General features: G+C 36.1%; 8 protein-coding genes across 14 annotated transcripts; 5 read left to right on the forward strand and 3 right to left on the reverse strand.

Annotated features, from left to right (window-relative positions):
• Window positions 1–318: 318 nt before the first annotated feature.
• On the reverse strand, window positions 319–29,655 carry LOC131938754 (transmembrane channel-like protein 7). 4 transcript variants are annotated; one of them, XM_059296902.1, is made up of 20 exons: window positions 29,540–29,655; window positions 25,006–25,108; window positions 24,459–24,543; window positions 23,880–24,001; window positions 23,566–23,749; window positions 10,628–10,691; window positions 10,422–10,503; window positions 10,034–10,308; window positions 7,159–7,325; window positions 6,521–6,671; window positions 5,847–6,008; window positions 5,557–5,717; window positions 5,087–5,273; window positions 4,737–4,834; window positions 4,252–4,365; window positions 3,553–3,628; window positions 3,177–3,307; window positions 2,802–2,969; window positions 1,855–1,933; window positions 319–883 (listed from the first exon to the last, which is right to left on the reverse strand). In XM_059296902.1, the coding sequence occupies exons 2-20, from the start codon at window positions 25,040–25,042 to the stop codon at window positions 782–784; spliced, it is 2,445 nt and encodes an 814-aa protein (XP_059152885.1). In that variant the 5' UTR covers window positions 25,043–25,108; window positions 29,540–29,655; the 3' UTR covers window positions 319–781. The 4 variants fall into 4 exon arrangements, with proteins under 4 accessions (XP_059152885.1, XP_059152883.1, XP_059152886.1 ...); XM_059296900.1 differs by having other exon boundaries at window positions 24,775–25,108; XM_059296903.1 differs by lacking the exon at window positions 29,540–29,655 and adding an exon at window positions 26,032–26,154.
• Window positions 29,656–32,243: 2,588 nt separating this feature from the next.
• On the forward strand, window positions 32,244–45,609 carry LOC131938726 (intraflagellar transport protein 140 homolog). Its single transcript, XM_059296862.1, has 31 exons — window positions 32,244–32,375; window positions 33,182–33,413; window positions 33,589–33,810; window positions 33,899–34,026; window positions 34,193–34,341; window positions 34,463–34,638; window positions 34,852–34,940; window positions 35,200–35,449; window positions 35,570–35,662; window positions 35,835–35,945; window positions 36,086–36,164; window positions 36,356–36,447; window positions 36,840–36,967; window positions 37,094–37,211; window positions 37,769–37,923; window positions 38,160–38,328; window positions 38,450–38,581; window positions 39,068–39,285; window positions 39,374–39,551; window positions 39,664–39,747; window positions 39,946–40,052; window positions 40,164–40,259; window positions 40,368–40,500; window positions 40,606–40,749; window positions 40,846–40,974; window positions 41,129–41,311; window positions 41,453–41,656; window positions 41,956–42,168; window positions 42,450–42,616; window positions 42,734–42,875; window positions 43,365–45,609. The coding sequence occupies exons 2-31, from the start codon at window positions 33,270–33,272 to the stop codon at window positions 43,605–43,607; spliced, it is 4,476 nt and encodes a 1,491-aa protein (XP_059152845.1). The 5' UTR covers window positions 32,244–32,375; window positions 33,182–33,269; the 3' UTR covers window positions 43,608–45,609.
• Window positions 45,610–51,823: 6,214 nt separating this feature from the next.
• Window positions 51,824–62,881, forward strand: LOC131938739 (uncharacterized). Its single transcript, XM_059296878.1, has 6 exons — window positions 51,824–52,312; window positions 52,899–52,990; window positions 53,855–54,025; window positions 58,895–59,030; window positions 59,418–59,547; window positions 62,796–62,881. Exons 1-6 carry the CDS (start codon window positions 51,839–51,841, stop codon window positions 62,879–62,881), a joined length of 1,089 nt encoding a protein of 362 aa, XP_059152861.1. The 5' UTR covers window positions 51,824–51,838.
• Window positions 62,882–66,088: 3,207 nt separating this feature from the next.
• LOC131938750 (sorcin) lies at window positions 66,089–69,902 on the forward strand. The gene is made up of 7 exons (XM_059296895.1): window positions 66,089–66,277; window positions 67,317–67,661; window positions 67,777–67,904; window positions 68,351–68,425; window positions 68,515–68,589; window positions 68,759–68,930; window positions 69,278–69,902. The coding sequence occupies exons 1-7, from the start codon at window positions 66,251–66,253 to the stop codon at window positions 69,314–69,316; spliced, it is 861 nt and encodes a 286-aa protein (XP_059152878.1). The 5' UTR covers window positions 66,089–66,250; the 3' UTR covers window positions 69,317–69,902.
• Window positions 69,903–72,083: 2,181 nt separating this feature from the next.
• Window positions 72,084–78,304, reverse strand: LOC131938753 (progestin and adipoQ receptor family member 3). 2 transcript variants are annotated; one of them, XM_059296898.1, is made up of 7 exons: window positions 78,164–78,304; window positions 75,608–75,901; window positions 75,008–75,170; window positions 74,442–74,594; window positions 73,740–73,937; window positions 73,508–73,598; window positions 72,084–73,363 (listed from the first exon to the last, which is right to left on the reverse strand). In XM_059296898.1, exons 2-7 carry the CDS (start codon window positions 75,853–75,855, stop codon window positions 73,236–73,238), a joined length of 981 nt encoding a protein of 326 aa, XP_059152881.1. In that variant the 5' UTR covers window positions 75,856–75,901; window positions 78,164–78,304; the 3' UTR covers window positions 72,084–73,235. The 2 variants fall into 2 exon arrangements, with proteins under 2 accessions (XP_059152881.1, XP_059152882.1); XM_059296899.1 differs by lacking the exon at window positions 78,164–78,304 and having other exon boundaries at window positions 75,608–75,948.
• Window positions 78,305–79,007: 703 nt separating this feature from the next.
• LOC131938740 (transmembrane protein 94) lies at window positions 79,008–94,215 on the forward strand. The gene is made up of 30 exons (XM_059296879.1): window positions 79,008–79,125; window positions 79,956–80,186; window positions 80,596–80,747; window positions 80,999–81,192; window positions 81,437–81,573; window positions 81,759–81,864; window positions 82,146–82,232; window positions 82,532–82,645; window positions 82,844–83,017; window positions 83,343–83,520; window positions 83,641–83,702; window positions 83,943–84,008; window positions 84,254–84,375; window positions 84,842–84,935; window positions 85,185–85,293; window positions 85,863–85,965; window positions 86,162–86,326; window positions 86,787–86,958; window positions 87,303–87,386; window positions 87,491–87,775; window positions 88,012–88,398; window positions 90,421–90,520; window positions 90,826–90,934; window positions 91,187–91,361; window positions 92,156–92,401; window positions 92,486–92,622; window positions 92,844–92,947; window positions 93,110–93,203; window positions 93,616–93,783; window positions 94,143–94,215. Exons 2-30 carry the CDS (start codon window positions 79,969–79,971, stop codon window positions 94,213–94,215), a joined length of 4,215 nt encoding a protein of 1,404 aa, XP_059152862.1. The 5' UTR covers window positions 79,008–79,125; window positions 79,956–79,968.
• A 1,146-nt stretch (window positions 94,216–95,361) lies between these two features.
• Window positions 95,362–102,106, reverse strand: LOC131938723 (intraflagellar transport protein 56-like). 3 transcript variants are annotated; one of them, XM_059296858.1, is made up of 18 exons: window positions 101,986–102,106; window positions 100,320–100,457; window positions 100,059–100,151; window positions 99,775–99,889; window positions 99,457–99,652; window positions 99,258–99,327; window positions 98,923–99,024; window positions 98,657–98,731; window positions 98,310–98,412; window positions 97,936–98,045; window positions 97,765–97,828; window positions 97,448–97,536; window positions 97,167–97,250; window positions 97,002–97,071; window positions 96,732–96,838; window positions 96,460–96,593; window positions 96,134–96,216; window positions 95,362–95,653 (listed from the first exon to the last, which is right to left on the reverse strand). In XM_059296858.1, the coding sequence occupies exons 1-17, from the start codon at window positions 101,986–101,988 to the stop codon at window positions 96,144–96,146; spliced, it is 1,626 nt and encodes a 541-aa protein (XP_059152841.1). In that variant the 5' UTR covers window positions 101,989–102,106; the 3' UTR covers window positions 95,362–95,653; window positions 96,134–96,143. The 3 variants fall into 3 exon arrangements, with proteins under 3 accessions (XP_059152841.1, XP_059152840.1, XP_059152839.1); XM_059296857.1 differs by having other exon boundaries at window positions 96,134–96,255; XM_059296856.1 differs by lacking the exon at window positions 96,134–96,216.
• Window positions 102,107–103,060: 954 nt separating this feature from the next.
• Window positions 103,061–110,788, forward strand: LOC131938752 (uncharacterized). Its single transcript, XM_059296897.1, has 7 exons — window positions 103,061–103,152; window positions 104,068–104,105; window positions 104,348–104,687; window positions 105,236–105,430; window positions 105,553–105,722; window positions 105,848–105,944; window positions 106,112–110,788. The coding sequence occupies exons 2-7, from the start codon at window positions 104,103–104,105 to the stop codon at window positions 108,868–108,870; spliced, it is 3,564 nt and encodes a 1,187-aa protein (XP_059152880.1). The 5' UTR covers window positions 103,061–103,152; window positions 104,068–104,102; the 3' UTR covers window positions 108,871–110,788.
• The last annotated feature ends 4,287 nt before the right edge of the window (window positions 110,789–115,075 follow it).

The raw sequence follows: 115,075 nt of genomic DNA on the forward strand, positions 1-115,075 counted from the left end.
AGTATCCCACACACACATCCCCTGGTATCACATCAAATGCTACAGATGAGTATTTTCTACTGTTCAAACATTCTTGAGGTCAAATTAAAAAGTGTCAGAATCAATAAACAAAACCATCAGTGAGGAAATAATCCAACAAGATGACATGAAGCTGCATTACAAATAACATCAGTCCACACTCAATACAAGCATTAGTGCAAGTAAATAAATCTAACATTAGAGAAATTAATTTTTTTTTACAAACCATAGTAGCAGGATATATTATATTTCATCTAATACAATGAATAATGTTTAATAAAACATCTTTTCTTTTTTTTTTTCTTTTTACATATTTATATCACAAAACCTACAAATAATGAATTATTTATTTTTTTAAATATATTTTTTAACACAGTTGGGCCCACACATCAGCTAGCCTGTGTCCACACATTAGCTAGCCTGTGCCCACACACCAGCTAGCCTGTGTCCACACACCAGCTAGCCTGTGCCCACACATCAGCTAGCCTATGCCCACACACCAGCTAGCCTGTGCCCACACATCAGCTAGCCTATGCCCACACACCAGCTAGCCTGTGCCCACACATCAGCTAGCCTATGCCCACACACCAGCTAGCCTGTGTCCACACACCAGCTAGCCTGTGTCCACACACCAGCTAGCCTGTGTCCACACATCAGCTAGCCTGTGTCCACACACCAGCTAGCCTGTGTCCACACATCAGCTAGCCTGTGTACACACATCAGCTAGCACACGTGTGTGAGTACATGAGAGAGCTAGACAGGTTCACTTGCTAGACTGCATAGATTCAGACTCCTGGTACCGCTCCTGTTTTTTCCTGATCATTTCATCCACTCTAGCTAGCAAGAACTGCTTGTCAAATGCCTCCTAAAATGATGCAAATAATACTTTAGTCCAATAAACAAACACACTAGTCAACATTTTAAAAATGATGCAAATAATACTTTAGTCCAAAAACAAACACACTAGTCAACATTTTAAAATGATGCATGGAATACTTTAGTCCAATAAACAAACACACTAGTCAAAATTTTAAAATGATGCAAGGAATACTTTAGTCCAATAAACAAACACACTAGTCAACATTTTAAAATGATGCAAAGAATACTTTAGTCCAATAAATAAACAAAGTCAACATTTTAAATAAACAATAAGGCATAAAACAAATGGAGGTAAGATTGAATCAATTTCAGTGTTATCCATGCATAACCACAAAGTTAAAGATGCTTAATTTTAAATGGTCATCTATTGTATGCAAAGAACCCCTTCCCATTATTATTTCACATTAACGGATGATCCTTTACTTCAAGCAGACAATTCTAACAAGAACAACTGTGATATGAAGAAAAAACAATTCTAACAAGAACAACTGTGATATGAAGAAAAACCAATTCTAACAAGAACGACTGTGATATGAAGAAAAAACAATTCTAACAAGAACAACTGTGATATGAAGAAAAAACAATTCTAACAAGAACAACTGTGATATGAAGAAAAAAACAATTCTAACAAGAACAACTGTGATATGAAGAAAAAACAATTCTAACAAAAACAACTGTGATATGAAGAAAAAACAATTCTAACAAGAACGACTGTGATATGAAGAAAAAACAATTGTAACAAGAACAACTGTGATATGAAGAAAAAACAATTCTAACAAGAACGACTGTGATATGAAGAAAAAACAATTCTAACAAGAACAACTGTGATATGAAGAAAAAACAATTCTAACAAGAACAACTGTGATATGAAGAAAAAACAATTCTAACAAGAACGACTGTGATATGAAGAAAAAACAATTGTAACAAGAACAACTGTGATATGAAGAAAAAACCTACAGATCTGAGCTGATCCTTGAGGAGTTCTTCCATCTTTTTATAGCCTGCTGTCATGGCCATGTAGTAGTAGATAGCGAGTCTTAGGAGAAACAAACAGGTTGCTTACAGATTACAATCAAAAATGTTGCTTACAGATTACAATCAACAGACAGGTTGCTTACAGATTACAATCAACAGACAGGTTGCTTACAGATTACAATCAAACAAACAGGTTGCTTACAGATTACAATCAACAGGTTGCTTACAGATTACAATCAACAAACAGGTTGCTTACAGATTACAATCAACAAACATGTTGCTTACAGATTACAATCAACAAACATGTTGCTTACATATTACAATCAACATGTTGCTTACAGATTACAATCAACAAACATGTTGCTTACATATTACAATCAACAAACATGTTGCTTTCAGATTACAATCAACAAACAGGTTGCTTACAGATTACAATCAACAAACAGGTTGCTTACAGATTACAATCAACATGTTGCTTACAGATTACAATCAACAAACATGTTGCTTACAGATTACAATCAACAAACATGTTGCTTAGAGATTACAATCAACAAACATGTTGCTTTCAGATTACAATCAACAGACAGGTTGCTTACAACATACAATCAACAGACAGGTTGCTTACAACATACAATCAACAAACAAACATGCATACATGACATCAACCATATCTCTGTAAAATTCAAGGCAGTCTTCTAGGATGATGGTGATAATGAAATCTGCTACAGAACAATAACAGAATCCAGCATACTTACAGAACAATAACAGAATCCAGCATACTTACAGAACAATAACAGAATCCAGCATACTTACAGAACAATAACAGAATCCAGCATACTTACAGAACAATAACAGAATCCAGCATACTTACAGAACAATAACAGAATCCAGCATACTTACAGAACAATAACAGAATCCAGCATACTTACAGAACAATAATAAAAGCAGGAATAAAGAATCCAACCGTCCCAAAGTAGGTGACAATGCCTTTAGGTAGGTCAGGCCAGGAGTTGATCTCGTTGGTGATGACATCAAACATGACGAATTGCTCACAAGAATACATCTTAAAAGGACCGCAACTCTTGGAAGGCTGTAGACTGAAAGCAAGAAATAGACTTATCTCCCTCTCTAGATAATATACAAGAATTTTAATGTGATAGTCACTTGGTAAACCTTAAGTAAAAAGAGTAGTTTCTAATTTCAACTAGACGGGTCGATTTTTTAAAAAATTAACAAAACACAAAGTACATAATAATATAAACAAAGCACCTATATTTGCAGCAATTTTTTAGGATAAAACTTACTTGCTAATCATGTATCCTAACAAACATGAAATTGTTATAAAAGACACCAGTAGAACAGACTGGAAAAATGAATATGATCGTGAGGCTCGGTAAGCTATTTTAGGAGTTTCTGTTACATTGAGAAGCTCAAACTGTAGAAAGACAAAAAAAATTGAGTGAGTTCAAACAACTTTCATTGGGTAAGTCTACTGCATGTTAGCCTATGTTATCTAGGGTATCACTAAACTAGTCTAGACAAACTTTCTTATTAAGTCTACAGCATTAGGTGCTAAGCTATCTATGGTATCACTAAAATAGTCTAGACAAACCTTCATATTAAGTCTACAGCATTAGGTGCTAAGTTATCTATGGCATCATTAAAATAGTCTAGACAAACCTTTTTTAAAAAGAAGAAAAAAAATACTTTGAGGAATGTTAGGGCAGGAAGTATTGGTGTGAAGAACATCCCCATCCTGAAATAACAAAAACAATGTTGGCTACATTCAAACAAGGCTACAAAAGTGAGCCTGTCTAGGTTTTAGTCAATGTAAATAAATAGCCCAGTCCCATAGTTAACAGAACAGCACTTGTCTCAACAGCTTGACACTAGTCTGGTAAATATACTTGGAATCTGGTAATATATACAGATCAAGCTAAAAAAATTTAATGGAGCATCCATAAAATGGTTTCTTGCTACTTTAGCCAATGATTAAATGGGGTCACAATGGGAAACAAAGCTATTGCAGGATCAAGAAAACAGGTGAACTCTACTTCATCTATTTTACTGGGTAATTTTGACAAAAAGATTAGCAATATAACAAGAGAATGTAAAACTAGAATGTTGGCCATTTAGTACTCACCAGCAGACAGACTGAGAGTATACAATATCCAGCTAGAATGTTGGCCATTTTGTACTCACCAGCAGACAGACTGGGAGTATACAATATCCAGCTAGAATGTTGGCCATTTTGTACTCACCAGCAGACAGACTGGGAGTATACAATATCCAGCTAGAATGTTGGCCATTTTGTACTCACCAGCAGACAGACTGGGAGTATACAATATCCAGCTAGAATGTTGGCCATTTTGTACTCACCAGCAGACAGACTGAGAGTATACAATATCCAGCACCTGAAGAGGTAGGTCAAACTTGGCTCTGCCCAGCTTCTGTACTATCCATACTTTGTTGTGTAAATTGTGGTGGATTATCCTGAAAACATGTGTAAATTGTGGTGGATTATTCTGAAAACATGTGTAAATTGTGGGGGATTATCCTGAAAATGTGTAAATTGTGCAGGATTATCCTGAAAACTTGTTAATTGTGGTGGATAATCCTGAAAACATGTTCAAATGATGGGGAATTATACCTAAATCTGGTGGATTATCTTGGTTTAAAACATATAGTTATTATTTAATTTTCTATAAACTGCACTTTATTAAATAAGTAATATAAAAAAATAAGTAATATAAACACTATTATTAAATTAAAAAAAATTAAACTAATTTAAGCCTTTATTATTCTAAACCTGTATAAAAACTGAGGTGTATAAAAATCAGAGATAAACCAAACACAGCTGTTACCTGCGAGGTATTTTGATAACAAAAACAATCATTGTGACTGATATAAAATCTGTGATGCATAGTTTGTAAAACTGTTGACCAACATAGCTTTCCCAGCACTGAAAGTAAATGTTACATTCATCCAATACAGTTCAAAGTTGACCTGTCTTACTTTATAGTACAGGTGTGTAAAAGCTTACAGAGAAACAACATAAGGTATGTGGCTGACAGAAAAAAAGCCATACGGTGTGCGGCTAATAGAGAAAAGCCATCATGTGTGTACAGAAAAAGCCATTGGGTGTGTGGCTGACAGAAAAAAGCCATCAAGTGCGCATCTATTAGAGAAAAGCCATGAAGTGCATATGACTCACTGGCACCATGCCTCGCTCCTGTTTGTCATTTTCCCAGGCTGACTCCCACAGTGTGTTGCCACAGCACCGTGTAACGTTCACCTTGTTTTCCTGTGGACAGTCATAAGGCTTTCTTGCTTTTTGCTGGAGACGATAGTACACTGATGTTATGAGTACCCAAACGCTAGACAGCCGCAGAAATACTGCTCTGAATTGAAATGGGTTAAGTTTATTTTTACATGTCTATGCAAGTTATACATTCAATAAAAAAACAAGAATGTTTGTCAAACACAATCAAATTTTAATAGCTGAATGTCTTTTAAAGTTTAATTTTAAATGTCATGCAGGTTATTTAATCAAATTTAAAGCAAGAATAAAATTTAAATCTCAAAGAATATATTTTTAAAAACTAACAGTCTTTTAACTATTGTAATATTTTCATGTAGAGTTATCAACCTTTATTAAAGGGGCATAACTGCTGTTGATCTTACCGTACTATTGTTATATGGGTGGCAAAACTGTGTGAATACTCCTCAACAGCAGAGAGTGCCAGGAATATTTCAGGAACAGCAACATTGAGGAAGGATATGACTATGGACGGCAGGTAATTCAACAGGAGGTACAAGATATCACTCAAATGTTCATTTTGTTTCTGGAAAGAAAATAATGTTCAATTTCTCATCAATAATGCTAAAAACAAACTTCTGCATGCAGATCATCAAAATAAAAAATCTACTTGTTAATAAAACTGTGTTATTTAAAACAGGGCCTGGCTACAGACCCGCAGCAAGAAGTCTGTAGTGATGTAAATGGTGTAGAATGATCCAGCAAGTAACACCAGGACCAGAATATTGATCACAGTTCTCTTCACTATAAGCCGAGTTTTCTCTTGTCTTGACCGGCCTTCTCGTTTCTTTCTTGAGGCAAACTCTTGAATTGTTGTCTGAAATTCAGTAAAATGTTATTTATTGACTTATCTTTCCTTAAGGTGTCATATATGATGTCCACATAAAAGGTGTGAGAGTATGTAGATGTCCACTAATAAAATTTGACATCTATATTCTAACAGACAATAACTAACAGAAAACTTTACTTCGCTTGTTTAATTTAAACAGCAGTGCTTGTATATTTTTTTTTAAATTGCTCAACGGGTAATTAAGTCATTACAATTACTTAAAAAATAAACATGTGACCCCTGCACTAGGCAAGTGATGCAGATAAGAAGAAACAGGTTTCTGCTTGCTTCTGATATTTAAATCATTAAAATAAAATACTCACTCATTATTCTTTCAAAACAGGTTACTTATTTAGTGGTGCTTATTACACATGTAAACCACATTTTATTGGAAATCATAAGCAGATGGCCCTTAAGATCTCAGTGTATACCATGTAAAAATTAGATGTTTAAAATAAAAAATGAACAACCAGGTCTTATAAAGTAAGTTTCAAGCTTACCTTAAACTCATTGTAGATCATTCTCTGCTTGTAAACTGCCATTTTTTCACTATTGATACAGTAGTCCCATCCACCAAATACCGAGTTGGTGTACAAGGGAAAAGCTTTGTTATCAAAGTCCATCACAGATTCTTTAATGGTAGAACTGGAGCTAAAAAAGAACACATTTTTACAGTTACCAGTCATAGAAATATGAGATAAGAAATTCAACTCTATATTTGTTAATATGCATTACATCATCCTAAGTCCTTAGGGAAGTATAAAAAGATGCATTACTCTTAGAAACAATGCAACAAAATCAGCTACATAAATATTGTAATATTGATCAATGAAGTTAAGTGTTGTGAAATATGTTTAGGGTGATGAGATGTATTACTGCTGGTCTGGTGGACTGTTACTATAATCAAAAGAAGCAAAATATTATGTGGACATCCAAAGTCTGAGTAATCTGGTAGCATGATGGGTGTTACACAGGTAAATAACTTGAGAACTGCTGTAGTTGTAAGAATTATTTTTATAGCTTAAAAAATACCAAACAAATTGGCCGTTTATTAGACTCCTTGTTCCCAAGTGTCACTGCGAAATTATACCTAATTATACCTAATATTAATTATGTTGACATTAAAAAAATAATTTACTTTTTAACAATCATAATGAAGACAACGATGAAGCTGAAACCAACAGTCAACATGTAGCTTAGCCCCATGTTGTATTTGACTTCATGTGTGGTCCATGGGTCCTGGATGATTTTAAATGTCAGATTCGTGTAGTAGCCATAGAACAACATTGTATTCTGTAGCCTGCCCTGTCAGCAGAAGTAAACAAAAAACATTTCCTAAACAACCATTTTTTAATCTAGTTTTAATTAAATGAAGCTAATTTAAAAAGTGGCTAAAATGTTATTGTTGTGTGAATGTAAGCCAATTCATGTTAAAGTTTCTTCAATTTAATATTTAAGACAAATATTCAATCGATCAGTTTAAGGAGTGGTCAACATAGACTTAGAGGAGAGTTGGATAAAGGTGCTATTTCATAAAACACAGACAATAGTCAAATTTAGAAAATGTTGACTTATAGGAGAGTTGGATCAAGGTGCTACTTCATAAAACACAGACAAAAGCCAAATTTAGAAAATGTTGACTTATAGGAGAGCTGGATCAAGGTGCTATTTCATAAAACACATTTAGACAATAGTCAAATTTAGAAAATGTTGATTTATAGGAGAGTTGGATCAAGGTGCTATTTCATAAAACACATTTAGACAATAGTCAAATTTAGAAAATGTTGACTTATAGGAGAGTTGGATAAAGGTGCTATTTCATAAAACACATTTAGACAATAGTCAAATTTAGAAAATGTTGACTTATAGGAGAGTTGGATCAAGGTGCTATTTCATAAAACACATTTAGACAATAGTCAAATTTAGAAAATGTTGACTTATAGGAGAGTTGGATCAAGGTGCTATTTCATAAAACACATTTAGACAATAGTCAAATTTAGAAAATGTTGACTTATAGGAGAGTTGGATCAAGGTGCTATTTCATAAAACACATTTAGACAATAGTCAAATTTAGAAAATGTTGACTTATAGGAGAGTTGGATCAAGGTGCTATTTCATAAAACACATTTAGACAATAGTCAAATTTAGAAAATGTTGACTTATAGGAGAGTTGGATCAAGGTGCTATTTCATAAAACACATTTAGACAATAGTCAAATTTAGAAAATGTTGACTTATAGTAGAGTTGGATCAAGGTGCTACTTCATAAAACACATTTAGACAATAGTCAAATTTAGAAAATGTTGACTTATAGGAGAGTTGGATCAAGGTGCTACTTCATAAAACACATTTAGACAATAGTCAAATTTAGAAAATGTTGACTTATAGTAGAGTTGGATCAAGGTGCTACTTCATAAAACACAGACAATAGTCAAATTTAGAAAATGTTGACTTATAGGAGAGTTGGATCAAGGTGCTACTTCATAAAACACAGACAATAGTCAAATTTAGAAAATGTTGACTTATAGGAGAGTTGGATCAAGGCGCTACTTCATAAAACACAGACAATAGTCAAATTTAGAAAATGTTGACTTATAGGAGAGTTGGATCAAGGTGCTACTTCATAAAACACAGACAATAGTCAAATTTAGAAAATGTTGACTTATAGGAGAGTTGGATCAAGGTGCTACTTCATAAAACACAGACAATAGTCAAATTTAGAAAATGTTGACTTATAGGAGAGTTGGATCAAGGTGCTACTTCATAAAACACAGACAATAGTCAAATTTAGAAAATGTTGACTTATAGGAGAGTTGGATCAAGGTGCTACTTCATAAAACACAGACAATAGTCAAATTTAGAAAATGTTGACTTATAGGAGAGTTGGATCAAGGTGCTACTTCATAAAACACAGACAATAGTCAAATTTAGAAAATGTTGACTTATAGGAGAGTTGGATCAAGGTGCTACTTCATAAAACACAGACAATAGTCAAATTTAGAAAATGTTGACTTATAGGAGAGTTGGATCAAGGTGCTACTTCATAAAACACAGACAATAGTCAAATTTAGAAAATGTTGACTTATAGGAGAGTTGGATCAAGGTGCTACTTCATAAAACACAGACAATAGTCAAATTTAGAAAATGTTGACTTATAGGAGAGTTGGATCAAGGTGCTATTTCATAAAACACAATTAGACAATAGTCAAATTTAGAAAATGTTGACTTATAGGAGAGTTGGATCAAGGTGCTACTTCATAAAACACAGACAATAGTCAAATTTAGAAAATGTTGACTTATAGGAGAGTTGGATCAAGGTGCTACTTCATAAAACACATTTAGACAATAGTCAAATTTAGAAAATGTTGACTTATAGGAGAGTTGGATCAAGTTGCTATTTCATAAAACACATTTAGACAAAAGTCAAATTTAGAAAATGTTGACTTATAGGAGAGTTGGATCAAGGTGCTACTTCGTAAAACACATTTAGACAATAGTCAAATTTAGAAAATGTTGACTTATAGGAGAGTTGGATCAAGGTGCTATTTCATAAAACACATTCAGACAATAGTCAAATTTAGAAAATGTTGACTTATAGGAGAGTTGGATCAAGGTGCTACTTCATAAAACACAGACAATAGTCAAATTTAGAAAATGTTGACTTATAGGAGAGTTGGATCAAGGTGCTACTTCATAAAACACATTTAGACAATAGTCAAATTTAGAAAATGTTGACTTATAGGAGAGTTGGATCAAGTTGCTATTTCATAAAACACATTTAGACAATAGTCAAATTTAGAAAATGTTGACTTATAGGAGAGTTGGATCAAGGTGCTACTTCATAAAACACAGACAATAGTCAAATTTAGAAAATGTTGACTTATAGGAGAGTTGGATCAAGGTGCTACTTCATAAAACACAGACAATAGTCAAATTTAGAAAATGTTGACTTGCAGTGCTATTTGATAAACAAATGTAGGTAACAATGTCAGCCTACTGTAAATTTGGACTTACTGTTCCCTGTGCTATATCAAGAAATATCATCCAAACACTTTTCCTACTGGAAACATTGTAGGATTTTTCTTTGTATGCCCTGCTACATCTGACCATGTTGTTGTGGAAGTAGTTGTCACTGGTGTTGGGCAGCAAATGAATCTCACTCTCCTGGTCACTGTAGGTCAGCTGAGGGATGTAGATGAAGCACAGGTAGAGGAAAAACACAATGAAGTTGATATTCACAAGCCACCTGGTGAAGCGGAAATAAGTTGATGTTGCTATTCCAAAATGACCTGTAAATAAAAATTGGTAAAAGATATTGTTAAAATTGTTGTATGTGAAATATGGACAACAAACATGAATTTCATTTTACTATGATTTAAACTTTTTTTTTTATGGTTTATACCTTCTATCTCTCTGAATTGTTGAGTCCAAAAATTGAGCCTGTGCCAAAAATCACTCACATTTTCAGCAGATGCACGAAGACCCTGAAAGAAAAACTTACTACATTACTGCGCTTTTCTGCTTTAGAAGTTTAAGTTAGGGAACAATATTATCTACCATGTTAATTTTGCAAGGTTCAGTATGACAAAAACAGTGGCAAGATTTTACCTTAACAATCCTCTTAGGATAAGTCAACAGGTGACGGGTGCTATCTACTGTGTCTTGTCCCGTTCTGTCAAGGAAAAGATGCAACATTAAACCAGGATAGAAACATTTGTTTTGACTGCCTGTTTCCACGACTTCCTAAAATAGATTCTGGATTTTATTTGGGACATGAACTACAACAGTCATCATGTTAAAATACAACAAGTTCTGTAGACCTTCAAGCAGAAGTAGGGTGAGGATTTATTCATGTGATTTTAGAAACATTAACGGATGAGAAAAATAAAATTTCTTTTAAACATTTCAAGTCATCTTCTTTGTTGAAGACAAAATTGTGAACTAAAAATGTGTTTATTGAGTATACAATGTTGCAATGTATCTGTAGGCAGAATCAAATTAGAAAATAAATGTATGGGTTAAATAGACAGAGTTTTCTGGTGACACGAATCAAATTCTAGTTGTGTACCTTTAGTTATTACATTCACTGATTGATAGATAAAGATGATGGCTATTTTAAAAATGATACATGTCTTTTACATTAGCATTTATTCTCACACTACCGAGAAGAGAGTAGCATTTATTTCCTACTGTGATTTTAGATTTGTCTTTTCTTATTGCTAAAAAAAAAACAAAAAGAATAAACCAAGCTAGAAGCACTTCTTGTAAAATAAAGTTTTGAGTGTCATGAAAGAAAGAGAGTATTGAGGCTGTCCACTAGTACCTTGCCAGCATGGCCTGCTTCAATGTCTGCTCTTGTTTGCTGGTGATCAGCCGGACTGTCAGACTTTTTGTTCTCTTCCTTCTACTTGGCAGTCCAACCTCTTCATATTCATCCTCTTCCAACTCCGGGTCTCCATCAAGAATGATTTGGCCCTCCGGCACCTTCCCGACCCTATTCTTGCCTATCCTACTCTTGCGCCGGACACGAATGGTGGAGACAAACCTGCGAGCCAGGCTGTAGTCGGAGAAGTTTGTGCTTTTCTTACAGACCAGCTCACCTGCTGAGGCTACCTGCAGGCGGTACTGCCTGTAATAGTCGTAGCCATTGACTGGCACGCTGTGGTTACGCCTGGTTCTCAATGGCCTGACAGCCTTCTTGCGCTCAGACTTCCAGCGCATGTCAAATGTACGTGTGCTCAAGTTGCTCATGTTTAGAATAACATCTGCAGTGGTGAGTGTGGGCTGGCAGAGAATATCAAAGCCCACTGCACTTAATCTCTCCACTTGGGCCTGGTCAGATGGTGGACCAGGTTCCCTGTCTTCTACTGTCTCTGAACTTCCACTGACACCTTTTTCCTGACTAGCTAACACTTGGATAGGAGGCTCTTCAGCCTTTCTACTTGTGTTATGCTCTTCAGAGCTAGCAGCTGTTGTACTTGTGGAATATTCCACAAAATTTTCACTAGGATTCTGATCAACGCTTTCATCCATTTTATATTTGTCCAAATGTTTTAGGTATAATTAACTAATAAAATGTAACAGTTTAAAAATTAAGCAATAATCTATATTTATGGTAATGCAGCTAGTTAATTTAAATAATTTTTAAATTCTAAATGTAGGCATCAACAACTGTATAACCAACAGACACCATTTAGGTATAACCATCAGACACCAGTAAAGTGCTGTATAACCATCAGACACCAGTAAAGTATTGTATAACCATCAGACACCAGTAAAGTGCTGTATAACCAACAGACACCAGTAAAAAACTGTATAACCAACAGACACCAGTAATGTATTACCATCAGACACCAGTAAAGTGCTGTATAACCATCAGACACCAATAAAGTACTGTATAACCAACAGACACCAGTAAAGTGCTGTATAACCATCAGACACAAGTAAAGTGCTGTATAACCTTCAGACACCAGTAAGGTACTGTATAACCAACAGACACCAGTAAAAACCTGTATAACCAACAGACACCAGTAAAAAACTGTATAACCATCAGACACCAGTAAAAAATTGTATAACCCACAGACACCAGTAAAGTGCTGTATAACCAACAGACACCAATAAAAAACTGTATAACGCACAGACACCAGTAAAGTAAAGTATAACCAACAGACACCAGTAAAAAACTGTATAACCAACAGACACCAGTAAGGTATAACCAACAGACACTAGTAAAGAGTTATGCACAACTGTGTGCATCACCAAGAATTCAAGTATGAAAAGATTAAATTTCAAATATCGTGATGTTTTCTTCTATCAACATCTTCAAAATGGCTAATCTATAGTTGTGTAATGAATATTTTTACCCTTGGTAGGCCTAATGTGAATAATGCTGAAGACTTTTCTAAGATTTTTTAAACTTATCTTTAAAATTACATTTGCATTTATGCTAATTTCACACTACTGAGAAGTGAGTAGCATTTATTTCCTACTGTGATTTAAATAAACACATTTTTATAATTAACAGATTTTGTAGGTGCGTAACCCTAATATTAATGGCCTACTATGAAGTCATCTGTCCAATTATCATAGCCTACTATAAAATAAAGTCATCTATTGAATGTTCATAGTCTACTATAAAGTCATCTATTAAATGTTCATAGCCTACTATAAAGTCATGTATTAAATGTTCATAGTCTACTATAAAGTCATGTATTAAATGTTCATAGTATACTATAAAGTCATCTATTAAATGTTCATAGTCTACTATAAAGCCATATCAAATGTTCATGACTAACGTACTATGTGATACCCATAAATGTCAACTTGGTATTTGCATACAAAAGGTCCTTCCAGCCCCACAAAAACAACCAGAATTCCAACAAATATTACTGGGGTTTTTTTTTATAGATTTTTTTAGTCCTTACAACATACACATAATCTACGTCATTTTTTTTTTTACAGCGTGCTGTTTCCCGGAGAAATACTGGTAACGTTCCCTTCCCCCCCCCCCCCCCCCCACTAATAATCCTAACTTTAATGAGATGAAAAGTTAATGAATGCGGCATGCACGAGCAATTTGCAAGTTGCGTCAATAACTGTGGTGTAGCGCTTCTATCGCTAGCCAACCACTGCAAGCCCTAATCATTGCTTTGATCCCAACCTTTAAATGGTCACGAACTAAGGGGAACCACTCCAAGCGATTAGTTAGACACGAGCCTGCCTTCAAATATTCCCCTGATCTACCAGCGCTCGCAGTGTTTGACCCCAACTTTCAAATATTCCCCTGGTCAAGTGGTCCACACAATGACCCAGTGTCTGGTCAAGACAGTGTCACCGTTGTCACTCAATTTGTCACATTTTCACCGGAAGTGGGGCACATTAGTTACAGAGATGGCTAACTACAAACAGAACGCTTGGCCAAATCAATGAGACCTGCGTCATCATACACATCACGTGGCACGGCTAAATGAACATAAACATCGCCAGCAACACCCACAAAACACCATCAAGGTGTCACCACTCAGAAATGGTCGGCTAACGCTCTAGCTACTATACAACATGGCACATGGGATAAATATAACATGACAACATCTAGTTCATCTAAACAATGAAGGTAATTACTGTGAGAGTCTTTGTTGCCATAGAAACTATGTCACCGATTATTTAAAAATGCAGCCAAGAATAGCTTTAAAAAAATTGTTGTCTTGATGAGAGCATTGATCTTGTTGACAATAACAAAGACAATAAATGACCACATTTAAAACCTACATCGGGAAAATCTGCTGATAGACACACAAGCTATTACTACAGCTAAACACAGGCTAATGTTACAGCTAGACACCCAGGCTAAAGTTACAGCTAGACACAGGCTAATCTTGATACTGATGAAGGTTGTTTCTCCCAGGGTGCCACATTAACCAGTTGAAATCTATTCAGGTGTGACAAAATCTCAAGGAGTGCCACAAGATGTCCATGTCAAAGGGAAGTAGAAAGATGCGTTCATTAACAGATAATGTGCTAGACGAGACGAGGACTGGGTATAAGACATTGGCACGTCTACACGTTGTACAACCATCAGCACTTCATTTACCAAAGGAAAAAATAACAAGCCGTTGGCAGTAACTATTTCACCACACAACACCCAGCATAAGTTAATACTATAAATGAGCTTAATAGAGTAAATAAAAATGTCATAATGGGACAACACAGGCTGATTTTGAGTTCATTGATATATGATTTATCGAACAGATATATGATTTATTGACCTTGGTTCACTGACTTATGGTATACCGACCATTGGTTCATCGAGCTACGAATCATGGACTTAGGTTCATGGTTCGTAGACCCAAGGTAAACAAACACACGGGCCAATGTTCTGTACACTAATGAACGTGATCACTGGATGGTATCACAGCAAAAGATAGTCTGTTACAACAACAAAAAATTATTTGAAAACGTGAGGTGTTTCAAACTTCATGCATAAAATAATGGCGCGGACCTCGTTTATACGATGATATTCTACAAACCGAATTCCCTAATTCCACCCCCCTCTTCTTTTAACGTCAAATATGTCGAATATTTCCTTCCAACTTTTCACGCTCCTGACCCTAATCAATGCCACCACTGCAAGCGCTCCAAACATCAGCCAACATGAAAACTGTTTTTAACGGTACATTTTTCCCCACACCGGAAACGTCAGGGCAACATTTTTTTGGGGGAGGAGAGAGGGAGGGGGAGAGAGGGAGGGGGAGATCAAAGTAGTGCCGAGCCCCGTTAAGCAGAACAGTACCAGGTGATGGCTAATAGAATAATTAGTGATCTACGCCTTCAATACGTGCAGCTGTTTCTTCTGTCTGTCAAATAGATAAAACATCGGTCCATGACGCTGCTGAAAGGTTACATACATACATCTACTGCTGTAGCAATGGAACATTGTCTACAGTCTACATACTTCTGTCTTTATGCGTCTGTAACAAACGTACATACACACTTCTGTCTATACAGATATGTCTGTCTCTATACATCTGTAACATACTTCAATCTATGTCCAACTGTAACAAGGTCACAGGCATATTTAATTTATACTGTCATAGCATACTTCCCGCTCTAAAAAGGTCACTTACACAACTTCTGGTTATATTACCATGTCAAGGTCACAAAGGGACTACATACGTCAGCCTATACTAATGTAGCATAAAGTAAGCCTATATTACCGTGGCAAGGTCACATACATACGTCAGCCTATACTGATGTAGCATAACGTAAGCCTATATTACCGTGTCAAGGTCACATACATACGTCAGCCTATACTGATGTAGCACAACGTAAGCCTATATTACCGTGGCAAGGTCACATACATACGTCAGCCTATACTGATGTAGCACAACGTAAGCCTATATTACCGTGGCAAGGTCACATACATACGTTAGCCTATACTGATGTAGCATAACGTAAGCCTATATTACCGTGTCAAGGTCACATACATACGTCAGCCTATACTGATGTAGCATAACGTAAGCCTTTATTACCGTGTCAAGGTCACATACATACGTCAGCCTATACTGATGTAGCATAACGTAAGCCTATATTACCGTGGCAAGGTCACATACATACGTCAGCCTATACTGATGTAGCATAACGTAAGCCTATATTACCGTGGCAAGGTCACATACATACGTCATCCTATACTGATGTAGCATAACGTAAGCCTATATTACCGTGGCAAGGTCACATACATACGTCATCCTATACTGATGTAGCATAACGTAAGCCTATATTACCGTGGCAAGGTCACATACATACGTCAGCCTATACTGATGTAGCATAACGTAAGCCTATATTACCGTGGCAAGGTCACATACATACGTTAGCCTATACTGATGTAGCATAACGTAAGCCTATATTACCGTGGCAAGGTCACATACATACGTCATCCTATACTGATGTAGCATAACGTAAGCCTATATTACCGTGGCAAGGTCACATACATACGTCAGCCTATACTGATGTAACATAACGTAAGCCTATATTACCGTGGCAAGGTCACATACATACGTCAGCCTATACTGATGTAGCATAACGTAAGCCTATATTACCGTGGCAAGGTCACATACGTACGTCAGCCTATACTAATGTAGCATAACGTAAGCCTATATTACCGTGTCAAGGTCACATACATACGTCAGCCTATACTGATGTAGCATAACGTAAGCCTATATTACCGTGACAAGACCACGTACATACGTCAGCCTATACTGATGTAGCATAACGTAAGCCTATATTACCGTGGCAAGGTCACATACATACGTCAGCCTATACTGATGTAGCATAACGTAAGCCTATATTACCGTGGCAAGGTCACATACATACGTCAGCCTATACTGATGTAGCATAACGTAAGCCTATATTACCGTGGCAAGGTCACATACATACGTCAGCCTATACTGATGTAGCATAACATAAGCCTAGATTACCGTGGCAAGGTCACATACATACGTCAGCCTATACTGATGTAGCATAACGTAAGCCTATATTACCGTGGCAAGGTCACATACATACGTCAGCCTATACTGATGTAGCATAACATAAGCCTATATTACCGTGGCAAGGTCACATACATACGTCAGCCTATACTGATGTAGCATAACGTAAGCCTATATTACCGTGGCAAGGTCACATACATACGTCAGCCTATACTGATGTAGCATAACATAAGCCTATATTACCGTGGCAAGGTCACATACATACATACGTCAGCCTATACTGATGTAGCATAACGTAAGCCTATATTACCGTGGCAAGGTCACATACATACGTCAGCCTATACTGACGTAGCAACGTCAGCCTATACTGATGTAGCATAACGTAAGCCTATATTACCGTGACAGGACCACATACAAACGTCAGCCTATACTGATGTAGCATAACGTAAGCCTAGATTACCGTGACAGGACCACATACAAACGTCAGCCTATACTGATGTAGCATAACGTAAGCCTAGATTACCGTGACAAGACCACATACAAACGTCAGCCTATACTGACGTAGTAGAACCTAAGCCTGTATTACCGTGACAAGACCACGTACATACGTCAGCCTATACTGAAGTAGTATAAGCTAAGCCTGTATAACCAACGCCACGCTCCCTAAGAGTAACAAATCGCCAATGGACAAGCGCTGGAAATACATGCACCGAATCAACCTATAAAACTAGCAGACGACGGGACTGACTGAGACTGTCGGAGGCCTGAGTGTCGCCACTAGCTGACCCACGTGATCCACACGCCACTGAGAGTGTCAATGTTGGTGGACAAACACCAGTTGACCAAACGCTGGTAGCCATCGTGCAACACAAGGCGAGTTGTAGCACCAACATTTACACTCGATCTATGGCCAACACTTTATAAGGGCGGACAATGGACATTTCAGAATCTAGAACACATTTTTGTCAACTCCAGTTATTTATACGACCAACATTATATCAAGTCGGACAATGGACATTTCAGAATCTAGAACACATTTTTGTCAACTCCAGTTATTTATACGACCAACATTATATCAAGTCGGACAATGGACATTTCAGAATCTAGAACATGTTTTTGTCAACTCCAGTTATTAATACGACCAATATTATATCAAGTCGGACAATGGACATTTCAGAATCTAGAACACATTTTTTGTCAACTACAGAATATGATAAAGTCGGACGATATAACCAAAAAACTTCAACCTTATTCTTTACAAGCCCAGAAGGTTAATACATCAGTATCGACAAACCAAAGATTGAACCATGTCCATAGTAAGCTATTCATGTATGTCTGATGTCAGTACACGCTTGTTAAAGTGTCTATAAGTGCTCCCCACTCCACCTGTGAGCATTCAGCGCATGCAGACAAACAGCGAATAAAAAACGTTTAGCTAACGAGACATGTCCCCACATAACTATCAGACATGTAATTAATAGATGGATATCTAAACCCGTCATCGTGACGAGGTCAGGGGTGGAGAGATCAGCAGATAGATTACTCACAGTTACACCTTGACAGTCGCGCGTACAAGTGAACAGTTTAGTTCGAGGGCAGGTCTATACAGCCGTGTGTACACTACATGACTACAGCTTGATGCGAGGCTGTAGAGAGGTGCGACCCACCCACCCTGAACTAGTGAACAGTTTAGTTCGAGGGCAGGTCTATACAGCCGTGTGTACACTACATGACTACAGCTTGCAAGTGAACAGTTTAGTTAGAGGGCAGGTCTATACAGCCGTGTGTACACTACATGACTACAGATTGATGCGAGGCTGTAGAGATGCGACACACCCACCCTGAACTAGTGAACAGTTTAGTTAGAGGGCAGGTCTATACAGCCGTGTGTACACTACATGACTACAGCTTGCAAGTGAACAGTTTAGTTAGAGGGCAGGTCTATACAGCCGTGTGTACACTAAATGACTACAGCTTGATGCCAGGCTGTAGAGATGCGACCCACCCACCCTGAACAAGTGAACAGTTTAGTTAGAGGGCAGGTCTATACAGCCGTGTGTACACTACATGACTACAGCTTGCAAGTGAACAGTTTAGTCAGAGGGCAGGTCTATACAGCCGTGTGTACACTACATGACTACAGCTTGATGCCAGGCTGTAGAGATGCGACCCACCCACCCTGAACTAGTGAACAGTTTAGTTAGAGGGCAGGTCTATACAGCCGTGTGTACACTACATGACTACAGATTGATGCGAGGCTGTAGAGATGCGACCCACCCACCCTGAACTAGTGAACAGTTTAGTTAGAGGGCAGGTCTATACAGCCGTGTGTACACTACATGACTACAGCTTGCAAGTGAACAGTTTAGTCAGAGGGCAGGTCTATACAGCCGTGTGTACACTAAATGACTACAGCTTGATGCCAGGCTGTAGAGATGCGACCCACCCACCCTGAACAAGTGAACAGTTTAGTTAGAGGGCAGGTCTATACAGCCGTGTGTACACTACATGACTACAGCTTGATGCCAGGCTGTAGAGATGCGACCCACCCACCCTGAACAAGTGAACAGTTTAGTTAGAGGGCAGGTCTATACAGCCGTGTGTACACTACATGACTACAGATTGATGCGAGGCTGTAGAGATGCGACCCACCCACCCTGAACTAATGAACAGTTTAGTTAGAGGGCAGGTCTATACAGCCGTGTGTACACTACATGACTACAGATTGATGCGAGGCTGTAGAGATGCGACCCACCCACCCTGAACAAGTGAACAGTTTAGTTAGAGGGCAGGTCTATACAGCCGTGTGTACACTACATGACTACAGATTGATGCGAGGCTGTAGAGATGCGACCCACCCACCCTGAACTAATGAACAGTTTAGTTAGAGGGCAGGTCTATACAGCCGTGTGTACACTACATGACTACAGCTTGCAAGTGAACAGTTTAGTCAGAGGGCAGGTCTATACAGCCGTGTGTACACTACATGACTACAGATTGATGCGAGGCTGTAGAGATGCGACCCACCCACCCTGAACTAGTGAACAGTTTAGTTAGAGGGCAGGTCTATACAGCCGTGTGTACACTACATGACTACAGCTTGATGCGAGGCTGTAGAGAGATACGACCCACCCACCCTGAACTAGTGAACAGTTTAGTTAGAGGGCAGGTCTATACAGCCGTGTGTACACTACATGACTACAGCTTGCAAGTGAACAGTTTAGTCAGAGGGCAGGTCTATACAGCCGTGTGTACACTACATGACTACAGCTTGATGCCAGGCTGTAGAGATGCGACCCACCCACCCTGAACTAGTGAACAGTTTAGTTAGAGGGCAGGTCTATACAGCCGTGTGTACACTACATGACTACAGCTTGATGCCAGGCTGTAGAGATGCGACCCACCCACCCTGAACAAGTGAACAGTTTAGTTAGAGGGCAGGTCTATACAGCCGTGTGTACACTACATGACTACAGCTTGATGCGACCCACCCACCCTGAACAAGTGAACAGTTTAGTTAGAGGGCAGGTCTATACAGCCGTGTGTACACTACATGACTACAGCTTGATGCGAGGCTGTAGAGAGATACGACCCACCCACCCTGAACATCTTGAACATGATCAGACCCAGGCACAGTTTCCTTTTACCAAATGTCACGACATTGGCTGCGTGCGTGAGTGTATGTGTGCGCGTGTATGTGTGCTTGTGTGCGTGCATATGTTTGCTTGAGTGTGCGCGTGATGTGTATGGGTGTGCGCGTGTATGTGTACTAGTCTGTGCCTCTCAGTATGTGTGTAAGTACTTGTATGAGTACGTTTTGTTACACACAAGCCAAAGTACAAGAAACATAACTTATCTAAACTGATGTCTCAGACAGAGTTAACGAACCTATTGATTAGAATCTTTGTGTTGTATTGCCATAATGCCGCGGCGTACAACACCATAAAAACAACGTAAGCCATATATAATTAATTAAAATGCTCAGTGAAAGAAAATGTATGGGTGGGCGTGAACTATAGCAATACTTTGCTTTACTACAACAGAAATCCACCCAAGAATCAACACAAATATTGACGACTAAATCCACGCAATAAAATGAAAATTTTAAAATCCAGTGTACACTGCGCGGGAAATAATTCACAGTAAATTTAATTCCTATAAAGAACGTGAAGTATTACACTCCATTTTCTAGTTTATACCAATAAACTTTCCACCAATACGAATGAATGACTTCCCATCAAGTGATGGGCTAATAATGAGCGCACACGACTGTATCAAGTAACTGGTATCACAGTGAGTTCCCCTAGAGACCACTTCCCCCTCCCTCCCCCACTAGCAGCTTTGATTAGCATTGTTGTAGCGGCATGTGAGTGCAGGCAGGAGAGTAAACACTGCTAGCAGGGACCTCGTCACATTACCGTACTTCACCGCACAAACGTCCAGCAGCCTCGTCACATTACCGTACTTCACTGCACAAACGTCCAGCAGTCTCGTCACATTACCGTACTTCACTGCACAAACGTCCAGCAGCATGGTCACATTACCGTACTTCACTGCACAAATGTTCAGCAGTCTTGTCACATTACCCGGACAATGTTCAATACAGTTTTAGAACACATTTTTAATTAACCTTCTTATAACTTCCTTGTGTGTTACCTGACATCAATCAATAACAATCTTTGCATAGTTTTCATGCGAACTCAACACAGTTGGGATAATGATATGTAAATAACTGTCCCCACTCTTATCAACATATATTTTTGTCATGTCCCTACTCTTATCAACACATAACTATGTCAACATGTCCCCACTCTTATCAACACATAACTATGTCAACATGTCCCCACTCTTATCAACACTATGTCAACATGTCCCCACTCTTATCAACACATAACTATGTCAACATGTCCCCACTCTTATCAACACTATGTCAACATGTCCCCACTCTTATCAACACATAACTATGTCAACATGTCCTCACTCTTATCAACACTATGTCAACATGTCCCCACTCTTATCAACACATAACTATGTCAACATGTCCCCACTCTTATCAACACATAACTATGTCAACATGTCCCCACTCTTATCAACACATAACTATGTCAACATGTCCCCACTCTTATCAACACTATGTCAACATGTCCCCACTCTTATCAACACATAACTATGTCAACATGTCCCCACTCTTATCAACACTATGTCAACATGTCCCCACTCTTATCAACACATAACTATGTCAACATATCCCCACTCTTATCAACACATAACTATGTCAAGATGACCCCACTTTTATTAACACAAAACTATGTCAACATATCCCCACTCTTATTAACACAAAACTATGTCAACATATCCCCACTCTTATCAACACTATGTCAACATGTCCCCAGTCTTATCAACACATAACTATGTCAACATGTCCCCACTCTCATCAACACATAACTATGTCAACATGTCCCCACTCTTATCAACACTATGTCAACATGTCCCCACTCTTATCAACACATAACTATGTCAACATGTCCCCACTCTTATCAACACATAACTATGTCAAGATGACCCCACTTTTATTAACACAAAACTATGTCAACATATCCCCACTCTTATTAACACAAAACTATGTCAACATATCCCCACTCTTATCAACACTATGTCAACATGTCCCCACTCTTATCAACACTATGTCAACATGTCCCCACTCTTATCAACACATAACTATGTCAACATGTCCCCACTCTTAACAACACTATGTCAACATGTCCCCACTCTTATCAACACATAACTATGTCAACATGTCCCCACTCTTATCAACACATAACTATTTCAACATGTCCCCACTCTTATCAACACATAACTATGTCAACATGTCCCCACTCTTATCAACACTATGTCAACATGTCCCCACTCTTATCAACACTATGTCAACATGTCCCCACTCTTATCAACACATAACTATGTCAACATGTCCCCACTCTTATAAATACATAACTATTTCAACATGTCCCCACTCTTATCAACACATAACTATCTTAGCTAAATTTAATACACAAGTTTTGGTGAGTTTCACATAGCATTATGTGTCAGTAATCATTGAAGATAATTTAATATCATGAGGTTCACAATAGGTGTATGATTTCACTGTATTCTTACTAAAACTAACTTGATAATAGTTAATCTATTTGAACAAGCCGTTCATTTTTTTTTAATAACTATGTTATTTGTTAACACCTTCCCCCCCCCCCCCCCCCCCATCCTTTTTTACTTATTGCACTAATGGATCAACCAAGAGGTGCATAGCTTAAAGATAAACAGATATGATGAATATCAATGTAACAGGCATGACAAGTTTATAGACATTAAAACTATTTACGATGAGCATTTGGCATAAAGGCCAAAATATTTAAACCATGTCTAGTTTGTGTTAACTTCAAATATTAAAGATACACTTTGAAAATCATTCTCTTTGAAATGAGCTCATTAAAGGAGGTTAAATCATGATAGTATACCATCAATCAGGGAAGGGAACATGCAACTTATAACTTTTAAACTGGTAATACTTACTTGACAGGAACAAACTCATATTGGAGTGAGCTGTCATCATCATCTGTATTATGTGCTACATCAACTGATGTACTTCGGATGGCACTATTTCTAATATCTCGCAGTGAAGTAATGCGGTTTCGAAGGGAATAATCTTGGTGACTATCATGGACAGTTGATAATCTTTTCCGATTGTTGAAAGTTGCTGGAACATAAAGTTACAACTTATTAAATCAAACCATTTTACCAATCAATATTTTCACAAAAATCTTTGTATTTTAAGTACTTAGTTTCATTTTTGCATTGAAGATTTTTTGTATAGGGTCAGTACTTACGGATGTTTAAATCATTTTTATTGACAATAGAATCTGCTAGACCATGTATAAGATCATTATCTTGATTAATATTCCTATAGGCATTTGATTGTGGCCTCACTGATACTCTGTGCATGCTTAACCTAAAATAAATAAACAAATAAATAATTAATCTGCTACGGTCTTACATCATGTGTTTGCAATATGCTAAATATTTCAGTTCTGACGGATCATCTCCAAGTTATTTTTATCTTCTAGTTTTCTTTGAGGGTTACATTCTAACGCTTGTCTTGTTATGTGTGTGAATTTCAAAATAGTTGCTTCTTGTAGATCTAGATATCAGTTGGAGTCTCTTTTTTGGTATCATTTAATTCTTGTGCACAGACTATAGGTGGTTTATTTCTGTAATACATTTGTAGTGTAATAAAACCCTGTACCGACAACAGTGGCAAGCTAGGGTAAACCATTAAAGGCAGGGGCATGGCTGACTACTAGCTCAAGGTACATAGGGTTTTAAATAAAGTTTGTATTTTTTAACTGAGAGATAAAAGGAGTATAAAAGTTTTTAAATAATTGATATGAACTTTTTAGCTACTGTACCTTTGTTCATAAATAGCGCATCGTCTTTTATGGGAACTAGGTAATTCATTCACAATTAAAAGCCTTAGGTCATCTGCATCCATTGCTATTCAAAATTAAACAATAATAACAATTCAACTACAAGAAACAACAATAAAACAATAGATATTGTAAAAAAACAAAAAAAAAACAAGGCTTATCCAAGTTTAAAATGAAAAAGAGACATCAACTTAATTAATGGTTATTAAAATTGATCAGCTTCATTTTAAAATAGTTAAGCTTTGTACAATAACAAATGGCTTGTAGGGGACATAGTATAAATTGTGTGTATACTTACAACTAGCATGTGCTGAAATAAAATTTGATAGAGTAAGACGAGCTGATCTATCAACTGATGAATTGGGTAAACTTAATTTATCCTTCCTTAACACTGGCCCACTTGATTCTGTTTCATTTGATTGATTATCCAAATTGTCTGAATATGAGATAGTGTCTTTCAAAGGATCAACATTTTCCTTCTTGGTTAACCTCAGTAAAGGTATAGAAACATCTTCCTCGCTATACTTACTCAAAGGTATGATATCAACTGAAGTACCTAGCGACATTGTAAGTTTCTTCTGCTAGAAATTGTATTCTTTTTTTAAAAACGAGAATAAATTCTACTATATTGCCTGAAATAGGTCAGAAAAATAAAATGTATTATATATATATATATATATATATATATATATATATATATATATATATATATATATATATATATATATATATATAATAATCTAGATCAACATTCTAGATCTAGAAGTAATTATGAATAATAAATAAGTTAAATGAAAGTATTAAAATTAAGTCTTTTTGTATTATTATTAAGTTATTTATTTAAGATCTAGATTCTAGAATAATCTAGACTAGATCAGAGTTTTTTCCAGGCATCTCTTCGGGGGGTGGGGGGGGGTGGGGTGGGGGCTTGAAGGAAGTCTACTCCCTCCCTTCCTCCCACCCCCCCCCCCCGACAAAATGGAATTTATATATATAGAAACCGTGTTTCTCCCCCCCCCCCCAAAAAAATATATCAAAAAACGAAAAAAAATAGTTATATAATATTTATAATCAATTATAATTTATTATAATCATATAGAGATTCTAATCTAATCTAGATTATTCTAGATCTAGATAAATCTAGAAATCTAGATTTTAGATCTAGATTCTCTAGATCTAGATTTATAGATCTTGACAAGTGACAAACTTTTCGATTTGCACCCCCCCCCTCAAGATTTCATTTGCACTCCCCCTCAAGACTTCGATTTGCACCCCCCCCCCCCCCAAACTTTCGATTTGCACCCCCCTCGACCTTTCAATTTATTTTTCCAACCCATTTTGGCGCCCCCTAAGGTCGGCGCCCGGGGACATATGTCCCCCCCCCCCCCTCGCTACGCTGATCTAGATTAATATTAATAATCTAGATCTAGATCTAGATCTAGTCTAGATCTAGCTAGTAGAGACTGATTAAGTGATTTAGATCTAGATCTAGATTCTAGATCTAGTTACTAACTAAGCTGACAAATTAAGAGTTCGCAACTAATCTTAGACTTACTTGATTTCTAGTCTATATCTAAATCTAGATCTAGATCTAGAAGTCTAGATCTAGCTAGATTATGCCAACTTGTTCTTTTCATTAAATCAAAAAAAGAAAATTTTTATGGCGGCTTAAACTTTTATTCCGGAAGTTCGACTTTTTAAGACATCTTGATATGCCTGAGTGGCATTAGTGGCAAGATCTAGATTCTAGTTCTAGATTTAGATCTAGATCCAGTGTTTCTTCTCCGGGGCACTTGATATTGAGGGGAGGGGGAGTAAATTTCCCGGGGTGGGGACGGACACTGGTTGAACGGAAAAAAGTCACAGGAAAAAAAAACCCACAGAAAAAAGTCACAGTTTTTGCTAGGTAAAAAAGTCACAGAAAAAAAAGTCACAATGGAAAAATTTTATCGGAAAAAAAGTCACAGAAACAAAGTCACGGAAAAAAGTCACAAAAATCTTTTCCGAAATATTTTGATTTATTTGTTGCAAATTGTAATTTTTTTTTATTGTTGTGGGTTATATTTTTTGATAGCATATATTATTTATAGACGTTAAAAGCATTATGGTTTATAACTGTTGTAAGTAAAATACTCTTAGATAATTTACACAACAATCTCAACTTATGTTGCGTATTTAGTTAAATACGCGGCAGAAAAGCTAATTATATAAGAAATTTAGGCACATCATTGGGTTTTGCATATGTTTTGCCGTAGGCTATTCTACGGTCGGCCTCTTCTCAGTCGGCCATGTCCGAACATATTGTGTGTTGTGGACGTTTTGTGCCAATGACAGCCTTTGAACCGTGTCGGCTTTCTGTTTTGATCCTATGCTTTGTTATGTAATGAGCGTGATAAATGTGGGCAGTAAACGTGGTTGAACTAATCATAACTATCGTTGCCATGAGTCGAGAGCAGCAAGTCAGATGAATTTACCATTTCATGGTAATTTAATGTTAGTATATTTTAAAAAACACGATGAAAACCGAGGACGTTGGAACATTCTATTAAATGCTATTAATATTATGTTTTACATAATTACAATCTACATAGGCCTACTTAAAACTAAATATTTTAGGTGAATTATAAACATTACCATGCGTATATAACCCAGTAGCGTAGCGAGGGGGCGGGGGGCGGGGGGGGAGGCATATGTCCCCGGGCGCCGACCTTAGGGGGCGCCAAAATGGGTTGGAAAAATAAATTGAAAGGTTTAGGGGGGTGCAAATCAAAAGTTTGAGGGGGGGGGGGTGCAAATGGAAATCTCGAGAGGGGGGTGTAAATCGAAAAGTTTGTCCCCGGGCGCCGGGAAGGGTGGCTACGCCTCTGATATAACCTAAACACATAACATTATATTTAATTAATCTTAAGTTAATTTTTCACTCTCTCAATATATAATTCATAAAAGTATTAACAAATTCCATGCAAATATATAATTGTGACTTTTTTTCTTGTGACTTTTTTTCCTGTGACTTTTTTCTGATTTTTTTTCCTGTGTTTTTTTTTTCCTGTGACTTTTTTTCCTACAATCGGACACTGAGACCCCCCCCCCCCCCCCCGAAGAGATGCCTGAAGAAACTAGATCTAATCAAGATCTATATCATATCAGCGCATGGTATCCCAATCAATGGATCGCGTCCCATGGGGTGACGATTTGATACATTTTCAATCCAATATTTTATTTAGAACTAATTGAAGGAGCATCATATACACCACTGACACTAACCCAGCTAGCTTTGATGAAATCATACAATTCAGCAAATATTAAACCTATATACATGTTGGATATATAAAAATGAAAGTGTGTGTGTGTGCGTATGTCCTTTATGCATTACTACATTTTCCAATCGCCACGAAACTTTTAGGAGTTGTTGAGATTACTCATGGTGTGATTTCCGCGAAAAACAGTATTTAAGTTTGGAAGGGCCATCGCCCTGACAAATTGCAATAACACGCCACGGACTTTCTCGTGAGCCCTATGGCGCAGACAGTCGTTTGAACGAGTGCGATACACTATGGATACGATTGGCTATGTTAATCGTTCACTATATCGAAAGAGGCGCGACAAATAGGGTGCAATTCGGTGTCCCGAACTCCCCGCGTGAGCACTATTGCACCTACGTTCATTTTAAAGAACATTGTACAAGAAGGACATGGCAATACAGGGCATTCAATTACAAAACCGGACTAGTGACTGTACCCGTACCCGCTGCGGTAGTATAGCCGGTGGCTCCAGAGAACGCCCCGTGACGTCCCTGACACCTGCGCGGTCGCCGTGGTGTATTTTACTTCACTATTAGGGAGGGGGGGTTAACATGCACTCAAGCCTTTCATAAAGCACGCCCTGCGGCGTCTGGGCGATAGAGTGGACCAACTTGCGCCCCAACAACTATGATCCGAAGAATACAGCGCCTGCCTTGTTTACATTTACTTGTCATTACGAAAGGCTCACTTTAATGTGACACGCCAGACGCTTGAGTCGAGCCCCCATGATGGGCGAAAGAGAGGGTGCCCAAGACAGACCTGAAGAGTCTCCTTGAAGAACTGAAGTGGATGTCTTAGGAGGCTGCAATGTATCAACAGCCGTGGACCGGACGAAATGGAAAGTTAGGGTTGATGAGTAAAGAGGATTAAGTCAAGTAAGTCTCGACCTATGCTGGGGCAGATTTACACAAGGCATGGGGCAAAAAGTCACAGTTACTAAAGCGCAAAAAGGTCACCAAATTATAATTGAATTTACATCAGTTACTCGTGATGCATTGGTTTATAACATCAAGCCCTATAGACATCTTTTCCATTTATTAAAGTCCCTGGGGTTGTGGTGTAGTACGCACAGTACCGTCCCGGATCGGGTTGTGAACAGCAATTTAAGAAAAGCAAGAAAATAAATTTCAGAGCATTTGAATGAGTAACAAACTATAGAAAAATTAGCTACATTTTTGGACTGACACCAAAAGCTATCACACCTGGTGAAATCCGACCTCGTAACGACACAGGATACATATAATTTCTCACAATTTGTGCAAAAGGAATCAACATATTTGGCAATTTATTTGGGGCTTAAATACTCTAGTCATATTAACGGTATCCCCCAACCCCGAACACCTGGCTGCGACCTAGGGGCACCATCTATGCAGATCCGCCTATGATAGTGCTGGAGTAGGTCCACAACTAGAAATTAAAATCTAACGTCATGCACCTTTATAATTACGGTTCCTAAACTTCACTATATAGAACATATACGTTCAAGTCGCCCCTCCCCCCCCCCCCCCCCCCCCCACTTAGATTAAAATAATAATTTTATTAAGTTTGATTTTTTAAAATGACAATTAGGACTACTGAAAATCTGAAAAGACACAATATCGCCAAAGTGTATCATCGGAGGTGTTAGCTAAGGAATGTCGTTCCAAATACGTTAGAAATAGGAAATAGAAATCAATAGATGTGAATGATTATTGCTTGTATCAGATATAAATAGCCAACAGGAGTAAGAAATTATCGTTGTAAGGAAAATAAAACGCTTACGCTGACGTGAAAAAGAAAAACTTGTTGATCGAATAAAAAGACGTCCATGTTTTTAAAAAAGTGTAGGAACCTTGCACAATGTGTCGAAGCTGTGTGTACATGTGTAGCTAGCTTAAGCGAGGACACGGTCTAATTCATTTGCTCTTCTCAAATACTATCAATGTGGAACGACCTTGTTTACAGGCGTATTACGAAAGTCGGAAAGTGGGGCTTGTTTTCGGTGTAATGTGGATTCTATGGAGCAGACTAAATGTGGTTTACCTTGAGATTAAATTTAGAATGATTCAAATTCCCATTCACGAACCAATTATAAGATTTAAAAAAAAAAACTTCGTGTGTAATACACGGTTACACCTCTGTTGTCTTGGGGGTCGTCCATAAATGACGTCACAGTTATAGGGGGGGGGTCCGTAATTTTGTGATGGTGTGTGGAGGGGGAGGGGGGGGTTAGATGGTGTAACGTCACGCTTTTGTATTATAAAAAAGCAATGTTAGAAAACGAGTTTAACAGTTATTTCGCGTTTTAGAAAACGGTTTTAATAAATTGTAGTAGGAATTGATCAAAATACTCTATGTTGACAGAGTTCTGACAAGATTTTGGAAAAATATCGATGTTTTAAGAAAAATTCAACAGCAATTTTGAGAGGTTTTGTAGGCTTAGGTATGACGTCATTTTAGGGGGGGGGGGGGTCTGGCTTTTTGTGACGACGTGTGACGGAGGGGGGGGGGGGGGTAAAAAAAACGTCAAAAAAAGCGTGACGTCATTTATGGATGACCCCATGTCCTTTATTTAACTCATCCATTGTTTTTTTTTAACAGCAGTTGACCTACATTACAAAAAAAAACAAACATTTAAAAAGTTGTTCTGGTGTAGGTTTTTGCGCAGAGGGCATCTATAGTTGGGAATCCTAGTTGATGAACCACCTGCAATTGAACCACTATCAATAATGTCCGTGTCAACTTTCATGGCCCCTGTTAATTAATTAGGACCGCGACAAACGGATCCCCATATTAAATAAAAACACATGTTAACATTGCAGCTCCCCCAATGTGTCTCACCAATATCAACATCAGCGACCATTATCTGGCTATCTGTGATTAGTAAGTGGCTATCTGACCTGTAACATAGCATAAGGTTAGAGCGAGTGGAATGGAAGGCGATTCTGTTTGGCCGACATTTTTGAAAAACTTAATAAAACTGTTAATCAGGCTTTCCATGTTTCAAATTAACTCTATAAAGTTTCCTTACTATAAAATAAGTAAATTGTCCCAAATCGCATCAACCAACATTTCCTCTCTCTCAATTCGTTCTCTGGTGTCTGTTACACATTGTTACCCTCTTTCTCCGACATATATTACTTATTTTGACAATGTAGTTGAACGGCACATTGATTTAGAAAGTTCACAGTTGTTGATTCCAAACTGAACGTCTTGGTCTGAATCACCATCAATAGACCAGTTGTTACTCATTGACCTGTACGATTTGTCTACATGTGTTGTTGACTATGTGCGAGCAGGCAGAACACATCTGTGAACAGTTGTTCGTACTGGAAGGAAAACTCACTTCAGGTACGCAACTCTTTGAGAACGTCATGCTCTGTTCTTAGCTTCCAGAGAGCGCCATCGAGGTTCATGGCAACTGAAAGGACCTTTGTTAACACGATAACTACCGATGCGTACATTATTATCTTCAGCGTCTGCTGATCTGAATTTCGTCTCTGATGCTTTAGAAATCTGGCACATTGAGTTAGCAGACTAGAATGAGAAATTTCATTGGGTATTCCCCTTTTGTTGATAAAAAAAATATAGACCCTAATTTCAGATGCCCATGCAGAGGCGTACAGGGGGGGGACATATGTCCCCGGGCGCCGACCTTAGGGGGGGGGGCGCCCAAATTGGAAAAACAAATTGAAAGTTTGAGGGGGGGGGGGGTGCGTAAACGAAAAGTTCGAGGGGGGGGGGTTCAAATAGAAAGTTTGACGGGGGGGGGGGGGGTGTGCAAATCGAAAGTTTGTCCCCGGACGCCGGGAAGGGTCGCTACGCCTCTGTGCCCATGTCATCCAATCTGTATGCAGTATACGGGCAGCATCTATACCGCTGCATTGTCTTTTGACCGTTCCGTCTTGTTGCTCGAGGACGGATTTTGTTATTTCATACTAGTCTCACCATGGCATCATAGAGGGCTAAATCACACAAAATAATACATACAGTAGTATTTTGGATTTTGGATACTAACATTTTGCCGTACTTCGGGCTTTGGTCGTAAAATATACAGGGTATATATATATATATATATATATATATATATATATATATATATATATATATATATATATATATATATATATATATATATATATATATATATATATGAAAGGGGGTGGGGGCAATTTGAAAGTTCGCCCCCGGATGCCGAATGGGGTCTCTTCGCCTCAATATAAGCCTCAATATAAGCTACTAATAAAGCTACTGCTTGAAATGTCTTTTTAAAAAGTGACGTCATCTATGAAGACACCTCCCCTTCCTATTATAACACTTTTCCCCCAGAATCATATTGTTACGTTTAAAAATATGTACATTTTTTTTTATTATTTGATTAAGCATTTAATTTGTTAAGGACAGAAATATGCAGTATTTCTTTCCTTTTCTCAAATTTTAATTTTTTATTTTTTTTTACCCACCATGAAATATTACTTCCGGAGTCACGCATTTTTTCAAAACACTGTGGACCTGGAACGCATCAATACGGGTTAGGCATCATAGTTACCAAGGTAACATATCAAACCAGATATCTACTTTCGTCTATGTTACTGCCGAATTTATGATTTTATTTAAAGTAAGTGGATGAATGAATATACATTATAAATAGCAAGATGATTGTTGTTATATTTTAATGACTATGTTAGACTTTTATTCTCTACTATTTCAACTTGTTGACGTCTGACGAGCAACACACTCAACACTGACACACTCACTGCAGTGACTGCACTCGACTCAGGCTCAGCAGCACTCATCAATGGACCACTATTAAAACTAGTATAAAAATACTTAAAGTTTAAAGTGCTAAGTTAACCCTAAAACATCATTCAATCATTTACTGAATGAATACAAAAAACTGCACTGACAGAGAATGTTACTTTTAAAATTTTAAATTCCATTTCATGTTAATTTTTAATTCAATAATTCACATTCTTAAAAATTAAATATAGATCTAGATCTACTACTTTGAAACACTAATTTAATTAATTTAATACTGTTACTTTTTTTTGGGTTAAGTTTGAGATAAAATTTACTATAGGGCATAACACTTCCCAAATTATTTTTGTAAAATTTGTAGGCCTATAGAACATCACTGTTAAATCAAATACCAGTCCTAAAAAAAGTCCTACGCCTAATGTAAACCCACCTCTACACTCTTACTTAATTCATTAAATTAAATCTTTTTCATCAGAAATTTGACTAAGCAAGTTAAAAACACATAGAGAAGTCTATTATTTTTATATAGGCCTACACAATTTTACTTTGAAAATAATCAAACCATAAATAAGCTCAATAATGTCTAATGAGTAAGATAAAATGGCTACAAGGGAAAATGTTAAAACTTGAGGTTTGCATTTATAATAATATTTTTCTTTCTTCCAGATGATTTTATTGAACCATCATAGATAGTTATGAACATTCTAAAAGTAGTAAAGCTTCATTAGAGACTGACAGCAAGTATACTTTTGAAATGGCAGTGCATTTTGACCACAGACTAGATACAGAAGGTGCTGGGATAAATGTAAATATTGGTTGGCTTAAAAGCTCACCAATACTTGCTGTTTTTTCTAACAATGAGGATCATGGAGGCAGTGTTAGACTTTTTAATGAAGAGGTACATTCGGTATTCCATTAAAACACACAATTAATTACAATTTAAAGAGATATATTTAAAAGATTTCATTACACATTATTAAAAATAGTTTCTTACTTATTGTTTTAGTGAAGGCTTTAATATATTTCTATTCTTGTAAAATAATTAATAAAATAAAGAGCTTTCTTCTTGCTAGGGAGAAAAACTTCCCCACAAACCTATAGCTCATCAAGGTCAGCCAACATCCTACGCTTGGCATCCCACTCGTAAAATTATAGCTGTAGGGTGGGAGACTGGAGAACTTACTCTATGGAATGAGTCAGATAAAGAACTTATAGAGGCTCCACATCTTCATCGTTCTGAAATTTCAGCTATGCACTGGAGTTCAAATGGGACAAGATTACTTTCTGCAGACACTGTAAGCAAAAATAGCTTTTTTTTTAGTTTTTAAATAGCTTACATTAAACACATTTTTTTAACTTAAATAATGTCTTTTACCTTATCAGACTGGAGTGCTCATTAGCTGGAAATCTGACAGTAAAGGACATCTAGGTAATGACCCAATTCAAAACCATGTCCAGGAACCTATTTCTCAAATCATCTTGAAGCCAGCACCTCCTCCTGATCCTGCAATGCAAGTTACTCCATCTTGTTTTATTTAAAATATCAAATGTAACTCTTAAAATTTGAGTAAAACAATATTTTTCATTTAAATTTCAGAGATCAATATAAGTAATTAATTAGACATAATTTATTAATTTTAGCTAAAGAAGTTTAATCACTGAACTTGTAAAATGTAGGGACATCAGTAGCCTTGCTAGAGCAGCTGTGAGTGGAGATGAGACAGCACTGGATATGTTTAACTGGAAGAGGGGAGGCAAAAATAAAATGACACCTTCTCCTTTTGGTCCACAAGAATCTCTCTTATTTTTTATTGGAGGCGCAAGTGGTAATAATTTCCTTGTACAATTTAGATAGCTATAATTAGTACTAGATTTATTTGAGGAAAAGCCCTCAAATCATTAGTATTTTTTTAAAGTGCTTTCATTTTTTGAAAATGTATTTTACAGGTGGTGTGTATTTCATGAATGACCAAGGTAGATGTACCCAGTGCTTTTCAGTTGAAGCCCCAGTTAAAAAACTTTTATTTTATGAAGACAAAAACTATCTTGTTACCATCACACAGAATTTAATGTTGACACAGCATGCTATCTTTGGGGAGAGTGATACTAAAGAAATCCTAAAGGTCTGTTTTGTATTTGTCATCCTGTTGTTTTTTTTAAATTATAGTTTTTTAGTTTTAATTTGTTTCATTGATCTTCTTCAATCTTTCTTATCTTTATTCCTATTTTTAAAAAAATACTTAGTATAAAAATAATAAACTGTTCAGCACTTTAAACTAGAATCTTAGCTCATTTACAGCTATACATTGTTTGATGAACTTTTAAACTTGTTACAGGTTAAATTAAGTGGAAAATCTGAGAACCCGACATTTATTTGGGCTGGTAAAGGAATTTTAGCTACAGCGACTGGTGAAACAGTGGTCAGGTAATTTGATTACATCTAATTCAAGTCAAAGTCACAATATGCCAACATAGCAGGATTAAATAGTAGTTTTTCTTCATTTAGAAGTTTCTACTCTCAATTTTTTTTAAGATAGTCATAGGTTAGATCATGTTTAACTATATTTCCACTCTACAAAAGTTTAACACTGGTGTATTGTTCCATAAATTTAGTTATATAGATTATGAGAAGATTTACACCTTAATTAACCTAATTAACCTGAGATTCATTCTGCTTGTGCTAGAATGTGGGACCTGGACCAAGATGACAACTACATTCTAACCTTAGAAGGGAACTCTGGCTACAACACCACTGAGACTATCATGTGCCTTGCTTACAACAAAGAAAGTGGAGTCCTGGCTGGAGGGACAAACTTGGGCAACATTGCACTGTGGAAGTTTTCCGCTGTGGCTGGCAGCAGGAAACTGGAAGGGGATGAGAAGTGGAAGCTCCAGCCTCCTGCCACTGTGGAGGGACCTGTACGACAAATAGAGGTACATAGGCCCAGCTTTATAGTGTTTGATCTTCTTTTTCTATAGGACATGGGTTTTTTTTAAATTTATAGCTTGCTTGTATAAATAGTATAATGTGAGCTTCTGTCTTACCTTCCCCAGTGGAGCAGCACGAAAGGTCTGATGGCCGTCAACACAATTGCCAGTGTTTACATTCTCAGTGAGCACGTCATGAGTTTCAGCTACAGAGATCAGGTAAGCTCAGGTATACCTGTAGTTGAGTGTTTGCATGTGGGCGCATGTTTTGTATAGCTAATTGTTTACAGTTGGGTCTAGGTTTGTTAAAGTGGACTTTTTCACAGGGGGGCTTATAGCAGGTACTCAAAATGTAAACACATTAGTAAAGTGCCCCCCTTGTCCATTTCAGATAGCAGTTGTCCAGTATGGACCAGGTGCTCTAAGTATTGAAATGTTTGGGACAGGTGTCCATCATGATTTAAAGACAGAGATCCAGGTCAAGGGAATATGTACTACTAAGGTAAGCCTTGTCACTATTTTTTCTCTATAATGTTGAGCTATACCGCTTTTGATAATAACTTTTTAGCTCATTCTATAAACAATGTGAAGTATTTCTCTTGCTTTGAATATAAAAATAAGCATGTTTTACATTTATTTTAGGATGCCTTAGCAGTTTGGAATGGAAAAAGAGTTATTATTTATGAGTACTCCCCTGACAAGACACAAATTATGGCAGCAGGTAATGTGAATTTAACTCACTATAAAAGTCAATTTAAAACAAATATATTAGAAGTTAATTCAAGCCTGAAATTGTATGGCTAAAATTGTATTTAAAAAGCTTTTTTTTTTACATTCTTTAATTAATCCTGTCCTAATGTTTCTCAAGTTGCTGTCTATCCTAAAGCTATTGCGTTTGAAATTTTGTTTCAGGCTCATTTGTTACCGATGCAATGGTTATTTCCCTTAATGAACAGAATGTGTACACAATAGAGCAAAATAAAGTACAAGTTCGCACTTTTCAAGTATGTATAACGTTAAATAAGTTTAAACAACTGATATAATTACCCTTATGTGCTCTATGTCTCAAATAGTTTGTAGCTCTATATGTATGGTAGATCATAAATTATATTTTTTACTTACACTACATACACATTCATGTTTAAGCTATGTACCTTTAAAATTGAATTTATTAAGACAATTTTGATGTGTTATGTTTATCCTTATATAATTGACTTACTGCTAATGGTTGTTACCTAAGTGATTACTTAATCTAAGATTAATTAGAGATTAAGAATGAATAAACAATTAATGTAGTACGAAAATCTGCTTATAGATCTACTACTGATATAGTAGTAGGGCCTTAGTTGTGAATGCTGCAAAAATGTTCTTTAATCTTTTATGTTTTTTTTCCCAGGGGACAGTTAAACAGGTGATAACCTTTGCTGAACCAGAAGGTCACCCAGTTAGCCTTGACATTTGTGGTGTCTATTTGGTAGTGGCAACAAATCTAGGTATCCTTCGTGTCTACGATCTTTCAAGGAGGTTTGTATAGATTACATCCAATCTTTTTTAAAAGTACTTTTTTATTAACTTGAATGTAGTATTGTACTGTTTATAAAATTAAATATTTATCAACTGCGTAAAATGTTATTAAACTAAAAATTCCAGGGAAGCAAAAGCTCACAGTAGCCCCAAAAATTTAGCAGAAGTAATTCCAGGCTTTGGTTCAATTATCTGTGCTAAAGTCAACTGTGCTGGGAACCGTGTCAGTGTCCAAGTCATTTCAGTAAGTCTTTCAGGAATATTTATTGTTTTAATTCTTGTTTTAAAAAATTGTTTACCAGCTCTTGATAGTGGACTTAGTATTCCGTAATTTGTTACATGCAGTAGATTAGTAAATATGCACACAATAATAAATAAAATTGTTTTGTTCTAATTTTACACAAGTCTCAGATTTTAAATTTCTAAAAGATCTATCCGTGAGTATTTTATCAGATATGAATTATCTTATGTATTGTTAGGTAATTGAATTGATTGTTCTGTTAAATTCTAGAATTACTCCTTCTCCCCCCCCCCCCCCCCACATCCAACATTTTACTTGCATGGGGTAATTTTGAAAGTTAAGCATATCCCCACTCTCCCCCCCCCCCCCATACTGGGTAAGTGGATGATCAGGATTCTAATAAAAACTTTGATTCAAAGTCTCAAGAAAGCTAGCTAAATTCTAATCAGTTACTAGAATAAAAATAATGAATAATTTAATCTGTACCAGGTAAATAATATTGCTTATTTGAATAACTTGATTAAACACAACAATACATTTTTTGTTCATTTTTGGACCAGTCTGATGGAAAGCCTGACCATAAGCTTTACTTCTGGGATGTTGAGCTGGATACTGTGCAGTATTTCAACTTTGAAACTGGTCGAGGTGAACAAGATGACTACCCCAACCCTAACAGTGTTCAAGACAGCGATGGGGACACTAATGATGCTGAGAGGTAGATCCTCATTTATACTATACCAGCCACTAGCTCTAGAATTTTTATGTGTGATAACAATTTCATTTGGTAGTTTTGTTTTCTTGCCACTCTTATTTTAATTTATACAACTACCCCAACAGTATTTTAGTTATAACTTGATTTTTTATTAACTGTATTTCACTGCTTGTATTATGTGTTTTGGTAATTAGATTGCTAACATAGAAATCTCTACCTTATTTCTCCCTGTACTCTAGAGGTAAGAACCAGGCAGCTAAAGACATCGCAGGCCGATTCCCAGTGTCCCAGCACTGGGACCCAGCAGAGCCTAAGCTTTTTGTCTGTGAGGCTTGGATCTTGTCTGAAGCCATCAACACAAACCAGATGAAAAAACCTTCTCTAACTAAAATCATTGAGGAAGGACCTGTAAGTACTTCTCTCATTTTTCTATACAACCACTTATTACTGAATATACTACTGACATCACTGCTAGATATTATTGAATATTACTGTATACAACAGGCACAGTTTCTCTTCTCATTCACAGGTGGAGGTTATGATCATCTCCTTATTTTGCACGCCAGAAAATGGGATACTCATACAAGACAACTTTTCCCTTCCTCCAAATTACGTCCATCTTATGGGTATTGAAATCCCATACTACTGCTTTACACAAAAGGTTAGCTTTGTTATTTCTGTATTTTGTTGGTAAATGTGCACAACAAAGTAAGTAGTGATAATACAATGTTGTTTAAGTTAGGACATGTTATTGAGTTTGTCTTTCTCCATCATCATCATTGTCCATCATCCCTGCTGTGGTTTAGTCCGCCAACCAAAGGTCTCCAGAGTTCTCTGTCCTGTACCATTTTCTAAACCTGACTTCAGGTGAAGCCCATCTTTGTGGTTTCAGCCTCAAGATTTGTCTCCAGGTGTTTCTAGGTTTGACACCTTTTGCGCTTTCTTTGTTTGAGGGTTCCACCTCAATGTTTGTCTCACTTCTCCACCAGTTTGACATGAATGTTTGTCTCTCTCTGTAAGGGTGACATTAATGTTTGTCTCTCTCTGTAAGGGTGACATTAATGTTTGTCTCTCTCTGTAAGGGTGACATTAATGTTTGTCGCTCTCATTAAGGGTGACATTAATGTTTGTCTCTCTCCTCCACCAGGGTGAGATTAATGTTGAGGAGCACCAAGATGGTGGCATTATCAACCCAGAGACTGGTGCAGTGTCTTACCCTAAGAGAGTAGCCAGAAAGATAATGCGGGACTTTGTTGGCCTTGAGAAAAGTGACAAGGGAACAAGGGACGCTATGATGAACTTTAGTTTTTATCTTACTGTGGGCAACATGGATGAAGCATTTAAAGCCATCAAGCTAATAAAAAGGTGTGTAGGATCCTCCATAATGTGTATGTTCAAATTAAATAAAAACCAACTACTTGTGAGGTAATGTTGATATAAATTTTGATTTCAGTGAATCTGTGTGGGAAAATATGGCCAAGATGTGTGTTAAAAGCCGACGTTTAGATGTGGCAAGTGTTTGCCTAGGTAACATGGGCCATGCCAGGGGAGCTAAAGCACTAAGGGAGGCTATGGCAGAGCCAGAGCTTGATGCCAGAGTAGCTGTGTTGGCCATTCACTTAGGGCTTCATGTGAGTAGGAACAGTTTGTTGAATTTTTCACTACGGTTTTTACAACAATTGTAACATGAAGGAGCAGTAAGCTTTTTCCAACCTCATTTATGATTGTTTTTTTTTACTACAGGAGGATGCAGAACGATTATTAAGAAATTGTAAACGATATGATCTTTTGAATGAATTTTATCAAAACAGAGGACAGTGGCAAAAGGTAAATTTGAAACTCTGATATTTATATTTAAATATATAAAAGATCTTTCATTATTTCATTACTTTTTACCAATAACCACATCAAAATAAGTATTTTTTTACACTATTAAGGTTTTTTCAGTTCTCTTGTTTTAAAAATATCTTTTATAATTTATTAACGCATACAATAAAATATACAGTATATTACTTAATTTTCTAGGCCTTAGAAACAGCAGAAATGTATGATCGCATTCACTTAAGAACTACATTTTATAACTATGCTCGACACCTTGAAGATGAAGGGGACACTACTGCAGCCATACCCAAGTAAGAAATAAGTACTCTAAATTATATTTGAAACTTGTATTATAGTTAGCTATTTCAATAAATTTCAAACCAATTCTAAATGTACTTAATATAATGTTTTTTTTTAACCAGCTATGAGAAATCTGAAACCCACAAATTTGAAGTGCCTCGTATGCTGATAGATGACCCTGATCAGTTGGAAGCTTACGTCAACAAAACACAAGACAAGTCAGTCAAACTTGACAACTTTTAAAATCGTGATGTTTCAGCTGGTGTTTTTGTATTATAAATTGCAATATTCTTTCATATTTGGTATTGAATTCCTGTTTGTTTTAGGACATTACACAAGTGGTGGGGTCAGTACATGGAGAGTACAGGAGACATGGAGTCAGCAATACAGTACTACCAGACAGCTGGGGATAACTTCTCTCTTGTCAGGATACATTGCTACTGTAGCAATACTGATAAGGTGAGTCAGCTTTAAATACATTTTTTTAAAACAAAACAGAATCAATGATCTAATCAGAAATCATGCATGATTACTTCCCCTTTGTTTTCCTGAATGTTTGTGCAGGCAGCTGAAATTTGTACCACAACCAATGACAGAGCAGCTTGCTACTACCTGGCCAGACAATATGAAAATCAGAACCAAATTAAAGAGGCCATTACTTTCTTCCAGAAAGCTAAAGCTTATGGAAGTGCTATAAGGCTGTGCAAGGTAAATCTTTGTTTTGTTTTAGAAATCTATTTCCAGTTTTTTTATTATTGAGAAAGGAACTAGCAGCACTGAATGTTTTAAACATGTTTCCTCCAGGAACATGGATTTGAGGATCAGCTTCTCAACTGTGCTCTGCTTGGTCGACCTGAGGATATCATGGAGGCGGCCAGGTATTATGAAACAAAGACAGGACAACAGCACAAGGCTGTGATGATGTATCACAAGGTAAACCAACTTATCCTTGATTTATCATATACGGGTCAAAACATGGAAAGTGATTATCACTTATAGGAGTTTAGAATAGGTGATTCCATTTAAAATTGAAGATAATTTTATTTTTAAAGAAAATAAAACCTAGTCTCTGGTTGAATCTTTTCAGGCAGGAAATTACTCTAAAGCACTTGAACTAGCCTTCACAACCAAGCAATATGAATCCCTACAGCAAATATCCAGTGAGCTGGATGAAAGGGCAGATCCTGAACTGTTACAGAAATGTGCTGACTTCTTCTTGGAAAATGGCCAGTATGATAAGGCAGTTGATATGTTGGCAATTGGGAAAAAAGTAATTCAATTTTAACTCAACTCATAGAAATAAAACCTCATTATAGAGTTATTTTAAATGTTTTGTAACAGAAAAAAGTATTATTTCCTTATAAACTGTAAGCCACATCCCGCAATTTAAAAAGTATATTTGATTTTACAGTATTGGGAGGCTGTGAAAATTTGTATGGACCAAACAGTAGAAATTACAGAGGAGCTAGCAGAGAAACTGACTCCAGATAAAGAATTTGAAAATGACCCGATGGCTAGATTAAAAATCTTGGAGGCAATAGCTGAAGTCTGCATGCACCAAGGAGCTTATCACCTGGCCACTAAAAAGTTTACTCAAGCTGGCAACAAGATCAAGGTACTTTTGGTCTAGAGTGCAGAAACTCATTTTAAACTCAGTAAAATATTTTACTACAACTACAAGTTACTTTAAATATTTAGCATTAAAAATCTTCAAGAAATTGAACTATTTAGGAATTAAGACATTATAGAAATATTCTAAAAAAAAGTTCTAATCAGATCACCTAAATCACTCAATTGTATAACCATAGTATACTTGGAAAATAAATGAAATTTTGAATAAATATTTTTCCTTGCAGTTACAATTTAAGTTACAATTTGTTAAAAAAATAAATGTGATAACTTGATTTATTTCAGGCAATGAAGGCACTTCTGAAATCAGGTGACACTGAAAAAATTGTATTTTTTGCTGGGGTTTCAAGGCAGCGAGAGATTTACGTCATGGCTGCTAACTACCTGCAGTCCTTAGACTGGAGGAAAGATCCAGAAATTATGAAAAACATTATAGCCTTCTACACCAAGGGGAGAGCACTGGACGCGCTTGCTTCCTTTTATGATGCTTGTGCTCAGGTTTGGCCTTTGTTGTTAAATATCACATTCGAAATTATTGTAGTGTTAGTTTTTTTATTGTAAAATGTATTAGGATATCTTTATTTGAAATAATGTTTTTTAAATGTCACATAAAAATTATGGTAATGTTAGATTTCTTTTTGTTATTTGCCTAGAAACATATTTGTTTAAAATATTACTCTTATATAAAAAAAAAAAAAACAACCAACGACTTTATTGTTTAAATATTCAATGCTATTTAGAAAGAAAACCCACCAATATGACATTTTAAAATGCAACAGGTTGAAATTGATGAGTACCAGAATTATGACAAAGCCCTGGGGGCTCTGGGGGAGGCCTACAAATGCATGTCTAAAGCTAAGTTTGATGATTCCATGGTACAAGAGGAAAAGCTGGGTGTAATCAAGCACAAAATGTCTCTCATTAAGAGGTTTACTACAGCTAGGAGGTGAAAGGCTAACATTTTTTTGTCTAGTTTAGTTTAGAAATTGTAGTTAAATGTAATTACCAGGGTACATTTTTGTCACATTTTTTTAATGGTGTTTGTATACCACTATCCATTAAGATCATATCAAGAGAATTCAGAAGAAGCAATCAAACAATGTCAGGTTTTACTGGAAGAAAAAGATTTAGACTCTGCCGTAAGGATTGGAGATATTTACGGTTTCATGATAGAACATTATGCTGCTAAAGAGAGATGGAAGGCTGTAAGTTCTTTTTATTTCAAGCTGGTTCATATTAAATGTTTACACTGCAGAATTGTATGACCTTAAAAAATAAATTATTGAAAAACGTTTTTTTCTGCTAGTGAATAGTTGTTTCATTCTAAATGTGTAAACCCTGAGGTAATCAATGTGTAGGCACACAAAAAAAAAAAATGTGTAAACCCTGAGGTAATCAATATGTAGGCACACAAACACATATTCTTAGAGAGAGCCCTGTACTTTACAAACATATATCTACAGTCCTGTACAGTTTAATATATATATGGGATATAGCACAAGATTCCAGGTTATATCAAGGTGTTGACTTTAATGAGTCTTTGAAACCACAATGAATCTCAGTTTTAGCTAATAGTCATTCAGTTTTAATTTTCTAAACCACAGGATTTCAACATTATAATGTGTTTACTGTGTAATAGCATAATAATGTTAGCAAAAGGGTCGTAATTATAACTTTTGTATTGTTTATTGTAGGCTCATGCACATCTAGAAGAATTACAAAGTCGACTTCCTGGGATATATTTAGGATATTATGTGAACATGAAAACAATTGAAGCCATTCATAAAGCTCTATCTCTGCCGCTGGACAGGAGTCTCAAGTCTGACAGGATGAATGGGATGAGAATGGGAGGGGGGGACAATGATGAGGAGACTTCAGAGTTTGTTGAGGAGGAGGTGATAGATGACATGTACAATGCAGGGGACAGACTGGGGTGATCATTTATTTCTTGTGTCTCTACCGTACATCCCTAAATAAATTTATTGAATATACCAGGAAGAAAAAGTCCAGCTTTTTGTATAGAACCTGTCTTTCCTTGAATATTTTTTGTGTACATACAGCAATAACCGTCCATTATATTTATCTTCTGTTGTTTTAAGATTTAAAACATAATAATTTAGAGAAAATCAAATTTCTTAAACAAAATTTATGGAACATTTTCTCTGAGTAGAAATAGTTATTGTCATTCTATTTATTTGATCTATGTTAAACTGTTTTTTAAAAAAATGAAATTAAACCTAATTTAAATTATCTCCTAATTGTTTTCCTTAAGAAAATCTTCATTGCTGATGGTTGATTTTGATTGATTTGAAGTTCCAGCTGGGTCAGTGTTGCTACATTTGCCTTGTGCCATTACAATCATGTTTGTTTGGTTTCATTATAATGCCTGATGTTTAAAACTTGCTTTGTATATCGGTTTACTGAATAAAAGATTTGATGAAGTTTTAGCTGAAAGACAGCCTTCTTTAACTTACAAACACACTGTTGTATATAAGTAATAAAATTAGAAATCTATTTTTAAGTGATATCTTCAAGTGTGTTGATTAGTTTCTTTAATGGTGTAATACTTCAATGTGTGATTACAAAAATTGACTATGAACAATTATAGAATTACCCAATCCTTTATGATAATGAAATACTTTTGTATTTTGGTAATGCTCAGGTTATTAAAACTTCCAAAACATTCCAAATATTTCTATCTTTTTGTTTCAAAAATGTTCTCTTAACCACACATTTAGAAAAGCTCATGTTGAAGTAAATTTGCAAAAGTTGATTAGCATTTATACAACATTTTCAAGAAATAAAAAAATAAGAATGTGAAATAAAAGAGAAGAATAGCTCTAGTCTACAGAGAAAGTAAAGCAATTGTTTTTATCATGAAGTCTTTTTTTCTTTTACACAGGAATTAAGATCAAATTAAACCTGTTTAAATGCTTGTATGTTTAAACTTTTTTATCATTACATTGAATTGAGTGTAACAATAAAACATGAATTGTCAGTTTTTCAATATTTATGTGTGGTTAATGCAGTTCATAAAAAAATATTTGATAAATTGATAGCATAATTTGTCCTACTGAAGTGTAAATCCAAATTCAGGTTTAAACCAAAGTAAACTTTATGCCTACATCCATCCAAGTATGCACATCTTTATTTTACATTTTTTAAAGAACATTTAACATATTTTTAAAAAAGTTTTCAATGTTGTGCAATCAAACATATTTTTTTCTAACTTTGTTAGATAACTTTGTTAGATAACAGATAACTTTGTCAGATAACAGATTATTACTAACAAGACCATTTATTCTGTCATACTCAATCACGACTTAATTTACAGACCTATTTCTTTCTTGCAATATATTTATTGAACATCTATTTTACGTAAGAAATCTATGAAATTTTTTTTTACTACACATATATATCTACTTAATAATAAAATACTTAATAAAACTACGAAATAAAATTTGGAAATGTAATATTTATATTCTTCATTCAATTATGGGTTTAATGGGTCTATGTTCATGGTTTTCTAGAATATTGGTCATCCTTTTGTAGAACCTATTTCTATTTACAGTTAAAGTTAAAATATTTGCATGAATGTACAGCTGTGATAACCATTCAAGTACCTGACTGTTTTCAGTATCATTCTTATGATGTATTAGCTATTTCTTCTGAGGAAAGACTTCATATTTTCTTTTTAAAAAAAAACATGAACATTAAAATAATTAGTTGGTAATTGAGGTTGTTTTAAAAACTAATTTGTTTTAATATAAATCTGTTACTTATTTTGACTAAGCTAGACTTGTAGGCCTACCTAAAAAAAAACTTTATTTTCAGACAGCAAATATTGTCAATATTTTCGTTCACATGAAAATCTTTGATTGATTCACTACAAAGGGGTGATGTTGATCAGATATTATAGAAATAAAATAATTACAAACACTTATTTTGTTAGCTTCATTTGTCCTAGTAGTTAACCTTAATACCCCAAATTTAAAAAAAAAAAAACTGTTTCTTACTTGCAATGTACTTATACGTATGCTTACACTGAGATAGTATTAGTAAGTGACTGATAACTAACTTACTCATAAACCAGAAAATTAATCCGTCATAGAGCTTCTAATTAAGATGGGTTTAATTATTTGTACAGTTTAAGATGATGTAGGACGGTGCCCCCTATGGGCTATAGAAATGACGTTTCCCTCTTACATTCCCTTTTTGTATCTCCAACAAATATAGTCAGAACGACAGTAATCACTATAGTATTTAGCCAGACCCATCTATTGGTTTATTCATTGAGTTGTTTCCCTTAGCAATGAAATTGCCGAAATAATAGATCTATAATAGTTTAGAAACCATTCGATTGACTGGTCAATTCTCATAACGATCAGGGGCGTAGCGAGGGGGGGCGGGGGGTGCGGACCGCACCGGGTGACACAGCAAAATATATAGAGAAAAACTTAAGGGTGGGTGAAAATCGAAAGTTTGAAGGGGGGGGGGGGGGGTTGCAAATCGAAAATTTGTCCCCGGGAAGGGTAGCTACGCCTCTGGGGGGGGGGGGGTGACACCATTAAGTGCCGCACCGGGTGACACCTGACCTCGCTACGCCACTGATAACGATTATCAAATTTTTTTAAATTAATGTTAAACGATTCAGTTCAATAAAATAATTTTAAATGTCATTGTGGCGGCATAGACTCCCCCTTGTCGTTTAGGCTAGTCATGCTTTGAGTATCCATATAACTGATATATAAATTATTGATATGGCTTAATGATTGCTTTGTTTTTGTCTCCCTTAAAAGTTACATATTTTGATGAAATTGTGCATCGACTTCTTTTATGTCATGTGAACGAATTAAAAAATTTCTGACAGTCTTAAAGAAAATTGAATTTACTATTTGAATGTAGAACTTACTAGGTCTACTGTGTCTATGCCTTTATGTACACGAAGTTCTATTTTAGTTCCGACGCTATAAAGAGGATAGTCATTTTCGCTCTCCAAAACGCAGTTTGACTGAGTTTGCATTCTAGTTTTAAAATTCGTAGTTTTCTTTAAAATTTAGATAAATATCAATACATTTTGTGTTTATTCCAGGCATCTCCTAAGTTAAACTTTGTAAAGTTATAAAACATCAGACTAACTGGCAACTGCATACGACAACGTAATTTAAAAATTCTGTGCCAACTTTGTCTAAGACAAAAATATCATTTAGACAAGGCTTTATGTGCCAAATTGCCACTACACTTTGACACGTTAGTGCTTAGCAGGGGTCAAATAAACTTAAACAACTTATGCTACTGAAATTTAAACCTTGAACTATAAATCATGTGAGTATGTTCTATTTTTTTTCTTCGCTATCTTGACCTAAATAGTATATTTATAGCTGCTGGCAGCTCTCCATTCAAATATAGCCAAATTTTTATGGTCCATATAATGTTCAGAAAGTGTGATGTCAAACAGATGCATTTAAAAAAAAAATATTTTAAAAGTAATGTTAGAAGCCGTTAACTCGCGTTAAAAATGCTATTTTTCAAATTGTATTAGAAATTGATTACTATACTAGATTCTATATGTTGACCGAGCTCAGTAAATATTTTAGAATGAAATTAATGTTTTAAAAACAATTACCTGCTATTACGAGAAGGGGGTGAGGAATGTAGGCTGATGTGTAACATTTTAGGGAAAGGGCTGCCTTTTTGTGGACAATGTGACGGTGTGTGTGTGTGTGGGGGGGGGGGGGGGTAAATTTGTCACATAAATGACATCACGCTTTTTTTTGACGATTTTTACCTCCCCCCCTCCCCTCCGTCACACGTCGTCACAAAAAGACAGACCCCCCACCTTTAAAATGACGTCACATCTCAGCCTACAACCCCCCTCAAAATTGCAGTTGAATTTTTTTTTAAACATCGATATTTTTCCAAAATCTTGTCTGAACTCTGTCAAAATAGAGTATTTTAATCGATTCCTATTACAATTTATTAAAACAGTTTTCTAAAACGCAAACTAACGTCTAAGATTCATTTTCTAACATTGCTTTTTTATAATGCAAACGTGTGACGTCGCACCATCTGAACCCCCCCTCCCCCGCATCACACACCGTCACAAAATTACGGACCCCCCCCCCCCCCTTACGAATGTGACGTTATTTATGGACGACCCCTTAGCATAAATTTGGTTATATATAAGGTTATTTTCTTAGCTACTTCTACATTGGTCTAATTCACGGTTAATTTAAATAAGGTTTCGGCATTGTAAACGCAATTTGCCTATCGTTCCATTTTTGTGTTACTTTTCTCAATATAGAACACATAATACATGTTTGATAAAACGGCTCCAAATAAACTAATTTAATTTCAAAATTCTAGGTCTATTAGGCAGTATCGTCATAAGGCGGGGCTTTATATGCGGTCCGCACCAAGTGACACCTTTTGGCGGAGTGATACCAACATTTAAAAAAAATAATTCGTTACATTTACTGTTAAAAATAATGTTTTTTCCTGGCTACTAAAATGATAAAATAGGGAGGGTGAAGGGCGACACCCGTCCTTATGACGCCGCTGCTATTATGTCCCTCACCGACAAAAAACCCATCGTATCCATAGTGTACCGCACTCCTTAAAACAAACGTAGGCGCCATAGAGCTCACGGGAAAGCCCGGTGCGTCAAATCGTACCCTGTCGAGGCGCCGCCCTTCCGAAACTTAAACTTTTCCCCCCACATAAACCTTCTCAGGAGCACTCTCAACAACTTCCCAAAGTTTCATGGCTATCGGGTGAAAGTTGTAATTCATACAGGGGACATACGCACGCATACGTACGCACACAAAGCATACATAGGGGGGTGGGGGGGGGGGGTGGGGGAGGAGGTATTACCATAATGTTCTCGTATATTAAGGGTGTTGGTCCTAGGCTCTAGAAACAGCTTAAAAGTGAAAACTCAAAGGTCGTACGAGAAAGCTGCCTAAAAAAAATCTTTTAAAATAACGACATTTTTTTAAAAAAACCTGTAATTGCAAGCGAGCTCCATCACACGGCTTTCTTTACTAGAGAAAATGTTTTTGATCTCTACATTCTTTCCCCTCGATCGATCAACGTTCTGGTTCTAGACCTTCGTGGAGTATTTTGACTGAAGTGGTCATCTCGACTGGTACTGATGTGTGGTACTGTTGTGAGATGTGTGGTGATGGTGTGTGGTAGGGTGGTGTGGTGCAGATGTGTGGTACGATCGTGGTGTAGTCGTTTGGTGCATTTGTGCGATGATGTTGTACGATGCTGTTGTGTGGTGATGTTGTGTAGCCCTGTTGTGTGTGATGTTGTGTAGTGTTGGTGTGTGCGTGAGGTTGTGTGGTGTTGGTGTGCGGTGAGGTTGTGTAGTGATTGTGTGTGATGATGTTGTGTGGTGCTGCTCTGCTGTAATTCTGCGAGCTTCTAACCTGTGTTAAGAATTGTTTCTTTTTATCTTGGATTTCACTCTTCAGTCTTGCATTACTTAACACCACTTCACAGCGAAACTTAACACGATTGCCTATGTAATTCCATGTTAGTCTTATTTGACACTAAACTAACATGCAGTTGATAACATCCATATTCTAGAAAAGACTTGGCTGCATATTCCTGAGACATACACAACGAAGATACTAAAGCTTCCACCCCACCCACAGCACGACATGACGAAAACTAACTACACCTACACCTCCTGTCTTACAAAACGTCACATCCCCACACTCAAGTCGTAAAGTCACATTCTTTTATCAATACACAATCCTTTCACAACACACATACTCTCCTGACAAAACATAATCTCTTAGGTGGTGATGATGTGTTCACAGCTGCCCTGTAGTACTGCTCTTAGTGCCCTACTGCTCTGTAGCACTGCTCTTAGTGCCCCACTGCCCTGTAGTGCGGCTATTAGTGCCCCACTGCCCTGTAGTACTGTTCTTACTGCCCTACTGCCCTGTAGTACTGTTCTTAGTGCCCTACTGCCCTGTAGTACTGCTCTTAGTGCCCTACTGCTCTGTAGTACTGCTCTTACTGCCCTACTGCCCTGTAGTACTGTTCTTAGTGCCCCACTGCCCTGTAGTACTGTTCTTAGTGCCCCACTGCCCAGTAGTAACGCTATTAGTGTCCCACTGCCCTGTAGTACTGTTCTTACTGCCCCACTGCCCTGTAGTACTGTTCTTAGTGCCCTAATGCCCTGTAGTACTGCTCTTAGTGCCCTACTGTCCTGTAGTGCTGCTGTTAGTGCCCTTCTGCCGTGTAGCACTACTCTTAGTGCCCTACTGCCCTGTAGTGCGGCTATTAGTGCCCTACTGCCCTGTAGTACTGCCAATATTGTTACTTAGACAATAACTGCGCTCAGAGATTGATATCCGTAATTTGATTGAATGAACATGAAATAAAAAACAAAACAAGAACGAGATTGTCCAATCGACACGTGCCTGCACCAACCAGAACAATAGCACCGAACCACTGGTGCGTTAAAGTCTGCCTAATCTGTTTATTGCACAGGTTGAGGTCACGTGACCGTGAAAGGTTCTGCTGGCAATTGTAATCAAGCCAGGAAAATAATGGGATGGAAGAGAGAACATCTAAGTGTGGGGTGGGTATAGGGGGGAAGTGATGTGGGGGGGGGGCGAGGTGTGGAGGAGGGGAGTGATATGTGGTGGGGAGTGACATGTGGTGGAGGGGAGTGATATGGTGGTCGAGGGGAGTGATGTGGGGTGGAGGGGAGTGATATGTGGTGGGGTGATATGTGGTGAAGGTGAGGTAAAGTGAGGTGCGGAGGAAGACGCAAAGGTGATAGGGAGGGTAAGTGATGTGTTGGGAGGGTAAGTGATGTGTTGGGAGGGTAAGTGATGTGTTGGGAGGGTAAGTGATGTGTTGGGAGGGTAAGTGATGTGTTGGGAGGGTAAGTGATGTGTTGGGAGGGTAAGTGATGTGTTGGGAGGGTAAGTGATGTGTTGGGAGGGTAAGTGATGTGTTGGGAGGGTAAGTGATGTGTTGGGAGGGTAAGTGATGTGTTGGGTGATGTGTTGGGAGGGTAAGTGATGTGTTGGGTGATGTGTTGGGAGGGTAAGTGATGTGTTGAGAGGGTAAGTGATGTGGGTGGAGGTGGAAGGTGTTGGCGAAGGGATGTGAATTGTGATGTGTGTGAGTGGGAAGTAGAGAGTAGGAAGTGATGTTTGAGGTGAGGGGAAAAGATGTGGAGGAGAAGTGAGGTGTACGCAAGGAGAAAAGTTGTGCGGGGTGGTAAGTGAGGTGTGTGGGAGGTGTTGAGTCAGTTCCTGCAAGCAAGCAAGACATTTTATAATCAATAAATTCAATCACCAGTTTGCTACTTAAATGACTCTCAGCCTGATTTAGGTAGCCACTTTTAGATCGTGTCCTCTAGCTACTGGCTACCACATCAAACTCCCATTTGCTAGGTCAATAAAATCTATCTTGAAAAAAAAATTATCGTTGTACATTTCTTGTTTCCTTAAGGATAGGAAGTTGAAGCAAGAAAAAAAAAAGAATGAGAAAAATGGCCCTGCTATAGAAACTCAAAGAGTGGAAAGTACAATTACGGCTTCAGAGTATCTCGTTATTGATTGGCTGATACTATGTCACTTCAAGGCTTTCTCTCTGGCACAGAGCGAGTTCAAAGTTCAAGGGAGAGAAAAATTACCTTCTGACAAGATGCTACTGGTTCAAGTGAAATGCTCACTGGTCGTTTGCTGACGTCAGCATTTGTTCAGCGCGTGCCTTTAGCAGACGCGAGATGTAATGAGTTCTGCCGCCAGTCCGATGAAATGACAAACTGGTTCACGTTGGAATTTCCATTCCGAACACGTTTACGTTAGCTGTTTTAAATAAGTCTCAAACATTTCTATTTTTTAACATCAGTGATTCTAATTTTTGGAAAAAAAATGTGTGAATTTTTACTCCATTTATTTCAGTAAACGGACGTTACCAATTGTTTTTTTTAATTAAAAAAAAGGGGAATTAATTTACTATCCTACAGCATTAAAGGGAGATAACTTTTCTGCTTACGTCTACAGTTTTCTACTGTTTCTTTCAACCGCAAGGAAAGCAAAAGTTTCTTTAAGAAAACTTTAAAAATCCCGAAAACAACCATTTCACGTTATACTAACATACGATTGTCCCTGGTGACAAAGTCGTGAAAAAAATGGACAAATCAAAGAAACGTCGCAAACGATTGTGTGTAACCATCAATGAGGTGCAGGTCTTAAGAGAGATTCGACGCCTGAAGGAACGAGGCCAAAAACTTGGTTTATCAGACGATGAAATATACCACCTTTTTCGGCCCTCTTCAACATTCTTGGTGTTTAAAAAACTCCTTCCAAAAGCTGGACTGGTTTATTTTCACACCAAACTGTTCCATCTGTATCGTCATCGCTTTAAGTTTATCATCGCGGTAACATTAGTCGTCTTGGTAGTTGTGACGCTGGCTTTGGACTTACAATCAAGTGCAATTAATTACATCTACAACGATAAATGCTTAATTAGCAAGAGCCTGTTGAGAGAGTGGACAGGGCCGTATTTCTCATGTGACCAGTGCCAGAATTTGACCCACGTCTCGGCGTTGTCGCAGGTGTCCGGGGATGAGGCCGTTCTGGGGTCAGGCTATGGTGCTGTACCGGTACTGCTCAAGGGGGCGTGTCGCGACTGGGGGGCTGTCAATACGTTCAGGTAAGACTTGGGTTGTCAGCAGTACATTCAGGTAAGGTGGGGGTTGTCAGCAGTACATTCAGGTAAGGTGGGGGTTGTCATCAGTACATTTGGGTAAAGTGGGGTTGTCATCAGTACATTCGGGTAAGGATGTGGTTGTCAGTACATTCAGGTAAGGTGGGGGTTGTCATCAGTACATTTGGGTAAAGTGGGGTTGTCATCAGTACATTCGGGTAATGATGTGGTTGTCAGTACATTCAGGTAAGGTTGAGGTTGTCATCAGTACATTCAGGTAAGGTGGGGGTTGTCATCAGTACATTCAGGTAAGGTGGGGGTTGTCGTCAGTACATTCAGGTAAGGTGGGGGTTGTCGTCAGTACATTCAGGTAATGATGTGGTTGTCAGTACATTCAGGTAAGGCTGGGGTTGTCATCAGTACACTGAGGTAAGGCTGGGGTTGTCTTCAGTACATTCAGGTAAGGTGGGGGTTGTCATCAGTACATTCAAGTAAGGTGGGGGTTGTCAGTACATTCAATTTAAGGTTGGGGTTGTCATCAGTACGTTCAGGCCGTTCTGGGGTCAGGCTATGGTGCTGTACCGGTACTGCTCAAGGGGGCGTGTCGCGACTGGGGGGCTGTCAATACGTTCAGGTAAGGCTGGGGTTGTCATCAGTACATTCAGGTAAAGATGTGGTTGTCAGTCAGTACATTCAGGTAAGGTTGAGGTTGTCATCAGTACATTCAGGTAAGGATGTGGTTGTCAGCAGTACATTCAGGTAAGGTTGTGGTTGTCATCAGTACATTCAGGTAAAGATGTGGTTGTCAGTACATTCAGGTAAGGTTGTGGTTGTCAGCAGTACATTCAGGTAAAGATGTGGTTGTCATCAGTACATTCAGGTAAGAATGTGGTTGTCAGTACATTCAGGTAAAGATGTGGTTGTCAGTACATTCAGGTAAGGTTGTGGTTGTCAGCAGTACATTCAGGTAAGGTGGGGTTGTCAGCAGTACATTCAGGTAAGGATGTGGTTGTCAGTACATTCAGGTAAGGTTGTGGTTGTCAGCAGTACATTCAGGTAGAAATGTACCTCACTATTTATCAAGAATCTCATGTCAATTCCCCAATGCCCTCATGTAAATGAACCCATCATGTTATACCAGACACAAAGAGTTCTTGTATCAAATGATCCTCTGACTGTCTTATACATCAGATTTACTTTTCACCCTGCTAATTCAACCATCATTATCTAACACAGAACAGTTAAAAACACTCAGCATATTTATTTTAAGACATTAACTGTCAGCAACATTATTAAAAAATGGTTTTTAATTTCATTTACCCTTTTTAAACAGCATCTAAATTTAGAGACCACAAGAATCAATAACCCTTAATGTGGGTTTTAGAAAAACAATTGTTAGAAAAGTTAATTGTTTTTTTTTGTCACATTTCCCGCCCACACGGCTGAAGATTTTGTTTCTAATTATCACCCGATTTATTTTAAAACTCTCTTGTTTCAGTTTTCAATTTTTCAAAGAGCTGTACACATCGAATCCTGAGATTCTAGCGGAACAAAGTAACTGCCAGTTCTTTTATTATGGCACTGACTTTCGCAGTCTGGAGGATGTGTTCGCTATGTCGGAGGACAGGGCAGCAGGGAGAGAGGGGGAGGAGAGGTGGTATGTGGGATGGTAGGTAACTGGGGGATGTGGTATGGTAGGTAACTGGGGGATGTGGGATGGTAGGTAACTGGGGGATGTGGGATGGTAGGTAACTGGGGGATGTTGGATGGTAGGTAACTGAGGATGTAGGATGGTTGGTAGCTGGGGAGATGTGGGATGGTAGGTAACTGGGGAGATGTGGGATGGTAGGTAACTGGGGAGATGTGGGATGGTAGGTGACTGGGGAGATGTGGGATGGTAGGTAACTGGGTATGTGGGGTGGTAGGTAACTGGGGAGAGATGGTATGCGGGATGGTAGGTAACTGGGGAGATGTGGGGTGGTGTTTGGGATGGTAGGTAACTGGGAGATGTGGGATGGTAGGTAACTAGGGTGGGATGGTAGGTAACTGGGGAGATGTGGGATGGTAGGTAACTGGGAAGAGATGGTATTTGGGATGGTAGGTAACTGGGAGATGTGGGATGGTAGGTAACTGGTGATGTGGGATGGTAGGTTACTGGAGGAGGTGGGATGGTAGGTAAGTGGGAAGATGTGTGATGGTGGATGGTAGGTAATTGGGGATGTGGGATGGTAGGTAACTGATTATGTAGGATGGTAGATAACTGGGGAGATATGGGATGGTAGGTAAGTGGGGAGATGTGGGATGGTAGGTAACTTGGGTTGTGGGATGGTAGGTAATTGGGGGATATGAGATGGTAGGTAACTGGGGGATGTGGGATGGTAGGTAACTGGGGAGAGGTGGGATGGTAGGTAAGTGGGGAGATGTGGGATTGTAGGTAATTGGGGGATGTGGGATGGTAGGTAACTGATGATGTAGGATGGTAGGTAACTGGGGAGATGTAGGATGGTAGTTAACTGGGGAGATGTGGGATGGTAGGTGTTACGTTCTGGGTTCATTTCAAATCAATAACAACGCTTCGTGTTTAACTTCACTACTTTTATTCGTCTCAATGCATTCAAGCGTACCAGAACAGCCCTCGTCCTAACCGCTACTAACCCGCTGACTGCCCCCCACAATCGTTCACTCCCCCTTTTATACCCGCATTCGACCTTGGGATTACAAGACATAAACACACAAGGGTAACTACACAGTAAGGTGAACTCCACTCACACAGGCACTCTCCCCTAGTTCTAGACTATTCTAACCTATTCTAAACTAACCTACCACTGGCCCGTAACACTACCCCCCACCTAAGTATTTGTAGTAATAACTACAAATACTGACTACCAAAACCTAGCTAAATAAAAAACACAAAGCCTTTCATACACATACACTAGTTAAACAAGTTAATTAAAAAAGTCTAGTGACATTTATGCGCAATTTCCTTATGTTATCTAAAAATAGCTCTGACGTATAATGCTGGGATGCGTTCAAGCTAGAAGAACAATCGGTTTGTAGGTGTTTTTGTAATTTTAAAATTTGTGACCAAACGAGAGGATATTTTTGAAAACTTTCTTCGGCAATATTGCTCTAAATTATGGCAGGAATCGATTGGTACATGTTTCAAGTCGCTAAGTGGTCTGGTTGACGAGATATGAGCCAAAAACTGCTTTTTTTCGAGGTTTTTTTGGCTTTTCCGGGAAATACATGAAAGAAACCCGGAATTTTTATGGCCTATGCTCATTCTTGTAACTTGCTTAACATAATTGCTTTTGGAACTAGTCATCGATATTGCTTCGTTGAGGAGGAGATACGACTTAAAGCCCGGACACACATTCATCCATACATTCATCCATCCATCCATCCATCCAGAAATGACGCGTTAATAAACGCAATTCTCCAGAATGGAAATTGCGCTAAAAATATACATACACAAAAAACATACACAAGTTAAAAATATACATTCCGAAGAATGTATATGACAGATTGTATATACAATGAAATACATAATGACAATATACAGAACTGCCACAATTTCGAGCTAGCACAAATCATCCGTGTAACTAACAAACAAAGAAAAAATCATACACACCCAGTTGCATCGTACCGAATCTAAGAACTTCCCAGACCAAAATTTTTTTTAGTCTACCCTGTGCGCTCTCTGGCTACACTGGTTTACGACTCCTACCCATATCTCAACCATTCCACATCACAAAAAATTTGAGTCAACCTGCGCTCTCTGGCTACACTGGTTTACGACTCCTACCCATATCTCAACCATTCCACATCACAAAAAATTTGAGTCAACCTGCGCTCTATGGCTACACTGGTTTACGACTCCTACCCATATCTCAACCATTCCACATCACAAAAAATTTGAGTCAACCTGCGCTCTATGGCTACACTGGTTTACGACTCCTACCCATATCTCAACCATTCCACATCACTAACAAAATCAAATTGAGTCCACCCTGTGCGCTCTATGGCTACACTGGTTTACGACTCCTACTCATATCTCAACCACTCTACATCACAAAAAATTTGAGTCAACCTGCGCTCTATGGCTACACTGGTTTATGACTCCTATTCATATCTCAACCATTCTACATCACTAAAAATTTGAGTCTACCCTGTGCGCTCTATGGCTACACTGGTTTACGACTCCTACCCATATCTCAACCATTCTACGTCACAAAAAATTTGAGTCAACCTGCGCTCTCTGGCTACACTGGTTTACGACTCCTACCCATATCTCAACCATTCCACATCACAAAAAATTTGAGTCAACCTGCGCTCTATGGCTACACTGGTTTACGACTCCTACTCATATCTCAACCATTCCACATCACAAAAAAATTTGAGTCAACCTGCGCTCTATGGCTACACTGGTTTACGACTCCTACTCATATCTCAACCATTCTACATCACAAAAAATTTGAGTCAACCTGCGCTCTATGGCTACACTGGTTTATGACTCCTACTCATATCTCAACCATTCTACATCACAAAAAATTTGAGTCAACCTGCGCTCTATGGCTACACTGGTTTATGACTCCTACTCATATCTCAACCATTCTACATCACTAACAAAATCAAATTGAGTCCACCCTGTGCGCTCTATGGCTACACTGGTTTACGACTCCTACCTATATCTCAACCACTCTACATCACAAAAAATTTGAGTCAACCTGCGCTCTATGGCTACACTGGTTTATGACTCCTATTCATATCTCAACCATTCTACATCACAAAAAATTTTGCAACTCTCAGTCGATGTTGTTACATACTCTGTCAAACAGCTATAGCGTCGGGCTAACGGCATCCCCACAGCATCCATCAAACGTCAGGACAGCAAACGGCAAACATCAGGACAGCAACCGGCAAACATCAGGACAGCAACCGGCAAACATCAGGACAGCAACCGGCAAACATCAGGACAGCATCAGGCAAACGACAGGACAGCATCCAGTTTATGCTTCTACTTGATTCATACTGGCCACCAGTTGTTACGTTCTGGGTTCATTTCAAATCAATAACAACGCTTCGTGTTTAACTTCACTACTTTTATTCGTCTCAATGCATTCAAGCGTACCAGAACAGCCCTCGTCCTAACCGCTACTAACCCGCTGACTGCCCCCCACAATCGTTCACTCCCCCTTTTATACCCGCATTCGACCTTGGGATTACAAGACATAAACACACAAGGGTAACTACACAGTAAGGTGAACTCCACTCACACAGGCACTCTCCCCTAGTTCTAGACTATTCTAACCTATTCTAAACTAACCTACCACTGGCCCGTAACAGTAGGTAATTGGGGGATGTGGGATGGTAGGTAACTGATGATGTAGGATGGTAGGTAACTGGGGAGATATGGGATGGTAGGTAAGTGGGGGATGTGGGATGGTAGGTAACTGGGGAGAGGTGGGATGGTAGGTAAGTGGGGAGATGTGGGATTGTAGGTAATTGGGGGATGTGGGATGGTAGGTAACTGATGATGTAGGATGGTAGGTAACTGGGGAGATATGGGATGGTAGGTAAGTGGAGAGATGTGGGATGGTAGGTAACTGGGGATGTGGAATGGTAGGTAATTGAGGATGTGAGATGGTAGGTAACTGGGGGATGTGGGATGGTAGGTAACTGGGGAGAGGTGGGATGGTAGGTAAGTGGGGAGATGTGGGATGGTAGGAAATTGGGGGATGTGGGATGGTAGGTAACTGATGATGTAGGATGGTAGGTAACTGGGGAGATTTAGGATGGTAGTTAACTGGGGAGATGTGGGATGGTAGGTAATTGGGGGATGTGGGATGGTAGGTAACTGATGATGTAGGATGGTAGGTAACTGGGGAGATATGGGATGGTAGGTAAGTGGAGAGATGTGGGATGGTAGGTAACTGGGGATGTGGAATGGTAGGTAATTGAGGATGTGAGATGGTAGGTAACTGGGGGATGTGGGATGGTAGGTAACTGGGGAGAGGTGGGATGGTAGGTAAGTGGGGAGATGTGGGATGGTAGGAAATTGGGGGATGTGGGATGGTAGGTAACTGATGATGTAGGATGGTAGGTAACTGGGGAGATTTAGGATGGTAGTTAACTGGGGAGATGTGGGTTGGTAGGTAATTGGGGGATGTAGGATGGTAGGTAACTGATGATGTAGGATGGTAGGTAACTGGGAAGATATGGGAAGGTAGGTAAGTGGGGAGATGTGGGATGGTAGGTAACTGGGAATGTGGGATGGTAGGTAATTGGGGATGTGAGATGGTAGGTAACTGGGGATGTGGGATGGTAGGTAACTGGGGATGTGGGATGGTAGGTAATTGGGGAGATGTGGCATGGTAGGTAATCGGGGAGATGCGGGATGGTAGGTAACTGATGATGTGGGATGGTAGGTGATTGGGGAGATGTGGAATGGTAGGTAATCGGGGAGATGTGGGATGAAATCAAACTATAAGCAGCAACTTCTTTACCTGGCTGATATTGTTTTGTGACTGTCTACCAGGAGCAACTGTGACGTCACACTGGCTAACACACTACGCTCCCATCTGGGCAGCATGCAGTTCCTACCCAAGGGCGCAGAGAACGAGTACTTGTTGTGGATCTTCATGGGCTCGCCCGGTCAGGGGGCAGCATTACACGTAAGTCTTTGTGTTAGCGTGTGCTAATCTTATGTTACCTATAGGTAGCGAGTGCTTATCTCATGTTACCTGCAGATAGCTAGGCGATAATCTCATGTTACCTGCAAATATCGAGCTGATAATCTTATGTTACCTGCAAATATCGAGCTGATAATCTTATGTTACCTGAAAATATCGAGCTGATAATCTCATGTTACCTGCAAATATCGAGCTGATAATCTTATGTTACCTGCAGGTAGCGAGGTGATAATCTCATGTTACCTGCAAATATCGAGCTGATAATCTTATGTTACCTGAAAATATCGAGCTGATAATCTCATGACACCTGCAGATAGCGAGGTGATAATCTCATTTTATCCATTAATCTGGAACTAAATTCTCTTTCAGATCGACTATGTAGGACGGCCATCTTGGCAAGCCCAGCTGTCGGGGACCAAGAACTGGACTCTCATACCCAGCCCCGGGTGTAGCCATGCGTGTCGTCCACTCACCGTCATAGTCGAACCTGGTGACATCTGTGAGTAGAGTAGGCTGGTATCACTATCAGGCTAATAGTAGGCTGTTAGTAGGCTGGTAGCAGGCAAATTGTAGGCTGGTAGCAGGCTAATAGTAGGCTGTTAGTAGGCTGGTAGCAGGCAAATTGTAGGCTGGTAGCAGGCTAATAGTAGGCTGGTAGCAGGCTAATAGTAGCCTGAGTATGCTGGTAGCAGGCTAATAGCAGCCTGAGTAGGCTGGTAGCAGCCTAATAGTAGCCTGAGTAGGCTGGTAGCAGGCTAATAGTAGCCTGAGTAGGCTGGTAGCAGGCTAATAACAGGCTAATAACAGGCTAATAGCAGGCTGGTAGGAGGCTAATAGCAGGCTGGTAGCAGGCTAATAGCAGCCAGAGTAGGCTGGTAGCAGACTAATAATAGGGTGGTAGCCGGCTAATAGTAGGCTGGTAGCAGGCTAATACACTAATAGTAGCCTGCTGCCCACTATGTCTCAGCCGCATTTACTTTCCCTAACGTGAGTCAGGTACACACCAGAGCTGGGTGGACTCAGGGACGTTCTACAAATTCGAACTTGAGACTTTCGGGTTATTGGCCACATGCTCTACTATTCGACCTCGCCGTCCCGCACGATTATGTACAGCGGATTATATTTTATAAAAGAATTTATAAATCGGCCTATATAAAACGACTACATTACATGTGTATATAAAGTTGAAATCTCTCCTCTAGATTATTCACAGTGCTGATTTGATTCATGAAATCGAAATCTAAAAATCCACGGCTATAAGACGCGTCTATGTTGTTATAAGATTAAATGTAAAAAAAAAAAAAGCTGAGAACTTCCATTAAGGGAAAACATTTTATCTCATTTGTCTCGCAACATTCATACACTCATTTTCCCCTCCCCTCTTTTATCCGTTTATATCTTGGATATAGGCCTAGAATTGAAGCTGACAAAAATGGAATTCCTTCCCAAGGGCAGCAACTCTGTTTAATTCTAGAAAAGCTAACGCCGCCATGGTTTTCAATGCAACCATCTAGCTGTACCGCCCCGCCCTAACTTATCACTTAAGTTTTATATATAAATTATATCGTGTGTTGAACATTTTTCACGTTTACATCGTGTGTTGAACATTTATTACTTAAGTTTACATCGTGTGTTGAACATTTATTACTTAAGTTTATATCGTGTGTTGAACATTTATTACTTAAGTTTACATCGTGTGTTGAACATTTATTACTTAAGTTTATATCGTGTGTTGAACATGTATTACTTAAGTTTATATCGTGTGTTGAACATGTATTACTTAAGTTTATATTGTGTGTTGAACTAAGTTTATATTGTGTGTTGAACATGTATTACTTAAGTTTACATCGTGTGTTGAACATGTATTACTTAAGTTTATATCGTGTGTTGAACATGTTTATTACTTACGTTTATATAGTGTGTTGAACATGTTTATTACTTAAGTTTATATCTTATATCGTGTGTTGAACATGTATTACTTAAGTTTATATCGTGTGTTGAACATGTATTACTTAAGTTTATATCGTGTGTTGAACATGTATCAATTAAGTTTATATCGTGTGTTGAACATGTATTACTTAAGTTTACATCGTGTGTTGAACATGTATTACTTAAGTTTATATCGTGTGTTGAACATGTATTACTTAAGTTTATATCGTGTGTTGAACATGTATCAATTAAGTTTATATCGTGTGTTGAACATGTATTACTTAAGTTTATATCGTGTGTTGAACATGTATTACTTAAGTTTACATCGTGTGTTGAACATGTATTACTTAAGTTTATATCGTGTGTTGAACATGTATTACTTAAGTTTATATCGTGTGTTGAACATGTATTACTTAAGTTTATATCGTGTGTTGAACATGTATTACTTAAGTTTATATCGTGTGTTGAACATGTATTACTTAAGTTTATATCGTGTGTTGAACTAAGTTTATATTGTGTGTTGAACATGCATTACTTAAGTTTACATCGTGTGTTGAACATGTATTACTTAAGTTTATATTGTGTGTTGAACTAAGTTTATATCGTGTGTTGAACATGTATTACTTAAGTTTATATCGTGTGTTGAACATGTATCAATTAAGTTTATATCGTGTGTTGAACATGTATTACTTAAGTTTATATCGTGTGTTGAACATGTATCAATTAAGTTTATATCGTGTGTTGAACTTGTATTACTTAAGTTTATATCGTGTGTTGAACATGTATTACTTAAGTTTATATCGTGTGTTGAACATGTATTACTTAAGTTTATATCGTGTGTTGAACATTTGTTACTTAAGTTTATATCGTGTGTTGAACATGTATTACTTAAGTTTATATCGTGTGTTGAACATGTATTCATCATCCTTTCCCGTTCGTGTCCAAGATACATGGGGTAGATGAAGTAGAGTTCATCTGCTTCAGAGACATCATCACTAGTAAGTTACCCATCAGAGCTGGGCGGACTTGAGGGACATAGTAGTCTAGCTCTCTATCGCTAGGCCACGCCGTCCCATGAACATGTATTACGTAAGTTTAAATCGTGTGTTGAACATTTATCCCTTAAGTTTATATCCTGTGTTCAACATGTATTGTCAGTCTCAAAATGAGATGTAGATCTGTAAGCTCTCACCAACATAATGGACACAGGCGTTCTTTTTTAACACGATGTCTTTCTTAAAGGGTTGAGATCAAGTCCTTGTCATTTTTAAATTGAGTCTTTTTTACGTCATTTTAGTATTTTATTTTTCAACGCGCCATTACTTTTATTTTGGTCAGTCCTTCACATTGGGTCAGTCTACATTGGGTCAGTCCTTCACATTGGGTCAGTCCTTCACATTGGGTCAGTCCTTCACATTGGGTCAGTCCTTCACATTGGGTCAGTTCACATTGGGTCAGTCCTTCACAATGACCTTTGTTTGTCCCGTGGACATTCAAAATGGCTTCCGACCAACATATTTTCTCTAGATTGCTAAAAACTAAAGAGAAGCTATGCAAATGTAATTTCCCATAAATATTTACCTTCAGACATGTTGACAGATGCTGTGGAATACGAGATGATTCACGATACACACTCAATAGTCTTAGGAAGAAATACGTTATTTTTTAACAAACGAGGTATATATATATATATATGATATATATATATATATATATATATATATATATATATATATATATATATATATATATATATATATATATATATATATATATATATATATATAATCTAATGTGTTATTTTCTGTCTGTTCCCAGTTATTCTCGACACCAACTTGTGGTACCACTCGACCTTTATACAGCCTGGTGACATCAGCATCACCATTGGATCCGAGTTTGATTAACGGATACAGATAGGAGAATTTAATTAACAGATACAAGGAGAATTTGATTAACGGATACAGATAGGAGAGTTTGATTAACGGATACAGATCCCAGGAAAGTTTGACTAACGTAAAATGTGATAATAACCAACAGACTTAAAAGATCATAATTGATAATACCAGCGATTGCTAGGGCGCCTATAGCTTGATCCAACCTCTACCTTGACTGTCCCAAGTTCATGGCACCATACAGTTTTAGTGTGTTGGTCAAAGCACCTCTACACATATGAGCAATGAAAAGTATGAGTCACTAGCAAACACCTCTCATCTAACAACTGCGGTGACCAGTCCAAACAGCGAGACCACCATCACAGTGACATTCAAGTTCTATAACCCAACATAACAGCAACCCTACAGAAATCTTGGAACAACAAGGGGATGTAACTCCCATCTAATGCAAACATTGTTCCTTTTATGAAAAAAAAAAAGTATATTCAAGTTCAAGATCACTCCCTCTAGAATTGGCTGTGAGACCGTCGTCAGAAATCAATACAACTATAACGTTATATGGAGAGTAAATCTCGGTATTTACTCTGCTTCCGTGCGTACATTGAATGTAACTACAGTTGATTTGGTTATTCGGAAAATTCTGAAATGACCAGAGTAACCTTATTCGCGCACTTTTTCATGGACGCGGTTGTTTCGTGATAACTTGTTTCAAAATAAATGAGCTAAACCATTTTAAATTTCTATTAACTTCATTTTAAAGTTACGTCTATGAAATTATCTGTTTGTATGTATGTCATACAACACCTTGTCATTGTTTTGTCTTATTTAACATTTTTCAAAGTCTATTTTTATCCTCTTTTCCCTTTTTTACCCAAGACACATGGGGCCGTCACAGAAAGCCCCCTCCACTTTTGTCGGTCACCGGCAATTTTCCAGGCAGTCCCCCATGACAGTCCTGCCTCTGTCGGCAGCTTCCCACTGTGCGTCTCCACGTCTACCTTGGCTTTAATTTTCCTTGAGGCGTCCTGTTTAGCGCCATTCCTGCAATATCATCTGGATCATTCTTAAGACGTGCCCCATCCAGCGCCATTTTCTTATTTTTATCTATATTCAAGTACAAACTGTCGAGAGTCTACATTGCCACTTTCAGACTTTTTCTCGGGGGGGGGGGGGGGGCACTTGAAGTTTTTGGGGGAGGAGGGGGGCGGACACTCGTAAAGTATGTTTTCCATAATAATTCCATTTCCATCGGGGGGGGGGGGGGGGGGGGGGCTGAGCCCCCCTCGAATAGATGTCTTATATTTATTAGTAGGATGTACAATAGGGGACTGCTATATAATCATTGTATTTAAAACAATTTTTTTCAGACTAATTAATCATTTTTTTCCCATTAGTTTTTTTTTTAATTTAGTTCATGGGTATAATTTTTTTAAATTGAGAAATTGCAAACACGTATTCGGCGTTTGTGGCTGCTCATTATTGCTGGAGCAAAAATAATTTCGCCGGAAGTTTAAGTTGTTCTCCGCGATCTGTCACCGACATAGGGTAGGTAGGGCTAAAAAAAACAATGGCTGATTGTGTCAGGAAAGCTGCGGCAAAAGCTGCAACAACACGCTGCATTACATGGCAGTCGTTCAGACAATAATTCCACCTCACTATCCCATCAACCAGTGTTTCTTCCAGGCTTTGTGACGAAGAAAGACTACCCCCCCCCCCCCCCCGAACGAAATGGAATTATATATTGAAAATACATACTTTTAACAGTGTCCCCCCCCCCCCCCCCCCGGAGAAAAAAAGTCTGGGAGAAACACTGCCATCAACAAATGACGTTTTCACGTTTTCCACATTAGACTGTTTTAGTCTCGCTTTCCTTTTATTTTACAAAACTTGTTAACCCAGTCTTCAGTACAGGCCCTACAGCAATGTTTCTTAACCCTATTCGAGGTACCGAACCCTACCAGCCTAGTATGCATTCTCCAAACCATTCTTAATAGGGAAAATAATATATTTTACTGATGCACAAAATGAACAGCGCATCAACATCACTGTGTTGAAAAAACAAAACCATTGAAATATGATTTTCACACCGAAAACCCCCCCATAATTATGAATATTTACGGCATATCAGCGTGACCTCTGTTGTTGCTTTTCAGACACTAGCTCAGAAATCTGTTGCTACAACTTACAGTGAGAGAGCGTGGTGTTCTTCTATTTTCCATCTCCATGCAGCTTAGGGAAGTTTTCATTTAGTTTTGCCAGGCAAAAAATCGCTCAACTTGGCAACATTTTCTTCCAGGCATCTCTTCGGGGGACTCCCCCCCCCCCCCAACGAAATGGAATTTCTATAGAAAATATATACTTTTATCAATGTCCGCCCCCGTTTGGAAAATTTAGTCCGCCTCCCCCACCCCGAAAATATCAAGTGCCCCCCCCCCCCGGAGAAATTTGAACTCGCAATTTTAGCAGATTTACTTTCGTTACAAAAAAATCAGGACACCCAACCCCACCGCCTTAAAAAATATAATTTACAAATTATAAGACCCCCCCCCCCCCCCAATCACAGTTCGAAATGATGTTATCACAGTTATTTTATATCTGAAATCATTTTCTCTTGCTATGTGACGTTATTTACTGATGCCATCCCATCCTCTCTATGACAATGTTGTAGGCCTATAGATCTAGATCTACATTTCAATACACACCACAGAAGATAAAAACAACTACACTATGAAGCATTTTATTTTGGAGTTCATGAACATTACCTGGTTATAAACAATCATTTCTAAAATTGATTTCAAATATTAAAATCTTAACTTAGAACAGAACTATTGAATAATGAATTCAATATGTTTTTAAAAAAAATCATATATGATATGCAATCTAGACAAAGATAGAATCTAGATCTGGATTAGATCTAGATCTAGATCAGAGTTTCTTCCAGGCATCTTCCCCCCCCCCCCCCCCCCGAACGAAATGAAATTTATATAGAAAATATAAACTTTTAACAGTGTCCGCCCCCCCCCCCCCCCTAGAAGAAAGTCTACCGCCCCCCCCCCCCCCGAAAATTTCAAGTGCCCCCCCCCCCCCCGGAGAAAAAAGTCTGGAAGAAACACTGATCTAGATCTAGGACGCTAGTCTGTATGTTCACATTTTGTCTCTGTAATTTTTGTTGGGCCTGTTATTTGTGTTAGTTACCCTAACCAACTTACGTATCTTCATTCAAAAGACTTCCTAACATTTCCTTATTCGTCATAGAAAAAAAATCTTACAACACTTATGATACTTGAACGTAGATTGTTCATTTTATTTACGCTAGATCTCTAGACTCTAAACCTATATTCTAGTTCAATATTTTGACTGTAGGCGTATATTATTAACAAAATGTCTTGGGGTGGACAACAACAATATGTAAGTTAAAACGTTTAGGCCTAAGGCAAATTATTAATGATTTTAGATTTTTAGACTAGATTTCACTCACTAGTAGTTTAGTTAGTAGTAGTTTTAGTTAGGCCTATGTGACTGTGACTGTTTTTTTACATGTAATTTCTGATTTCAAAACAAAGTTGAGTTTAAGGATGTAGAATAAGAATGTAGATCTAGACTCAAGATAATGTAAGTAAGTTGACGTTTTTTATCTGTGTTAATGTTTCCACAGGCACAGGGATCATTAATAATTAATATTTTAATAATAGGCCTAATTTGAATAAAATTATATTTAATATTTACTAGACTAGGCTAGAAGTTTTACTATTACTAGTATTACATAGATCTACATACATACAATAATAATGGTAAAAAAAAGTAGGCCTATATTTTAGTTTTAATTAGGTTCTCAAATTAAGTTAATACTAGTTAATAGGCATTAGATTCTATATAATATTGTATTGTATGTATTTAATTAATATGACATGACTATTTGAATGTAGACTAGAGTAGAGTATGACATAAATTAAATTATTGCGTATTGATACATTCCATTTTTAAAAAAAAAAAAAAAATTTTAATATTAAAAAAAATTGAAATCTTTGCTTTAGTTTGATCTATAGCTAATACACTATCATTCATTTATTAAAATTCATTGTTAGACTAAATTTAACTAACAAATCTAGGAAACAGTGACACACTGGTTAAATATATATTTTTTAAATAAATTATATTCCATTTCACACCAGGGGGCGGTGGACATGCTTTTTGGGTTGTGGTGGGGGTGGCACTGCCACTCAGAAGAGATGCCTGAAAGAAACTCTGATCCCTAATCTTAACCTTTCCCTAAACCAAACATATCTGTATCTATCTCTAAATGGTTTGGAGGTAATTTCCTACTTCCATATTTTGATAAGGGATAACATCCTGCTCCCACATTAAATGAGAATGTTTTGAATTCTAATGATTAGGTTTGTCATTAAAAAATTTAATAAACTTTATTAATTGTTTTATAAAACCTAAGAGTGGTTATGGGCAAGGAGCTGGACAAGGAGGGGCACCTCCAGCGTATGGTCAACCCCCAGCTGGACAATTTGGCCAACCAGGAGGACAAGCACCACAGTTTGGAGCACCACACATGGGTCAGGCCCCTCAGTACGGTGCTCCGCCAGGCCAAGCCCCTGGTTATGGTGGGGCTGCTTTTGGTGCCTCTCAGCAAGGAGGATATGGAGCCCCACAGCAAGGAGGGTATGGTGCTCAACAACAGGGAGGATATGGTGCTCAAGGGAACTTTGGTGCTGCCCCTGGTGGCTATGGTGGAGGTGGGATGCCTGCTGGTGTTAGTCCAGAGCTATGGACTTGGTTCCAGGTCAGACTGATATTTATTTCCCTAGCAACATCCTTTTAGATTATTTAACTTTCTATGCTCTCAGGAAAAACTGTCTTTCTTATTTAACCGGTTTTATTGTTTAATAAAATTGCAGTCAGTGGACACAGACCGTTCAGGGAAGATCACAGCGACAGAGTTACAGCAAGCACTTATGAATGGGAACTGGTCTCCATTTAATCCTGAGACATGTAGACTTATGATTGGCATGTTTGATAAAGACAGGTACAAATATTAATTCACTCAACTAGCTGAAACTGGTATAAGAATTCTTTTAACCGTATGTATTTAATTGTGTAGTGGCAACAGATCAGGATGTTTTTTTTTTTATGTTCACCAGTCAGGTGCCAGGAACACCAAATAAATGGTTAATTTTTATCTAAACAGGCCAAAAACTTTAAAAAGCTGATTACTGTTTTTAAAATATGCATACAGTTAAATATCAAGCACCCCCCCCCCCCCCCTTCATTTATATTTCTTTTTAACATTTTGGGAAGGGGAGGAAGTACCAAAATAAGTTTGGATTAGTAGGATTAGAACTTCATTCATACTGTTTATAAAAACATTGTTAACCTGTATTTTACTCTTCTTATTATAATTTTTTAACAATATGTAGAGTGAGATATTCTAGCTTATATGCTGTTATGTCATTCTCTTTTTTGTGTGTGTAGAAGTGGAACTATTGACATTCATGAGTTTGCTGCTCTGTGGAAATATATTCAAGATTGGAAAGCTTGCTTTGATAGGTAAATTATTTAAATATTAATTTTTATTAGATAGTTATAAAATGGCCAGTTTTTTTTTCTTTCATTCATGTATTTTTTGTTCTCTTAAGATTTGATACTGATCGATCTGGAAACATTGATGCTAATGAGCTTGGAACAGCTTTACAGACATTTGGTTATAGACTGTAAGATTTTTTACAATACTTACCCTTGTAGAAAACAATTATCAGCTAAAATGTAATGAACAGTTAAAATATAAAATCAACTCTCCTTATGATTAATAGTTTAACAAATCAATATTTGACAACTTCACTATGTGAGATAGCATTATTGACACATTTTTTTCACTTGCAGATCCCCACAGTTCAGTCAAGTTGTTGTACGAGTGTTTGACCGCAACCGTGGTGGCTACTGTATAAATTTTGATGATTTCATTCAAGCTTGCGTTATGCTCAAGTCTTTAACAGACAAATTTAGAGAAAAAGATGTCAATCAAACTGGCCAGATAAACATTGGCTATGAAGAGGTCTGTAGGAATAACTCATTTCTTTTTCAGTTGTATTGAACTTAGCTGAATATATTTTGCACCAATACTCAACGTTCACTGGCTGTATTTCTAACGGAAAATATATGTTAACTAATCAGTTTAATCTGTTAACTTTAAACTAAATGCTTAAACCAAACAACAAAAATATTGGTTTTAAAACTAAGTGTGTGCAATCTTTTCAACTTCCAAAATAAACAAGTCAAAGTGTTCTTTTGATTGTAATATTTAGCCACATCTTTTTTGTTGTTGATAATTTGAATTATTCTTCCAAATGTTTATATTTCAACTTAATGACAATTTTAACAAGTTTATTGATATTTCCTCAGTTCCTTGTGATGGCACTGGATACTACATTAAACAAATAAATAGAAAATTAACAGGGAAAATAAGAGTGAGTGTTTGAAATGGAATTCATGTCCAGGCACCCTAAAGAATGTTTGATCATCCCCAAGTCTTGTTTCACTGGGCCAGCAGGTAATAAATGTGTCAGTTACTTTTGACAGATTTATTTATACATAAATATATTTGATAATTATTGTTGATGTGTGTATGATTTTTATAAATCATGTTATAAAAATTGTGTAGGCTTTATTTCTTAGTTGTTTCTATTTAAATTTTCTTTTATTTGTATCCACCACTATTTAACTTCAACATTTTTCTGTAACTACACATACACATTTAAAAAAAAAATCCTGATGTTACTTGTACTGCTGTAATTTTAAATCTTCAAATTGCCTTGTAATTGGATGCATTAATTTTCCAATATCAGTAGATATATACATAAAACAAAATGCATTAAAACTAGGGTTCAAAGTAGTTCATTAATTACTTTAAATTTTCTTGTAAATGCTTTTCCTTTCCTTTCTCTTGTTGAACTTTTGATTTTGGTTCTACCACATCTTTAGTATCTTTTATGCTCGTTGAGTCACCCCTGTAGCCCTACACATGAATGACAACAGCACATTTGGTTTGTGCTAAAAATCAATTCAAATCCTCTAAGCATCTTCCTTGTAAAATATAATAGAAATCAATAATTTGTTGTTTACTCTTGTTTGTTTATTTGTTGATTGTGATGACATGGCTCAAAACATTCCTTATTTGGCACATATACAAGCTGTTCCTATGTTTGCTTATTATCATTTTAACAAGTTTTAGACACATGTAAACACAATTTTATTTTTTTATTTCAAGATATTTTACTTATTTATATTACTGATGTAACAATAACATGCTTTTATCTTCTCATTCAATAGTTCTCAATACTTTTTGTAATAATTATTACTTTAGGTGTTTATAATTATAATGTAAGACTTTTTTGTGATCATATCTCCAAAATTCTAAAATATTTAGTTTTACCAACAAATTGTGCTACAATTTGATATACTTATAATTATATAACAATATTATATAATTATGTTACTATTATTTTGATGTTGCTATTTTGTGTTATTTATATTCAATAAACGACACACAAGAGCTGCTGTTTTGTAACCAGAATTGAATAACGATTGATAAAATTTAAATTCTATTAAGTGTAAACTGTTGAATGAAATTAAACCAGAGATGCACGTTTTATATACAGTATATGATTAAAACATTTTACATTTGAATAAAAAGTGTTCTGTTTATAACTGCTTTACTTTACTTGATGAGTTTTATAATCCCAGAAATCTTCTTGAATTGTTTTTCTCCTAGAATTTCAGAGTCTCCAGGATCTAAGTGCTGTTTCTAAATAACTTCAGTATCCCAAGATGATTCTAAAATAGTGTTGCAACTAATGGGCCTGTAGAAGCATGACATAACTTACTTCTGTCAATTTGCTTCTATATTAATAAACCACTGTCAAGAATACCCATAAAATACAACAAAAAAAAAGTTTAAAAACATGAATAACAAGTTAACAATATCTTGTACAACAGTATTTGTAAAATTTTAATTTGTGAATTGTTTTTTCCCACTCTAAAAGTGGAACACAAATTTAAAATTGTGTGCTTATCTTAGAGAGTTAAAGTCAGGAAATTTCTTTGTTCTGAGTGATTCCCAGTTTTTGTAAACGTCTGTTTGGATGGTCAGTGGCTTGCAGTTTTCTATGCCAAACTTTAAGGCTGTTGTTACAGTGCATTTACCCTTGCATGTCTAAAAAAAAACGTTGCTATAAGCCAATTTTACCAAAACTCACTTATTGCTAGACGTACAGTAAACATGTCGCAAGTGTATTTTCTATAATAAGTTGGATAAATGGAAACTGCTTGGCAAACATGGGAAGTCAAGCCAAACAATGACATATACTAAACTCCTATGTACTTCAAACGATACATCTTTCAGACTTCAAAATCAATAGCCATAGATAAGCACATTGAGAGTGTCAGTAGTTTCACCGTTATCACATCTAAATTTCCCTCCTTCACAAGTAGAGTCTAGCAACGTTACAATGTACCCGCTAAGCCAATCTAGTTTTCAATAAGTAGGGAAGGAGGGATTATTTAAATTAACATGGGGTGTAATTAGGGGCTAGTATCCTAGACAGGGTTCAGAATCTCGATGGGATCACACAAAGATACATCGTTGCTGCTTTTGTTCCAACTTTAGTTACTGTAACACAAGCACCCCCAGACAAGCACACTAAATTTGTTAAGTTAAATTGTCACAGAGACCAACATTTTTCAGCATAATTAAAACACGAACATGTTGTGAAACAAAATTTATTCTAAAAGTATCTAATGTAAACATGTTTATTATAGGTCCTAATGCATTGAGAAATAAAACATTAAGCTAGAACTGTAGAATTAAACTACATCTATGATAAAATGCTTTAATCAATTTTAAAAGAATTTTTAATGAGTTGATTATTCTTTCAAAATTAAAATAATTGTTTATTGCGTAAGTTGACATCTAAAGAAAATATTTAAAAAAAACAACAAATATGACAAGAAATTGTAAAAACATAATGTTTGTTGCTTGAAGATTATAGATATTGTCCTGTAAAGGTAGAAATAAAATTAATCTTGCTAAATAAAAAACAACCAACAAAACAATTTAAAATGAGAGTATTCACTGCTCTATGAACACAGAATGTGTTGGCATACAAAATACAATATCCATAGGTTGATCCAGCACCTGAGTTGGGGGGGGGGGGGGGGGGGGGGGAGGGGCTCGACCTTCATGACCCTCCAGTGATCCACCCAAAGCTATACAATTATACATTAAAAATATTAAGAACAGAAGACTTACAATACATTCAGTATCATAAAAATTAGCAAAGCTTTTTAACTAGTCACACCACCCCCCTCAATTTCCCCAGCCATGATAGATCAACCCATGATAATGTATGAAAAATAGTAAAGGATTACAAAAAGAGACGTAAACACAGTAACTTAAGTTTAAAAAGTAACCATTGACACCTTCAGCTGCAGTGTTCATTTCATGTAAAATAAAATTATCATATTTGATTGTTTTAGTGATAAATAATACTTTAATCTCAAGTACTAAGTGAGCTTGTAAAAAAACAGTTTTTCTTAACTTACATAAACTATTGCATAAACAACAGATATAAAATGTGAACAAAAATAATCTGATTTTAAAACATGGAAGAAAATATCTTGGCCAAATGTGTGTACCAAGAAATCTGTGGCATGCCAGAATACTCAAAGGTTAAATACCTAAATCATACTTATGATCATTTTAAACATCAGACATGGTTTTCCCAATAGGGAATATAACTCAGTTGTAAGTTTAAATTCATATATCTTAAGTTGTTCAAAGCTAGCACTGAACTTTTTACTATACACAATTTGATATTTATAAATAAGTGTTGTCCTACTAACTTTTAATAAACACTGAATTTACCTGTTTTTCACATTGTACTATCATGTTCTGATAAAAAAATTACAATGTAGTAAAAAAAAAATTCAAATTTTTTTTTTTATATATGAATGCTCTGGTCTTTAATTCTTTGCTGAGAGACTTTTTGGATTCTTGTTTATCCAAGAAAAACTAATTGACACATATTTTAAATTAAATAATTTATCTGTGCTATTTTTAAAATTAAGTATTACACTTATATATAAATATAATTTATACTTGGATTTATAAGTTTGATGTATTTAAGTATTGTTTCTTGTATCTGGTATTCTTCTCTTTAAGGAACACTTTACAGTCATGTTATGCCATTGATATTAGTTAAGTACATAAAAAGATTTTCTAGTAATTCAAAAGTAAAAATAAATAGATAAAAAAATGGTTTGATCACAGCTAAATATCTCAGGTAGAAGGTGATCAGTCTTGTTAAGCTGGACATTCGTTAGATATCCTAAACATTAGGATTTCCTCACCAGCTTTATGCCAATAACAAAATGCAATCACTATAAGTGTATGCCATATCTGATGACTGGAACCAATGTAATCAAATTTTCCTGAAAAATTGTTTTAAAAAAAGGTTGAAATATAGAAATAACATGACAAAGATGAAACAAATTCAATTAGTTTACACATTTTTGTAATAAAGATGTATCATGATTAAATATTTACAATCTTAATAAAATGTCTACAAAACCCACCTGGGAAAAGTCTTTCTGGAAACTTGGTAATATAAAAGGAAAATGCTAGCCCACCAAGCATGTACATCATTGTGACTTTTGGGACAAACATCTGAAATCAAAAGCTAATTTTGTAACTTACTGTCTAAGAATGTTGAAATTACACTGAAAGCTAAGTTAATATTTATTGTAGGCTGCTTTATATTTTTGTATATCTCAAGATACTTTTCTAAGTAATAATACATCAACATACTTGAACTAGGGGAGAAGACATTCCACCATTTAGATAAATCCAGTGAAGTGTTGGTAAAACCCCATAAGAGGAAAGACCAACATACACGCTAATACGTGTATAAAACCAATGGTGGGTAAAAAAATTGGGATGAAGCTGGAACATCAACGTACAAACAGAAAGCACAGTGATGATGATCATGTACAAATCTCTCCATATCTAGAAGGTAAAAAAATATTAAGTCATGAAAACACAACAAGTAAATCCTTTCATCTTTAACATTTAAAAAGATAAATAATTGAATATGCAATTTTCAAAAATTGATTGTCATCAAAAAGAGATATTAAGCTATTGGCATACTAGTTGTAATTTAATCTATTTATTATGATATCACAGGAAAATATTGATTAGTACCAATAATCTGTGTGATAGACTTGGTGTAAATATCTTAAGTTACAAGCCAAGATAGTAAGGGTACTGTGCACCATTTAGGCCACAAAATTTCTACATAGAAAATTTAACGCTGCCCTTTCAAACCGTAACATCAATAGTGGCCATATCATAGAACTGCGTGGTCAGCACAGGGGATTATAAAGTTATTCCCACTTGCGATCAGCAGATACTTTCTGCTTGTTTACATTAGGAGCCCACCTGAAGTTGATGGAACCAGACTACTCCCCTATAAAAAGTAAACAAAGCAAAGATCAAGGAAACATTACGTACAGATAAGCAATAAAACGCATAATGCACAGCAGGCAGATAACATCCTATGATGCCCATGGAGACTCCTGTCATGTCAACAGCCAGCCATCTGCGACTTGCTCTCTCAGAATGGCAACAGAAGATGTGAAAGCCAGTGGAACACAGCATACAAAACTGAAATGTTTATTAATCTTGTCTGAATTTTCATTTGTGTACAATTAACAATTTTCAAATTTAAGTATTGGCTAAAAGGAAAAAAACAGAAGCATCAGAAAATAACTTTAACTCAATCACCTAAAAACATTAAATATTGAAACCTATGAGTTTTTTTTAATTATAGAATAATACATTAAGATTTTCAAGTAGATGGAAATCTTTTTGTAAAAACAGTATTTGGGAAAAATATTTCCTACTTCCAATATTGGCTGTGTTAAATGTAAGTCTTACTTTATAAAGTATTAAATAAAGTATTTACATTTTTTTAAAAAAAATCAAGTTATTAGATTCAAATACAATAGTTCACAGCTAGCTAGAAATAAAAAATAAAATGAATATTAACTTTTTAAAAATATTTAAAGAAACATTACCATGAAGCAAACAAGTCCAATAGTTAAAATAACATGATCAGAAAATGAGCCGCCTAAATTTGGAAGTGTCACTAGATTGTCATACAACACCAGCAGAAGAAAAACAAAGAATCCAAAAAGATGAGTCCAAATGTTTAACGTCTCATTCGTCCAGTACAATAAGCTGAAATATTTACAGATAACTGAGATTAGTTAAAGAATAAATCTTTAAAGCATAGCTAAAAAATGTAGGCTGCTTTTTAAATTTTGGAACTGGATATTTTATGATGGTTTAATTGTACAACAGTATGCATTTTCATATGTTTGTAGCTAAGATCAAATATCATTGTGCAACTACAAATGTATCTAATATCCATTTAATGGAACTAGTTTCATACTTTTGTGATCGTAATTTATTATGTAATTATTCAAATATAAACAATTTAAAAACTTTTTAATATTTCCTTCACTTGGTAAAAGTGATAATAAACCTCATAATTATGTAACTCAAACCTAAACAATCTTTAAAACAATCCTAAGATGATTAAAACTTGTTACTAAAATAGAGTATAATAATGAGAGTATAAAATAATAGAAAAATAAAACTTTCTTCTTGTTTACCTTTTCATGCACATAGAAAATGGAAGCATTGATCTGTAGCCTTTAACAACAAATGGATTTCCTTTCAGAAATTCTGGAATTTCATGATACTTTAACAGTGCTATTTCTGCTTTATCAATATCACACAGCCCTGTTTGACATGCTTCTATTCCTGTGTCATCAATCTCTATATCTAAGATGTGATATGAGTCTAATTCAAATTGCAGAGAGCTTTTTGTTTGACGATTTTTCACTGATGTATAGGCCATTCTGTGTGTTTTAGGTTATGAAAGCACATTGAATGAAGGGGATTTTCTGGAAAAAAAAAGATTATTTTGATACATCAGCTTGATCAATAATTAACATCACAGTATCAATGTTACAAAATGGTTGTTAGGTAATATTGAACTATAATAAGCGGTGTGTCTATTCTGTGATTAAGCAGAGCAATATTTTTTAATAGCCAGCATGCTGCTCACTAGGCCTACAACCCCCCCCCCCCCCCCCCCACCAAAAAAACAACAAAAAATAAACAACAACCCACCCTAACATCTATTCATTCATGCCATGCTGCTCAACAGAGGGCCATGGGTAGGCTAATCAACAGGAACTCTTAAGCCTTCTTAACAGTAAACAATTGAGCAGCTGGTAGGATGTATCAAAGCTATTTATCTTTTGCTTGAACCTCTATGCTAAAAGTAATACACATAATAAAATTTCATATTTATCTGCTAAATAGATCTATTATCTATATTCTAGCTACAGTAGTCTACAGGCCTATTACTTTTTAGAAATCTCTCTCTAGCCTCTAGTCTAAACTTACAGACAGACTACTCTAGCAAACAAAGCTAGATCTAGAGATAATCTAGTCTACAGTAAATTTAGATCTACTTGATGAAAATGATTAAGCCTAAGCAATTAATTAAATATATAGGCCTATAGGGCCTAGGCCTAAACTATAAAGCTTGCCCTACTTACCTCTCTAAGTTTTTAGGCCTAATTTTAATTTAATAATTAGATTGGTCTGTCAACTATTATTAATTTCTAATGATTATAAATAATCAATGTTTTATTCTTATTGATTTGATTGTCATTCACAGTGTACCAGACTGATTTTTACATGACAAGAAACATGTTTGGATGATTGCAGATACTGATGTCCAATAATTATAATAGTTTCTTCCAAAAATAGGTGTGGTAGGTTGTTTATAGAATTGTAACCTTGACTTGTTTTATGGTTAAAAATGGCTGCGGCTATTCGTACTTCACTACAAATAGCCCTATGAAGGCTATTTGTACTCTGACCAATCAGAGTGAGACATTTATCTGTGATCCTTAAATTCCCTTATTCATGCAATGTAGAACTATTTTTTTAGATCTAACCTTATCACTAAACCTAAGCCCAATCCTAAACCCTATCCCCTAATGCCAAACTCATCTAAACCTACCCTAATGCCTAACTAAACTTAACCCTAATTCCTAAACTTTAAATAAAATTTAAATAAAATAAATACAAACTCCAATCCGAGCCAAAAGGAATGGAACCTACGCCACGGAAACTAACCAGCCAATGCGTAACCACTTAGACCACCCGAAAAGTTCCAATATTATTTAAAAGTCGAGTGTCATACACAAGATAATAAAAAAATAATCATGCACGCATGCACAGGACAATATTAAATTTAACAATAAATTTGCTTGGTCGGCTAAAAAGAGCAAAGTACAAATAGCCTTCTGAGGGCTATTTGGAGTAAAGTACCACTTCGTTAGAAATTAGGATTAAGCGTATGGTATGACTAGGTCACTACTAGGGTTGGGATTAGGTTAGAGATAGGGTTGGTTAGCAATGACATTAAATTAAACACAGGCATTAGCAAGCCATGTGAGTATTTTATTTTAGTTAACTACCAATTCAATAAGAAGATTCTATTATCAGACACTGGTATAAAAAATACCCCAAATATTTTTTTTAAAGAAGAAACAAAACAGAGGGACTGCTGTAACTAACACGCTAACAAACAACACAAGTAATAACAACAGCCACATTCTGATTCTCTTCACCACGAAACCACAGGGCTGGTGATGACCGGCTTGATGTTAACTGTGACTACACTAAGAAGTAAGTACACTAACACTTGCCTTGCTTACACTAACACACACTAACACTTAACACATGTATCATGTTAACAGTAGTGGGGGTGTCAGTGTGTAATACAATTTCAATGTGAATGTGTCGTCAATGTACTAACTATATGTACTCAATGTATGTCACAAAATAAAAAATAGATCGACAAATAATGAAATAGTCTAGATTCTAGAAATCTAGATCTAATCTAGATCAGCCCTTGACTAGATAATTTCTCATTTTGCATATCTAGAATCTATATCTAGATCCAGTCTAGAGAATCTATTCTAGATTCTACATCTAGATCTAGAAATCTATATTATTTTTTCGTGTCTAGGCGACGGAAAACAATATTCTAGGCCAGTACTCATAGAGTAAAAATATAACCTTCATTGTGTATTGTATCGATAAACATGATTTAAGAAATTAGAAATATTACTTCTTAAACTTACATTACATGCAGTTTTATGCTCAAAAAGATACAGTTTAGAACTAAAAATAGCTAGGCCTATAGTATTTGCATTAAGTTTTATGCAGCCTGTCTCTTACTTATCGTGATTATGATATTCAAATTAGGCCTAATCACTAATCGATTATAAATTCAGAATACTGATTACATTATCAAGAAGTAACTCTAAAGTCAAGCAATCGACAATAAATACACACATACGTTCAAAATGACAAGTTTTAAGATTTTTTTACTCATATTATTTAAAGATGTAGATCTAAATCTATTTCGAAATTATAATATTCACGAATACAGTTAGCCAAGATAAAGGGCATTAAAATATGTGTCTTTGTCAGCTCGAAGAAGCAATTAGGCCCTAAGAGGAATCACTCATAAGATATGGATCTAGCTGATGATTAAATGCCAAATGGGTAATGATTAGGTCCTATCATTTTTTTTTTAAAATTAGGCCTACTTCTGGACTTCAGAACTGTTATTTGAGTACTACTATTAAAATTATTAGATTCGACTGTAAATCTATATGTTATGAATTGTGTGGTTCTAAATCACCGTTGCAAGCTATAGGCCTACACTATAATACACAACTGTCTACCTATACATACTGTCCTATACTATACTAATTCATGCTTAGATCTAGATCTATATGTTGAAACAACTTGGCTAAAATGTACTTATTTATATTATTATTTAGCCTTTAGAATATTATACATTTAGCAGAAACAAAAATGCCCTTTTTCAACTTTTAAATGTCAGTAGAGATACCATGTTCAATGAATAAATTGGTGGTTAATTGCTGTTTTGATAAATAGAGAGTACATTTACAATTGTTTTGGTTTTATAATTTGTAGGCCTAATTTATTTATTTTACCGACTTGGTTTCTGGCTACAGATTTTAGAATGATGAAGTGTCACACATCCCTTTAAAAATAATGTGACATTGACAATGTATGTGTTACTACTACTAGTCTAGTCTAGATTTAGATCTAGAGCTATAGTATATATTATATATTAATGTCCGTAGGCCTAGATTTAATTTATTTACTAATATTTAGAATTTAGATTAGAATCTAGCAAGGACCTCTAGCTAGCCTCTATCTAGACCTAGCTAGACGTACAGGTGATAAAGATGAAAAAAAGGTGATAAAACAGGTCTTCGGCAGAAGATAAGAAACTCATTAGTTCTGCGCAAGCGCAGTGATATAATATTAATAGCTGCGCTAGGGTTAGGTAAGGATTAAGGTTAGGGTTCTGCGGTTTGTTTTGTAAACACCTGCATGCCCAGTATCATAAAAAATATCACAGCAAATGAAGGCGGTATTTTTTCTCCATTACGCATGCATATCCTTTTCCGGCTGGAATCGCCCAAATTTTTATTACCAATTGGCAGTCTTGTTGGGCATAAATTGCACTGATATCTGTGAAAAATTTTAGCGCACCTAAATTTCAATGCGCCGATGATTTATATGAACTTTGATGCAGACTTATATTTTTTAACAACTTCTTTCTATTTAGTTTATTTTAATGAATACCATCTTAGAGAAAAAACACAGAAATAAAAATACAAGCTAACCCGTGTAACATACGCCGCTATTTAGTGACGGGTGAAGACTACCTGAAAGACACAGTTGTCCAAAAGGGGTGGGTGGGTACACACGCTGTTGCCCATGCCTGGAGAGCAAGGGAGGAGGCGGGAGGAGGGTTAGAGAGTTGGAGTGCATGCATGGTGCCTATAGCATATGTGTTACATTGAAAGCTATTCTTTTTGTGTTTTTCAGATATGTATGTAAAATGAGTGGTCTTAGTTCATCTGAGGCAGTACAGAAGTTGTGCAATGAAATTACCAGTATTGTGGATGAACATGAGCAGATTTTACAAAAAACATGTTTCAAAAGATTTGTGTCACAAATGCTGTGCAGATCTTCCCGTTACACACCAATTTCATTTTTCTCTGTACTTGGCATGGCTGTGGCTTTGCTTGTTGCGGCTTCTATGGAAGAAGTTGATAAGTGAGTTCAAGGGTGTTTGTTCACAACCGATGTCATTTAGATGTTGTTTTTCTTTAAATTTGGCCTTGGCATTTCAACATATTAAAAAAAAATGATTAAGATTGACATGAGACTCTTTCAATAAATGGGTATATAACATCAAATGCCATAGACAGGCAGTAAATAATGCTTGCACTATAATATGAAACTAATGCCAGTTAACCAGGGTTGGTGAGGCCTTAATTATATTATATGCAACATCTAGTTTATGTGAAGCAATTTATAGTGAAAAAATATATTTTAACATTGTCTCAGTCTGCCACTTCCTTAAAATTGCTTGTTCAATATCAATTCAAACAGCTTAGTCTGATAATTTGCTGTTCAGATTTGTACAAATTATTCATTAATCTCATGTTATCGTTTGTTTTAGATTTTCATCAGGTAGCAGAGCATGGCTGGTTGTTGAAGCTGTTCTACTCATATTATCTATAGCTTTTAACTGCCTCCTAATTTGCTTAAGAATTAAAAGAAACACAGCTAAAGACATTGGCTTAAAGAAAGCATTTATAAAGATCCTCCAAGGTAAATATATGATAGTGTCTGTCAAAACAAGGCCAAATAACTCTTTGCTGCTGTAAAAACTTAAAAATAAATCTTTTAATTGTAAGCAGATTTAAATTTATCAATGCAATTTCAATGATTTTTCTTGTTAAAAAAATATTTATTGAAATATTTGTATGTAGGTTAATTACACAAAATTAAACCATAAACTGAGAGTTTCCAAAGGATGTTATCACCATACTGATGTCTTGTTGAAATGCTTTCTATAACAGATGCTGTCACCAATAGTACCTGGAGCTCAGAGAACTATCCCCACCTGCACACGCCAATGTCACCTTGTATATCCCTACAGTGGTGCATGCGGGACAAGATGTTGGTCAACTTACCACACACACTCCTGGTTGCTGGGGATGTTATAATGCTCAGACCAGGTCATCCAGCGCCTGAACATTGTCAGGCTGTAGAGGTAATTCTCCTTTCTTTTTTTTGTACATTTGTAGATGTGTTTCTCCTTTTGTTCTTTCATAAGTTGTGGAGCTATTTCTCCTTTCTTCTTTATGTACAGCTGTGTAGACACTAAAGTTGTTTCCCCTATAATTCTTATTTATGCATTATTCAGGTATTTCTCAGTTGTAAATTATCATTGCAATTAGAAATTTTTATTTTACTAATAAAACCATAATTTCTTATGCTGTAACATCTTTATATAGGGTGACATGGTGCTAAAATCTGGGGAGATTTATTTCTCTGAAATGCATCAGGAGTCAGGGGAAGGGCCACAACCAAGGAAACCGCTTGTTCCTAAGAAATTTGTTCTCAAAGAAACACCTATTATAAAGAATATCAAGTAAAGTTCATCTTTCACTGAAATTTCTTGCACTTAATCAATTAATCTGATTACTATAACTCATTGGACCTTATACATTACTTGCTTAGGATCAAACTAATACTGTGAAGGATATTATTCTAATGCATAAATTATCAAATAAATGACCTTAAATAATATCAGAAGTGAATTCCACTTTTTTCCAGGTCTATGTTTGAAGAAAATCCAAGCAAGCCACTTAGTTTTTTAGAAAATGAGCGCTACACTGTGTGCAATGTTTGGCTTGAGCAGAGATTTTTACCTGTAACTTTTGTAAGTTATTCTAAGTTTTTTTTTTAATTGCACCTCATGCTAAGATAGTGTGTGATTGCTAAGTTACCTATAAGATTGTGTGATCAAAACAAATAAATTGTAATTCATTATTGTATGATTGGATTTATGTTACATTTTTGTTAACATTCCTTATAAAAATTTCTGCTCTTGAGAATATTTCTGCCAGTTTTTTTTTTTTTAAAGTTTTAATTGTAAAACTACTCTGAGTTTAAAGACTTTCATATTGTTTAAACGTCAAGCAGTTTTTGTTTGTGTTTCAGCTTTTGTTTTTAGCTATTAATGTGTCAAGATATTTGTATTTAGAGAAAGGAGGAGGACATTGGACTGAACTTATTTTAGTTTTACAGGTGCTGTTTTATTCCTTTTGGCAGTTTTTTTTTTACTTTTTTTGCAGAACATTATAGTATGCATACAATAGTTAATTCAGTATAATTAATTATAGTATAAATATAATAATGAATTCAATATTTGTAATTACAGCTTAGATACAATTCTTAAATCATTACATTTAATTATAGGCATAGTATAAATAAAATTCAAATAGAATTCTTAAGTCAGAATAATTAATGATAGTATTCACATAAATTCTTATTAAATTTAATACTCATTATGAATGAATTTTTTAAAATGAGATTACTTTGTACAGGTCCATGGGGCCCTCCCTCTAGTTCCAGTCCTCCTGCCATTTTTGTGGACTGTGGTCAACATATTTGGACAGGCTCACATTTTTGCTGCTTATGATATTTTCCGCTCATTAAAGGTAATATGAAAATAGATTCTATATCGTGTTTCAGTCAATCAGATGTCCATTTTAAAAAACACTCGAGAGCTGATGTTTCAGTTTAAGGTGTTCGTTAGCAAAAAAAAAATATTCCTGAATTTTATTCTAATTTTGAAAATCCTACATCAAAATATACAATTTTTCACTGTTTTAACATTCATAATCTCCTTCTGATAGGATTTTAAAGACTCCACCGAAAGTTTAGGAAGTTGCAGCAACATTTCGGTTAAAGATGCTGACATCAGCATAAGCTGGCCAGAAACACTAAGCCGGTTCTGGGACATGTTCTGGGCTAAACGACCTATTATCTGTCCAGATTTTGAGATGCTTCATGCCCTTGGCAGTGTCACTGTAAGGAGAGTTTTATTTCATCAGTTCATTGCTAGCAATTCTTTAGATTCTATCATAGCAGTATTGTTAACTTGGATGGTTAGAACATTATTTAAATCATTAAAAACTTTGTATGTTTTTATAAAACAGTGAAAACTTGGTACATGTTCTTGAAACAATTAAAATTTTGGTACTTGTACTTGAACCATTAAAAAAGTGGAACATGTTTTATAAACATTAAAAACTTGCTACATGTTTTCAAACCATATAAACTTGTAGTTGTTCTTGAACCAATAAAAACTTGATGCATGCTCTTATTACACAAATCTTGATACCTGTTCAACAGGCTTTGTGTTGTGTGGACAAGAAAGGAATCCTGTCCTGGCCTAATCCTTCAGCAGAAAAGGTTTTCTTCTTCTCCTCTGCCTCTAAGCAAGAGTTCCATGAAGACGACGAAGATGATAAAAATGATAAAGATGAAAAAAAGGTGATAAAACGTAGGAGACGACACAAGACTCCATCAGGTACACGAACATGGAAGAAGCTAATTCGTTATAAGTTCATTAACAAATCAATAATTTTATCTTTCATAGCATCATCTGAATAGTTGGATGCAACCAACCTAAAATTTTATATTTTCGCAGACAGTGACCCCTCATCAAACATTGAAGTGTTGGATATGACACACGATGCTGCGAAACTAAGGGTGGGTTTTTTTCACTCACAGCATGATATGCTAATACAGTTTTCTTGATAAATATCTTGATAAATATAATCTAATGGCATCAAATCTGGGAATATAAATTGTGACTATAATTGAAAATTGTCCTTTTTGTCGTTGTTTTTCTTTATCTTCATTACTACTTAATTTTATTTTGATAAAAATACATTTGAGTCAGTTTTGCATATCATATGTCAATAAAAGCAGAAACATTTGAAATTCTAGGATGCTTTTGGTGTCTTGTTTGATGACCCCAACTGGAAAAATCATCTTTCTGCCCTTAAACCATTGGTAAGCTCTTCCAATAGAGGGTGGGTTTATTTCTTATTAGTGAAGCTGACTCGGACTACTAGACTAAGCTTGTTAACGAAACACTGGGCTACTTTTTAGATAATTCCCTGTATGAAAAAATGGCATTTTAAATGCAACTGTTGGTTTCTATGTCTGATGACTCTGTCCTAGGGTGTGTTGGTTTCTATGTCTCCTGACTCTGTCCTAGGGTCTGTTGGTTTCTATGTCTGTTGCCTCTGTCCTAGGGTCTGAACATCCTCCTGAACACCTGCAACCCCTGCACATCAGAGTGGTACACCCAGTTTACAGATCACGTGTCATGCGCTGCCAGAGAAAAAAAAGACACAGTTGCTGTTATTAACAGAAGGTTGCCTTTTTACTGTATTTTTATTTACATCACATGCAGCAGTAGTGTGCTGGAGTTGTATTTAATGTTAGTTAATCTGACAGTTTCCATATCCTAGGATCAAGTCCTTAAGACATTTCCTGAGTCCTCTCATCTGTAATGTGTACCTGACTGACTCAGGTGAAAGTGGCTGGACATAGTGGCTGGCTAAATAATCTTTTTATAAGTAGAGTTTAAAGACACAGTCTTTGTTTGCATATACCCAGAAGGACCATAAGGTCTGAAAGGGTACATTACCTGCAACAGATCACTCCTGCCCTAGATGCCAAAGTTCACATTACTATTTTATTTGAATTTAAAATGTTGGCACATTTTTAGACCTTGCATGCAACACTTAACATTTGTTCTAGACCCAATAGTTCATAATACTGCTTTATTTGAAATATATGTGCAAGTTTAGAAAATTAATTCATTTCATCCCTTACAGGTGCTTGTGTTTACTACCAAGGGAAATTGGTTTTGTTGATGATGCTGTGAATATATTTACACATGAGGCCACCCTTGGTGTTTATAGACAAGTGGTGAGTTCCATTAGAAGAAATTGTATGCACATACTCTGTGGGTCAATAACTGTAACAACTAGTGACCTTGACTGAACTGAACTTAAAAACAGACTAACCCAACACACTTTTCTTCTTGTAAATTTTGTGTATTTGACTTTGTGAGTTAGTTCTCCAGTCTTTGTATTAAAAGTCTTTAGACAACACAAATCATTCTATTTAGCTTGAACTAGTGCAATAAAAATTGTCCTGACATCCCTATTTTTCTAGCCACACGAAGAGGCTGAGAGGGAGAAGCAGAACCGAGCTAGATCATTCATTCAGCACAAGATCCCCATGCCCAACCAGGTGTCTGTGGTGGTCAGGGATAAGTTGACTGGTAACATTTTCTTTCTACTCTAAGCTAATGGTTACAAATTTAATAAGTTAGCTTAAAAAGCTCTGTTAGTTTCAGTCTGCTTTACTAAAATCATTTGTGAGTATTGTTCTTAAAGCTTGCATATTGAATGTTTATTTAAAATGTTCATATAAAATGTTTATATTCTCTACTACATATTTACTAATTATTTTAAAGGCTTCTATTATTCCCAACATATTTAATCTTTATTTAAAAGATTTCTACTATTCCCAACATATTTAATCTTTATTTAAAAGATTTCTATTGTTCCCAACATATTTAATCTTTATTTAAAAGATTTCTATTATTCCCAACATATTTAATCTTTATTTAAAAGAGTTCTATTATCCCCAACATATTTAATCTTTATTTAAAAGATTTCTATTGTTCCCAACATATTTAATCTTTATTTAAAAGATTTCTATTATTCCCAACATATTTAATCTTTATTTAAAAGAGTTCTATTATCCCCAACATATTTAATCTTTATTTAAAAGATTTCTATTGTTCCCAACATATTTAATCTTTATTGAAAAGATTTCCCTCTGCAGGGATGTGCCAGCTGATGACCCAAGGAACAGGAGATCTGGTCCTGGACTGTTGCACTGATGCCTGGAATGGGACAGATCTTCAAACTCTCACAGAGATGGACAGGTCAGAGGATTACATTCTAGCATTGGTACCATTATAACCTGTGACCTATGAGTTGATCAATGCGATGGTCAAGTACAGGTCAGAGGATTATATTCTAGCATTGGTACCATTATAAGCTGTGACCTACGAGTTGATCAATGTAATGGTCAAGTACTGTCTTCATTATGTGAATGCTATTGTGACATGCTTTCTACAGGAAGAGGGTGCTTGACTTTTACCACAGAAATTCAATGATCGCGTACTGTACAGCATTTGCGTACAAGCCACTGCCAAAGTCTGTGGAAGAGTGGTCCAGCGATGTGTACACAGAACTAATGGAGACTCCAAGTACAACTAAAGTAGCTCATGGTGAGGATATGGGGTGAGTACAGTAGCTCATGGTGAGGATATGGGGTGAGTACAACTAAAGTAGCTCATGGTGAGGATATGGGGTGAGTACAACTAAAGTAGCTCATGGTGAGGATATGGGGTGAGTACAACTAAAGTAGCTCATGGTGAGGATATGGGGTGAGTACAACTAAAGTAGCTCATGGTGAGGATATGGGGTGAGTAAAGTAGCTCATGGTGAGGATATGGGGTGAGTAGCAGTGCCATCAGTTTCCTAGATGATAATGTCATTGTAAAACTACACACACCTTTTAACATGAGTGCCGTTTCACACAGAGTGTTACTGGATGGTATTAGTGATGTCACTGAGTACATAAACTACATACACTATTTATCACAAGTTCCATCATACAAAGTGTATTCTAGATGTTGGTAGTTATGTCATTGTATACAAAACTACACACACCTTTTAACATGAGTGCCATTTCACACAGGGTGTTCCTGGATGGGGATGAGGAGATCCAAAGACACCCCAGGTCCCACAGTGTTGACTCCCTGCTGGAGATGAGCCCCACAACATCCATGGAGGAGCTGGGCCTGGGCAAGATGCTTCAGTCTCATCAGACCTTCATTGGGATGGTCTCCTTGCAATATCAAGCCAGGCAGGCAAGTCTTGTTTGTCATCTTATGTTAAATTAGTCTGGGTACTTAAGTTATGTTTTTATGTTTAATCAGTCAAGTTTGTCTTCTTTTGTTATTATGTTATGTCAAGCTAACCTTATTTTGATTTATATTTAATCAATGAAGCTAGCTTAGATATGTTTATTTATGGTTAAATCAGTCAATATCGTTTAATTCTATTTTTATTATCAACCTATCTAATCTTGTTTTTCTGATTTGTGTTTAATTTGTCATGTGCGAGAGTTAAGAAATAGTAACATGGGATATCTTACTGGGCACCTTGTAATATTGAGCAAAATGTTGAATCTCTATTCTCTTTATTATTCCAGGATTTTGTTCAATTAATTGACAAACTGGAGTCAGCCTGTATAAGATTTGTTCATTTTTCAAAAGAAAATGAAGTAAGAAGTCGAGTAAGTTCACATTTTAAAATGTATTTTTTAACTTTGTTATAAACATACACTATAAAACTATAAAACAGTTTTTAAAATAAATAATCCCACATAATTTTTTTTAGGTTTTTGCAGAAAAGATGGGTCTGGAAGCGGGGTGGAACTGTCATGTTTCTCTCATGGCTGCTGAGTCTGTTGCCTCAGAGAACTCCTCCAGCAGAAACCTCTCCAGCCTGTGCAACAATGTGCAGGGGGAGGCAGCAGATGGACCCATGTCTGAAACTGGCAGTAACCCTCAGGGTTTGATACGCTCCAGGGACTTGACCACAGGATCTCTCTGTGTAACCAATCCCATGTTTGTTCCACGTACACAGAGTGCTCCAAGTTTTGTAAATACTCAAGAAGTTCAGGTAGTTGCTTCAGTACACTTCCATACACTTTTTACTTTACATTCTCAAACTGTGTATGCCAAATAAATCAATAGTTGTGACATAAACAAAGTAATCCTAATAGTCACTAAAAATTGGTTGTTTACATTGTAACATTAACATTCATTTTAATCCATACTGAATAATCATCCAAACAAGGTAAAAAAAAAATTGTGCCATTCACATTACTGAATTGTAAAATGTTGATCTAAATGTAGGTAAAATTTGCAAAAGACACACTGCCAATGGTACCTGATCATGACTCAGTGACAGAGGACAGCATTCTACTGACTGATGTGGGCTCTACCATCTGTGGCAAAGGTAACTACGACGAGCAGGACGGAGATGAAACCTCAGCTCTGCTGAAAGAAGCCGCCTTGACGGAGCAAAATAAAAATGACAATGAGGTTGAGAACAACAGCGAGCTAGAGGATGAGGACAAGCGAAGACTGGTGCCACGCAGAGGGCACAAATCTTGGGCAGAATCTGAATACGAGGATGAGGACGATGAGGAAGATTTTGATGTCCAGTCTGATAGCCGTTACACCTCCAGTTATGTGACGGAGAACACAGAGGACAGTTTAACTGGTGCACTAGACAATAGGGTGAATACAGTTTCCTCTCAACTTTCTTGTATGCTAGATGTTGTTTTTCTATGCACTCGGTGCCCTAAGGTTAAATCTTTTATGTGGCTTCTGATTTTAGCTCATTTTCTTTTTACCATTTATTTTACATATAAGATATCAATGTTCTTATCAAAATAACAATTCATAATCCTATATATATACATCTTTAATCAATAACCAGATATCATAGACCTTAACATTTAAAACATGTTGGCCTATACTATGGAAGAAAAAACTTCCATTAAATTATTGTCAGACTTTGTGCCTATGTTCTACAGTATTGATACTCTTGTTACTGCCAGAAATTGTTTACCTAACTTCTACACATAAGCAACCTTTTCTATACTCTAGCAAAATCATAATTCTGATGTGAATTTAACCACTACTACTAGTCATTGGAGAGCCGAGTTTAAAGGAGAGGTATTTAACTCAACGGTTGTTTTGGGACATGGGAACCTCTTTTTTTATTTTGCATGCCATTTGTTTTGTGTTTCATTTTCATTTCTGCCAATTCACTGTTTCAGGATGGATGTTGAAAATTTCTTTTATTTGCTTTAACTTTTTTGGCTCACATTTACAAATTAAAAAAAAAAAAGCTTTATAATAACAAATTACAAAAATATATTTAGACTACTTACATAATTTTAGAAAACTGACAATAAAATTATGATCAGTTTACTTTATAGCTTTAAGTCAGGTAAAAATAGAATGTATTTTCAAAATATTATTTTGACCTATTTCCTTAATCATTCTGGTGCTAAAATTTTAAATGGTATTACCAGTCCCCAGTTATATTGTCATGTTCTCCATTGTCCCCCCCTTTCCACCCCCCTCAATATATCTCTGTACACTGATTTCTTACCAGTCCCCAGTGATGTTTCACCTGCCCCTACCTTAGTTAAGCCTCACATACCTCTAATTATATCACCTGTATATTACTACATAGAATGTTGATTTAGTAAAGACAATACATGCTAACCAATCATTCGCATCCAACGTGAAAACCGTAGTTGTTGCTGCATTAAGCCTATTTTAAAACATTTTTTAATGTAAATCTCACTTTTTTTTCTAATTACAACTGTTAGGTAAATTATGGTATAGAAATATTTCCATTAATTTTCAAACAGATTGTTTTAAGTCAAGTTTATATAGCCCTGTGTTAAAATCTAAAAGAAAACACTTGACAATCTAGTTACAATGCCTTTGAGAATCAGCATTTGTTACGCCAATATTTACTATTATGTGCTTATACAGATTTTTTTATTAAGTTGAGAATCTTATACATTATAGTCTTAGGTCAATCTTTCTGAGATAATTTTAACCACATTTTTCTTCATCTTATTATACATTATCACAAATAGCAATCCCCCTTTCTCCCCTCCCCCAAGGAATGTAATGACATATATGCATTACACCTGAATAATTTTTAAATTAAGCAGTTAAGTTCATTCATACTTTAAATATTTAAAAATGAATTGATTTAGTTGACATATTCCTGCTTGTGTGTAAGGGGTCAGTGAGCCATTTGCAAGTAAATCTCTTCAAACTTAGCATCGCTTACAGTTGGCTTTAAAACATTTACATCATCTAACACCTCATACATTTTCATTACTAATAAATGTACTGTTATTTATTATGTTGTAAATAACATTTTTATTATGGTAATACTTTCAAACTAGACCATCTAATTTTTACACACATAATTTTAATATGTTATGTTAGCTCAGAACTGTTTCTTTCAGATTCACAATTCTAAGCCTAGTAATAAAAATCACTCAAATGATGACATATCTGCTTTAACACATGGTTTAAAAATTTACTGCTCTCCCTTTAATCACCTGATCAGCATTTAAAATGAGCAATGACTTCATAACTTAAGCAAACTAGTTTTTCTGACATCCATCATATCAAAATAAATAATATTTAAAATGTTAAACTGATTTTAACAAGAAAAGTTAGGACTAAGTAATTTGTATTGATTGTTATATTTTCATCTGCCAGGCCCACCTACCCAGGGGTATAGAAAACATTAGACCTCATCTACAAAACATTGACAATGTTCCACTGTTGGTGAACTTGTTCACAGACTGTGTGCCTGAAGGTTAGCTCATAACATTAGGGATAATCAGATACAGTCTGGCCAACAATTGCTTTAAGTCTAGTCAAACATATTCTGACATTTGCTTAATGTAAATTCACATATAATCTCGACATGTTTAATGTCATTTAAATACTTTAAACTAAGCAGTATTTTTAAACAGCAAAATTTGTATAATTTGTTTAATGTCAGCAAAATTTGTATAATTTGTTTAATGTCAGCAAAATTTGTATAATTTTTCTAGTTATTAAATGTTTATGAAAAGATTTTAGAAATTATAATAAAAAAATTTAAAAAATAAATTTCAGCAACGTGTGAAATGGTAAAAATTATGCAAGAAAATGGTGAGGTTGTGCTAGTAGTTGGCAGCTCATTAAATATTGTCAATACACCTGTTTTTATGCAGGCTGATAGCAGGTATGCTAGTCTTAATATAATCTGTTAAATTGTATAATGTACTTTAATAATTATATCAATGTTTTTACAGTGAAAATTATAAATATTGTTTCCCACGATATGTTAATGTTATATTTTAAATTTGTGACAGTATAGCCATTGAACCCTTATTCCCACAACTGTTCTAATGTTCCACTATAAATTTGTGACAGTATAGCCATTGAACCCTTATTTCCACAACTGTTCTAATGTTCCTCTTTAAATTTGTGACAGTATAGCCATTGAGCCCTTATTCCCACAACTGTGCGCCAGACACCCTGTCATGACCTATCCCTGGAATGAAGATGAGCCAACACCAATTGAACTTTCCTCTAGGATCCTGTCTCTGCCTTGTTGCTTATTTTTTCAAAGAGGAGACAATATAACATTGGTGCAGCTTATAATGGAGGTATACACAATATATAAGACGAGCCGACCCGCAGCGTATCATACGCCGCTATTTAGTTGTTTTATTTTCTACTTTTCAGTAATTCATAATTTGTGAATTCGACAGTACCAATGCTGCCACTGAAAATATTTGCTTTAAAACACTAACCCCCCCCCCCCCCTTTCCCCTAACCCCGACTCTACACCCCCCCCCCCCCCCCCCCCATGAAAGCAGCCTCCTCTTAGTTATTTCTTAGTTACCTCCTGTAAGTTTAAAATCGAACTAAATTATCTGCCCCTAATAGAAACCCGGCTCTACGGCTCTATGATTTGTAAACATTTAGCTTTGTAAACATTTAGCGTGACCACAGCTCACCAGACAATGTGGGGGTGGGGTGGGGGTGGTAGTGATAGTGATAGAGAGAAAGAGAGGGGACTGCAAGGAGGCGCTTGCAGCTTGTTTTCTAACGGCTCCCAGAAGAAAATTATATATATAGATGACTGGAACTGTTGGATGGATATTTGGCCAGCTTTGTATGATCTGTTGAGTAATAGGCCTACCAGTTTAAAATGTTTCTAATTTATAAAACTTTTTTCTTTTTTTTTTTAAATTAAATTTTTCTATCTTTTCTTTTAACCTTACCATTAGATTACATTTAGTAGTCATATGGACATACAGTTGCATACATGAGCTTCAACAATGACATATCTTGCAATGTTTTCTCTATACAATTCAAGTTTAATAGTGTCTCAACCATTCTTCCTTTTTATAATACAAGTTTTGTTTCATAATATCTCTTATTTCCATCTTTTTAGTCAAGACACTACATATTTGCCATGAGGAACTGCTTCTACCTTATGCTGTGCTGTCTTCTGGCTGTTGTGCTGTCCCAGTTTGTCTGTTGCCTGTTTCTCTTGCCGCCTGTCATGGACGTCCAACATGTTCTATGGCTGGTCCTAGTAGTCGTACCCGCCCTTAGTCTTTCACTGCTGGGCAACCCAAATGAGGCAAGGACAGTGGGACTTGCCACACATAAAAACATTCACCATGTCAACAAACAGGTAATATCAGCCACAAATTATTTGAATAAAGATTACCTGTTTAAAATGTCGTGTCCATTCATGTTTTAAAATATTTTTCTTCAGATGATAATTGAATTCGTCCTCCAGTTTTGTACCCGCTTCCTGCCGTCCATCATTATTGCTGTGCTCAGCTTTGCATTAGTGCTACATTCATTCTGTGAGAATGTTTCTACTGTTCACTGTTCTATATACGAAATCAGGTATTGTTTTTATTAGCTACAAATAAAAAATTTGATTAAGTACATATTAACAGCAGTTTACTATTAAGTTTAAACTTAATGAGTTGATTTCTATTAATATTATCAATTAATAAAACCATCTTTGCTTGAGTTTAAATTTAAAATAATTTAATTAATTAAATACTTTTTAGTTTTTCTGTGTAACGTCTGTAAATGACACAAGAATTAACTTGATTGAACAGATATGATGCCAACAGCTCCAACATCACTTCATGGAGCCAGAAATTTCAAGGTGGGCTGGTCCTGGCGCAAAACATTTTTCACTTGTATTTTGTCATTTTTCTTGGTAAGCTCTCTTGTCGTTTAAAAATTTAATTTTTTTTTTATTCTTTAGCTTATACTTCACAAATGATGTTTTTATGATAATGTTTCTTTACATAAAAAAATTGTTTGTTTTTTGACACTTGCACACAAATTTATGAAAGAACATATTATCTCTTGACCACAGTTGCAATATCAATGAGTCTAGTCCACTGGCAAGACCATCTCTGGCAGAGACTGCCATTTAAAAATTTGGTTTGGTCTCTAACTGCTGGAATCTTGTAAGTAACTGGCAGGAAGAAAAGTTCAGTCTGGCCTGCATTATGAATTACCTTAGCTACAAATATCTGGCCAATATAAAACAACACCCTTAATTAGTATCTTATTAGCTTTATTAGCAATATGTATAAAGAAAATTGTGTGAGCTTGCTAAACTCTGACATAGTGTCACAAGATGCCTGTGATGTACTTGTAGTTTATTTGCCCTGATTATACTAGTACATTCTTATAAATACAACTTTCTTTATTGCAGCCAATCTAGCATAATCTTCAAACATTTTAATTTTTTTATTAACCATACCAGTGATGGAGTTATTTATTATAAAATACACTAGTATGATATTTAAAATTGTTTTGAATAATTCAGAAATTTGCTCATTTCTTAATAAAAATTTCTTTAAAAATAAATTTCAGACTTGCAACACAAATTGTCTTCTGTGTAGCAGACGTGTACATGAGGCACAATACCTTTGGATCTGCCTTGCCTCTGTCTGATGTAGTGCCAGCTGTTTGGGTTATAGGATGTGTATGGCCTCTCATCACCATCTCTCTCAATGAACTTGCTAAGAAGAGGGAAATCAAGTAATATTTCTTATTTACTCCATACAATTCTCATTTATTCCCTCAACCTTGTATATGGTACTAGTTTAATAGCATCATCTTCTTGTGCACAACATACAGATGAAGTAGAGTTTATCTTTTTACCCTGTATATGAGGGATAGAGTGGTCAGCTCTCTGTCGTCTTTGTTTTCGTAATGTTAGGTACCAATTAGAGCTGGATAGACTTATAAACTCTGGATCAGAACTCGGGTCAGTGATAGTGAGCTCTATCATCTGACCACTTCATCCTCTTAGATATTCCAAATTCTGTTTGTTAAAGTATTGTCCACAATACTGCTATTCTCATTTTAAAAATGTTTGTCACATCTTTTTCTATTAGATTGGCTGTGAGGAGGCAAAGAAGAGCTCGCTTAGATTTTGATACAAAGCTGGGTATGAATTCACCATTCTAACTAGTGATTGGACTGCATTCTTAGAACAGTGCTTTTTCTTTCATTGGTCTGCATGTTTTTATAAAGATAATGTTATATATTCTATTTAATGATATTATAGGCTAAAAGCCCACTGCCAATGTTAATTGTTGTGAACTGAAGTCCAAGATATATCACAACATGACACAAGTTTTAAATATTTTTGTACCGTTTTTAAATCAAAGGATTGCTTTAATATTTTGTTTATAAATATGTACAGTTTTAAAATGTGTGTGAAAAATCCTTAATGTTTTACCTTGCATTGTGCTAGCCTATAATTTATGACTGAATGTTGAATGTAATTTTTTACAAGACTCCTAAGTAAATATTTTGCCCATATTTTGTTAATGTGATATTTATTAGTAACTACCTATGAATTGTTAAGTATACCCATTCCAAGTATTAAAAACTAATGTGATTGTTACAAAATAAAAACCACATAAATCTACAGTTTTCATTGTGTAGATTTTCAATTACTTATCTATAAAAGGCTTTGTAAAGTCAATTTTTTTGCAGTATGAAGTGCTATGTCTGTAAGCTAAACTATCATAAAAATAGCTAAATCCATAACATTCTTATGTGTACAGTGAGCAGCCATAATCTAATAGCTAAAATAAGAGTTGTGACTATCATGTTACGGTTAAGATAAAAGTATGTTATTTCAGATCAAATGACAATACAAACAATTCAGTTAAAAGTCATTTTTATTGTGTCTACTTTGAAAAACAAGTACATTTGTATTTAAATGTTTTGATTTGATTATATTATCGACCAGATTTTCCAAAAAGACAATAACTTGTAACCTTCTATACTTTTTAAAACTGTATCAAGAATACAACACATTGTATTGAACATACTAATAAACAGGAGACTGATCTTCATGTAAAAATTATTAAAATTTATCTTGTTCAAAATATTATCTGAAATGTATTTACAAACAGGTGCTCTTACTTACAAAATATAAATGTACAAAAAAATTCTATAAACACTGACAGTATTCAAAAAATCTCCTAAGCCAAACAGTATGTGATATTCCATACCAGATCTTTTGTTTAACATTTGTTGTTCAGTTTATAATTACACAGAAATGTATAATAAAAATTCCCCAACAATTCGACTTTCAGTTGCAGTAAAACTGAAAAATCAGTTTGAATTCATCTGATTTACAGATAAAAGCTAGGACATTTTTATTAGATAAAAGCACTAAATTAATGTGCTTGTTTAATTTAAAGAATTGCATACATAAGTTATAAAAATTAAAAACAAAACAAACTATCACAGATGGAATAACAAAAATAGTTGTGTTTATGGTACAGGCACCATGTTGTCTTTAGCCCACTTCTTCATTGTCCTAATGATGTACTCCACCTGAGGATTGCTTGTATTGCGCAACATGTTGATGACATCTCGCAGAGTTTCTCTGCAGGAAAAAAAGAAAAAATGTAGGCACTAGGTTTTTAAAAATCACTATTCTGCATTCCAGACTTTTAGGTAAATTTAATCTTTTTTAAAAAATCTAGAAATTTTGTACATTTAATGTTCACAACTCCATCACTGTCATTTGACAAATAGAACATAAAAAAATAGTTATTAAATATCTATTTATATTTGTGTGTATTATTTTAAAAATACAATTATGACTTGACAAAATGTCATCAATAAAAACAAATATTTTTAAGCAATAAATATTATTAAATACCAATTTGTATTTGTGTATGTTATGTAAAAAAAAACAACTGGATTAAAGTAAACACAAAAAACTAATTAAACTCAAACCATAATTTAACTTTCAACAAAAAAAAAAGTGATACTATTATAAGACCTTAACAAAAGAAATCACACAAGAAGTTGATAAACTAAACGCAAATAACAAACTCTTGAAAAAAAACCACAGTCTCACTGTGATCCATTCACAGCATAAGTGTATTTTCACATCCCCATTTTCTAAACGCACAAATCATTTCCTCTACCTGAGGATATCGACTATTGAGAAGAATTTGTATTATCTCCAATAGTTTTTCCCTGTAAAACATTACATCTCTGTACACTATGTAATTCTTCTTATTTTGATACCCACATAAATAAAAACAATACAGCAGCCAATAACATTAACAGCTGCATACTTGTATCTTGTAGTAACTAAATAAAAATTATTGAGACTAAAAAGCAGTAATAATTATTTAACTTATTTTAATAGTTATATCAAGTAAAAAATGTAAACACTACCTTTGTTCACTGCCAGCAATAATGAGCTGAAAGACCCCAACACAAGCTCCCCGCTTGCCTTCCCAATATTCAGGGTTAGGATCCAATCTTTCTAGCACATCAAATGCCTTAGCAGCATAATAAAACTGTCCCATCTAAAAACAAATTCAAAACAAAATATATTGCTAGATCAGAATTATAAAACTGCTTTAACTAAAAACAAAGCAAATTCAGAAAAATTAAATTAACTTAGTAAATATGCACACAAAAAAGGGTTGAAATTCTAATTCTACCTTGTAGCAGTCATTAGCAATAAGTTGCAGTAAGCTGAATGATTCTCCAGATGTTTCCATTTTTAAATACAACTCCCAAGCTAGCCTGGCTTTTCTGTTCATGATGTCTTTTCAGAGTACAAACATTTTTAGATAACATGTTTTATCAGAATCAAAATCTTAAAATAGTGTTTGACATTTACCATAGTTAGAAAACATCAATCTAACTCAAATGTCAACCAATTAAAATGACAAGGTAATAAAACAAGCTGCAGTACATGATAAACTTACATGTTCTAGCAAGCCAGCTCAAGTATGTGTAATCATTTTTTGTCTTCTCACTTTGTATTAGCAAAAAAATCTGAAAGGACAAAAACAATTATTAAAACATCTCCTGCTGGTATAAATAAATAACAAATATGATATACTGTAAGCATTTATGTTATAAATACTAACTTCTTCAGCTTCTTTGAAGTTACCAACTGCAGCTTTGGCTTGAGCATAATTGAAATTAAAGGTATCATCATTGTAGAAATAACTCTGAAAATATTAAAATCTAATTATGTAGAAAGATATATTGTTTTGAAAAAACCAATAATACACTAAATACAAATTAGAAAATTGATCTGAAAGATAACTTAGTTCTAGAAATATAACTTAAAATCCAAATAAATATTCCATTAGTATTTTAAAAATATGTTTTAACATTGATACTTCACACCAGTAAATGAAAATACCTTGATTGAGTTCAAGTAAATGAGAACATCTTCAAACTGTTTAAGCAAGAAAAAACAAGACGCCATACACTGTCTACCAGGGATAGTATCTAAAAAAATATAGATATATGTAATAAATGCACAGAAATTAATCTTACAGTAACTCAGCTCACAAATACTTTTATAACAAAAACGTTATTGGTGTAATCATATGGAGAAGTGTATTACTAATATTAATGCAGTTTATAAATTCATGATAAGATTGAGAAATTCAGTTCCTTTTCTTCAAGAGAAGTTGAAACACATTCAGATGTTAGAAAGAGAATGTACATACATACCACATTCACTGGCAGAACCACCTACAAGCTGGAAGTATTGCTGGGCAATCTTCATGTGTTCTCTCTGCAAGGTTAAATTTATTCTATTCTTAAGGAATGTTCATTTTTTGAATCAGTTCAGTTGATAATTTTAATGCCTTAACACACAGTAAAATTAAAAAACCAACCAACCGATCCTTGTTCTTGTCCAAGTGCAGCATTCACCACACCCTTGAGAATATATTCTTGAGGAGTCGTGGGCTCTAAATCTTTGATCAAGTTGTAAGCTTCTGGTATGTCATCTTTGGATGATATGGAGCACATTATTCAAACAAATATAATTAAAATGACTATAGAGGGGTGATGAATAGCATAATTTAAGCCTGAATGTTACCTTGTTTAAGATAGTAAATGACTAGGTTAAGTCTGAATGTTACCTTGTTTAAGATAGTAAATGATTAGGTTAAGTCTTAATGTTACCTTGCTTTAAATAGTAAATGACTAGTTTAAGCCTGAATGTTACCTTGTTTAAGATAGTAAATGACTAGGTTAAGTCTGAATGTTACCTTGTTTAAGATAGTAAATGACTAGGTTAAGTCTGGCCTCTGGGATCACATCTATTAAGGGAGGTAATACTTGTAAAGACCCTTCACCATTTCGAAAAACTACCTAATTGTTAAAAAAGAGAAAAATTTTGTTTGAAAAATCCAATAATTTGTTTTTAACATCTGCATCAATATTGACTCAAAATAATTAGAGCATACATAAAACCAAATAAATTAAGTTTGTTGTAACTAACAATTTGAAAATAAATTATACAACAACAATGGTATCTGTAAAAGCTAACATTTAAACCACACATATATCACAATCTCTTTACCTTTCTACTTTACATTTTAAATGTTTCCAATACCTGATTATGTTTAATCAAATCTTGAGCAAACTGAAATGATGGAGATGCCATTTCCTGAAGAGCTTTCAGTTCAGCCTAAAAAATAATTAGTCCAACACTAGGATAATTTTAAACCCAGCGACAAAAATCATACATTTTTCAAAAATACTTAATTATATCACAAACACACACAATAATATATTAACAACATAAGAAAGCATCAGAAAGTCAACTTCTTCAGCGTAAATGAAATGTGTTAAAACTTCAAAATGTGATGCCATTCTCACCTCAGCAGCCTTGCCATTATACAGCCTAAAGTGGTTGCAAGCTTTCAGATTGAGGGCCACAGCACTGTCTTGAAACTGTTGCAGGTATACAGCTAACACTTCCTGATAGAATGTATTAATATCAATATTTTAAACAACACACTAATTCGCAATGAGTAAATCTGGCAGAATTATGAACACTAGCTTGGAAAACAAAGGAACAAGTTTAAAAGTAAATATTATAGAATATCTTGAAAAAAGAATCCAAATTCTAGTCTTGCTTTTAATTTTTAAAGTTTGGATTATTTAGGCATGAATAGTTGAGTTGTTAAAAATGTTTTATAATTGTCTATTACCTGTGAGACATCATAGTAGTCCAGTTTGTAATAACACAAGGCAACATAGACATTCAATGCTAGGTAATCCCTGCAATAAGTACAACAAATTTAGGAATAAATGGTTTGCTTCTTTTGTAAAAAGTGAAAAAGTATTTTATTACAGTGAGTAGTTAAATACACAAATATTTCAAGACAAAAGAAAAAACCCAAAACAAACCTATTGTCAAGTAAGATCCTCTTGTATATATCTATAGCCTCCTGATAGTGGCTACGCAAATAGTGAATAGATGCAAGGGACAATTGATCTTCAATGATATCTTGCAGGTTCTGGTGAAAGCTCATTAATCGGCGCTCATCTCCAAACTTATGAGAAAGATGAAACTGAAGTCTGTTTTGAAGACGACCTTTAGGACCTGATTTAAAAAAAAATATAACGTGAACTACAAATGTCAAATCTATTAGTTCCTTGATCAGTGAAGATTTTAAAAAGTATTTCATATAAATAATTAGGTATGATATTTAAATATAAGCATACATTTGGTACAGTTTTGATCTGCTTCAGGGTACATTCCAAGAAAAAATTGACAGCAAGCAAGATACAACCATATATCTGGGTTGACACCATCTCTTTTTGTAAGTCTTTCATATTCCTAATATGAAAATTTAAAAACATTAAAAAAGATTTAATTTAAATAAAAAGCAACTCAAATACAAGAGTTAGCTGTTTTTAAATATACATAAATAACAATTTCATTACATTTATAAATGAAACGTATTTAGCACTAAACATTTAGGTTAGTAAAGTAAAATGCAAGGTACCTCCATTGCTCGTTTGTAATCACCCAAGTGAAAAGCACAATAAGCTATCCACATATCTGTTTCTTCATTGCCTTTTCCAGCATTTCTGCTAAACTGAAAATTTAGACAGCCTTTGTGAGATATTATACACCAAATAAATCTAAGGAGCAGACTTCATAAGAATGTACAAGCATCTAGTAAAAAATAACAGCTTCCTCAACTAGAGTTAGAACAGCTAATTACTAATTAATTACAGCATTCATCATTAAATGATCCAAATACCTCAAGAAGGGTAATGGCACCAGTATAGTCCCGCATGTCTAGAAATTCCTCCACAGTTGGCATTTTTTTCTTTTTCTTTGTGTCTTTACTTGCTGCTGTGGCCCCAGGGCCTACAGCAGGCTTTGTTCTAGAGAGCATCTAAGACAAAAATTACTTAGTGTTAAAATATATTGTCATTATTCTTGAATGTAGATCTAAAGTCTAGACAAGATTGCCATTGTTAAATGAAATTGTTAAGTCAAGTAAATTGAAAAAGGCAGCACAGGACTAAAGCTAAGTATATTAAAATCTAGTACAATTTGAATTCTTTCTTCTTCTTCGTTCTTAATTTTTAGTTGGAAGGGAACCCCTCCAACACAGTTAAGTATACGTGTCAACTGGTTATGCGCCATTTAGGCCATTGCCTCCAATTTCAGCCTGCTTTTCTTTTTGGATTAGCTTCCATAGCCTTCGTCGAGCCAAGAACAAAATACAAGGCAGCAGTTGTTTAATTTTGGAGTTGTCTCTCCTAGAAGAGTAGCTTTCCCCAGCTAATGAGCCTCATCTGCCAGAGGGTTCGAACTCGAGACTTAACAACCATGAGCTTTACCGACTCAATCATGCCAAACCCAATTTGAATTATTAAAAGACAAAAACTTCAGTACTTAGGCCCAGGGCCTACTTATTTATAATAATTAACTAAAGTACTTAGGCCTATTTAATATTTATAATAATTAAACTAAAAAAAGTAATAGGCCCCTAATAAACTAATAATTATAGTCTAGTATTATTATAGGCCATTAAAAGTAATGAAGTTGAACAAAGATAAGTACAGAAAGTTTACATACTAATATTTAAATATTAGTTTACTTTAAAGTTTAAAATAAAATAGGTTTAAAAAAGTTTAAAGTAGCATAATTAATTAAGTATAATATTAATAAGTATTAGACTCTAAGTAGTAAGTAAGTTAAAACTTAAGTTGTTTAATTTTAAACTAAACAAAGTAGGCCTAAACAGACATAATTTTCGGTAATCTATCGTTTTGGGTACGTAAAATCGCCCGCGGCTATTTATGTACGAAAACGTTACCTCATTGTCAAGGCTTTAATAGAAGTATATTGTCATACTTTTGTGTCAAATATTATAGATAAATGAATAATAAAACTAAATCAATGGCTATGTATATCGATATAGGCCAGAAATTAACTTTAAACAGCAGTGTCTGAGAGCAAGATTTGCTATATAATCAGCAGCCATTTGTAAAATTAGAGTGGCTTCCCCCTGAATCTGGCGCTAAAAGCTTATAAAAATAAAACTTAGACAAGATGGCTGCTATAGTAAATGAGCATGGTTGCATCTGTTGGAAACATCGCTAGTCTTCATTTATTACGGAAAAGTTTTAATTCAATTGTTTAAAAACAGGTACATAAATGAATCAAGGAAACATTTTTGAATTTTTTAAAACATTAATCCTCCTCAAAATGTGAAATATTTATTAAAATTTAAGGAGTCACCTGTTTTTCACATTACAAATCGCGGGCGATTTTACGTACCCAAAACGATAGATTACCTAATTTTCTTTAGTATATCTTAGTAATTAATATCTATTATCTAGAATCTAGATAAGATATAGAATCTATTTGATCAGATGAATAACATCAAAATGACAGCATTACACATGCATTACCATTTTCGAAGATTGAATAAGGTACGGTAATAAATAACTGTTATAAGTACTGTTTTATTTTTCCATAAGTGAAGTGTTTATAAAGGAATGTAGCTTCATAGACGTTGACACAGGGATCTTTTGCTTCCGGTTACAAATAACGTTAGATGATTGGTTAACAGCAGATGATTATCCAATGAAAAGCAACGTAATTTGCTCATAGCGTCCCTGGTGATGTACTATGCCAAATAGGCCTCTCATAATTAGATCTAGATCTATGTCTATTACAAATAATAAAAAAAAAAGATTAATTAAAAAAGACATACTCAATTAGTCAATTAGGCTTATACTGTCTTTTAGTTAAACAGGGTCAACAGCTTCTTAAAGTTTTCGGGACTTAAATCTATGTATGTAGGCAGAAAATGTAAACAAAATTTTCTTTATTATAAATCTGTCTGTTTTTAGAAAATTTCAGCAAAATTTCGCATCAATTCCACTCTCCCGTGGTTCTACATAATATTATGTAGGCCAGACCTATACTCACACAATTTACAGACAGTTTATTACTAGAATAAACAAATACAAGGTGCTGCAGTACAATTAGTATTGTCTACGAACAATTTGGTGATTTCTATCAAACAAATATTAACTGAACAGGTAGCTGCTTGAATATAAGTGAGAATTTTTGGCTTGGAATATGAGTAGGAACCTCGGTAACACTGATTCTAACACCCCCCCCCCCCCCCCCCCCACTCCTTTTTTCTAATCATAAAAATATAACGGGTTGGGTTTGGGTATGGGTGAAATTAAAAAAAAAAGTTGCGAAGGTGTAGATCTAATTATTAAAAAAAAACAAATAAAAAACGCTAAAGATTACGGCTGAAAAAATAACGATTTCATAACGCATTCATCCGTGACTAGGCTAAATGTCGATTATTTTTAACATCGAAAGGAAAAGTACAGTTGCTAATGTTTTCACGCATGCGTATAAACAGAAAGCTAAATTATTTTACTCATGCAGTGCCACCTACAACGATAAAACAGTGGAAAAAACAAGCGTTCGCATATTATCTCCCCTTGAATATAGAATGCGTAATAGGTACTTCCGTAATGAAAGAGAAACTTGAATGTCCCTACCAACAAAAATATATTTGATTGATTTCTGTTGTTATTAGCTGTTAGAGAGACGTAAGTCATTTATAAATAAGATATCTACACAAACGAAAACATTTCATATAGGCTATATGAAAAACACTGGCTTGCTATTGTATTGTTTTTATTTTGCTAGTTTCACTTTCGTTTTGACCACTTGTTTTTTTAGATTATTTTTTTTTATGACTGAACTCACAGCTAACACTAACAGTAAACACTAACCTTAATATTATTGTTTGATTAAAATGTTTAAGGCGGTATGATTTATTATATTTGAGGAAGCCAGTACTTCAAAACTTGAAAAAAAAAAACTAAAATTAAAAAAAAAAAGACTCAGGCTGGTACAGTACAGTCACTGAGACTCAGTGAGACTCAGTGAGTTACTGAGTTACACTGACTACACCGATCACAAACATTTTTTATTTTTTTAGGCCTATACGATAGTTTAGTTTAAGACTAAGAAGCTAGGTCAAGGCTTCTACTCAATTGTTTATTATTTTACTAAGTTATAATATCATAAAAACATCTGATTTTTGTCACATATGATGATTAGGCCTACTAAAAATGACTCATACATAACCTATAGTATACTATTAGTATTACCACTGATATAGGCTATAAAGGCCTATATATAATTACTAAGCTTTAATTAACAATTAGTCTACTCTTAAAGTAATACTTAAATGAAACTTCCGTGTTTTTTTTTAAACCTAAGTTTACCTTATATTTGTGTAAAACTGCATCTATGCAATTTTAAAAAATGAACTTAAGCAAAGGTAGAGTTACCTTTCTTCTCTAAATCAGAAACCTGTAACTAGCTAAAAAAAGACCATTTCTGTTAAGTTTTTATATACATGAAAATAATTTTACATTTTTCATTGTGCCTACACATTTTAAAATTTAGATTGTTCTTTTTGTTATTAAAATAAAAAGCTCAATTTTTTTTTTCAGGCTGTTACATTCTTGGAACGAAAATAGTGACCAAAATGGTGAGTATGCAAATGTTACTCTATTCTGTAGCAAGGTTTGCTTTGTTGGACTTTCTTTCTTTTCTTCGCCTCTTTCTATCTCAATCTATGGGAACTTTTAAAAGTATGTTCCTGCATGTTTAAACCTCATACATAGATCAGCATGAAAGATTAAATATCTGTCAAAAATAAATTAGAGAAGTTTTTTGAAATTTAAATTTTAAAATATGCCTAATTTAAAGCTGTATGATTACCTATACTAGGATTTGGACACACCTCACAGCATTGAGGTAATAACAGTCTCCACCAGCACAGCACCAGGCACCTCAGGAAAGAAAGTAGTTCCTTTACAGATTGACTTTGAAAAGTTCCCTTCTCTGGATAGAAAAGAAATCTGTAAGTTGCGACGTCCAGTAAGACCTATTGATCGTCAAAGGATGCGTCCATGGCTAATGGAGCTGTTAGATGTCGGGAATGTATTTGGCTTGCGCTGGACCAACAGGCATGAAGGAATATTTCAGATATCATGGAAACACGCCTCTCGTCTTGGGTGGAACCTTGAAACTGATGGAGATGTTTTTGAGCGATGGGCACGGCATACAGGTAAAATTATTTCCTCTTTAGGGGTCGGCGTGGTCGAGTCGGCAAAGCTCATGGTTGCTAAACCAAAAAGTCTCGAGTTCGAACCCTCGGGTAGATGAGGCTCGTTAGCTGGGGACAGCCACTCTTCTAGGAGAGACAACTCCAAAATTAAACAACTGCTGCCTTGTAGTTTGTTCTTGGTTGGACAAAGGCTATGGAAGCAAATCCAAAAAGAAAAGCAGGCTGAAATCGGAGTCAATGGCCTCAATGGCGCATAACCAGTTGACACTTTATGCTTAATTGTGTTGGAGGCGTGGTCGAGTCGGCAAAAAGCTCATGGTTGATTAATTCGATCAAAGTTTCGAGTTCAAACCCACTGGCAGATAAATCTCGATCCCCTTCAACACTAATAATTAAGAACGAAGAAGAAGAAGAAGATTTCCTCTTTGAAGATGGTAAAAGTTTAGGAAAACAATATCAAATAACTGTTTTATTCAAGCACTTGAAATATAATCTGTATCTATAATCTGTACTATCTGTATGCTAATTTTTTATCCATCCATTTGTAGGCATCTACAAAGAGGGGGACCCTCCTGAACCAAAGAGATGGAAAGCCAATTTCCGGTGTGCACTTCACAGCTTGCACGATGTTGTTGAGTTGACTAATGCATTAGAACGGAGGGGTCGAAATGCATGCAGAACATACAAATTCCTCCAAAGTAATGATGAACAAAGCATCAGTAGAAAGAGAGCCAAAACAAAAAGTAAGATACAGACTAAACTAATGAAGACAGTATGGGTATTATGCTAAATACTTTTTACATATACAAGATATTCGACCTGTTGTTTTAACTGAAATGTTTAATTTGAAATTTCTTGCTTGTAGGAGTAAAGGAGACATACGAACATCCTAGCTATGATAAACAAGAGCTGTTAGAAAGTCTTGAGTATGATGAGAAACCAGCCAGACACACAGTTCAGTCCCTTGTTTTAGACTTGGCGTCTAGTGAAGAATGTGGGTCTGAGACTGAGTCTGATGCCTCTCAAGAGGACAAGGTGAGTACAATCTTTACTAGTGTCTTCATCATAACGCTATTACTGCTGTGCTAAAGTTGTTCTCATTTGATCTCAGGTTTCATTGAAGAAAAACACTAATGCTCTCTGTTTTTATTTGACAACAGGTAATTGTACAGAAGTTGGATGATAAATCAGATGTTCCTGAGGAGGACTATGGTCTACATCATGACCATGACTATTCTGCGGGACCTGATAAAACTCGTATGAGCAGTAGAACTTTTATTTTCATGGTTTATTCTAATTATCCATTATTTATAAAGTATATTAATACTATAAAAAGGTTATTTCAAATATCTGTATTTAAAACCTTAAAGTTGAATATTTAATTTGTTTATTTTGTATCTAAACTTTTATCTTGACCATTACAGAAAAGACAATTGTCTTGCGGCAAGGTGTGGGATCCATTGTTCTGCATAAGGAGGTGCTGAGTGCACCAGATGAAGGAGACTATGTAAAAAATCTGTTAATATCCAACTTAGACCAGCTGGCTTCAGCTGCCATGAGCTCTGCAGGTTTGGATGCTGGACACACCTCTCATGATATCCAGCTCAACAACACAAAAATGTTGAAGAAGCTGCAATCAAAATTTAAAGTTGAGCATAATGAGGAGACAGATGAAGACAGTGATAAAACAGACTCAGCTGGTAAACATTACTCTGTGAGTAGTGTTGTCAAAGAAGAGTCTAAGGGCTACATGACCAGGAAAAGGAAGTCCTCACTCCAAGTGGATGAGACATGCCTCGGAGCCTCAGAGAGTGTGGAGACCACAACTTGTTCTGTGAAAAAAGGCAGCAAGAGAAAGTCCACTGAGAGCTGTTCTTCAGACTGCAGGGAAGAGACCAGCCCCTCCTCGGCTTTATCCCCAGGCACCAAACACCGCAGCAACTCCCCAAAAATTCTGTGTCGCAGGTCAAAACGTATCACATCTAAAAGTCTTTCCGAGTCCCAGGAGCCTCTCATGTCCTCCTGTCTGCTCCTCCTGGAGGCTGCCACACGCCTGGACAATGCTGAGAAAAATGGCACGTCTTCTAAATCCAGCAAAAGCAAACATAGTGCTATAGAAGAAATCAAGGCCGAACTATCCTACTCAGATGAGGAAGTAGAAGATTCAGATATTGATATAGAACATGAAGAAATAGTGTACGGGGAGCCAGTAGAGTGTACTGCTGCTGATATTGAAGTGTACACAACCGTCTCAAACAAATCTCAAAAGTACCAGGAAATACTAAGGCGCACACTAGAAAGTGCTGACACAGAGGCTGACTTAGGCCACTCCAAGCCTAAATCTCGGACTATCCGCAGCATGTTAAATGACACAAATAAAATCTCTGTATTGAAGAAATCGGATGCGGCAGATGGCAAATTTATGATTGAAACACCTTGTGCCAAAGGCTTGTTCAGTGGCTCCAAAATTCAGTCCGGCAGCCATTCCTCTGGGAGCAGTAAAAAGAGAGGCAAAGGCTTAGGGAGGCATAGAAAGAACTACTTTATTGAAGCAGGCAGTTCAGAAGTGGCGGGCTTTGAGCAGGTGACAGAAGAAGAAATAGTGTTTGAAGACGACCATCTGGTCACCATGTCACCACCACTGACAGATGCCACTGCCCTGCCAGTTGTCAAACACAGCACTGATGTCCAACAAATTATCATCCAGAACATTCTTGCTCCAATCAAAAAGACACATTTCCCCCCACCAATTGTGATAGAGGAGGCAGGTGGGGGCGTGGCGCCCTCAGGCAGCAGTTTGCTCCAGCCCCTGACCTACACCAAGAGCATGGAGCATGGGAGCATCATCAAGAAAGCTTTTCTCAACCTGGAGAAGGGGAGGCAATACGTGGCACTGGAGAACAATGGGAAAACAACTCTGTTTCACCCGGACTTGTTTTCAGTCAAGTCAACAACACCCATGACATCACCCACGACCCTGTTCACACCTTCATTTCAAGTGGCATCACTGAGCAGCCAGGGATCAGTGGAGGAGACCGAAGCTTCATCCACACCTAAAGAAGTTGTACAAGCCAATCTGACAGCTGCCACAACAGCCGTGCTGGTCAAGCCCCTGACCACAATATCAACACTAGGCAAGACCAAAAGCAGTGTTGTCATAGCTAACCCTGCAGCCAAGCCTCACACAGACAGCCCAGTGGTTGTGGGAGGCAACATCCAGGTGGTGACCCTCAGGCCTGGCCAGGTGTCCGCCCCCACCACAACCCTCCCTGCTGACAGTGTCTGGACGCTGACATCACAGACCCCAGGTCAGCCAGCACAGGCCTCTCACCTGTCCTCAATCAAACCTCTAGTCTCCCTGCACAAACCCCCCAAAGGGAAGGCAGTTCTAGTGCAAGCAAAACCTGTCAAAAACCCAGCGCAGAAGAATGTAGCACAAGTTCAAAGTAGTTTGTCAGAAAACACAGTCAAGTCACCTGAGACACACTTACCTGCTGAGTTACTTGACACACAGCCAGAAGCTTTACTTTCTCAAGCCATGCTGGATGGCAAGTCCTTGCATCAAGATCGTGTATTGGGTACCAAGTCTTCAGTTGATTTGGATCTCCTGGATGCTGTTCATTCAAATGACAGTGGAGCCTCATCATCACTAGAGGATGCTAGTACTAGAGTCAAGTCCCTGTCTGAGTTGTGTAAAAGACACTTGGTCGACTTATTTTCAACTCTAGACAATCAGACCTCGGAGTCTGAAGACAATGACTCGGCTGCTGGCTCCCCTAATCTTGTCATTAGGGATGACACTTTGTTAGACAAATCAAAATTGGAACCATCGCTTGCTGTAAATACAGACTCTCCACCAGTTACCACCAGTCAACCTCTAGACCAACAGACTAGTTCTAATGCCGAGGTCCCAACATCAGATTCTCACTCAGTTGACATCAGCCATCTGCGAGACACTAACCCAGACCCTCTCACTGACAACAGTATACAAACATTATCAAAGTCCTCTGACCACCCAGACTCAATGGAAGCAGAACAAACAAGTCCCCTAGACAGCCAACTACTGACCCCCGTAGATGAATCTCAGCTTATGGACCCAACAGCTCCCTTGGCTATCAGAGAGATTCCACTGTTTTCATCCAGCAAATGTGATTCTGATTCTTTCAGCTCCTCAAGTGATTAATTTGTCCAGGACAAGTTCATACATTTATTGGCTTTTGAACACTTTTTTTTTTGCATTTATATTCTTGTCTCAAGTTGTCCATTTTTTATTTGAAACATTAAAACAGAGTATTTATTCTTTATTGAAAATAAGTTGCATGTTAAAACTTTATAAAAAAAACAAACTACATCACGTTATGTTTAGTGAAATGGTAGCTGTGTTCTTCTGAGTTACGTCATGTTTTTTGTTTCTAACACACATTTTTTATTTTTTTATTGGTATTGCAGCCAATTGGTTTTATTGAGATATGACTGGGAATTTTAAAATGTATTCAGTTTAATTCTATTAAGCATGCAAACAGTGATTCTAATATGTTTACACTTTGTTAATTGTGTAGCCTTTTATTTACTTTTTTCTTTAGATAACCGGTCCATCAATTTTTAAAAACTGGATAAATATAAACAAAGGTCAAACCAGTTCATTCAATCGTTGTTACAGTTTTCTGTTGTTGATAATGGTTTTTGTATTTCAATTTACTGACAATGTGTAGACCATTTAAATGAAGTAATTCTTAAATATTTGTTGGTTTATTTATTAACACCTATGTCTCACATAACAGTAGGTAGGGTGCAATTTCTGCACTCTGTGTAGGTTTTTAAATTCTATTTGCTGAATGGTTGCTTATTCAATTCACTTAGATTTTTCAAAAACTTAAAAATTTAAATATTAGAAATTAGTATACTTTTGAAAATAAACAGCTGATATTGACCACACAATCTTCAATCATAGACATGTAAGTACATTCAGTTTTTAGGAAAATATCATAACCAAGCTCTAAGGTACAGATTGTAGAGAAGGTTTACATAATTAATAAAAATTTGTGACTTTAAAATTAATATAAAAATTGGGTTCTATTTTCACCTTACGTGAAACTGAAAATCATGTTAGAATATTTATTTTTGTTTGTCTATAACTACACATTTTAAAAATTATTTGTAAATTATTTGTAAAAATTAATTTAATATTTCGCTTTAAAATTTTTGATAGAACTTGAACTTTCAAAAATAATGCAGAATTTTGAGGTTTTCTGCAATTTAGTTATAAAACAACTCATTCTTGAGCCCCTAGTGAACTACACAAACATTTATGAAGTTGTAAAAATGTACCAACAGCATCAAAGTTTCTCATCCTTCTGTGCTAAATTATCACCATGAGCTGTCTATGAGCACCTTTATTTATGAGACTAGAGCTTACACTCATCTTTCTATTACATTATCTATGGTATCTGCAGCCCCTATATTAAAAAATCCTGTATGTACAATTATCACTGAAATTATTAGTTTGATTATCTCATCAAATATTCTGATCAAATATTATAATTCAGTCCAAAATGTCCACAGGTCAAAAAAAAAAGCACATCCGTTATTTTTTATTATGATAATTCAGTCATTCACGACAGAACATTTTCATAAAAAATACATTTCAATACAGTTATTGTTTACCAAATGAAATAAAAAGTAATTAGTTGTAGCAATAGTTGTGTATAAATAATATATTTATTATTAAATTTGATATTTTGTTTTAAAAGGATGAAGTACTAAGACTCCAAAAGTAGTCCTAGAACTTCACTTTTTATGTAAGTATTTATAAATATGTGCATATTGAATATATATGTATTTCATTGTATTTTATTGTTATCTTTCTTTGCATTTTCTATTTTAACACTTAAATGAAGAATGGGGTTTTTTTTTTGGATTTTTTTCTTTTGTATAAAGGGAAACAATCTGATGGCTTGGACATGAAATATTTAAATATTTTGTTGCCAAGAAAATTTAATCCACAGTTCAGCCATATGAGACAGTAAATCCCTGATACTGCCAAGATTTGAATCTAGAACTCTGAGAGTTGGTGGAGGTAGAGGTAGTAGAAGACATTCAATACTTCAGGTGGGGTGGAAGGGGGGGGGGGGGGATAGGGATCATTACAATTCCATGTGTAGGTGGGGGGGGGGGGGGAGGGGTAGAGGCAGGGGTATCGAATAATTCCAGGTGTAGGTGGGGGTAGGGAATAATCACAACTTCAGGTGTAGGTGTGGGTAGGGAATCATTAAAACTCCAGGGATGAAGGCAGGGGTTTATGACATCTCAGCTCTATATTATTGCTAGCTTTTGTAAGTTTGAATTTAAAAATGTGTTACATATATTTATTACAAGCTACTTAACTGTAGCTAGAAGCTCCCACAATCAGTTTTTTTATATTGTTGATTTTGTAAACTTTCTTGTTATTGTATAAAAATGACTTTGTTTAAGACCAATTCACTGATGGTAATAAATGAATCAACTCAGTCATTTGGTTTAGTGACTTTTTGTTGACTGCAGGGTTGTGTGGCCTTTCAGTCAAGTGACTGACACACTTGTAGAGAAAACTCTACTATGTTAAAATACATCCCATTTTAAAAAGTTGAATTTGTAGAAAAGTAATGAGTCTAACACATTTTCTGATTTTACAAATATCATTTTAAATAAGCTTTAAACATTGTGGACAACATACATGAATTAATAACCATATATTAAAAAAATATATTCAAAATATGATTTTAAAGTTTTCAAAAATCAGTTCGATGCAATGTTTAAATGAAAAAAAAATGCTTGAATATTCTTGACATCTTAAAACAAGTAGCCTACTGATTCTCACTAACTCCTTTCTAATATTTGTGGCTTATCTTGTCTAGGTACAATGTTAATTTGGTTTCCTCCCTTTACATTCAATTCTTAATAGTCCATAATTTACATTATGCGTGTTAAAGGTTGATCAGCGTGTAGGCCTATGCACTACTAAATCAAATTCAAAGATTTGATTGTCACTTGAGATTTTATTTCCTGCTGATAACAATTTTATAAAAACATTCATAACAGTAACAGTACACATCTAACTCTTGCAAGTCAAGCTGTCAGCTGTCAAACGAAAATTTTTTTATGGCCAAGATTTGATGAATAAAAAATACACAGTAATTATTTATGATTACCCGCATGTTTTCTATCAAGAAGGAAATAGTTGATGTGATACAAAAAACAGTTGCTGCTAATAAAAGGCTTCAGGTAAAAAAAAAAAGTTGAATAAATTATGTTTGTCCGTGCATCCATCAGTCTACTAGAGACAAATTTATAACCACAGTACAAATGTTCCCTGTGGTTTATCAGCCCTAGGGTCCATTTTATAAGCAGTTAATATTTAGCCCTTGAAGAGAGGGAGTTGGGCACATTAAGGTAAAGTATAGAATAAGTTTAAAGTATTACTTCAATAAAAAGTTTCCTACTCGCAAACAAAAAAGAAATTTCTATACTAAAATGCATAGCACTAACAGTACAGGGACTTTATCATAGTTAAATCAACAATAATAATTTAGAGCCTATAGGTAAATCGCTTAAGAAAGAACAATTGTAAATTATTTAGGGTAACAAAATGTTTTCAGTCTACAACACACAATCATTAGCCCCTGACACTTGCCCCGAAGACGCCACTTCTAAAAATACCATCTGATATCAAACAAATCCAGTAATGTTCGCCGTGTCTCATTATGCAGTTTTCATTTCCCCTCCCTAAAATATGGTTCATTCCCCCACCCCGTAACATGACTCATCATTACCCCCTTCCCCCCAAAAGAAGACTCAACCAGTTCCCTCCACGACCCCCATACCCCCCCCCCCCCCCGGGTTGATCTCAAATGATCTGACACACGCTTATGTCCGGCACACATCGAATGACGTCAATTATCCGACATCAGTGCAATCCAATAAAACTCTGGAACCTCTGCTTGTTTCCCCCCATCCAACATTCCAGCGTTCGACCGCTTCCTTTGGAGAGGGAAAATTGAAATGAACGCACATCCGAGACTTGACTATAAATCCGAAGATCGTGTCTGCTTACAAAACCAGCTAACTTAATTCTCCATTTGACCCGGAAGCATTCATAGGATTACATCTAACCAGTATCCATGGCAACTGTCAGCTCTGCTTGTATCAATAGAGATCCCTCCTGTACTGATTTGAATTGAAGAAATAGATTCACACCCAGTCGAGCGTGCCACACTATGCTGATAAGATCTTGCTTGCAATCAATACATGTCCAGTTTCATGTATTTTAACGAAGATTTAATTATAATGTTTGTAAAAGTTTATGCTTAATTAAAGTTCAAATAATTTTTTTCCCCAATCGTCATTTTGTATCTGGTCTTTCACTGAGTAACAAACCCCGTATGGCAAGCTAATTAGTAACTAAGCCTTTGGCAATCTGCAAACCAGCTAAAAGTGGTATTAGCAGGGTCATTAAGTGTAACAACTGACATGTTCGCTTAGGGGTGGTCTGGGTGTGTCCAAGAGGCCCTAGAGATTTTAAAAAGGCCCATAACCCCAGACTGAAAGTTTCGTTATGTATTTTCCCCCTACAAATTGAATATTACGCCTTGATATGAAGGATGGACATTGGAGAAATACTAACACATTATTTAAAATTAAAAAAACCCACTGATTGGGCTATTACTTCAGCGCCATTCGTGGGAGCCCACCGGGATTTTTCCTGGTTGACCGGCGGGCTAGTCCACCCTGCGTTCGCCAACCTAAACCTTATATGTACATAGAAATTACACTGTCAAATTTGTTGTTATTGGGATCAGACTATTACGCACATAAAGAGCTGTATACAGACCTAGCCTGTCAAACCAATACTTTACATTTGGGATTTAAAAAACCAAATCAACCCATGATGTTGCTCCATTTTTCTTTATAAACATTTTAACAGATGATCCTAAATAAATAAAAGGCCTAATAGCGTTATTTTATTACTGTGTTTATTAAAAAAAACAACCTTTAACAGCACAATTCCAGAAAAAGAGTACAAAATTATAATCTTGTCCATCGAAACGTGTTTTAGATCAATCAATTTGTGTCAGGGGTTAATCCTTCAACCTGGAGCGACTTGTTTCCTCAACGTCCTTGACCTTATGACCTCTGCTCCGTCGCCGATTACTCTTTGGACGTTCATCAAGTGTTTCATCAGACATGCTGCTAGTGGACGTCTGAAATACAAGGTGTAACGGGCGTCACAATACCTTCAGCTAAAGGTCGTCACAATCCCTTTAGCTAACGGTTGTCACAATCCCTTCAGCTAGCAGTCCCCACAAACCCTACAGCTAACGAGCGTCACAATCCCTTCAGCTAACAGTCCCCACAATCCCTTCAGCTAATGAGCGTCACAATCCCTTTAGCTAACGGTTGTCACAATCCCTTCAGCTAACGGTTGTCACAATCCCTTCAGCTAACCGTCACAAACCCTTCAGCTAACGATCGTCACAATCCCTTCAGCTAACGGTTGTCACAATCCCTTCAGCTAACAGTCCCCACAATCCCTTCAGCTAACAGTCCCCACAATCCCTTCAGCTATCAGTCCCCACAATCCCTTCAGCTATCAGTCCCCACAATCCCTTCAGCTATCAGTCCCCACAATCCCTTCAGCTTTCAGTCCCCACAATCCCTTCAGCTAACAGTCCCCACAATCCCTCCAGCTAACAGTCCCCACAATCCCTTCAGCTATCAGTAGTCCCAATACCTTCAGCTATCAGTCCCCACAATCCCTTCAGCTATCAGTCCCCACAATCCCTTCAGCTATCAGTCCCCACAATCCCTTCAGCTAACTGGCGTCACAATCCCTTCAGCTAACAGTCCCCACAATCCCTTCAGCTATCAGTAGTCCCAATACCTTCAGCTATCAGTCCCCACAATCCCTTCAGCTAACAGTCCCCACAATCCCTTCAGCTATCAGTAGTCCCAATACCTTCAGCTATCAGTCCCCACAATCCCTTCAGCTATCAGTCCCCACAATCCCTTCAGCTATCAGTCCCCACAATCCCTTCAGCTAACTGGCGTCACAATCCCTTCAGCTAACAGTCCCCACAATCCCTTCAGCTATCAGTAGTCCCAATACCTTCAGCTATCAGTCCCCACAATCCCTTCAGCTAACAGTCCCCACAATCCCTTCAGCTATCAGTAGTCCCAATACCTTCAGCTATCAGTCCCCACAATCCCTTCAGCTATCAGTCCCCACAATCCCTTCAGCTATCAGTCCCCACAATCCCTTCAGCTAACTGGCGTCACAATCCCTTCAGCTAACAGTCCCCACAATCCCTTCAGCTATCAGTAGTCCCAATACCTTCAACTTTCTACAAGCCCCC

This window comes from Physella acuta, unplaced genomic scaffold, assembly GCF_028476545.2.
Source record: "Physella acuta isolate Inbredline_101_S28 unplaced genomic scaffold, ASM2847654v3 ptg000256l, whole genome shotgun sequence".
Classification (NCBI taxonomy): domain Eukaryota; kingdom Metazoa; phylum Mollusca; class Gastropoda; family Physidae; genus Physella; species Physella acuta.

Bases quoted from the DNA above. Each gene is read 5' to 3' on its own strand.
- LOC131938754 (XM_059296900.1), bottom strand. From the start codon at position 25,042: ATGTCGCTAGGTACTTCAGTTGATATCATACCTTTGAGTAAGTATAGC. The intron at 10,309-10,421 runs GTATAAACCATA...TTTTATTTACAG, and splicing joins ACAATTCAGAGAGATAGAAG to GTCATTTTGGAATAGCAACA. The intron at 4,366-4,736 runs GTAACAGCTGTG...ACATGTTTTCAG, and splicing joins GTTATCAAAATACCTCGCAG to GATAATCCACCACAATTTAC.
- LOC131938726 (XM_059296862.1), top strand. From the start codon at position 33,270: ATGGCAGTGCATTTTGACCACAGACTAGATACAGAAGGTGCTGGGATA. The intron at 38,329-38,449 runs GTAAGTACTTCT...TCTCATTCACAG, and splicing joins AAATCATTGAGGAAGGACCT to GTGGAGGTTATGATCATCTC. The intron at 42,617-42,733 runs GTGAAAGGCTAA...CTATCCATTAAG, and splicing joins AGGTTTACTACAGCTAGGAG to ATCATATCAAGAGAATTCAG.
- LOC131938739 (XM_059296878.1), top strand. From the start codon at position 51,839: ATGGACAAATCAAAGAAACGTCGCAAACGATTGTGTGTAACCATCAAT. The intron at 52,991-53,854 runs GTAAGGCTGGGG...CTCTTGTTTCAG, and splicing joins GGGGCTGTCAATACGTTCAG to TTTTCAATTTTTCAAAGAGC. The intron at 59,031-59,417 runs GTAAGTCTTTGT...ATTCTCTTTCAG, and splicing joins GTCAGGGGGCAGCATTACAC to ATCGACTATGTAGGACGGCC.
- LOC131938750 (XM_059296895.1), top strand. From the start codon at position 66,251: ATGTCTTGGGGTGGACAACAACAATAT. The intron at 68,426-68,514 runs GTAAATTATTTA...TGTTCTCTTAAG, and splicing joins TGGAAAGCTTGCTTTGATAG to ATTTGATACTGATCGATCTG. The intron at 68,931-69,277 runs GTCTGTAGGAAT...ATATTTCCTCAG, and splicing joins TAAACATTGGCTATGAAGAG to TTCCTTGTGATGGCACTGGA.
- LOC131938753 (XM_059296898.1), bottom strand. From the start codon at position 75,855: ATGGCCTATACATCAGTGAAAAATCGTCAAACAAAAAGCTCTCTGCAA. The intron at 74,595-75,007 runs GTAATGTTTCTT...TAAACATTTCAG, and splicing joins TTGGACTTGTTTGCTTCATG to TTTTGTATGCTGTGTTCCAC. The intron at 73,364-73,507 runs GTGGGTTTTGTA...ACAATTTTTCAG, and splicing joins TCCAGAAAGACTTTTCCCAG to GAAAATTTGATTACATTGGT.
- LOC131938740 (XM_059296879.1), top strand. From the start codon at position 79,969: ATGAGTGGTCTTAGTTCATCTGAGGCAGTACAGAAGTTGTGCAATGAA. The intron at 90,521-90,825 runs GTTAGCTCATAA...AATAAATTTCAG, and splicing joins CACAGACTGTGTGCCTGAAG to CAACGTGTGAAATGGTAAAA. The intron at 92,948-93,109 runs GTAAGCTCTCTT...TCTTGACCACAG, and splicing joins GTATTTTGTCATTTTTCTTG to TTGCAATATCAATGAGTCTA.
- LOC131938723 (XM_059296856.1), bottom strand. The intron at 99,890-100,058 runs GTACCTTGCATT...TTTTCATATTAG, and splicing joins ATTACAAACGAGCAATGGAG to GAATATGAAAGACTTACAAA. The intron at 96,839-97,001 runs GTAAGTTTATCA...TACTCTGAAAAG, and splicing joins GAGCTGGCTTGCTAGAACAT to ACATCATGAACAGAAAAGCC.
- LOC131938752 (XM_059296897.1), top strand. The intron at 105,431-105,552 runs GTAAGATACAGA...TCTTGCTTGTAG, and splicing joins AAAGAGAGCCAAAACAAAAA to GAGTAAAGGAGACATACGAA. The intron at 105,723-105,847 runs GTGAGTACAATC...ATTTGACAACAG, and splicing joins ATGCCTCTCAAGAGGACAAG to GTAATTGTACAGAAGTTGGA.